General features: G+C 47.5%; 2 protein-coding genes across 4 annotated transcripts in view; one reads left to right on the top strand and one right to left on the bottom strand.

Annotated features, from left to right (window-relative positions):
- Positions 1–2,896, top strand: part of CBY2 (chibby family member 2) — a 10,168-nt gene extending 7,272 nt beyond the window's left edge. For all 3 annotated transcript variants that reach the window (XM_084982438.1, XM_084982439.1, XM_013980539.3), the window contains one exon: positions 1,509–2,896. In XM_084982438.1, coding sequence (XP_084838564.1) covers positions 1,509–2,726 — 1,218 coding nt within the window. In that variant the 3' untranslated portion in view covers positions 2,727–2,896. The remainder of the gene's footprint in view (positions 1–1,508) is intronic.
- Positions 2,897–50,190: 47,294 nt separating this feature from the next.
- SIAH3 (siah E3 ubiquitin protein ligase family member 3) lies at positions 50,191–114,217 on the bottom strand. Its single transcript, XM_021065603.2, has 2 exons — positions 113,957–114,217; positions 50,191–53,741 (listed from the first exon to the last, which is right to left on the bottom strand). Exons 1-2 carry the CDS (start codon positions 114,089–114,091, stop codon positions 53,070–53,072), a joined length of 807 nt encoding a protein of 268 aa, XP_020921262.2. The 5' UTR covers positions 114,092–114,217; the 3' UTR covers positions 50,191–53,069.
- Positions 114,218–143,712: the final 29,495 nt, after the last annotated feature.

The raw sequence follows: 143,712 nt of genomic DNA, 5'->3' as shown, positions 1-143,712 counted from the left end.
AGTGGACATTGAAGGAACGTTGTAAATCAATTCTACTTTGATACAAAATTTTAAAAGTAATTAAAAAAACTCACTCAGATGGTTCTTCTGTACTGAGAAGTGTGAGAGCTCCTGGCTTGTTGGATCTAAGTTCTGTGGCTTGGATCCTCTTTTTTCGTGGTGGTCTTGAGGCGCATGGCTGCCGTCATGAAATCCTCTTTATGAATCCCTTGAAATCTTCATCACCACACGTGGAACTCTCATTGCTCAGTGATGGTGCCCTTTCTTTCCAAAATGATCAGCTGGACTCTGTTCTGAGCTAGCACCACATTGTTCTGGGCTAAAGGGGCTGCTATCAGGACAGACTCAGGGGTGGCTAAGAATGAAGGATGAGCCTGATGGGGGCCAGGGAGAAGATGCGACTTCCCCAAAGCACTGTCATTTTGGACAATACGATTGGCTCTTAGGTGATGCCAATTGTGCGTGCACATCTACAGCTGGGGTAGCTGATCAGTGTTTATTCTTCCTGTAGGGTAACAGAAGTGTGCCAGAGCCCACGCTTAGTGCTTTCATACAGGACCTCTTTGCATCCTAAAATATCACTATGAGGCAAAGCAGTAGGTGCAATTATCCCAAATGGAAGACAGTAGAAACTAAAGCTCACAGGAATTTGTCCCTGTTCTTGTAACTGATCAAAGAGTGGAGCCAGGACTCAGAGTAGTTGGTTGATGCCAACATCAACGCTTTTAACCTCCATGATACATTGTGGATTCTCATTATTTGTGGATTCCATGTGTGTGAATTTGCCCATTTTTTTCTCACTGAAATTAGTTTGCAACTCCAAAATCAATACACGTGGCATGTTTGTGGTGATTCGTGGACATGTAGAGAATAATGAACAATTTAAGTTCCCTGATGTACCTGTTTCCAGTTGAGGCGCCTTCTTGTTTCAGCTCTCAGAATGCAAAATAGTGCTCTTTTCACAGTTTATTTAATGTTGTTGTTTTCACACTTTTACGCTTTTTGTCAGTGACTTCATTGTCCACAGTGGCGCTCAAGCATAGCGCTGATGTGCTGTCTCGGGGTCCTAAGCTCCAGAAGATATTGATGTGCCTTACAGAGACAGGAATACGGTACAGTGCTATTGGCTGCAAGTTTGATGTTAATAAATAAAAAAATACATTTTCAGGAAGGTGTCTTTCAACAGAAAGCAAAGTTTTATATTGATTGGTTGAGGACAATGTGACCAGAGGCTGGCGGGAACCTGTGTTTCTTCTCCTGGCAATGGTTCAGTATGCGCGCATTCTATGAGTTCGTGGAACTGTATAGAACAGAACTGTCGCGACTAGTGAGGGTCGAAGTATTTCCTCAGGAGGAACCCCAGAGGCCAAGTGCAGAAGCACCCACTGCGCTAGTTGAGACTCCCGGATTGGGTTTCTTGCAGGGTCTCCCAGCCTCTTCCCTCGTCAGCCAGCCCCGGGTTCCCCCACGCCTTCTCTAACTCTGGGCTTCCCTGTTCTCTCCCGCAGAGGGGCACAGCCGAGCCCTTCTTGAGGCTCCACAATTTGTACCCGGCCCCGCGCTGTGCCAGGCAGGCCGCCCTGCCTAGACTGAGCCGCCGGGTGGTCAGCCAGCACTCCTACCCGCTGAACCGCTTCTCCTCCGTGCCCCTGGACCCCATGGAGCGCCCCACCTCCCAGGCGGACCTGGAGCTGGATTACAACCCTCCCCGGGTGCAGCTCAGCGACGAGATGTTCGTCTTCCAGGACGGGCGCTGGGTGAGCGAGAACTGCCGCCTGCAGTCCCCCTACTTCTCCCCGTCCTCGTCCTTCCACCACAAGCTGCATCACAAGAGGCTGGCCAAAGAGTGCCTGCTGCAGGAGGAAAACAAGTCGCTGCGGGAGGAGAACAAGGCGCTGCGCGAGGAGAACCGCACCCTCCGCAAGGAGAACAAGATCCTGCAGGTCTTCTGGGAGGAGCACCAGGCGGCGCTGGGCCGCGACGACAGCAGAGCATCCTCGCCGCTGCTGCACAAGGACACCGCCTCGGCCATGGATGCGGTGAAGAAGGACCCGGCCCTGCAGGTGCACCGCGGCCGGGAGAACAGCACCCTGCAGCTCCTCCGGGAGGAGAACCGGGCCCTGCAGCAGCTGCTGGAGCAGAGAAAGGCCTACTGGGTCCAGCCGGACGAGAAGGCGGCCTCGGCCGAGGAGATCAAGCCGGTGTCCTCATCCCACGAGGAGCCCCACGGGCTGCTGCCGGACCAGGGTGCCGGCCTCTCCTCCCCCTTCGAGGAGCCCAAGGGCCCCCCGGGGCCGCAGGAGGACGCCAAGACCTACCGTGCCCTGCGCGAGATGGTCAGCAACCTGTCCGGGGCGCCTGGGGTGGAGGAGGCGGGCAAGGCGGGCCCGAGCCTGCCCGACGGCAGCCAGTCGCTGGAGCTGCTGCGGGAGATGAACCAGGCCCTGCAGGCCCTGCGGGAGGAGAACCAGAGCCTGCAGGTCCTCCGCGAGGAGAACCGGCTCCTGCAGGAGGAGAACCGAGCCCTGCACGCGCTGCGCGAGGAGCACCGGATCTTCCAGGAGGAGAACAAGGCGCTGTGGGAGAACAACAAGCTGAAGCTGCAGCAGAAGCTCGTCATTGACACGGTGACGGAGGTCACGGCCCGGATGGAGATGCTCATTGAGGAGCTGTACGCCTTCATGCCGGCCAAGAACAAGGACCCCAAGAAGCCCAGCAGGGTCTGAGCCCCCCCGCCCCCCACCGCCCCCCAGGAGCACAGAGGCACCCAGCTGGGGGGGCAAACGACATCGCCTGCCTTCCTGTCATCGCCCGCCGGCTCCCACCCGCTGGTCCCTGTGCCAGGGCGACCTGCTCAACTCAGAGAATAAAGGCGTGAGGAGGCTGGGGCCGCTAACTCCTGCGTGCTGCTCTGCCTTCTCTCTCTCTCTCTCTCTCTCTCTCTCTCTCTCTCTCTCTCTCTCTCTCTCTCTCTCTCTCTCTCTCTCTCTCGCCGGCTCTCTCTCTTTAGCATCTGTAGGCTCACAGAAAACTGGAGCAGAAGGTACAGAGGAGTTCCAGATGTGTCACAGTGGGTTAGGCATTTGCTGGGGCGGCTACTGCCAAGGCCAGGTTGGATCCCCTGCTTCGGTAGTGGGTTAAAGGACCCAGTGTAGGTCACAGCTGCCACTGGGGACTCAGTCCCTGGCTGGGGAACTTCCAGAGGCCCAGAGTGTGGCCCTAAAAAAATAAAGTATGGAGATTTCCCATCCCCCGCCCTCCCACCCACTCACGACCTCCCCCACTGCCTATCATCCGCCCCCCCCCCCCAGAGTACATTTGTTACAATGGATGAACCAAAGGCCATGGTTCACCTTAGGGGTCACTCTGGGCGGCGTCCTTTCTGTAGGTGTGGACACATGTATAATGACATGTATCCATCACAGTGGTGTCATACAGAGAGGATTCACTGCTCTAAAACCCCTCTGTGCTCTGCCTGTTCCTCCTGTCCTACCTCCCCCCCTCCTCCCCGCCCCCGGCAACTACTGATGTTTTTACTGTGGCCATAGTTTGCCTTTTTTGGACTGTCATATAGAGGGACTCACACAATAATCAGGCTTTTCAGATGGGCTTTTTTCACTGAGCAACGTGCATTTAAGATGCCGCCATGCCCTTCCATGGCTTGATAGCTCACTTCTTTTTAGTGCTGAGTGCCACTCCGGTGTCTGGATGGTCCCCAGTGTGTTCCTCCAGTCACCTTCTGAGGGACATCTTGGCCGCTTCCAGGTTTTGGTAATTATGAATCTGGCTTCTTTATCTTCTCTCCTGCCCTCCCCCGCCTCCCCCCATCTCGTCTTTACCTCAACCTTAAATATTGTCTGTTTTTCTCTTTCATTCCCCCTTCCCCCCCTCTTTCTCTTGTCTTTCGTGCTCTCTCATCATCTTCAATTTCTTGTTCTTTTTTTGTCTTTTGTCTTTTTAGGGCCACACCCGCAGCATATGGAGGTTTCCAGGCTACGGGTCTAATCAGAGCTGTAACCACCAGCCTACACCACAGCCACTGCAACACAGGATCCCAGCCGAGTCTGCGACCTACACCCCAGCTCATGGCAACCCCAGATCCCTAACCCACTGAGCGAGGCCAGGGATCGAACCTGCAACCTCATGGTTCCTAATCGGATTCGTTTCTGCTGCGCCATCATGGGAACTCCTTCATCTTCAATTTCTGAGGCCGTAGCGTTGAGGGGTGGCCTATGGAAGAAAGCTCACTCAAGGCCAGGACTTTTCAGCTGTGCTGCCAGCGACATTGGGCTGGATAACTCTGGGGCTGTCCTGTTGTTAGACCGATGTTTAGCAGTGACCTTGGCCTTTGCCCACTAGGTAGCAATTAACAGCCACCTGACCCCCAGCTGTGACAATCGAGTTTCTCTAGACATTGTCAAATGTTCCCCAGGGGACAAAACAGCTGCCCTACCCCCCCAGCATTGGTCTAGGTTCCTCGGGGTTTATTCCTTGAAACACTAGTCTTGAAATGCTCTGAGGAAACGAAGGTTGCCATGGGGTGGCGGGGGGATGTGTGTGTGGGAAATGCTGCTACAGGCAGGTTTTTTTTTTTAATTGATGTGTCGTTCATTTACAATGTGTTAATTTCTGCTATACAGCAAAGTGGTGCAGTTATAGTCTTTTCCCTTACAGTTTATCATGGGATTAGGAAGACTTTTTTTCTTTTCTTTTCACAGCTGCTTCTGCGGCATATGGAAGTTCCCAGGCTAGGGGTTAAATTGAAGCTGCAACTGAGTCCTACACCACAGCCACAGCAACACTGAATCTGAGCTGCATCTGTGACTTACGCTGCCAATTGCGGCAGCGCTAGATCCTCAACCACTATAACCCACTCAGCGAGACCAGGGATCAAACCCACATCGTCATGGACACAGTGTCAGGTTCTTAACCCAAAAAACCTCACTGAACCCCAGCGGGAACTCTAGGATTAGGAAGATTCTTTTTTTTTTTTTTGGTCTTTTAGGGCCATTCCTGCAGTATATGGAGGTTCCCAGGCCAGGGGTCTAATTGGAGCTGCAGCTGCCGGCCTACACCACAGCCACAGCACCACAGGATCCAAGCTGCGTCTGTGACCTACACACAGCTCGTGGCAATTCTGGATCCTTAACTCACTGAGCAAAGTCAGGGGTTGAACCCATGTCCTCATGGATCGTAGTCGGGTTCGTTAACCACGGAGCCACGATGGGAACTCCAGGATTGGGAAGATTCTTAATCACACTCCAGTTTAAAGTGTCCGAGAGGTCCTGCAGTGAAGAAACCTGTTTATCTTTGGTGAACCCAGAATTACCCAATACTGTCCGATCTTGAAATCTCTTTTTCTGTGGCCCTGCTGAGCACCCAGTCTGGGGAGAGGGGCTCTGTACTCTCCCGACCCTAGGCTCAGCTCCCTGCCCCCAGGCGCCCTCTGCTTATGGTCCATACTTCCCAGCTGGACGTGAGAGCTGGGGTAGACACGCTCTCTGGAGGGAGGCATAGAGGCTCAAGATTTGGTGTCCGGGCTTCGAGTCCCAGTTCAGAGTCGGCATTCTTTAGGAGCAAGTGGTGGAAAGGTACCCAGAGCTTACGATTGGACCTTGGGGTCTTAGAAAAATGCTGATGTCTGGGCTCCATTCTCAGATGTTCTGGTTTAATTGATGTTGGGGACGACTAGACATTGGGAGGGTTAAAAGGCCTCAGGTGGTACCAATATGCAGCACAATTGAGGCATCACATGACACGGTGAGTTAAGCCAACTGATTCTCAATAATGCTCCCCCCACTAGCTGTGGGTATGAGCAAGTAGACACAGGTGAGGGGAACCAGCAGTGACAGACACGCGCTTGAGACGGGAATGGCTTCAGCCTCATCCATCGTTCACACTGGCTTGATTTCTGGGCTTTGAGCAAATTCCAGAAGGTGAGCCACAGGCAGCAGCCCACGCTTGCAGAGCTCTTTGCTCATCACTTTGCACTTGATGTGACTTCCGCCTCGACACCTGTAAGGTAGGCGTTATCCTTCCTTCTACAGCTCTGGAAACAAACGTATTCAGTGATTTGCCTTTAAATTAGCCAGTGAGGAAGAGCCAAACTGGACGTCAACACAGACCTAATGATGCTGGATCTGAAACTGCTATTTGAGCACATTGCCAAGTACACCTGGTCTTCAAAAGTGAAGTTTAAAAACGGTGTTGGTGCCTGTTTTCCAGATTTAGGAACTTGAGCCTTATCCAAAATAGCATCAGAAATTCCAAATGTGGGAGAACAATTGAAAGTATTTTCTCTCTTTGGGGGTGACAGCACATCTAATCTGTACATAAGAGCGGGAGGTGACTGATGGGCACTGGGAGGCTGAGTAATTCTCCTACTGCCACCAAACTCTGATAAATAGGAAGTTGTTGCTAATGGGTCTCGGGCTCTTTGCATTTTTTTCCTCCTGAATTTGGTAAATGCGTCATGCCGAGCATCATGAAGTACCTTAAGTCAATGTACTAACCCCAGGGAGGGAAGATTTTTCATGTGTTTTTTTGTTTGTTTTCATTTTATGACTGCACCATCGACATATGGAAGTTCCCAGGCTAGGGGTCGAATCGGAGCTACAGTTGCTGGGCTATGCCACAGCCACAGCAATGCCAGATCCAGGCTGCATCTGCGACCTATACCACAACTCAGGGCAATGCCTCATCTTTAAGCCACTGAGAGAGGCCAGGGGTCAAACCTGCCTCCTCATGGACACTGTTCGGTTCTTAGCATGCTAAGCCACCACGGGAACTCCTCATTTTTGGTTTTTGACGAAACCAAATTGATTTCTGCGATTCTAGACAACTGGAAGACAAAAGGCACTCTCTTGCCAGGTTTGGGTTACAAATATTTAACTTGGATTCAGCTACCTAACAACAGTCAGATGCTTTCTTGCAAGCTGAGGGAGCTCAGAGGACTTAATACTATTTAACACTGTCAACTTTCTCTGTCATGCAGAATCTAAATGGGTGAAAAATTAGCAAGACGAACCATAAAATGTCATTTTTATGGAGTAGGGGAGATTTACTGAAAAACAGTATTTCATTGTGTAATGCAGTCTGTCAAAGATTAGCAAACAGTGGCAGTCAGCCTCTTGGAGAATAGAATGAAATTTCATTCTTTGCGGAGGGCTTCCTTTAAGCATCTCTGCTCCTTTTTTCAGCTCTTTCTGTGTCTGCCCCCTGGTCCAAGCTAAAGCTCTTCTCTAAGGGCCAAGGCTGTTTTCTCTTTGCAGGTCAGCTCTTGGCTTGCCTTTAGAGAGCTAAATATTTTATCCTGTCCTAGCCTCTCCCACGTGGCCCTTGGCTTGGCTGGCTGGCAGGCACTCTTGGTTGCTGGAGTCAACTGTAATCTTTCACTAAACGGCTGGGATCTTGGCCATAGGCCTCTCAGTGCCCGTAAATTGAGGGTCAGGTCAAAGAGTAAAGTAGAACGTTCCTGTTGTGGCTCAGCGGTAACGAACCTAACTAGTAGCCATGAGGATGCGGTTGCAACCACTGGCCTCACGCAGTGTGGGTTAAGGATCCGGCCTTGCCGTGAGCTGTGGTGTAGGTCACAGACATGGCTCGGAGTTGGCATTGCTGTGGCTGTGGTGCAGGCCGGCAGCTGTAGCTCCAATGCGACCCCTTGCTTGGGAACCTCCATATGTCGCAGGTATGGCCCTAAATAGAAGAAAAAAATACAACTAATTTTTCCAAGAGGAAAATCATCTAAAAGACAGTCATCCTGAGTTTAGCAGAGTGTCAACAATAGGAACCAGAATCAAAACAATTCTGGAGAAAATCCGGTAGGCTTTTGTAGGCTCAGATTCTATTCTTGAACGCTTCCCTTTTCGAAGGACTTTTCATAAAATGGAATGGCCTGCACCTGTCTGTCAGGAACGCTTGCGGGAGGCCAGGGTCAGGCTGAGCTGCATGAGAAGCAGCTGGGAGGTGGGTGCGTTGGGTCCGAGTGTCTGATGGAGGGAGATGGAGGTCCTTATCAATAACCATCATTATATTGGCCTCGGAGCTGACTTTCTTGAGAGCTCGTCTGGAGGTTCTAGCAGGGGAGCACAGCTATTCCTATACCCTTGACCGAAGAACGGTCCTCCTCTAGCGGGGATGGTTGTTCTCTTCAAAGGAGCATGCAGCTTTGGGACGGTCACACATGGAGCATTGAGGGAGGGAGAATGTGGAACCTGCCTAGCCGGCAGATCAGCTGAATCAACCCTGGAGATTGAGGGGGGGACAGATGTCGCAGCCAGGTCACCCTCACATCCATGAGTTACATTTCTGATTCATCAGAAGTTCCCATTGTGGCACAGCGGAAACAAATCTGACTAGGAACCATGAGGTTGTGGGTTTGATCCCTGGCCTTGCTCAGTGGGTAAGGATCTGGCGTTGCTGTGGCTGTGGTGTAGGCCGGTGGCAACAGCTCCAATTCGACCCCTAGCCTGGGAATCCATATGCCACAGGTGCAGCCCTAAAAAGACAAAAAAAAAAAAAAAAATTCTGATTCATCAGATGAGAAATAGCTTCTCACAGGAGAAACCAGGTCAATTTTAGAATATTCTGGATGTACCAAGAGCAGCTGCTGGAAACTGACTTCTTTCCACTCATAATTTTGAGCCCCTGGGGTATTTGCTGCAGACAGAATATGTGTGCGTGGAGCTGCCCACTGCCCTTCTCATTTGCATGCAAGTCTTCTCCAGCTTGAGCTCTTATCGGTTTCTCTGGGTAAGCAGTTCTTTCCAGATTCCTTACCCCCTTTGTTCACTCAAACAATGGCCTTTGTCACCAAGAATGAAGTTAGGAGCAGGTGACAGATTATTTTTAATGCTGTCAAGACAAGCAGCTGTTTCATTTATGACATTTTCTCTCTCTAAGCCTGCCTTTATTCTTTGTAGCTGGAATGATTCAGAGCCTGCATCAGAAATCCTTGCACCACAGGAACACTGAGTCCTAAACCCTTTTCAGAAATTGGTCAGTTGTCACTCAGGAACACTGCGAGGGATGGAATGGTACTTCCTGGTTGTTGGTTACTTTTCATGGACCTGTGGTTGCTTTCGTGGACCTGTGGTTGGGTTGTCCTTGAATTTTCTCTTTCCATCATTCATTCAGCCAATCACCAGGTCCCGTTGGTGTTATCTCCTAAATAGCCCCCACACCCTACTTCTCTCTGTTCCCATGGCTGTATCCCCAGCCCTGGCTGCCATGATGATTGCTCCAACTCCAAGTTTATCTTCCTATCTCCAGGTTCCTTTCAGCCCATTCTCCATGTGGCAACCAGACTGATTTTTTCTTAGAGATGTGAATGTTACATTATATCCTATTCAGAACTCATTGCGAGCTTTCCATGGCCTTTAGGGGACCATACAACTTTACTCTGGGTCTCTGGCTTAAGTGCGGATGCTACTTTAGATTCTTCTGAATGTTCTGAATTCAGTTAACACATCACTGTTTCTCAGGGTCCCCGCTGGCCTCCTTCAGAATTCAACATAACTGCACCAAGGGTCCGCCTCGTCTCTTGAAGGTTATATCCAGAGAAAGAGGTTCCTTCTTCTGGGAAGAGCAGGCAGAGCTCCAGGGAAGATGACCTGGGAGTAGTGAGGGGGAGTGGAGGGCCCTGTGTTGCCAGGTGCTTGGAATGAATCTTCCTCGGTCATCACTGGACCACTGGGTGGCAAAGCCCAATAACCTCTCACCTTGCTCCTTGTCTTTAGGGAAGATTATCTGCTCTAAAGAGCAATCCACCGACAGCAGGGACTTCAGAGTATGGATATCTGTTTGTATCTGTTTCAGCTCCCTCATTTACTGTGTGACTTTGGGCAAGCCACTTAATCTTTCTGTGCCATGGTTTCTTCTTCTAGAGAAAACAACAGCACCTACTATGTCAGTTAACTCTTGTTGCCCCATAAACCTATTCCAAACATAGCAGCTTTATTTTGTTAGGCTGGCATCAGCTGGTGTGGTTCTGGTTGCAGCTGGACCCACTCCTGCATCTGTGGTTGGCTGGCAGGTTGCTAGGTGGCTCTGCTTCCACTGGTTGGCTGACTGTCAGTTAAGGCTCTTTGGCTCTCCTCCATGTAGTCTCTCATCCTCCAGCAAGTTTATTCCAAGCATCGTCTCACAGCAGAGGCCCGAGAGACAAAGCAGGAGTGTGCATGACCTCTTGAAATCTAGGCTTGGAACTGGTTCATCCTTATTTCTACTGACAATATTCTATAGGAGAAAGCAAGTCATTAGGCCAGCCCAGATTCAAAGCCTGGAAAATGCCTTTCATTGCCTAATGGGAGGACGTATTGCCGACATGGATACAGGGAAGTATTCGATTGGGACCACCAGGGCCCTTCATCCACCATACTGCCTTAGAGGTTGTTGTGCAAATCAGGTAAGATAATACATGGAAAGTACTTAGAACAGAGACTAGTGCATTGTAAGTACCCGATACATTTTACCCATTATTATCAGAATAATCATTTTTTGGTGTATCTTTAAAAATATATATGGAAATTAGGAGTTCCCATCTTGGCGCAGTGGAAATGAATCTGACTAGGAACCATGAGGTTGCGGGTTCAATCCCTGGCCTTGCTCAGTGGGTTAAGGATCTGGCATTGCCATGAGCTGTGGTGTAGGTTGCAGACGTGGCTCGGATCTGACGTTGCTGTGGCTCTGGTGTAGGCTTGCAGCAACAGCTCTGATTAGGCCCCTAGCCTGGGAACTTCCATATGCCACAGGAGCAGCCCTAAAAAGACAAAAAAAGACAAAAAAGAAAAAAAAAAAAAGGAAAGAAAGAAATTAGTGCAATTCATAGAAAACCACGTCAAAAATTTTTGAGGATTTTCCAATTTATATAGCTGAAATAACTTTTTTGTGGTCCTGGAAGTGCTCTCTAAAGTCAGCAGCTGACAAACTATTGCCTTTGGAATGGATAAGCAATAGATCCTGCTGCATAGCACTGGGGACTATGTCTGGTCACTTGTGATGGAGCCTGAGAATGTGAGAAAAAAGAATGTGTACATGTATGTGTGATTGGGTCACCTCGCTGTGCAGCAGAAAATTGGCAGAACACAGTAAACCAGCTATCATGGACAAAATAAAAATCATTATAAAAAAATAAAAAAGTCAGCATCTGAGCTCCTCTTTATGTTCTTAAACACACATTTATTGTGATGACTGAATTAATGTACTCGAAAATGATAAATTCAAAATACAACAAACTAGTGAATATAATAAAGAAGCAGGCTCACGGATATAGAGAACAAACTAGGGGTTACCAGTGGTGGGGGGGCAATACAGAGTAGGGGGGTTAGAGGTACAAACTATTGGGGGTGAGATAGGCTACAAGGACGTATTATTGTGCAACATGTGAATATCGCCAACATTTTGTAATAATTGTAAATGGAGAGTCACCTTTAACAATTGTATAAAAACTTTGAAAATTTACTGCAAAAGTAACTCAGTATCTGGAATGTAATAAACAGTAGATAATGGTATCTATGATTATTATATTATGGCAACAGGGTCAATGATTTGGAAAAGAATCTGCCTTTTATATGTCCCACTCCATCACTAAAACAAATGCAGACTGGCTTAGCCATGATGCTAAGAAATATCATAGGTGGTCCGTGCCTGAAGCAGAAGCAGAACAAAGTGAAAATTTCCCCACATACACATAGGGAGAGAGAAAATTTAATAATCGCCCACATCTCCAATATATGGCTTCCATAGATCTATGGACCTGTCTTCATTTATTCATTGTTTGGGTAGAATTTTCAAAAGCACATCCCAGATGTCACATAAATGTTTTAGAATGTATCCCTGATAGACCTTTTATTGTGTAACCACCATACTATTATTACACTTTTCCAAATTAACCATAATTCATGAGTACCATCTAATCCCCAGTCCATAATAAAAATTTCTCCCATTGTCCAATCCAAACCATATCCATACATTGTGTTTGTTTTGTAAGAAACATGTTTGTTTTATAGCAGAAGAATTTTGTGCAGTTCTTGGAGCATGCAGAACTGGCTAGTGTTATTTGGGGTCCAGCCTGCCAGGGACATGGAGCAGGCCTGAGGGACCCCGGGTAGATGTACTGAGGTGGTTTTCTAAAGTTTTTTGTGCATCTCCCAGCAAACGTCAACATTGCCGTTTGGTGTGTTTAAAGCCACCTTGATTTAGAACCACTCAGAAATGTGCTCTCTAAAGCTACGATGCAGTGAGCCCATAATTCCCCGTGGCTGGCTTTCTTAATCTCACGGTCATCTGAAAGATTTGAGACCCACGCTATCATCTTGAGACCCGAGGTTTGGGGAAGAATGGAAGCAAAGAAGCTGTTTATGCTGAGGAAAGTAGCCCCAAGTTAAAGACAATTTAATATCAGATTGTCACACAGGAAACCGTATTTCTTTAAAACAATTTTTTTCTTTTCAATGGTATCATTTTGAGAGCATTGGCTCAGGTCGACAGGACTTGGGGAAAGAAGAGAGCGTGTCAAAAGCCCTGTGTTTTCTTTGCTTGTCTGAAGTAGGAAGTCTTAAAAAAACAAACAAGCCAACCCTCTAGTTTTCTCTGTGTGGTGTGATTAATGGGGAAAGATCTTAATCTTTTGGACAAAGTAGATTTATGTATTTACACATTCATTCAATAAACAGGCTAGAAACTAGAAAGCTGGGCTAGACTAGGCTTTCTCCCTTATTTCTTCCATGTAATAAATCACTAAAAAGGCCATTTTTTTCTTCCTTCATATTTCTTGAACTTGTCCCCTTCTTTCTTTTTCTTTCTTTTTTTTTTTAGGGCCACACCTGAGCCATAGGAAAGTTCCCAGGCTAGGGGGTGAATCAGAGCTCCAGCTTCCAGTCTACACCACAGCCACAGCAATGTCAGATCCGAGCTGCATCTTTGACCTACACCACAGCTCACAGCAACGTCAGATCCTTAACCCACTGAGCAGAGCCGGGGACCAAACCCAAGTCCTCACGGATACTAGTCAGATTCGTTACTGCCAAGCCACAGTGGGAACTCCTTGTCCCCTTCTCTTTATCCGTGTGACCACTGACCCAATTCTGGTCCTCACCATCCTTTGTCTAATCTGTTGTGGTCAGATCCTAAGTAAACCCAATTTCTGCACTGCAGCTGGAGTGAGCTGTTTAAACTACAATTCCGACTATGTTATAACCCTCCTTCAAAGCTTTGTAACCTTATTTCTTTTAGTGGGCCTTTCCCACTGGTATGCCGGGTGGGATTACAGGTGTGCAGAAATGTTGGCTGCAAGGGTGGAAAATCGTCTGTTTTAGGAAGCCTTCCTGGAAATTCAAGATTAGACCAATGGGCCCTTTTTGTGTCTCCCCTCAGAGGCCTGGCCAGGAGTATTCTTTTACCAGATTCCTTATCATACTACCAAGAAGTCGTTTGGTTTTGTATCTGCCCCTCCTTGCAGCCTGAGATTTCTTTCAATTCAAAGTTAATCATCTAGAAGGGTTCCCGTCGTGGTACAGCGGAAACAAATCCGACTAGGAACCATGAGGTTGTGGGTTCGATCCATGGCCTCAGTTAGTAGGTTAAGGACCTGATGTTGCTGTGAGCTGTGGTGTAGGTCGCAGATGTGGCTTGGATCTGGCATGGCTGTGGTTGCGGCTGTGGCCGGTGGCAACAGCTCCGATTAGACCCCTAGCCTGGGAACCTCCATGTACCTCAGGTTTGGCCCTAAAAAGACAAAAAAAAAAAGTTAATTGTCTAGAAATCCTTACTGCCTGATACAGTGCCTGGCCCACAGCAGGTGTACACATAAAATATACACATATATATACACACATATTTATTGACATGTATAAGTGTGTATATGCATATTTTCAAGAAAAATGAAAAGCACCTTGAGAATATCCAAAACAAAGAGGAGGAACTGATCAAAATCCACGTTGTGAATGAGAAAGGCATGCCGTGGCCGTTCTACTAATGCCTTTATGCCAACGGACTTGCGTTTATTCAGTTACTCAATAATTTATCAAGTATTTTCTAAACGCCTAACTCTGGTACAGCTTAGTTATGGGTACCGGAGTTTCACTGAGGAACAGGGCAGACGTGGAGTTTATAGTCCAGCAGGAGAAACAAACAAAAAATAGGTCGGAGTTCCCGTTGTGGCGCAGTGGTTAAGGAATCCGACTAGGAGCCATGAGGTTGCAGGTTCGATCCCTGGCCTTGCTCAGTGGGTTAAGGATCCGGCGTTGCTGTGAGCTGTGGTGTGGGTCACAGATGCGGCTCGGATCCCAAGTTGCTGTGGCTCTGGCGTAGGCTGGCAGCTACAGCTCCAATTAGACCCCTAGCCTGGGAACCTTCCATATGCCGCGGGAGCGGCCCAAGAAATGGCAAAAAGACAAAAAAAAAAAAAAAAAATAGGTCATTATGTAAACGAGATGATCTTAGGTAATGCTGAATGCTATGAAGATAGGAACACGACATGAGCTGCTGGCCTGGAAGGTGTGTGTGGTCTGACTCAGCATTGCCAGGAAAGGCCTCTCCGCTGAGACTTCTTAAATAAGACCTGCGATCTGAGGCTCTTTGTTCTATTCCCCTGTAATTAGGCAGGATGTGCGCTGATGTGTTAAGAAGGTGTGGGGGAGGGGAAGCCTTCTATTGTCCTGTAGTGTCAGCCTTTGGGGCCGTGACCTTCCCAAGTGCCTCTCAGTTTCCACCTCTTTAGGTGGACACGATGGCTAGAGGGTGAGGGACTTGGGTATTTCTTTTCCCCAAGGTGGGCTGGGCTCTGATTCTGAAGCCTCATTAAGAGCAAAGCAGAGGTCCTGTCGTGGCTCAGCGGTAACGAACCCACCTAGTATCCATGAGGACGCAGGTTCCATACCTGGCCTCGCTCAGTGGGTTAAGGATCCAGCATTGCCACGAGCTTCTGCATAGGTTGCTGATGTGGCACGGATCTGGTATTGCTGTGCCTGTGGCTGTGGTGTACGCCAGCAGCTGCTGTTCTGATCAGCCCCTAGCCTGGGAACTTCTAGCCTGCTAACTTCTGTATGCAGAGGGTTCAACCCTTTAAAAAAAAAAAAAGAAAAAAAGAGCATGGGAGTTCCCATTGTGGCTCACCATAATGAACCCAACTAGTATCCATGAGAATATGGGTTCCATCCCTGGCTCCCCTGAATGGGTTAAGGATTCAGCGTTGCCATGAACTATGGTGTAGGTCACAGATGCGGCTCAGATCTGGCGTTGCTGTGGCTGTGGTGTAGGCCAGCAGCTTCAGCTCTGATTAGACCCCTAGCCTGGCAACCTCCATATGCCGCACATGTAAGCCCTAAAAAGCAAAAAATAAAATAAAAAAGCGAAGAGCTCCGGCATATTTCAAGACAGCGATCTTTCCCCTCCCCCTTGCTGGAAGCAGGAGGGGCGTTTTCTCTGATCCTCATGAGAATCTGCTGGAACTCCTGAAACTCACAAGAGTGTGAGGGGGTCCCCCAGGGCCGAGTCCCTCTCAGGGGTGTCCACGTGGAACTTCCAGCCGTTCATCAATCACAGGTCAGGTTTTCCTACCTCAGCACTCGTTCTCATGGAAGTTTCTGCTCCAGTAAGTTGTGATTCTCTGTTACCCTCTTTCTGTCTCTCCAATTCTGGGGGCAGTGTTCACCCTGTAACTTCAATTCTCTGACAGATCCAAGAAGCGCTGTTGATTTTCAGGCTGTAGAGAGTTTTTCTCGTGAGGGCGGATGGGAATGGCAGCTTTCAAGGTCCTCACGTGCAGACTGGAAACTGGAAGCGAATGGCCCCTTTGAGATGTCTGAGCTGAGATCCAAATGAAGAGGGGTGAGGAATGGGTGGGGGGCAGGGGGGAGCCAGTTCCAGGCAGGGGAATGGCACATGCAAAGGTCCTGAGGTAGGTCCAGCCTGGTGTGGAGGCCAGTGTGGCTGAGCAGAGCATCACGGCAGAAGGTGGCAGGGGCTAGATCATGGGATCTGCAAGGTCGTGTGGGAAGACCGGAAGGTCTTCTCCTTTATTTTATTTTTCTTTCCTTTTTTTTTTTTTTTTTCTTCGTCTCTTTAGGGCCGCACCTGAGGCATATGGAAGTTCCCAGGCTAGGGATCTATTCAGAGCTGCAGCTGCCAGCCTACACTACAGCCACAGCAATGCCAGATCTGAGCCATGTCTGTGACCTACACCACAGCTCATGGCAATGCCAGATCTATTGAGCAAGGCCAGGGATTGAACCCGCATCCTCATGGATACTAGTCGGGTTGGTTACCCCTGAGCCACGACGGGAGCTCCTAGGTCTTACATCTTAAATGGAAGCTTATTTATCTTGGAGATAGGAGCAAAAAAAGATGAAATGGCACACTCCTGATTACTTCTACACATTACACACACTCCAGACAAAGAACATTTAGAGTAGAAATTGCCCACCTCATTTGCTTTTTGCGGGTGTCTCCTCACACCAGCACGTGGCCCAAAGAAACAGAACGCAAGAGGACACGCGGCTGATGGGAATCACTCATCCCAGGAAAGGAGCTCACACAAAGCTTGAGTCAAACCTGATTTTGGAGGAAAGCAGAGTGCATTCATTCCCAGGCTGTGCCTTTTCAGGAAGGGTGACTGGGACTGAGTTCTGGGAGGAGGAGCGCGCCCCCTCCTGCCTCCTCCAGGAAGTTGGTGAGGCGACTCCACCCAGATGGGATTCTTTAAGCAATGACATCATGGCCTCAGAATAATCTCCTCTGTGGTGTGGACCAGGGGAATGGAGGGAGATGAAGGGGCCGCACAGGAGCCACAGGGCCTGCCCCTCCCCCTTCTCCCTGCCTTTCACCGCTCAGCCGCCTAGACAGAGACCTTTGGTCTCAGAAGTCACATCATGGAATCTGTTGAAATTGTCTTTGTGATAATTTGATTGTCTTGCTGGCAGAGGATGTTTTCCTAGCCTGGACTAGATACTCGTAAGAAAGTTAAGTGCATTTTAAAATCTGGGTTTAGACAAAGAAATAGACCAGCAATTGCCAGGAAAATTCGATCCTCGTGAAGGCGAAATGCAGATCTTTCAGATGAGAGGACAGTTTCACGCCCGAAGAGCAGTTTTCTGTTTCTTTCGGAATCATTTGAATACTGGCCTGGTTGATGCATCTCGCTTCTCTGTTGTTGATATCCTGCAGACTGATTGAGCTTTAAATGTTCTGAGTGACAAGTCTTGTATCACCTGCCTATAGAAATCATTTTGCAGTCTAATTTTAGTTCTTGTGCTCCTGAACTTGTCCAAGGGTTTCTATTCTCATGTGAATTCCATTTTTCTTTGGTCTTTTGTTGTCTTTTTAGGGCCGCACCCTTGGCATGTGGAGAGGTTCCCAGGCTAGGGGTAGAATCAGAGCTGGAGCTGCCAGCCTATGCCACAGCCATAGCCGGGATCCGAGCCTCATCTGAGACCTACACCACAGCCCACGGCAACGCCAGATCCCCCAACCCACTGAGCAAGGCCAGGGTTCAAACCCGCATCCCCATGTATCCTAGTCAGGTTCTTAACCACTGAGCCATGATGGGAACTCCCCTTCATTTCTTTATCCCATCAGTCCCCTTTGTTAAACCTTTCTTGGATATTTGAGGAAATGGAGACTTTCTCTCTTAAGCACACCCTGGTGCCAGAGATTTTACTCCTTATGATCCACACTCCCGATCTGGGCGGGGGGTTGTGGTCTCAAGAACGTTGGCATAAGATTTCCCATCATGGCTCAGCAGTTAGTGAACCCGACAAGAATCCATGAGGATGCGGGTTCGATCCCTGGCTTCGATCAGTGGGTTAAGGATCCAGCGTGGTCGTGAGCTGTGTGTAGGTCACGGATGTGGCTTGGATCTCATGTGGCTGTGGCTGGTGGCTTGAAGCTCCAATTGGACCCCCCTAGCCCGGGAACCTCCATGTGCCGCAAGTACGGCCCTAAAAAGACAAAAATACCAAAAAGAAAAAAAAAGAATGTTGGCATATTTACTCCTCATCTTCCTGGCATAGGCACGTGGGGTTGGTGGGAAAACATGCCGTGTGGATACCTGGGACACAGCTCTCCAAGAGCGTGTCTGCTATCTGAAGCCTCGGGGGAGCATCCTTCCTGCCCTCTTCCTGCTTCTGGTGGCTCCAGGTGCCTCTCGGCTTGTGGCTGCCTCACTCCTCCACCTCTATCTTTACCTGCTGTTCTCCTCTGTGTCTGTCTCCTCTCTAATTCTTGTAAGGACTTATTGGATGGAGGGCCATCTGGGTAGTCCAGGATGCTCTCATCCTAAGATCCTAGCTTAATTATCTATGTATACATATTTACACATATGCATAAATATGTATATATGTGTGTATGCACATATGCACACACGTAAATACATATACATATATGTGTGTGTGTCTGTGCTTTTGCCTGCACCCACAGCTTATGGCAGTTCCTGAACCAGGGATTCACCACAGCTGTAGCAATGCAAGATCCTTAACCCACTGTGCTGGGCCAGGGATCGAACACATGCCTTGGCAGCGACCTGAGCCACTGTACACACAATGCCAGATCCTTAACCCACTGCACTACAGCAGAAACTCCCTAGCTTAATTATACTTACAAAGGCTCCTTTTCCAAATGAGGGCAGTGTCCCAGTTTCTAGGAGTCAGAACATGGATAGACATTTTGGGAGCTACCATTCCACCCCCTACAGTGGTCCTCTCTCTCTCTCTCTCTCTCTGTCTCTCTCTCTCTCTCCACTTGCTACCTTGGCCTGAAATCACCACCATTTAGAAATAGAACTGAAATTTAAGCTCTATATCTCTAGGGGGCTCCTATCTAAAATATCTCTGAGAAAGGCCACCTGAACTTTTAGTGCCCATGGGCACAGGATAGAGAGCAGCATCCTGGGGGAAGGGGACAATTTTAGTAAAGCAATAAAAGGCAGGAATGGTTTGTCTTGGGCTCCCAGCAGACCAAAACCATGAAAGGGCCCCCAGAGGGAAAAGTCAAAATTTGGTCATTCCTAATTTGGCATCTTATGTTGGGCTCACCTCCCAGGACACCTTAGGGAAACTGACCGCCTTCCTGTTCTCATCTCTTTGGTCCTGGATCATCATCCCAGAGTAAGGATAGCGCCTCCAGTGGAACTGAGTTAGGCTTTTGAGCATGAACAGGAGTCGATAGCCATTTGTCCCAGCCTGAAACAAAGATCCACGAGCCGAGGGTCACGTGCCTAACCAGTGGAGAAATGCACCTAACCAGTGGAGAAATGCACCCAAGGTGAGTCTTTCCCTTACCATCTTTGTTTGTTCTAATGAACTCAATGGACTTTAGGAATATATTTCACATATAGAAACCTTTCTGTTAGAATTGAAGTTGATTTCGACAACCAGTTGACATCACAAAATCCCAAAGTTGTGGAGCTCCCAGTGGTGCACTATGTTTGCTTCCCAGGAGGGACGACTTTGACCTATTTTAACTTACTGATGGCTTACATGCTCTATCGTAATGAATACATGAATGAACAGGTGAATAAATCATTTACATCAACCTTCCCTATAAGGAGTTCCTGTCTGCCCAGTGTAAGAATCAAGGCTAGCAAATAGAGCCCTGGGTAATGGAAGTCTCCTTTTAAGTCTCTTCTCATTTCTATTACTATATGGGAACCTCAGGTCTACTAATAGAACCCTCTGTGCCATTTGCTCCAAGAGACTGCGTGAAGCAGCGTGGGTTGGCACTTTGTGTTCTGGAGCCAGACTGGGTTTAAATTGTGGTTACTCCATTCGATATGCTACGGGATTTGGGGCTAATTGCTTGACTTCTCTAAGACTCATTTTTCTCATCTGCAAAGGCTGGGGGGCCTGTAAATAGTTGTTCTCTTAAAAGGCTATTGGGAAGATGAAACAAAGCAAACTTAAAGAGCTTGAGTATTTTTTTTTTATTTAAGTACAGTTGATTTACAATGTTGGGCCAATTGCTGCTGTACAGCCGAGTGACCCAGTCATATATCTATATATACATTCTTTTCCTTGTATTGTCTTCCATCATGTTCTATCCCAAGAGATTGGACATAGTTCTCCATGCTATACAGCAGGACCTCATTGCTTATCCATTCTAAATGGAATAGTTTGCATCTGCTCACCCTGAACTCCCCATCCATCCCCTGCCCTCCCCTCTCCCCTTTGGCAACCACAAGAGAGAGCTTGAGTCTTTAGGAAATGTTCATTGCTGTGACTGCTCTCAAGAGCAACGCTATTGGAGTTCCCGTTGTGGCTCGGTGGTTAACAAATCCGACTAGGAACCATGAGGTTGTGGGTTCGATCCCTGGCCTTGCTCAGTGGGTTAAGGATCTAGTGTTGCCATGAGCTGTGGTGTGGGTCGCAGATGCGGCTCGGATCCCGTGTTGCTGTGGCTATGGTGTAGGCCAGTGGCTACAGCTCCGATTAGACCCCTAGCCAGGGAACCTCCATATGCCGTGGGAGCAGCTCAAGAAAAGGCAAAAAGAAAAAAAAAAAAAAAAAGAGCAACACTATTCACCCGGGAGCTGGTCAAAAATGGATAGGATGGAAGGACTGGAGGTATGGAGTCAATGCCCTGCCCTCTGGGCTGGGATCAAGAGAAGGAGATAATAGGTCTTTATTAAGGATCCAGTTCTGCCAACCTGGCTTCTCCCTCGAGCCTTTACTCCGTACCCCTCCAGGCTCTGACCCTGTCTTGCCTGTGATCAGCGCTCCTAGGAAACCAGCTTGACGTGAGCAGGTATTACAATGAAATTTGTCATTAGAAAGACTCCTGCCAGGCTCCCCAAGCACATGGCGTGATCCGTTGGTAATTATGTGTGTTGTTTGGAGGGTGAGGCATTAAGAAATTGAAACTTTAGAGAAGTGAGGGTGAGCGAGGAGATAAACCATGACTGTAATGATTTCCAAATGCAAATGGAACGACTTTCTCTTGATCCCCAACGTTGGCAAGTAGGGAACGTGGATCTTTGATCCTTTGCCAGTGTCTAGAGAAATTATGAGGTCTCCAGGATGGGATAATAGATCCTCCTCAAGACTTCTGGCTTCAGGAAATCGTTTCATCTCCATTCTCAGTGGCTTTGAGGCAGCTGTGACTAAAAGGTCCCAAGTGCTATTGAAAACAGCTCATCAGTTCAGAACAAAGCCGATTATGTAAATTGTGCATTAAGATGCAGCTCCAATTTAATTTTACTCTGTAAATAAATATCCCATTAACATCCATCTGTTGAAAGTCAGGTAAGACATTCTCCAAGACTACATGGCTAGGACCTCAGCGAATGCTCCATAAATACTGACAGGGAAGGGATTACGACATCCAGATTCACTATGTAGGATTTTATTATTATCTTTTTCTTTAAATGGCAAATCAGCTATAAAATCAATTCAAAGCAAGAAGAAGCTCTGATTGGCCAAGAGAGACACTGCATCTATTTCTGATCCTACTCTTTTGAGGGTACACGAAAGCTTTCTCTGATTGCTGTGACAGAGATCAATAATAATTACGGCTCACCAATTCTCTCCAAAAATAAAAACATTTCAGCTGATGGAGAAGTGAGCACTAAATTAGCACCAGCTCTTTCTGCTGCAGGGCACTTTTCCCAGCCAGAAACGCCCGATGTGAGCATTGTCTTTGCAGAATAGGCGCAGCTTCCTCCCAGAGTCAGGGTGGAGGAAAATCCCATCTGGACTCTGGAACCGGAACCGGAACCAGCAGTGGGATTGCGGGGAGTGAGAGAGCCTGCCTCTGGAAAGCTGCCCCATAAGTATTCTTGGCCCTCGGGCTCCAGGAAAAGCTTTGTTACATTCATGGTTGCCTATTAGCATCAGGGGCTCCCGGGGGCATAATGCTTGGTTATTACCTGCCAAGATTTTGGTGGGAATGAACTGCCAATCGGCTGCCGCAAGGACAGGTAAGAACCTGTTGTGTTTCTGGCTGTGCTGCTGCTCGTGGTGATGGTGTGTGAAAGAGGTGGGGCTTGGGATTAGCCCGGGGCCAGAGAGACTGCGTAGATGACCTGCTGTGGGCTACACATTCTAACCCACAGGCACTGTTTGCCAAACTGTTGGTCACTTTTATAGGAAAAGTGATATTACAGCTGCCTAGGACCATCCTTGAAGGGTGTAAATCAGTGGCCCTTCAACCAAGACTGCTAGGTCCAAGTCCACCAGCATAAGTAGTGCTTTTGTGTATATTGCAAAAAAAAAAAAAAAAAAAAAAAAAAAGAGAGAGAGAGAGAGACCCCTCTGAGCAGAAAAATTTCAAAAATTACAAAAAGGTTCCCAGCTGAAGAAGCCCTGAGTTAAGGCCCATGGATTTGGAATGTCCGTCTTCCCCATACTCACCTCTCTAAACTATGCCCCTTCCCCGAATATGAGGCTTGAGCATCTGCCCCATTTTTGTACTACAGGGATGGAACTGAAGCTGGTTTCTCCCCTTTTCTTCTTCCCATCTTGAAAGTAGACGTGATGCTGGAGCTAAAGCAACCATCTTACAATCATGAGGCAATGTGCTAACCTGTTTAGGAAGGTGAAAGGAAAGATGGCTGGAGCCTGGGTCCTTAATGCCATTATTGAATTGTTACACTTGTCCTAGACTGGCTATCCCTGAACTTCTTAATATGTGAAAAAGAAATTTACTATTTTGAACCACTGTTAATTAAATATTCTGTTATAGCCAAAGCACCTGTAATGGAAGCAGAGAATGGGGGAGATGGCAGATAAGTGAATGGTAGAGAAATCTGGATTTCTGATTAGCAAACTCATCTTTGGAAATACCACCCATGCCTCCTTTATAACAGGACTTCATTATCCCCCTTTCTTAGTGTTCACTGAAGACCGGATGTCTAAGCCCTTGGTATAGAGCCCTTTTCAGAACTTCCTTCACTTTTTCCCGGGATTATTTTTCCTTGCACTATCACCATGGTCCTGATTGAATCAAGGATGCAGGTTGATTGAGGCATTATGGCAATTGCCAGCCCTAGAAGTAAAATATCAGGGAGTTCCCATTGTGGCTCAGCGAAAACAAATCTGACTAGCATCCATGAGGATGCTGATTCCACCCTTGGCCTCACTCAGTGGGTTAAGGGATCTGGTGTTGCCAAGAGCTGTGGTGTAGGTCACAGCTCAGATCTGGCATTGCTGTGGCTGTGGTGTAGACTGGCGGCTATAGCTCCTGATTTGACCCCTATCCTGGGAACCTCCATAGGCTGTGGACATGGCCCTAAAGAGAGAGGAAAAAAAAGGTAAAATATCATAACTGGTCCCATGGGCAGGAATGAAATAAAAACATGTCAGCATGCACGGATGCTGCATGGCCAGGCTAAAAACCCCAGGGTCAGTGATCCCTAAAAGCCAAGTTCTTTATAAGACCCATATAGCCTCGTCTGGCACTGGTGGGTCTAAAATGTCACTGGACAGAAAAAACATTTCATGTCAAGGCTCCCCTTCAAAAAGAAATAAACAGGTGTGTGTGTGGTGGAGGAGGGGGAGGGTCATTCCTGCATGTCCAGGGGTGAGTATAGGCAAGATCATGACATAGGAAACATCTGTGTCCTTTTCCTGCTGTATGTCCTGCCCCACCTCCCCCCAGACTGGCTCCTTGAGTCTTCATCCTTCTTGTATCAGTTAGAATAGACTGGGTCATGCTGTGGTAAGGAACAAACCCAATTCAAGTGGCTTAGACTGATAAGAGATTTCTTTCTTGCTTATGTTGCCCGTCCTTTGGGGGTAGCTGGAGGGCTCTCTCCATATCATTGTCATTCCCACTCCAGGACCCTGGTCATCAGGAGTAACCTTACCTGGCACATTCCCAGTCACTGTAGAAGAGGAGAGAAAAGCTCTAAGGCAGTACTCTCCAATAGAACTCTAATGTGAGTGAGTACATATGCAAGTTTAAACTTTTTAGTAGCTGTATTAAAAAGGCAAAATGAGGGCAATTAAGATGAAGTTAGTTTTATGAGTTTAAATGAATTTTATTTAGCCTGATGTTGTAATTCCCACATGCGTATTTTATGCTGATAGCATATCTCAGTTTGGACCAGTCGCATTTCAAGTGCTCAGTCATTACACATGGCTGGTGGCTACCATATTGGGCAGCACAGCTCCAGGGTCTCCCTTCAACAATTACACCCTTGGTCTAGAAGTTACTAAAACATACCTTTTCTGCTTACAACTCCTTGGGTAAAACTTGTCACATGGCTCCATCAAACCACAAGGAGCCAGCTAGGGCAAGCCTTCCCTACACCTTAACACAGAGAAGTGGGAATATAGGACATAAGCAGCTATGACCGGAAAGCCCTCCTCAACCACCACTGCCCTTTGCTGGGACATCCCACTGGATGATGCCTTCTCTGGTATGAAAGTCTTCCAGGCCAGCAGTCTGTTTTGGCTGGACTTCACTTCTTGCTTAGCAAAGGATTGAAGGCAGATATGCCAAATCTTGTAGCCAAAGGCTAGAGTTTCAGGAAGCAAGAGAAGGTACTCATGGAGCAGAAGCATCTTATTCATGCTTTACATTTGCCAATGCCTTCAGCTTTTTTTCTGGGTGCTTTGCTGCTGGGACCCTGGAGCTCCCCTCCCAAACATGTATGATACCACAGCTAGGAGACCAGGAGCAAGTTGATAGTTTTCTATACTCTGTAGAATATAAGGTGATATATGGATACCATTTTTTTTTAAATACTAGAACCTCTTAGAGATCTGGACCACAACTTATTATTGAATCTCTGGTACTCCCTGGTTTATTATGGATGCTCAGTACATGTCTGAATGAATGAATTTTACGTTAGCTTTCACAAAACCATTTCCTGAGCTGTTTGTATTTTTAATGGCACTATAACTGAGAGTCAGAATTGGCCCATGTGTCAGCTGTGCAGGAGTTACTGAAGAGCATTCAGGTAGTCCCTGACATGCCTCTTGGTGAGAGCCTTAAGTAGTCAGTTGGACCAAGTAGTAAGACATGTACTTTGAAAAATGTCCATAATATGTAGAAGTATATTGTTTTAAATGTAGATTTTATTGTTATTCAGGTATGGTGAGGCCAGCAGGTCAGACACAATTGCCATTGAGAAGATAGCTTGTTACTCACAGATCCCGAGAGGAGGGGGCATGCTGTGCCATGCAGGGCCACATGGGAAAGCACCAGAGCAGGTCAGGAGCAGAAGGAGTGAGGGGGCCACGAGGGCAAGAGACTTAATTAGGATCTTTACATGAAATGCAAGGCAAGGTGAGCAGTTTAGGGTTGGCTAGTTGGGATTATTTCTTTGGATTCTGGGGTGTCTGGTACCTAATTGGTCCTGAGGGATTAGGTTCACTGTGTGGGGGCCCAACAGTGGAGATGATTGGAGTGTAGACTCTGGATTGCTTTGTTTGCATTTACAAGGCACACTTGCAGGCAAGTCCTTTACTGTCTCTAGGAACGGGCTAGCCCTGGGAAGGGCAGTTTCTCTAGAGTCATCAGGATCCCATGTGTCAGAGCATCAGAAATACAGAAAATAAAAAGGCATGATTAATACCTAGATAAATGACTCTGCAGAGTTGAAAGGTGCCATTTCAGTCTCTCAGGGCCTGATAGAAAACTGGAGCTTCAATGCCCTTTACTTGTAAGTGTTCAAAAGTGGTTTTTATCCCTTGTCTGGGGATTGAAGGGTGAGAATGCAAGTCCAGAAGCAAGAGACCTGAGTTGTATTTTTACATCTGAGCTACTGAAGCAGATTCCCTGGCATACCCAAGAGGACCCTGGAGAAGAAGTGTCTGAATCTTTGGATTAAAAGCAACAGAACTGTGTACCTCTGAGAAGGGTAAATTTACTGGATATAAATCTTAGCTCAAAAAAAAAAATCTCAGCTCAATCTATCTGACTTAAAAAAAAAAAAAAAGTAAAGAGTTTGCCCCACTCTCCAGGGATAAAATAAGGGTTAACTAATTTTCTTCCTTCTTCTCTGTAACCCATAGAGAAGACTCACTTTTAAGTGAGAGACCAAAACTGGAGGAGTTGAGTGGGACTGAGGGTGAAGGCATGATTATCTGCCTAAACTTCCCTGCACAGGTCCAGTTGCCAGGGCTCCACATTCTGATGCTGTGTGATGGGTCCCTAGCACCTTGGACAGCAGCTGGAAAGCCCGCAAGGGATGCTTGACCTTCTCTAGGAACTTGTGTTTCTGAGCACACTGAGCTCTGGGAGTTCCTTCAAGTGTCTTAGATGCTTTGGTGACTCAGACAGTCAGACTGAACACTACCTGAAAAATGTTGATGCACCATTTGGCTGTCCCTTAAACTTCCTTCCCTACAACTCTTAAGCCCACAGTCCTTTAACAAAATGGAGCATCGAGTCCAATCTGAAGTTAAAAATTAAGCCTCCATATCAAAAGATTTGGATGTTTCAGTGTGTCCTAATATCCATGGGGACCCATGCACACTAACAGCCAGGAGAACTTTAATATGATGGTGTCCGGAGCCAAGAATAGTAGCTCCTTATGGCCAATAGCCTACAGAGAACACTGGCATTATGAATCGTAGAACCCCCCTGGCCTGATGCACGTGGACTCTTGATGGCCACACAGTGCTTACAGCGAAGCCTGATGAGGCATTGCCATCTGAATGACTGTAGCAGAATACTAGAAAATTCTTTGGGACTGAAAAAATGTTAAAGTTGTGTTTAAAAATCTGTATTTTCACTTAAAAATAATTTAATGGTCTTTTATATGCTTCCTCAGATTTACTTGTCTCAGGAAAAAAAAATCTTCACTGATGACTGGGAAATATTTTTAAGCGAAAATACAGATTTTAAACATATTTTTTTCAGTCCCTAAGAATTTGCTAGTTAAAGAGTCTACCTGGAAGAAACACAATTCATGGGGCAAAACTGGCTTCACGGCCCGCCCCTCCCCAACCAACCACAGGAGACCAGCAAGTGCAGTTGCTATATGTGCTGAAAGGTGGGAGAAAAAGCAGCAGTTGGCAAACAGCATTAATGCCCTCCACCTGGCTCAGTCTGAACTAACATGATGACTTCAGAAAGCCCCTAGTACACTCAACAGAATCTGCTGAGATCTTGATAGCGCAGTGAACAGGGATCGGTGCCAAGCTTTACTGAGTCTGACTTAAATGCATTAGATTAGAAAGCAGTCAATGTAGCTGCTTTGTAGTTGTTTTCTTGACTTCAGTGACGGCTCCATCCATTTTTCTCTGCTTCCCTGCATCCCTCCTCCCCCTTCTACCTGTCAGGTTCCAAAATTGTACCAGGAATGCTGTTCAGTCAGCCCGAGGCAAGGTTCCAGGGCGGATTTCATTCACAGTGATTTAAAGGGTTGAGCAAAACCAGGATTACAAAGAGTGAGGAACAGGGTGTATTTGTAAACATCTTGTGCATCATCCACTGATTAAGTGCTCACCAGAGGGAGCTCTGTGGGACTCCTTCCCTACCCCTTGTGCGATAGGGGTAGACTTAATTTCATCTACACTATTTTTGGTGTGTGTAAGATAAGAGCTCTTCAGCACATAGAAACTTGCCATCAAGTTTGATTCTGGGTTGACCTAGAGCAGAGGAGTGAGACCTGTCACTACTTCTCACTTTGACTGATGGTGGGGAAAGGCAGGTTGCAAACCTGGTTGACTGGGGTGTCTCCACAAGGAAAAAGAGGAAAGGGAGTTGATTTTGGAGTCATTCAGACCTGGGTTCAAATTTTAGGGGGGCCACTTATTAGTCTGTGATCTTGGGCAGATCTGTTTCTTCATCTGTTGTAAAATAAAAAACCCTCAGTGTCAATTGATCTCTTTAACAGACATAAGATAAGGAAAGTACTAGGCTGCCATGACCTTGTCTTTGATTCTGACATGTTAGGAACTGTGGGGTTATTACAGCAACATACCCTTAGGGTTCTGCTTAGGTCCAATCCTGGAGCCCAGGAGGCATAGGTTTACATGAACTTGTCACCCCACCCCTTCAAGAACCATAATTTAAATATTTCAACCCGTGGTTCGTATTTAGGGGGCCAAGAAATAGAACTCACTAGTAAAAAGACCTTTCAAGGAAAGATATGTGAAAATAGTCTGGGGTAGGGTGGGGTGGGGGCTGATATTGTCAGGTTATTGAGTGTAAGCCGCCTGATTTTTGAAATTATAACACCCAAATGCATCAAATGTAGGAAAAGTCCAACCAAAGTGGTTGCTTTCATTCCTTCATTATTGATGCAGTGCTGGGTAAATATACTCCATTGCATTTTTTCAGAAAATGGATTGAAACCGTATTTCTTGTTTTCTGTTTCATTAGAGTAAAACGTATAAAAATATGGGGTTGAAATAGAACTCATGAGTTCTGAGGAAATGAGTAAATCACTAGAAGCACAGACTAATATCAAAGCAGAGGTCCTGTTGACTGCCCCCTCCCCAAATCTAATCGTGGGGAACCTGGTGGCTTTCCTGCTCCTTCTGATCTGTGGCAGTGATGACTAGGCAGGGTTATTAGAACCTGTGACCACCTGACTAAAGATAACTCGGTGAATCAAACTCCCTGGAGATATGGTCCAGGACTCTAAGCTTTTATAAGTTCCCCAAACACTGATGTTTTATGAAATCATTCCTCAACTTCTTCGTCAGCAAAGAGAAGCATCTCACCTTTGAAAGCCAGAGGTGGAGTGTTCTAGAGCTTGTCCAGAGGCAGAAATCTTCCTGAAATTCAAGCAGGTGTCTACTTCTCCCAATTTTATACTCAGACCTCCAAAAAGCATCCAGACTAAGAGGTCATTTGCCAGGGATTTTCTGCCATTATTTTACATTAGTTCATTGACTTTTTGGGTGACTTTTCATAGACTTCTCCTTAAATTTTCATAGGCTTAAATGTAGATGACTCTCTCAACTATAGATGACCCTCTAATTATAGATAACTCCCTTGGCTGTGTCTTGGCACTTCTTTGTGTTTCCTCTAATGCCCAACACATAATCTGTGACCTATGGAGCCCTGAGAATTCATTGATTTGGGTGCAACTCAAGTGTCAGTTCAGCTGAGGTTAAAGCTGCCTTGAAGGAAATATCCATGTCTGATTCTTCCTGCCCCATCCCTCATGTGTCTGGAGTGGGTGCCAGGAAAATACGTGCTAACTGATGGATTGATCTTAGACTTACTATCTTATTTTGACCAACATCTTCATATCTTTAGGAAAAGCTGCTCCCAATGGCAGTCACCTGTGAACATTCAGCCATTACTTTAGAGATGGCTGCCTCCTAGGTGGTTCCTCTGAGTTAATGCTACCACCTCGTGACTGCCTATTGGGCATCTCTTGGATGTCCAGTGGACAGTAAACTCAATTCATCCCAAACAGAGCTCCTCATCTTCTCTCCATTCTGCTCCATTCCCATTCTTCCCATCATGAGTAACGAAAACCCCATGCTTCCAGATGCTCAGGTCCAAAACTTTGGAGTCCTCTTTTATGCCACTCTTCTTCTTGTATCCCATCTCCCTTTGCAGTAAATTCTGTTCACTCAGCAAAGCACATCCAGCATCTGACTATATCTCGGCACCTCCACGGATACCGCCCTGGTCCTGGCCACCATCATCTCTCTCCTGCATTTCTGTAGTGGCCTCATAAGTGGTCTCCTTAGTTCTACCCTCATCCCCCTCCAGTCCCTTCTCAATACAGCAGCCAGGGTAATCCTCTGAAAACTTAATTTAGATTATGTGACTCTGATGCTAAAAGCCTACAAATCCTTCTTTTCCCGCTCCTCCTAGAATAAAAGCCAAAACCCATAATGGGGCTCTTCTCTGCCTCTGTGACCTCATTTTCAACTACTTCTGGCTCAGTCAGCCTACTTGCTGTTGGACAGACATGCCAGGCACCGCTGCCCACCCTCACCCCCCACCCCAGGAGATGGTATGTTTTTTTCTTAATATGCTCATGAATAACCCCCCTGCTTCCTTCACCTTCTTGCTCAGATACCATTTTCCCAGTGATGCCCCAACACTCAATTTAACACTTGACCATCCCATCAGCACTGGTGTGTAATCTTAATTTTCCCATTGCATCTACTGCATTTTAGCTTAATGTACACATTGTTTAGTGCGCTTGTGGGTCTTATCTTTTCCCAGCCAGAATGAAAGCTGGGCAGAGGTTTTTGTTCATTTTGGTCACTGAAGTTTTCCTAGTGCATAGATTATCTAATAAATTGGGAAGGCGGGAAGGAAGGAAGAAGGGTGGGAGGAAGGGATAGAGGGAAGGAAGGAAGAAAAGAAAGGATGAAAGAAAGAAGGATTAGGAAGGAAGGCAAGAAGGAAGGAGGGAGGGAGGGAAGGAAGGAAAGAAGAAGGGAAGGAAGGAAGGAGGGGCGGAAGGAAGGAAGGCAAGAAAGAAGGATTAGGAAGGAAGAAAGGGAGGGAGGCTTCCGTTTTGTTAGAAGCTCTAAATATTAGATGGAGGTTGTTAAGCCGAAATCAATATAAGTCCACGTTGCATGGGGAAAGAGCACCAAATTACTTGTTGAGGAGGTATTTCTCACATGCCGATTGTTTCTGCTTGAGTTCTGCATGCGTGGTCTGCAGCGCCTGCTCAGATCGATTAAATGGCTTCCTGCCTAATCAACTCCCCATCAGTTACATGCCCCCTTCTCACCTGCCTGCCATATTGAACGGGGAATGGCTCCCTCTGGCTCCTTGTCAGGCTTTCAGGGCCATGGGTTTTGTGATATGAAATTCCAAGGGGGGGCGGAAGGTGACCGTACGCTCTAGAGGTTGAGAGGATCTCCTTCTTGGTGATCAAATGTCCCCACTGAGTGTCCCCTGGAAGCCAAGGCCTGTCTGGGGTATTGGATTATGTGAACCCGATGTGGATGCTTTTATCCCATCCCACCTGATCTAGGAGCCTCTGCCTGCGGTGAGGAGGTGGATCCAAGAAAGACGTGGATGGGTGGGAAGCTGTTACTGCGCATTGGCAATATCCTCAGTGTTAAGATCCAACAGCAGCACTGAGTGTTAGTGGGGGAAAGTCTGTGGCCATTGCCAGGCCCGTGATTTCCTGTGAATACGGTCCTTATAGCTCTCCCACAGGTGGCATTAAAGGTGAGCTCATGCCATGGATACCTTCCATCCATCAGTGACTCACTCTTTCAAGTGGGCTCCAAGTAGATCCATGTTGTCTTGGTTGATATCCTCATGGATTGAGTTCTCGAGTCTTCTGTGTGGTTCCAGAAGGCAGGGGCCACATGTGAGGGTGGTTCCTCTGGGTGAAAGTGATCCTGATGGTTTTACCACATGGTCACAAGTCCTTGGACACATCCCCCCATTGAGAGGTGGGGGTCTATGTCCCTTCCCTTGAATCTGGGCAGGCTCTGTGACTATAGTGTGAAGTGATGCCATGTGACTTCCAGGCTTAAGTCATTAAACGTGGAAACAGTCTGCAGCCCTGAGCCGCTGTGTAGTCTGGCTATCCTGAGACTGCCATGCTGGAGAGGCCACATGGAGATGCCCCAAAGGACGGTCCCAGCTGAACATCCTTAAGCCTTCCTGACCCAGGCACCAGAGGTGAAGCCGAGATCCCCTCTTGGCGGTGGGTCCTCCAGACATCAGGGTGCCGAGAACCTTCTCCATTGTGCCCTTTCTGAATCCTGTTCTACAGAATCCTTGGGTGTAATCACATGGATGTTTTATGCCACTAAGTTTCGGGGGAGTTTCACAGCAATACCTGCATAACAGAAACAACAGTATATGGGGAAAACAGTAGCTTTGGAGTCAGGAATAGTTAAGTTCAAATGCCAACTCCACGAGCTCTGTGACCTTGGACAGGGTCTAATGTAGCTTTAAAACGGGGAAACTATCACCTGTATTTCAGGTGGTTGTGAGGGTTAAATGAGGTAACATGTGTACGAGGCCAATCGTGTATTAGCTTAAAAAAACTGAGTTTCCCTTTTCTTCCCTTCCCTTCCCCTGGGGGAGTTGGAAATGCAAGTTTATCCAATGCATATTGTGGTCCCAGGTGGGTCATAATAAATGTGTTGAAGAAATGTCTACAGGCAGAAAGCAGAACCTGTACATGGCTTTATTGTGGGATAGGGGTATAATGAGGAGTTCTAGCTCTAAGAATTAAAACTGATTTTTCAAAGTCAGATTCTGGCACTTGACTGCTGGGGATCCAATCCTGGTTCTGTTCCCTATTGGCTGTGTGACCTTAGCCAAGTTACTTAACCTCTCTGTGCCTGCATGTCTTACAAAAGGGGAGAAAAACAATCGCACCTACTTAAGAGGTTTGCTGTGACGCATACATACTATGCAAAAAGCACCCGTAACAGTGCCTGACTCATGGTAACACTGAAATGCTGCTCCTCAAAGTGTGGTCTGTGGACCAGGCACATCCGTGACAGCCATGAACTTATTAGAAATGCAGGAACCTCGAGCCCCAACCCAAACTGATCAGATCGGAGTCTGCTTTTTAACAAGGACCCGAGCTGATTCACATGCCTATTAAAACTCGAGAAGGGCGGCTTTGGTAAGCTTTAGCTCTTATGATGGTATGGAGGAGAGTGGTCGTGCGTAGGGGAAACGTCTTCCTAAAAGTTGTGGACAGTGCCAGCTTGCAGGTTTCACTGGAATAAGACGACCTTGGGGATTAGGCCAAATGAAGGACGATGCCCAGGGCCTCCACACACCTGTCCAGCAGCATCTTCTCCCCTGCCCCACCCCCCGCTATATGCCATCCTTCAGCCTGTCCTCTTGTCTTGCTTTCAGGCTAATGCACGCCTGCTGGGGGGGCTCCTGGCTTATTCCTGAGCCTGCTCCCTCTCTTCAGTTCAAGTGTGGCTCGTTGTCTAGTGCTCGTTCCAGGTAAAGGGAAATGGTGTCATCTGCTATATCCTCTGCCGTGGAAATTTACTTTGCATTTGTCAGAGGAACCCTCTGTCACACTGTAAGTGCACCTGTAATTTTATCTCCAATCGACAACCCATGAAAATGTATTCTTTTGTGTAAAGCCTTAGACAGCTTCACAGTTAACACCCCTGCCACCCTTAGAAAAATAATGATCGTGGCCTAATTGTGGACTGGGTTTTTTAGTAACACACACCTCCCTAACTACCTTGCATCGCTGTGGAGACAATTATTCGCACGGTTTTTTGGAATGAAGATAATCAGTCCCTGTAAAATTACCGCAAGCGGACATGTCATTAAAACATCATTAATGCTTTTTCTGAGTGTGTTGAATTGGATGCTTTTGAAAGCATATCATTCCATTATATTTCCATTAATATCGTCCACTATTTTAATAGCCCTGGAATGTTTTAATACCTTTGTGTAGTGAATGTGAGAAGCAGCAATGTCGAGTGATTGAATGAGAGTAAATATCCTCTTTTGGGGCGCAGTGTTTTGCACGGCTCTCGCTCACTCCTACGCTTCACTAACTCTACAGAACTCAGTGATTAAAGCAGCCCTACAGACAATGCTGGGAAAATAGGAAATCAGTGGATTTTGCATAGGGGTCCTTGGGCCCCTGTCTCATTTGACGGATAACGGTCCCCCAGGGCTGGGAATGTAGTTTCTTCAATGGCGTGGTGGTGGTTGGGGTCTTTCCCAGGAAGAGCAGGGGGGCTCCAGCCATCGACCAGCTCTCTGGACCTCGTGACCAAGTTCAGAACAGGGTGGGGACAGGGGCACCATCCACTCCAACCCCTTCCTGCCCCATGGACTTCCCCTGCCCTCTTGCGCTCATAGCCATAGCCTCTCAAGACACTGCAGACTCCAGACCTGAAGGACATGAAGTGGGTTGGAACAAAAAGGGGAGAAAAAAGCAACAGCCTCCCAGAGGCACCTGTGCGCATGCTGCCTCCTCCTCCCGCTGTGGTTTAACGCTTCAGTTGGGGGCAAAGAAAGCTACATGTCTTTATGTCCCCAAAAGGAGTCATTCAAATTTGCAAAGCCTCCAGCCCAGCCTGCAAGCGTCAGAAGGTTTTCTGGACCAAACGATCACCCCCAGCACCAATGTTATTGTTTTAATATAATGAAAAATGCAGTGACATCAGGGGCTTACAATAGCCTCCATCACTCATCCTTTCAAACCCTGCAAGTGTATTTAGTAAAAGAATAGAGTAATCAGGGAGCACAAGGCAGGCTGCTCTTTTATTCAGGTTATTATGGAATCAGCAATGTTTACTTTCTTATTATAGTTTTCCAATTAGCGGGAAAGCAACGGCAATAGCCCGGCTCGGGGTCTCCTGGGAGATGCCTGAAATTTTACCATGCAACTTAAAGGCATAGAAGGAGTTATCAGGGCTGCGGACTGGTGCTAATCTTCCCTTTTCACCGAGGGATTAGGTGGAGGGTTGTGGATTTGCGGTTTTAATCAGAGAAGCTGCTGGAACTTTCATCATAGCCTCTGAATTATGCCCGTGGCTCCTTCCCCGTCTGATGGAACAGGTCTCTGGCTCCTTTTGTGCGCAGATCTAGGATTATAAGGGCTTTCTGGAATTGGCAGCCGTGTGGTCAGCTGTTCCCCCGCTCTGAGTCCCATGAACCTTTCTTCCATGCCAGGCTCTGGACCCCTGGTCCCTTCATGAGTGTGGCTGAGGGTGAGGTACTTAGCCAGGCCCCTCCCCTGCTCCGGCAGCCCTGGCGACGCCCACTGCCTGTGCCCAGCGCCTTCCCTGGAAGGATGTGTCTACTCATCTGTAAATAGACCCTTGCCTCTTTAGAAACAAACAAACGAAAACAGTATGTGAGATACCTGGTAATAAGAATATTTTCATTTTAGAAAATGGTGACAGGGAGTTCCCATTGTGGCTCAGCAGTAACCCGACTAAGTATCCACGAGGATGTGTGTTGGATTCCTGGCCTCTCTCGGTCCTTGCCTTGAGCTATGGTGTAGGTGGCAGATGTGCCTTGGCACTGGCCTGGCTGTGGCTGTGGCTGTGGCAGCAGCTACAGCTTCAATTATACCCCTAGCCTGAGAAGACCCTTATGCTGCAGGTGTGTCCCTAAAAAGACAAAAAAAAAAAAAAAAAAAAAAAAGAAAAAGAAAAAGAAAAAGAAAAAATGTTGACAATACAGAATATAACATAAACCACCATATAGCCCACTCCCCCCGCAAGGCACTCATTTTTAGCTCTTTAGTGATGGTTTTCATATACACGTATTCAGTTACTTTCCTCACTGGAGATGGGGCCATGAGCTTTTGCTCATGCCATTGACAATTTTTCTACAGGGTTGTTTTACAGGCAGCTGTCCAATTTTCCCCACACCACTTGCAAAAGAGACTCTTCTCCATTGCATGTTCTTGCCTCCTTTGTCAGAGTTTAGTTGACGGTAGGTGTGTGGTTTTATTTCTGGGCTCCAAGAGCGTCTGTCTTTGAGGTCATGCTTTGCCAATAAAGTACCAAGCCTTATGCTCAGCACATAGTAAATAGTGAGTCAATGCCTGTGTGGCAGAGGCAGTAATGACCCTCCAAAATCTGTTCTCTCCTTTTTTGTTTTTGTCTTTTTAGGGCCGCACCCGTGGCACATGGCAGTTCCCGGGCTAGGGGCTGAATGGGAGCTGGAGCTGCCAGCCTACACCACAGCCATAGCAACCCCAGATCTGAGCCACGTCTGTAACCTAAACCACAGCTCACAGGCAATGTTGGATCCTTAACCCACTGAGCGAGGTCAGGGATGGAACCCGAGTCCTCATGGATGCAAGTCAGATTCATTTCCTCTGAGCTACATCGGGAGCTCCCTGTCTCTCCCTCTCGCATGCACCATGGCTGCCATCTCCCCTGCGCCCCACCCGCTTTGAGTGTTAACAGTGGGTGCTCCTTCTCCCTCTCCTTTCCCTCTGGTGCCCTCCTCCCACACGGGGCAGAGAAGTAGGACAACTTGATGCCACATTCTTGCTTTCCCTCTAATCTAGGCTCTCAAGATGTTCCTGCCTTGCCATATATTCTGGTCCACCCGTCTTGGCTCTGACTTATACAAGAAGGATGAGGGCTTGTGTGCAAGCAGAGTCAACATTGACTTTGGATCAAAGCTGGGCTGGAGGTGCAGAGCACACACCATGTCCACGTGCTCTGTGCAGAGGAGGATACAGAGGAAAAGGAGGCAGTCCTGGCTCAGGGACACCCATTAGGGGAGCGGCATGTAATCAATGGAACCGTGGTTGGAGGAAGGATGAATCAGGTCCTTGAATGGGTCTAAGTAAAGTGCTCAGGGGAGTGAGGGACCTGGGGGCTGGCAGGTTTCACTGAGGGGTCACTCTTGCACGGATGCTTGCAGGAGGGATAGGCAGTTCAGACCGAGGGAACAGAATAAGCCAAGGACCAGAGGACTAAACACACCCCAGTGTCTGAAGCATAGACTGAGTAGAGGGACACAGCCTGAAAAGTGGTAGCGACCCCCGGGCGAGAGCTTTGCACGCCATGCTCAAGAGTTAGACTTGCCTCTTAAGACAGTGGGGAGGGTTTTTTTTTGTCTTTTTTTTTTTTTTTTTGTCTTTTGTTGTTGTTGTTGTTGCTATTTCTTGGGCCGCTCCCGCGGCATATGGAGGTTCCCAGGCTAGGGGTTGAATCGGAGCTGTAGCCACCGGCCTACGCCAGAGCCACAGCAACGCTGGATCTGAGCCGCGTCTGCAGCCTACACCACAGCTCACGGCAACGCCGGATCGTTAACCCACTGAGCAAGGGCAGGGACCGAACCCGCAACCTCATGGTTCCTAGTCGGATTCATTAACCACTGCACCATGACGGGAACTCCCAGTGGGGAGGTTTTGAAGGAAGACAGTGACACAGTCTGACGTGCTACGTAAGGGTCACCTTTCTTTTCTCCATTCTTTTCCTTCTTCCTTCCCCGGCCACAGGTGTGGCATGTGGAGGTTCGAATCATAGCTACAGCTGCTGGCCTACACCATAGTCATGGCAATGCAGGATCCAAGCCACATCTGTAACCTACACCACAGCTCATGGCAACACTGGATCCTTAACCCACTGAGCAAGGCCAGGGATCAAACCTGCATCCTCATGGATATTAGTCAGATTTGTTTCCAATAAGCCACAATGGGAACTCCAGGTTCACCTTTCTGATCAAAGGAGGACTGGAGAGGCAAGAAGTTGGCATGCAGTGGGGTAGGGGATGGATGCAAATTTTAGTAGCTAAGTAAGCAATTGCAACAGAGCAGTGGGCCTGGAAAGGAAAGATTAGATACGTGTTTATCAATCCTGCCTGAAATGAAGCCTGTGAGTAATCTAACCTACTCCCATAATTACAGAAATTATACCACACTAAGTGTAGCATAAAGCAGAAACACCGGGAAGACATTTATACTCAAATAACATGCATCTCAATATGAAGTAGTCAGATATTTTCATCCGTACTAAAATCACTGTGAAGTGCCAACGGCAAATACAGCATCCTGTAAAGGGGAGCTCTTTCCGTGGCGATTTGCACACCTTGAGTGCTAGTGCCCTTCGTGATATGATTTTCTGAGATGCAGGACAGTTCTTGGAGGGAACCAATGTAAGGAAGAACCGAGGGGATACCGAGGGGGACCGAAAAAGCCAGAGGAGAATAAGGAAGGTGTTAAGATGCTTCTGGGTTTCTAGTCTAGGAAACCGAGAAGAGAGCGCTGCCTTGCCAGAGGTGGGGGAACCCAAGGATGGAAGGTTCCATGGGGATGTGCCTGTAGGTAGAGGAAGCCCATCTGCCTTGACTTTGGGTAAAGCTGAGTTTGAGACGCAGAGTGGCCCTCTCTGTGCGGGGCTCGGAAATTGCCCGGAAATTCATGAGCGCCCACGACACCAGTTATGGCAGAGAGTTTGAGTAAAAGAAGAGGCCCCTGAATGTGGCAAGAAAGTGGTCATTTGTGATGTGAGGGATGAAGCTAGAACACAGGTAAAGGAAGGCATTCGAGGTTAAGGGAGTCAAAGCAGCAGGTTTTAAGGGTCCACCTAAGCAAGGAGTGGGAAACTCAGATACCGTGTGTGTGTGTGTGTGTGTGTGTGTGTGTGTGTGTTATGGGGTGGATGGGGACATGGAGGTAGGGATAGAGAAGGTAAATTACAATTCATACAATGTGAGTTTATTAAGAACTTGGAGGAGTTCCCGTCGTGGTGCAGCGGTTAACTAATCTGACTAGGAACCATGAGGTTGCGGGTTCGGTCCCTGCCCTTGCTCAGTGGGTTAAGGATCTGGCATTGCCGTGAGCTGTGGTGTAGGTTGCAGACGCGGCTCAGATCCAGCGTTGCTGTGGCTCTGGCGTAGGCCGGTGGCTACAGCTCCGATTCAACCCCTAGCCTGGGAACCTCCATATGCTGTGGGAGCGGCCCAAGAAATAGCAACAACAACAACAACAACAAAAAGACAAAAAAAGACAAAAAACAAACAAACAAACAAAAAAAACACTTGGAGAATTATACCCAAGACATTTTATAGAATTTGTTGAACTAATATCAATGTCAAGGGTTTTTGTTTGTTAGTTTGTTTTTTCCTTAAGAGATTTAAAACACCTGTGGAGTTCCCGTCGTGGCGCAGTGGTTAACGAATGCGACTAGGAACCATGAGGTTGTGGGTTCGATCCCTGGCCTTGCTCAGTGGGTTAAGGATCCAGCATTACTGTGAGCTATGGTGTAGGTTGCATACACGGCTCGGATCCCACGTTGCTGTGACTCTGGCTTAGGCCGGTGGCTACAGCTCCTATTCAACCCCTAGCCTGGGAATCTCCATATGCCAGGGTAGCAGCCCTAGAAAAGGCAAAAAGACGAAAAAAATTAAAAAAAAAAAGATTTAAAAGATGTCTGCTCCAGTGTTCCTGGTACACAATATTACTGCTTTATTACTGTCAGTTGAATCTAGGTGACCAGTCTTCTAGTAAAACAGAGGTAACCCAATTAAAGCACACGTTGGCAATTTAATTATTGCTTTCTAATGACCAGGCCGAAGGATCTCCTGGAATTGGTGGAAGATTCTATTGGGCTAAGTCTCCTTGAGGAGGCAGTGAGCAGATCAGAGAGGTTTTTCCTTGTGGATAAGGACAAAGAAAAATGTGATATATATATATTTTTAAAAAGGCCACCTGCCTGGTCCCAGGACAGAAACCCATGTAGGTTTTCCTCATGAGATGAGAATACATAGAGGCTGATCAGTGAGTTGATTTGAAGGCAGCACAGCCCCTCAGTCCCTCCCAGAAATTTTCATCTAATTCCATTTTACACCTGCTGGGCTTCTCACCTGGCTTTTATCCTATTCACCCAATTGTTTACTACAACTGAATCAAGCTGACGGTTTGATGATAAACTCCAGGGCGAGGCGAGTTTGCAAATCTGGTGTCTTTTCCCCCTAAAACGGTTTTCATTGATTCCGAGAGTTGTTGAAACAGCAATGGGTTTACAATCCCCAGCCGGGGACCAAGAGGCTCATTGGAGCAGGTGGGTGAGAACTCGCTCTCTCTTTGTACAGAGATGGCCTAGACGTCTTCACAGCCTCCTCTCCGGCCCCAGCTCAGGAAGCATAAATGGGTTGGGGGATGGGGCGTGGATCGAAAGGAAGTATTTTGTGCATTTCAAAGCTACCGAACAAAATAGATCCTTCAGAGTGGTTTTTGCTTTGCTGCGGCCACCTCGTCCTGGGCACAGAAGCTCCTCCTCTTCCTTAACCTGTGTCTGGAGCCTTTTTGCGTTTCCCCGTCACTAGCAGAAAATAGGATTTCTCACCTACAGATGGGGAAGAGAGAGGAGGCTAGCCAGAACATTAGGTAGAAATTACTTGTCAAGTTTGATCAATTCCGAGGAAATCCAAATCCCCTTTGAAAAGGCACAGTTGCCATTTCAAAGATCAGCAGGGGTGTCCTTATAGAGCCATTGTTTGGCTAAATTGTCTGCATATGCCACGTGTTTGCTAAATGAATGATACATTTGCATCTAAATGGTGCATAAATAATTTGATTCTGCTCCAGACAGGGTCATAAACAAGCCCCCTCCCCACCGTTGGACGTGTGAGGGAGGGGGGCATGCGTGGACGCCTCCCTTATGGCTTGGAACGTGCTGTTATTCGACAAGGCACAGGGGAAGGAGGACACGAATCTATTAAGGAGAAACCAGTCTCCGTTATGCGCTGAGATTGGAGTGAACTGGCAGAGAAATCGCTCACAATGTTTGGCCTCCGGCTCTCTGGGCAAAAATTTAAAAAAAAAGAAAAGAAAAGAAATCAGGAATCAGCATTGCTGCCACTGTAGCAAATCTGCTTTGTGTGTTGGGGGACAGTGTGAGGCGTTAATTACCATCTGCGAGCTGCTTCTGGTGAGAGCGTTAAGTACCTGTGCCTCCCATTCAGCCCCTGAGTGAGTGTTTATAGCGCACAGGGGAATGCGGGTCCCTGATCTCTGCTCCAGTCGATGCTCTGAGGTCTTTAGCTACCAGGTGGACACAGCCAGGTATTCAGATCACACAGATCTGTCCCGCCACGTCCAAGCTGATGAGTTCCAGTTTTTCATTTGGAAGGCAAGGAACTTAACGATGGCATTGCCAGTTGCCAGTTTCCATTCTGCCGTTATGTCGTGCCTGTTATGTCAAAACTGTGTCTTTTTATGGCCTGCTTTCGGGAGATTTGTGACGTTCCATTCTTTTAAAGGTTCCAAAGGGATCGTATACCTTGATTTAAGAAAGCTCAATATATTAAACCCAGCTGCACATGAAAAAAATATAGGAGGATGGTTATTCACTTTGCAAAAGGATTCGCAATGGGATTCTTTAAGTTGTAAATATTATATGTGGCACTTAGCTTGTGATTTAGGTCATTGTTTCCGGAGTAGGTCTATTGGCAACATGCAGTCTATTTAAAAGATTTTGGTGCTTCTAACTTCAGGTTATTCACCCCTTGCTTCCCAGCCTGCACCAGCCTAGGGACAATCCAGACCTCAGGGGATAATCTCAGTGGCAGCTGCTTCTAATCCCTGGTTTTGTTCCTTGAGCCCTAAGCCTCATTCTTTACTATGACAGGTAGTGCAAGCTGGCTTGTGTAGTGCAGATTTCAATCCCTTTTAGTCTGCTTTCCGGAGCTAGAGAGCCTGAAATTTAAGACCTATTCTGCCCAGTTTCCCTGGCATTTAAGACTCATATGATTTAGGGATTTGATCTTCTGGCAAGCACAGTGGCAGAGATATTTGGCTCTTGTAAGGGAGGAAAAATACTTTCGCTCTAGCCTTCTGAGTTCTTGGCTGAGATCCCTGTGATAAAACACAGATTGACGAGAGAAAAACAAACCGGTAATTAACATGTACATCTCATGTATACAAGGGAGACACCCAGGAAAAACAAGTAACTCAAAGAGGTGGCTTAGAATTCAGGCTTAAATACCATCTTAATAAGGACGGGGGAGGGGGATGTAGGCCTCTTGGGAGGGGGATGTAGGCCTCTTATCAGGGGGAGGGGGAATGTTGATTTTTAGGAAAGATGAATGAGCCCTTAGAAGAAAACATGGGAGGGATGATAATTTGTGGTGAAGTCTCTTTGAATGGGTGCCGACTTCTGGTCTCCTCTTTCTGTGATGGGTCCATCTTCCCTAGTTGATGAATCTCCCAGGGAGGGGATTTATGACAACCAAGCTCCTTTCGGAGGAGCTGTCTCTGGGCAGGTAAGGGGAGTTCAGAGAAAGACTTTCCTTGTATTTGGTGTTTTCCGAGGGCCTAGGGCTCAAAATATTCAGTGCACCAACTCGGCCTATTTGGGGGTGGCAGGTCCTGAACTCCTTCAGTCCCATTGTGGGGGGGCCTTTGCTCCTCTGAGGCAGATGTGCAGAGTTTCTGATGCTAGTATCTGGTCCCCTAGCATGAAGGTGTTGAGAAGTGGAAGTCAACAGAGCAGTATTTCTGCTGGAAGAATTCTGTGTTGTAGATGGGTATCTTCTCTGGCTGTACGACTGTACGGCTCTCTGACCAACCTGTGAACTGCCGCATATATTTTCTGCTTAAATGAGCCACAGTTGATTTGTCGTCCATAACTAAAAATCTTGACTGATACACTCTGCCTTTCCCATGTGTCCTGGGTCATTTATGCTCAGGGCTGGGGTGTACAGCTGTGCAGGTAGTGCACTGCACAACTCCCAAGGGCATGGTTCATGTTGACTGAACACCTTTTCCTTATGAACTGTTATGGTTCTTGTCAGTATCTAAGCTCTGCTGCTCCCACTGCTTTAGTGTGGGCCTCGCTCTGCAGGTTGGACTATAGCCACCCAAGTGTGAAGGGGGAATTTTCTAAAGAGATGACAACTCTTTCAGCACACACGACCTTCTTCAAAGGATTAAAACTCTTTCAGGCTATCGGTTCTTCTGTCCAGACATTTAGAACAAAAATTTCCAGGGGCTGGGTGTATTAATCATGTGTTATATTTCTCTATTTTATGATGTTTTGACTTCTTGGGGCCTTGAAGACCTGGGAGAGGGACAGCCCTTTCTACGTTTAGAGAGATAATTTCTTGAGAGAGCAAACAACTTGCCTGAGAGTGTGCCTTTGACATGCCCACTAAGCAATTCTGCCTCCACACCCCTACCCTCTGCTTTCGCCACTTGTCCTAAATCACCGGAGGACCAAATAAGAGGCCACTGAGATGATTTAGGTACCCAACCCTAAACCTGCTCAGTGCCTCACCCCTTCCCTCTCAGATAAAACACATTAAGTGCTTTTGCTCAGGGTGACTTCCCCTCACTCCTGCCTCCTGATCAACCCTGGGCTTCCTTGTGTGGTTGTGTGTGGCATGGTGGACCCCCTCCCATTGGGAATGATAAGTAATAAACTTCTCTTTCAAAGGCAGTTGTACCTGTGTCCATCACTTTATCATAGCTGATTAAAATAAATCCTGGGCATCTTAAAACACTGGGAAAGAAGCATTTGAGCAGCACTGCATCGTAGCATATTCTAAAGTCATTACTGCTTATGACAACCAGGATTTCCCAAGATGCAGCCCTTGTATTTTGACTGTCTTCTGTCTCAGGGAAGAATTATTTGAAGACTTGCCCATCAGTGCACGCCCCCTCATTGTGATAAGCCTGGTGTTATGGACAGGTCACTGACCATCAGACTTAAAGTCCCCTTCATTGGTTATTTCAGAGAACCTAGGAGCTATCACAGGTAAGGCCTCTCTGTGGCCTACTAGAATTTGTAGCTCTTCTAGAATTTTGGCAGTGAATACATAGATGAAAATTCTAACGGGACTCTAATTTCATTCTTATATCTGGAAGAAAACTCAAAACACCTGTATGGTTTATAGTTACTCGACCAAACCCTTTGGAATTTCAGAGTGATAGGGAGCCATAGGAATTGCCTAGTCTAGATAATTCCTCTGTTGCTCTCCTTATTATTCAGTGCTTCTTCATCCAACCCTCTTCCCATTGAATGAAGCCCTTCTGCCATTTCCAACATCTGATCAGCCCTCTGCATCCGTGTGAAAGTTCATTGCTGTGTGTTTGAGCGCAGGCGTGACAAACTATAGCCCGTTGGACACATCCAGTCTGTTGCCTGCTTTTGTCAATAAAGTTTTATTGGGACACAGTCACATTTATTCATGCGGTGTCTAAGGCTGCTTTCACACCACAGCACAATTAAGTAGAGGGCATATGGGCTGTAAAGACGAATTTATTATCTGGCCCTTTACGGAAAGAGTGGGCCAACCTTTGTCCGAGCAGCTAGAATAGGCTGGGGTCTTGGACGTTATTTACAAGTTCCTCGGGAACAACCTCAAGTTCTTCCTCTATGAAGCTTTTATTTTATTTTGTTTTGCTGTTTAGGGCCATACCTGTGGCTTGTAGAAGTTCCCAGATTAGGGGTTGAAACATTGGAGCTGCAGCTGCTGGCCTACACTGCAGCCACAGCCATGCCGCCAGATCAAAGCCACATCTGTGACCTACACTATAGCTCAAGCAATGCTGGATCCTTAACCCCCTGAGCGAGGCGGGGCTCAAACCCGAATCCTCCTGGATACTAGTCGGGTTCCTAACCCGCTAAGCCACAATGGGCACTCCCTGAAGCACTCTTTTTAATAGCACATGAAGACCTGGGACTCTTTCAACATTGCCATGGCTTCGCTCTGCCAAGTGCCCCTGAGACTCTGAGATCTAAAGCCATCCTGGCCTGGTTAGAAGTGGAAGCTAGCTCCAGCCTGCTGGTGCCACTCCGAGAACAGCCCATCACGGATGTGGCAGTGGGGCCGAGGGAAACAACCTCATCAGCCCTGTGGCCAGAAGGAAGTGGCCCCACACTTGGGCCCCCAGATTAGGGGCAGAATTAGCAAGGGGGGCTTGCTGCATAGAGTAACTTGCACCCCCAATAACTCAAATGGCCTCTTTCCTCCTAGGTTGCCAGATTTAGCAAATAAAAAATGTTCATTCTGCTAAACAGGCCTGTTTTCTGCCGTCTCCCCTTTAGAGCCCATTTCCCAACTAAGCTTCGACCTCAGGGTCTGGGTGCCTCACTAGACCGGTCCCGTGATGATGGTTTTCCTGATTCTCCTTTTTTATAGAACACCTTTCCTGGGTTGGTGAAGGAGCAGATCTGAATGTTGAGAGGATGGACCCAGACTTTCAGGAGACCTGCCTCGAGTTTTGCCAGCTGGCCTCAAAGTCATTGTCTGCAGGGAGCAAGACCCTAAGGTAGGTGGTAGGCTTGCCCTTTGAATGATCTGGAAGCATTTTGATGTACTGGGGGGCTTGATTTCCCGTTTGGTTGTGCTTTGTTTTTTAAATCTGTGATTGCCAGAATTATGTGTCAAGTCGGATAGAAAGATCAAGAAGTGTGTGTCTCGGTGTATTAACCAAAATTGATTTGGAACCTAGGAAGAGGCAGAGAAAAGGCAAGATTCATTTACTCCCTGGATGGGTGGTAATCCATGCCCCCAACTTGGATCCTTAATAGATGCTTTTCCCATCGGCCCCCTCAGAGAGGAGGGGCGGGCGTGTACAGAGTGTATCTATCTCTAGGCTAACAAGAAACTAGTTCAGTGATTTCCTTCTCTCGCCCCATAGGCAGGGCTTACATGAGGCTTAGCTCTGAGCCGCAGCTGAAAGTGGCCTGATAATTCACATCCCCCATGGAGGGCCCTGAAATGCTGACCCCTGTTCAGGCATCCTGGGGAGATTTGCAGGATAAATAAATGCCTTCCTGGGGATTTGCGAGGTAACTCCCCACCAGGGCTGGGGACAGAGATTTCAATATGAATTATCATCCCAGCCTGGGGGGATTTATAAGATGAGCCCCTCCTGTGCTCATGGGGAAGATTAATACAGTCTGCGCCAGGCTGCCTGGATGGTCACTGTGTGACACTCGGCACTGGGGACCCTCCCATGCTGGCTTCCGTTGGGGGCCAGCCCTGGTCATGACTCCAGCATCCTGCCTGCCCAGCCTTCACTCGGGTCTCTGTCCCGGCCACTGCCGCCCTCCACCTCCGCCCCCAGATGACAGGAGACTAGAGTTCCCTCTACAGCTTGGTTGCTGGAAGCCCTACCTAGTTCCCCCCGGGCTCCTTCTTGGAATCCACGTACCCCTTTCCTGCTTCTCCATTGGAAGATAACTGCGGTCACTTCCGGTCACTCCCTTTCCCGCCTTCCTCCTCTGGCAGAAGGACCAGCTCACTTCTTCAGGTGACTTTATCTGCCCCTCTGTTTTCTGTGGCCCCTGTTACCACCAGTGTGCTCAGCTCTGGGTTTGAGAAGCTAATCATCAGCCCCATCCTGCCAGCAGACTCCTTGGCGGGAGAATGTGAAAAATCTGAATCCTAAGAGTTCCCCTTGTGACTCAGCTGGTTAAAAACCAGACATTGTGTGTCCGTGAGGATGCAGGTTTGATCCCTGGCCTCACTCAGTGGGTTAAGGATCCAGCATTGCTGCCTGCTGTGGCATAGGTCACAGAGGCAGCTCAGATCCCACCGGGCTGTGGCTGTGGCATAGCCAGCAGCTGCAGCTCTGATTTAACCCCTAGCCTGGGAACCTCCATGTGCCGAATTTCAGGTGGGTAAGTTTCCCCTTTCTTTCAGTGCCGTCTCTCTCTAGCACTCAGTGACCTTACCGTGTATCTTTGGGGGTATTTTGAGGGCAAGGGCAAATATCTGGGATACCAGGAGGTACAGAACTGTCCCAAGAGAGGCCTGAAGAGTAACCTGGCTCATGAATATTCATGCAGGTCCCATGGTCAGTTTTGATCACTCAGATCAATTCAAGGCGCTCTCTATAAGCCTTTGTGAGAGCAGGAAACAGGTTCTGGGAATAAGGACACAAGGAAGAAGATAGAGGTTAAGATGAATTGACAGGCAATAGGATTAAAATTCTTGCTCAATCCTGATCTTGCGAGTAACTAACCGTGGCCTGAAATTAAAGAATTAAACCATGAAGGCTCTCTTGACAAGTGATCTGATAGGCCCAGAAGTAAATTTCAGGGGCACTGTTGTCAGGCAGAGGGAGGGGAGAGCTGAGATAAGGGGCGCTGGGAAGAAGGGGTGGGCAGTGGAGGCCTGGATCTTTGCAACCCACCAAGGGAGGCTTTGGTTCCTCTTTTCCGAGTAGTATCTGATACTGGAATAACACTGGGGGCGAATAAGCCGGCAGGGCTTTTATTCACCTGCAGTAGTACCTTCTTCCTTATGTCCAATTATGACTTTAAATATGGAGGCAAAAATGAAAAGGGGCGGAAGATAATGAAACAGAAGTCAAATGTGGCAGCAGGTGAATTTCTGATAGATGGCACTTTCCCGTATAGCATTTCATTCCTATTCCCCTGTGTTGCACAGCGACCTGTGAAGAAGAAAAAAACCACCACCACCATCAAAAAACAACTCCAGTGGGTTCAAGGAAACAATATCAAATGCAGTTTAATGACATTTTTCATGGGAGACAGGGTAGAGAAAAAGTAGCATTCTAAGTCAGCATCTGCTTGTCTTTAACATCATAAGAAAGCCTAGAAAATTATATATACATCCATTCAGGTCAAACAAAATGATTCTCGATTTCCTTTCTCCTTCTCTCATCTCAACACCCTAAACAAAGGTTAACAGGGGGAGGGAGGTGTTTATAGTCTAGTACTCAAGGTCAACTCGTTCCATACAATATTGGGAAAGACAAACTCTAACCCATGTAGGTCACCCACATGTCATGTGATTGGGGGAAAAATAAATGCTTATGTACAATAGATTTCTTGGATCTCTTTTCAGTGAAGTTTTTCTTGGCTGGCCATTTTCCAAGTTAACCCAGTGGCGAGCTTGCCAATTCTTAAAGGAGATGCTCAGAACAAAGAATCGGAAGGTTTAACCATCTATGAGCAGACCCTACTCTTGATACTGTTTGTAGCCGAACTGGACTCTAAGAACAATTCTTTGATGTCTGGGCCACAGTCCTTTCCCTTTCCACCAGAAAAGGCATCCAAGTGGAAGCTCCAACAAGCCTCATGTCTTTCCCTTGCATGGAAGCCACTGGGATCAGAATAACTGATTCACTATTGACCTTGGAGTTTCCACCTGCCTCAAGGCACTCAGCCTGGAGTTTCCCATGACTTCTATCCTAGTGCGAACCACACCCTTAGTTGGGGAAAAGGATTGGTCTGGGTAGGCTAAGGATTGTGAGCTGAGTCCTTGTTGGTTTGCAGTGAAGTAGCCAGATTAGTGCTGGGCTCTGCTCTTCCTGTGACATCCCCTGACCCCTTTTGTTTTCTGTCCCTCAGCTTTGCGCTATGTGAGGGTCCAGTTCTTGTGGCCATACATCATATGCAACGTTTGTAACCACTGCCCACTTTGTCCTTCTCCGATGCTTGGATATTCCAATCTCTAATTTCAAAGTAAATCCAGCCTCTAATTTCAATCTCTCATCCAATCCAATCTCTAATTTCAAAGTAAAAAAATTTCTTTTTAGGTTCAGCTTAGGTCTCTATGTAGAGGGAAGAAAGATGACCTATAAGAACAAGCCATGGGAGATGATGATTTTGTAGCTTTTGGTCTTTGGGGATTGGGATTGCCAGTAGGCTGGTTTTGTGGAGCTATAATTTTTCCGTGAAATTCATAAGATAGAACTTCCCACACTAACAGTAACAGGGAAGGGTCTGGAATAGGGCAGGGAATGCCCTCGAAGCTGCTTAGAAGCCCCAGACTTGCTTCTCTAAAACAGTTTGCATTTTCCCAATATTTTACTGTTTCTCTGGCTTGGCTATCACCTCTGTCCCTGTCACTGTGGCCACCAGGATCCTATTTCTTCTTCCAAAGTTCCCTCTCCCCTATGCTGTGCGAATTAGAATTTTCCAGGCAATGGTGTGCTGGTAAATGTTTAACAACTAGTTCTCGAAGTGGGAAGAACTTTCTTATAGCATTGCCAATTCCTGTGGTGTAAACACTGCCACCACGGCCCACTTCAAGCTTAACAGTCTCAAGCTTTGATGTCGCCAAACATGGTGTTGGTAGCACATCATTATATGGTATTTTCGCCACACACATATGACAGAGGTAAATAAACCCAAGAGCATAGAAAATAAGTGGAGTGAAATAATTAGGAAGTGATGAATTTTGAGTATTTATCACCTTGCTTTTAATATAACTTATTTAAGTGTAAATTTGTATAATTTAATTTTTAATAGTGACTGTGCTTAACAGTCAGTTTGTAAAATGCCTAAAACATTTAACAACCATCATACAAACCAGTTCTAGCATACTACCCAGTCTTGGGAAAAGAGGAAGCAGAGGGAGAATTGAAAGGGTACCTTTACTACTAAATTTAGTACTAAAAGGCTATGCCGTTCAGACTTTATGGCTGGTCCTTCTGAGCCCTGAGTCCATAAATTCCTAGAAATAACATAGGTGGTGTTTCTCTGAAGTCTGGACTTTGGAGCAGGGCATGCTGAATTCCAGACACAACTTTACCATTTGCTCGCTATGCAACCTTAAATAGTGTCTAACCCCTCTTAGCTTAAGTTCTCATGGGTGAAATAATAGTACCTGTTCATAAAATTGTTATGGGGATTAAATGACCTAATATGCTCAAAGTCCTTACCCTTCCCCCCCACCAGGTCAGATAGTAAACTCTCAATAAGTGGTGGCTGTGATTAGTATTATTGTTATTAACCTGGTCCATTTCTAAAATGTCCACAGTAGCCACCAGTAGTTGTGAGATCTATCCCAAGTGCAAGTTCATTCAGAGAAGGAGAACTGAAGGCAGCCTTTCTTTGCATGGCCTCACCTCCATTTCTGCCCAGACCATTCCTGCAGGCTTAGCCTTAAAGGCAGGAATGTCCTCCCCCCACCCCCCCCAACCCCTGCCACACACACACTTCCTGCCTGAAGTTCAAATGTTAGTAACTCACTTGCTGCTGTTAAGGGCTGCTCTCTCTTTAGGTCTACTTTTTTTTTTTTTTTTTTTGGTCTTTTTGGGGCCACACCCGCAGCATATGGAGGTTCCCAGGCTAAGGGGCTAATCGGAGCTGTAGCCTCCAACCTACACCACAGCCACAGCAACGCAGGATCCGAGCCACGCCTGCAACCTACACCACAGCTCATGGCAGTGCCAGATCCTTAACCCATTGAATGAAGCCAGGGATCGAACCCAAAACTCCATGGTTCCTAGTCAGATTTGTTTCTGCTGCGCCAAAACAGGAACTTCTACTTTTTAAATGCAACTGTAATTGGCTGTCCGAACCCATGGGTTCCAACTGCACTACGCTACCTTACGTAAGGGAATTGAGCATCTGTGGATTTGGGTATCTGCTGTCGGAGGTGGAGGTGGGGCGGGGATAACTCTGACCCAGTCTCCTGCAGATACTGAGGCTGACTGTGCTCCTTAGAGAGTGAGCATGAAATCAGCATCCGGGTGTGCAAGAGGCAGTCAGATCCCTGGATTCCGCACTGAGCAGATCCTGGGAATCTAAAAACAAGGACCCCGCAGTGAGTGACAGGGTACAGAAAGGGGCCTGAGGCCACTGAAGGCCCCACTGCTTGGTTTCCCCTCCATCCCACACCCTGCCTCCAGGTTGACCAGTTCTTCAAGCTGAGATGCCTCTAAAGGCAAAGCCACTTCAGACCCTCTCTTCCTAAGGCTCCCCCAGGTGCCCCGAACCAAGTTCCAGTGGGTCCTCAGGCCACGGTCTGTTGATAAGGCAGGAATACGCTGACTCCTTTGGGTCTGCCTTCCTATGACAGGAACATTTGCAGGCGGTGGGCCAGGCTCAAGTCGTGGTCCCAGCCACTTGGTGTATGACCTTGGGAAGGTCATTTCACATCTCCGAATTTCTATTTTTTCCATATATTAAGGACAACGATAAGGATTCACCCAAGACTCAAATGGGGGAGCCCTTTGTGGCTCTAAAGGTCAACACAGCACTTTATGGGTACCACATTCTAATCCCTATTCATGTAGTTTGCTCCTTTTGCTTCAATTCTTGCCACGTGGCTATAGAGAGGAGAGCCTTCCGGGGAGCACCCTGGATGGATGGAAATAACACATTTGTGCTCTTTATTCTAAACATTTTGAGACTACCAGTCCCCAGTTGAGATCACTTATTCAAAATACAGTCTTGTGTGCACTAATAATAACCTGAAGTCCTTCTCCGTTTGGCTCACGAAAGTTGGCACAACAAGAAGGCCAAGGTGGTGATACTGGAAGGAGCCCTAAGGTCCTATGGGCAGTAATTATGTTCTTTTCTTTTTTTTTTTTTTTTTGTCTTTTGTCTTTTTTTTAGGACTTCACCAATGGCATATGGAGGTTCCCAGGCTAGGGGTCAAATCGGAGCTGTAGCTTGCCAGCCTATACCACAGCCATAGCAACTCAGAATCCGAGCCATGTCTGCGACCTACACCACAGCTCATGGCAATGCCAGCTCCTTTACCCACTGAGTGAGGCCAGGGATCAGAACTGCATCCTCATGGATGCTAGTCAGATTTGTTTCCACTGAGCCACGATGGGAACTCCAATTATGTTCTTATTGTGGTTTTGTTTGGTTGTTTATCTGGGGGACCTGTCAGGCCACATAGATGTTTTCGAGGCGCTTGAGTATCGGGAACCAGGGACTGAATTTGGCTTCTGGAGGTATCAGACTTAGAGCCAAGGTCTTAGGTCCTGGGAAAGGGTCTGGGGATAAAGGAGCCAGTGAGCCAGTTTCTCCCTATACGGGCCAACCAACCTCGGTCAGTTCCTGGGCTGTCAGTTTGGTTCTGGGAGGGGCTGGGGGGAGCTTGTCCCTGTCGGATGTTTTGACAGTGCAAAGAGAGGTAAAATGTTACCATTCTCTCCTTGGGACCTTGAACCTGGCATTTGCTTCAATTGATGACAAGATGTTTATTGGCCCCCTGAGGGCTCTCACAGAACAAAACCTTGGCTCCAGGGTTTCAGCCATCACCGTGTAACCAGAGGGGGCATTTCAGCCATCACCGTGTAACCGGAGGGGGCTGTAATGAAATCTTTCATCATCCGGGACTGCCCTACTGGAGCTGGAGCTGGGGACCAGGGGCGGGCAGCGCAGGTGGCAGCAGGATTACCCAGTTGTTGGGGGAAGGGCGTTGCGTTTCAGGATCAATGATTTTTGGCAGAGGAAAGATCGCTGATGGCCAGCGAGGGTAAGCTGCCTGAAACTATTCACTGGGAGGCCTGCCAGGATCCAGCCGAGATGGCCGAGGTGAGGGAACAAGGCTGAGAGCAACGAGGGTTGGCGAAAGGCCCACTAGTGAGTGTTGTGTGGGGCTGGGGGGGCCGTGCTTGTGCTGCGACTGGGGAGTGGCCAAGGGCAAAAGGAAAAGGATGAAAAAGGAGGGGGAAGAGAGCCTACTGGGAGGGCTCACAGGTGTAGCGCTTCCATCAGAAGAGCCAGTGTGACTGAACATGCTTACTTTCTTCCAAAAGACGAGACTTCCACGAGGAGAGGCTGGCACGTTGTTGTGACAGGCGAGGGAGAGAAGGCCGTCTGCGTGTCGGCCATGTGGAGTTTCATGGCCTTTGGTGTCGTTCTGCAACAGCGTGCAGAATGCATGCCTGATGTGCTGGCATCTGCGCTGAAGACGGCCTCAGAGCCTTTTAGAAGGAAAAGAGACAGGACCCTCCCAGGTGTGTGAGAGACGGGGCCAGCCCTCCAGGTCAGAGAACCTGGGTGCACCCTCCGCGATCTTGTATCTGATGCTGCATCATGGTTCTAGTTTATCACCTGTCAAAGCACAGAGGGCTCTTTGCCTGACCCACAAGTGCTCCACCCTAGGGAGAGGCTTGATGGACTTTATAACTTGCTAATGAAACTCTCTCAGGAGAGAATTCCCTCCCAGAGGTGGGAAATGGAGGTATCCTTTGCTTTGGGCGCTGCTTCTCATCCCCTGCATCCTGCCCGTCCTTTTCCGGGACTTGCTTGATGAAAGGCAAAGAAGTTTTCAAGAAAGCACCAAACCCTAGAGGACTTTGATTTCAGAGGCAGGAAAAGATGGCCCAGCCTGAGAGCAAGTGCATGGCAGCCACCTGAAAGAGGGTTCAACTTCTGCCCAGTCCCTGGGCCCTAGGATCAACCCAGGGCATCAACCCAGGGATCAACCCAGGATCAGCCCAGGAACATCAAGTGATGGCTTCTCCAGCCCGGTGCCCTGGCTTTCAGAGGAGACACCATCTCCTTGTTTCCAGGCAGCGAGGCCCCAGAGGTTCCTGGGAAGGTGGCCCAGTCGTGTCTGAAATACATCTCTTTGAGTTGGCCAGGTCCCCTTCTCTAATCTGCTGTCTGCACACATTTCCAAGTTAGCTGACTCTGAAATAGATTAAAGAGAGAAGGAAGAAATGACTGGATCCTAAGCCGGGTGACTTTTGCTCATTTTAGAAGCAGAGCAGAAGGGCACTGGGGATGGCAAGAAATCACCATTCTGATTAAATCTGGTTAAAAACATCCTATAAAACTAAACCAACAAATCAGGACAAACATCACACCAGGATCTTGAATCACAGGATGTTTACATAATATAATGCCCATGGCAGACAAATACCTAATACCAGAAAGTACCTGAGACCAAAAAAAAAAAAAAAAAAAAAAGGAAGGAAGGAAGGAGGGAGAAGAATAGAGAGGAGGAGCCTGGAGTCCTCTGTTTGGAGACCCGAGGGCGTAGGCGGCTGTCCCCGATCTCCCGTGGCTGCGCACAAGCGTCCGGCAGCCTCTGCTTCATGTCTCAGCTTCCGAGGAGCAGACATCCGTCGCCGCCGTGATGGCAATTCCGATGGCAAGGCTGCCGTTGTCGGAGAAGAGCTGGGCCAGCGAGGTGTTGAGGACCAGGCAGTCCCCGTCGGTGATCACTGAGTCCACACACTCCAGGACAGACCGCGGGGTGGCCTCCCATTTGAGACGCCGATGGTTTCTGTTGAGTTCCAGGCGATAGGTGAAGCAGTCGGCCTGGGTGGGAGTCCCGATCAGCATCATGGTGGCAAAGAACTGGGGGTGCCCTGCGTGCCTCTCCTGTTTCCGAAGCACCAGCAGAAAGTGATGGCCGAGGCAGGAGTGCATGATGATCCAGTCGGCGGGCGCCGGCAGGTGCATGTCCGTGGCCAGAAAGACGATCTCGGCTCCCTGAAGGATGTCCACCCTGTGTATCTGCCGCAGGTGGGGCACCACCACCTCCAGGTGGCCTTCCCACTGGCAGGAGAACAAGGGGCACATGCAGGGCGTCACCTGGGCGCCGTGCAGCCCTGCCTCCTGGTGGTGGAGGTGGTGGGGATGGGCGTGGTGGCGGACGTGATGGTGGGGGCGGTGGTGGCGGTGGTGGGGGGGGAGGTGGTGAGGGGGGAAGCTGCCTGGCTCTGGGGCGCTCTGAGTGACGGCCCGGCGGCTGGACACATACTGTAGGAGACAGAGAAGGATGTTAGTGGCCTGGAGATCAGTCTCTCAGCCTGGCTGAAGCTCCCCTTGCTATCAGAGTATGGAAAGCAGGCTCCCCAAGACAGGCACAGAAAGCTTTATTTGTCAAAAAATGAGACCTGCCAGATGGTTTTCCAAAATGGCAGCACCGTTTACCATTCCCATCAGCCAGATAAGAGGGTTCTGATTTCTCCACGTCCTTGCCAACACTTGCTATTATCAGTTTTGACAAATATTTGTATGAGACAGAATTCATTGTTTTGAATGTTTTGCTAAACCTAGATGCTGAAACATTGGAAGTCGTCTCCATGTCGTTTCATTTCAGGACAATCTAAATTTATTCAATTGAAAATAGAAGCTTGGGGGAGTTCCCGTGTTGGCGCAGTGGTTAACGAATCCGACTAGGAACCATGAGGTTGCGGGTTCGGTCCCTGCCCTTGCTCAGTGGGTTAACGATCCGGCGTTGCCGTGAGCTGTGGTGTAGGTTGCAGACGCGGCTCGGATCCCGCGTTGCTGTGGCTCTGGCGTAGGCCGGTGGCTACAGCTCACATTCAACCCCTAGCCTGGGAACCTCCATATGCCGCGGGAGCGGCCCAAGAAATAGCAACAACATCAACAACAACAACAGACAAAAAAAAAGACAAAAAAAAAAAAAAAAAAAAAGTTTAAAAAAAAAAAAAAAAAAAAAAAGAAAATAGAAGCTTGGGAGTTCCTGCTGTGGCTCAGTGGGTTAAGAACCTGGCTGCACTGGCTTAGGTTGCAGCTGCTGTTCGGATTCAATCCCTGGCCTCGGAACGTCTATCTACCATGGAAGTTAAAAATTTATGCCGCCATAAAATTCAAAAAAGGGCAGCTCTTCAAAAGATTTCTCCCGTAGGAAGAGATTATCCAAACATACGAGTATATTAAAAACAAACAAACAAACAAACAAAAACCTTAAAAAGAATAAGGGATATGGTGAATGCCTTGGGTGGTTGAGATTTTGAAAACTCAGTCTAAGAAAACTCAATATTTACACCTTTCTGATTCTTTAATAGGATACTCAAACAAATAGGCATTTTTCATCTTTGAATAACTCCTCTTTCTGATGGTCATTAGTCATAAAGAACAAAAAATCAATTTATTTGTTTTTTGCTTTAATGATGCTGTTGATATTTTTGTGCAGGTACTGGAGGTCAATGGATTTTCCCTCTATTTTAGCATTACTATTGCATTTAGAACAAAGTTTTGATAGATACCCATTTGTCCTTCCTGTGCTGTCAGGGGTTGAAGGATCTGGGGTGCCCTTTTCCTGGCTCCTAAGACAACTATGGGACACAGAGCTGATTGTGTGCAGCTGGATCACAGTCCCCAGGGAGGGAGCCTCACCTGTGACTCATGGGACTTTGCCCCATCAGACACACTCCTTCCTGCTGGCTGCTCCCTGTTCCAGAATAACCTGCCAGGGGCTCAGCCCAGGCAGCTTCCAACCTGGACACCCTTGACCTTTTGGTCCTCATGATAACATGCCCACAAATGCCCTCAAGGCTCTAGGAGCTGTGGCGACACCTTCCGATCAAGTATCAATAAACGTTTATTGCGCACTGCCATGACCCGAACCCGGTGGGGGCTAGAGGTCAGGCTCTGAGCAACCTAAACACAGCATTTCTCAGTGTAGTTGGTATAGACATTAGCACGAGTCTAATTACTTATGATTTATGGCAAGATCCTCCCTGTGGCACGAGGACTATGATTCCTATTTTTCGATTGAAGAAACAGGCTTCAGGAGTAATATGCTCAAGGCTACAAAGAGAGGGAGTGAAAGGCTGGGATTCATCTTCACACCTCCCGACTCTGAACCCAGCAGCCCCCGGCCCCTAACCATCCCAGCTCCCTCTTCCGTCCCTGAGTTCTCTTTTTCTTTATTTAGCCTGTAGGATCTTCACTTAGGATTCAGGCTGTGCAGGGGAGGTGGCCGCTTTGCAGGGTGCTCCAGGAGTGAGGCACTCACATGCCCGCTCTTCTGGGCTGCCCTCAGGCAGAGAGTGTGCCTTCTCCCCTCGCTCTCGGAGCCCCCTCTGGACCGTGGTGCCTCTGGGCACTTGCCTTCCTGGCTTGGTTCCTTCCCAGTGTCTAGAGGATCAGGGTGATGGGTGGTGGTCTGTCTTTCACTGACCATTGTTGTGGCCAGAGTCTGCATCTCCTGGGGCCCCTCCTGGCTGAGCGGAGGCCTGGTCAGCTTCCCTTTCTTCAGGGTGCTCAGGGACATCCCCCACACCAGAGGCAAGTGGGGGCCCCGCTAGCTCGGCTCTGCAGTTGTTGGCTTCCACTCTCCCCGACGCTGGGGAACCAGCCGACCTGGAGGGGGAGCTACTCCCTCCCCATAGCTCCTACATGGCGGCTACTGGCTGGTCACCCATCCTGCACACCCACTGAGCTCACCTGTCCCCAGGAACGGGCTGTGTTCCCGAATCCTGCTAGTGATGAGTCAGACTCAACCACAAACACGGGGAAGGGAATTAATCAGTATGTGTTAGGCACTGTGGAAAATAGGTATTTTGGGTGTTATTATTTCATTTAATTTTTCACCAAAAAGATCAATTTTCTTATTTAAAGAAGAGCTAAATCTGGCTTCGTTCCTACCTGCTTGCTGGTGGCTGAAACCATTTAATCAGTGGGTGAAGGAGGGGGCAGGTTCCTCCCATCCCTTGGGATTGTAGGAGAAGCCCAGGCTCACACACTCCATCAGCCAGGTATGAGGGCCTCTCCCAGGTCCTTTCAACAGTCTTAGGCCCGGCAGAAGCTCAGCATCTGTTTCGATCAAGAGGACTTGGTGTAGGCTTCTCATGGAAAGCCCCAAACGCCGTCCCCTCTCCCAGTCTCTGAGAAGCCCCTTCTCTTTCTTAGCTCATAACAGTCATGAGAGGAACATGTTTTGTGTGTCTTATAGATGAAGAAACCGACACAGAGAGGTTGAGTCACTTGCCCCGGGTCACACAGCATTAAAAGGGTACAACTGGGAGTGAAGCCCAGATCAGTTAAACGTGATACAGATCATAGCCTGGGAAGATCACAGACTAAATGTCAGCCGGCTTCGGTCTGTTCCGTTGTTCACTTGTCTTGCAGCCTTGATTAAGCAGTTTCTCCATTAGCAAAATATTTATCTCGAAGGGTTATGAGGAGATCAAATGAAACAATGCCTGTCAAAGAGCTTTAATAACCACATCAAGTGTTCCATCAATATGGCATGTCCATTTAGACATGGTTTGGGACAAAGCGTGGTGGTGGCCTTTCTCTTCACTCCATGGCTGTCTGTCTCTGTCCTGGTCAGCTGACCCTCACACCTGGGTGGCACCCTGGGCTGAGCCCAGGCCCCCATAAGGCCTTGGAGACCTGAATCAAGCACTTGGCCTGGGGCTGCTTCACCAACATGGATACATGAGGACCGAACGTCCTGAAATTCCTATCTCAGAAATGGTCCCGAGGCTAGTTATTCTCTGCACGCCCTTCTCCAGATCCACTGTCCATACTCTCCGTCCTGTTCTGTGCAGCTAGTGTCAGAGATGGGAAATGAAAGGAGGGAGGGGCGGGCAAGAAACACCTTGACCCTCCTCTTTCTTCCCGCCCTCCAATCACCTGCCAGGGCCTCCCATTGGCCAAACCCAATCAGAGATGCACCAGAAGGAAGCCCAGAAGGAGCATTCAAAAGGGTTGGCTCCCCTTGGAGATGGTGCTTCTCCAGTGAGGCTCACGCGTGCAGAAGAGAATGTCTACCTGTGTACAAACATCTCAGTTCCCTCCTTGCTGTTGTTCGCTGATCCTACTAGGTTGGGCTTCTGGGCTGAGTTTTGATGAGGCTGATGGGCGGAGGCCAAGAGGGTTAATATATGTCTGCGATCATTCAGCCATTGGACAAAAATATACACACCCCCTGACATGTGCACTGCCTCGGCCCGGGCTGAGAATACTTCTCATCTCCATAGCTCATTGTGAATACGTGTAACACAGCACAATGCAGAAATGTGGGCTGCAGTAGGGGCTCTGAGCACACAAAGTGGGGGGCCATAGGTACCTATTGTCAGTGCGAAGTGACATCTACCCTGGGTGAAGCAGGAAGGGCGAATGCCTTAGCAAAATAGGCAAAAGGTGTGCCACGGGAGTGGACAACAAGAGCTGGATCCAAAAGAACGTGAGATGTTTAAGAAATGAGAAGTTCCATGGGAATTCCCACTGTGGCTCAGCGGCAATGCACCCCTACTAGTATCTATGAAGACTCAGGTTCAGTCTCTGGGTCTCGCTCAGTGGGTTAAGGATCTGGTGTTGCTGTGAGCTGTTGTGTAGGTTGCAGATGCAGCTCAGATCTGGCTTTGCTCTGGCTGTGGTGTAGGCTGGCAGGTGCGGCTCCCATTGGACCCCTAGCCTGGGAAACTCCATATGCTGAGGGTGTAGCCCTAAAAAGACAGACAGGAAGGAAAGAAGCAAGGAAGGAAGGAAGGAAGATTGTTCCCAGTGGCTGTGGCTAGAGGATCTGGCAGAGATGGCGAGGAGCTGGGCTGGAGAGCAGTCAGACTATATTGCCAAAGTCTTGGCGTGGAGATGACCCCTGGCACTCGGGAGCAATCGGTTGGAGGACCCAAGAGACACAGCTTCATGCTTCAGGGTGTTCCCAGGGGCAGTGCAGTGCCCCAAAGCCCACCAGCCAAGCCGCTTCCCGCTGGCTCTCAGGATGGGTCTTGGCCCTTGTCCAACCACTGGCCCCCAGCCACAATCATTCCACCCACACTGTCCCCTTGCTTTCTGTTGGCCTTGTCTTTCACTGCCCTGTCCGTTTTTTAATTGCTGCGGGCTAACAAAGCAGCCGGCAGTGTAATCTAAAATGACTGAAGTGAATGACTATGCAAATAAAGCGAGACATTATACACTCAGGAGACCCCTGCGCTAGCTGTGCCCCCAAGAAGGCACTAAGAATAAACGCAGCCTTAATTCCTCCTTTCTTCCTGCTCCATCTTCTGCTGCAAAATATGTTTCATTTAAACAATCTTGGAGTGAGAGAGGTCACAGGGGCTGCTGGCAGGGAGAAGGGATTCTTTAAATTGGCAAAATGCTAATCGTTTTGGAAAATGAATTCTGATCTTCCCATCTGATACAGTGGATGTGTGAGTAATTACTTTCCTTCACTAAACTGTTAATGCAACATTAGTGATTACACTAATTAAAACTAATGAACTCTTGCAGACTGATAAACCCCTCCGTCAGTCAGTGGCTGCCTTTCCTTTGGCTGTATTTAACTTCCCATTTGGAAGAGAGATCTTGAATTAACCTTTCGAATAATTCGCAAAATTGGGTTTAGAAATGTTAGGCTTTATGGACTGGGTATAATTCTCTCCCCAAGCACTAGTGAGACCATTTCCACTGAGGGGGTAATTGAATTTAAAAACCCGTCTTCCTTAATTTCATCCACCACACTCCCGTGGTTAATAATGGTGAACCCTCCAAATCCTGGCATCTAAAGAGAAAACCAGCCCCTGGCAAGTCACGTGACCCTCTCTCCATCATTTGCGCCCTCTGGTCCCCGGCGCTCTTGGAGGACCGCTCTGTCCTTCCGCTCAATCCCAGCAATGGCGCCATGCTAGTGTATGCATTTCAGCTGAAAGTGGGTTTTGCACCCAATTTGAGATGACAGGTTTGTGCTTTGCGTTTGCTTATGCCCTTATTTGTGAGAGTTCATGAAGTGTTCTTGGTGTTTGGTTTTTGGTTTTGGTTTTGCCACACATGGAAGTTCCCAGGCTAGGGTCCAATGGGAGCTGCACCTGCCAGCCACAGCTGCAGCCACAGCAATGCCAGATCCGAGTCGCATCTGTGACAGCTCACAGCAACGCTGGGTCCTTAGCCCACTGAGCAAGGCCAGGGATCATATCTGCGTCCTCATGGATACTTGCCGGGTTCGTTACTACTGAGCCATAACGGGAACTCCATTTCATGAAGTTTTCAGTACTGTTTCAGAGCAGGTATCAGCATATTGGGATAAAGTCAAGGCTGGAAGCTAGTTGGGAAGCAGGTGCTCAAAGAAGGGAGAGTAACTGAACCTGCTCCCAGGTCCCACCCTGAAGCGCTTAAAAATCCCTTCTGTTTCTGGGGAGGACAGTCAAGGCTGAAGGTTTAGGGCTGTCTATTCTGTTTTCCTGGGACACCCTGGCTCTCCACCCCATTCCTCAAAACCTAGCCTGACTGCTCATGTGCACACAAAGCCCACGAGGACTCTGGAAAGCGTCCACACAACAGTTAAGAAATAAGTGAACAGAGATAGAAAACAGGGCTTTTGTTGCCTGGGTTAGTGCATCTTCTTCAGAAAGTGTCATCTGCTCCTTTTCCCCCAGACTTAAATTTACTTAGCCCCTAGATAAATAAGATCTTCATGTGGGCAGCATGATAATGTCTGTACTTTTCTCAAAAACGCTTTAGTAGCGAGAATGAGACAGAAGTGCGCGCATTTTTAACCTGTGCTGTAGGGGCTGTCGAGTCCCTAATCAGGAATTCACACTTGGAAGCGATCACTCACCATTTTATCCGAAAGGCCAGCAGAGCTGACAACTACAATTGCCTCCATTCGTATCCATAGTTCTGATCCACACCAGATGCTGCTAATTAACGTTTGCACAGAGGTCTTCGTTGGCAAAATTAGCGGTTTGTTAATCGGCAGGATAGATGCTGGAAATGGACCCTCCTTGATGAAATTCGTGGTTCTCAAGCTATTTATTGTGATGGTTTAAACATTTTCAGAGATACTCTCCACGTTAGGGATGAGCCTGGGAGCCTGTTCCCTAACTCTTCCTGAGTCTGGCCACTGAGTCCAGGACTTAACTGTGGTCCGATGCCGTCTCTGGGAATGTCAGTATCTTGCTCTTGATAGGTCACTGCAAACACACTTTCTTTGCTGGTGATCAAGGTTATGGACCCTGAGCCCTCTAGGTTAGTAAACATAGAGGAACCTCGAGTCCTGAGCTACCTATGCCGTTAACTAATTAGGTCACAGGGCAGTGAGTTTGGACAGTGGAAAGAAGAAAAGAAAAATTGGAGTGGACCAAATTTAAGAAAAAAAAAAAAAGCCTTTGGGTAAAAAACAAGGAAAGGGGTCCATACAGATGTTTACACAGGCACTGGTTCTGTGAACGCAAGTCTCCTGACTGAGCTGGTCATCTTAAAAAATTCTGACTCTGGCTGTGTGTGAGGCTGAAAGAAATAGGTAGGCGACATTGCAAAACAAAAACCATGACTGTTCCCAAGCATGTGGGGCCTTTCTTTCCTAGATCCTGACCTATGGGGGCCCAGCATGGGTCAGTCACTGTCCCAACTGATGTCATCTCTTTGAGACCATCAGCCTCTGTAAGACGAGGCTGCTTGCCTCCCTCCCTGACATGCAAAGCCCAGCAGTGGTTAAGATCTGGCCATGCAAGTCACTACTTATTTCGACTCATTTTGCAACTCACTAGCGCGTGGCTTTCTCTCCTCAGCTAGGTTGGACGTCCAGAGGGCAGGGACTGTGTTTAGTTTGTCCGGTGCCTAGTCCTGTGATGGGCAAAACCAGCACTTGGCAGTGTCTGCCATCATTCATTGAAGGAATGAAGGAATGAATGATTTGTAAATGGAATCCTGCTCTGGATCACATCCACAGAAAGGCAGTTTGTTTTCAGAGGCTCTGTCCTCTGCCTTTCCTTCATGCAGAAATATGTGTGTGTGGGGGTGTGTGTGAGAGTGAGTGTGAGTGTGTGCTCTCACACACCCACGAGTCCACAGCTGTGGGCTCATCAAGTAGGTTTGGTGGCTCCTTACCCAGAACTCGACAGTGATGGGACCCTGGGATCCAACCAGGAGCAGGGCCCTGATACCTGCCCCGCTGCCCTTATGGGAAGTGAAAGAGCAGCTTTGAAGAAGAAACCTACGCCAGTGAGATGCTTCTCTTGCCTTTCCTTTGTACAGAGATTGCGTGAAGCCTCAGCCATTCCCTTTATCAACAGCAGGTTGTTTCTTACTCTTTGTTTGAGAAGGACAGTCTGCTGGATCAACCCAGGAAAGTGATCCACCTCCTGGATTGATCTGGATCCACTTTCCCCTCCGGCACTTCAGCAGGACCAGTTTCCTAAGCAAAGCCTGGCTACCCCCGAACTTGCAACTCCTGTTAACAACCACCAGGAAGGAACTTCAACACAACCAGGGATTCCTGTTCCCCTCCCTCCTCGCCCTGCTTTATGCTTCCCCTAGGATGACTTGCTAATGGGTTGTGTCCATCCAGAGCCCTGAGATGGCCTTTCTAGACCCCACTCCAGATAACTAGGATCCTGGAATTCCCTACCCAATGGCTCTGAGTCAGCTTCCAGGAGGTTGTGCTATCTGTGCTATTTCTGGGATCCATTATCCAGAAGGTGGCCCCTTAGATGTGAGGTGAGGCCCACAGTGAGTCTTTGGAGTGCCGGTGTGGGGCTGTGGTGTCCCCTTGCCTTTGCCTGAGACTCAGTGCTGTTCAGGATTAAGCATCATTTGGAAGAAAGTGAGGCAGGTTGCTGACTGGGAGCCATGGCCATCCTGATCATTACGAAGGAATAATTATTAAAGTAGGAGGGTAGGACATATTTTAAGAGTCTTCCCTTGATCTTTACTTTTAAGTGTTTATTTATTTATTTTTGTCTTTTTTTTTTTTTTTTTTTTTTTTTTTTTAGGGTTGCTCCTGCAACATATGGAGGTTCCTAGGCTAGGGCTCCAATCAGGAGCTGTAGCCACCAGCCTGGGTCACAGCCACAGCAACACCAGATCTGAGCTGTGTCTTCGACCTATACCTCAGCTCATGGCAACATCAGATCCTTAACCCACTGAGCGAGGCCAGGGATCGAACCTGCGTCCTCATGGATCCTAGTCAGATTCGTTTCTGCTGAGCCACAACGGGAACTCCACTTTTACGTGGTTAGACATACAGCGTGTGGGCCTCCATCCGACTTCCGCCTCAAGCCCCTCAAAGGGTCAGGGTGGGTCTGCAGTCAAACCATCAGTCAGAGGGATCCTGCCCCATCTCCACTTTCTCTTTGACTTGGCCTTTCATCTGCGAGGTTTTGAGCATGCTGATGAGTCTTATGAATCCGGTAGATGAAAAACCTTTTCTTAAATGCAAGCTTTTGAGTAGTCAGAATTTTATATCTGCAATTGGCAAGTGAAACCTAGGACCTGTGTGAGCAGTTTAAAGGTTAAAATTTAATTACAAGCATCTCCTCAGGATGACTTCAGGACCATGGCGTGTGACTGGAGGGCTGTGTGCCTAGCAGGCTGGGAGCACAGTCTCAGCCACTCTGGACAATCTCGGATTGCGGATGACAGCTTTGCTCATGCGCCCGGTGTTGCTCTGCTAGGATCTGGGCCGGTAACCTTGGGGAGGGGGTGGGTTGCTTAAAATAGTCACACATGTAAATGCTCACTTCACAAGCACGTGTGTTGGAAGACTACGAGTGTGTGTCCTAGGTGATCTGAGGCATTCTGAGGGCCAGGCAGGCTGCCCCAAGGCCATGTGGCATCCTTGTTCATCTGATTCTTTAAAGACATGCCCAGGAACCCCACAAATTCAGCTGTCTGCAGCTGGACCCTCCGCTCTCCCCATCCCCCACCCCAGGGCACCCTTTGGCCTGGGTAAGTTGTATTCCTCCTCCTGGTGCCCTGTACTGGGCAGCTCTGTCTGTCCCATGTTCCTTTATGTCCCACGACATGCTTACTCAATGTCCCATCTTGCGGCTGGACTGTGATGTGAGCCCAGGTGGGTGAGTATTGCACCTGTTTCTCCCCTGCTGTGTCCCTGGCCCTGGCAGTGTTTAGAACGCGGTAGGTGCCCAAGACGTATTTGTGGAGATGATGAATGAGAGACCCCCCCCCCCGCCCCGAGCTGTCCCCCCTAATACAATGCAACTACTTCTTGCCCTCTGGCTGCCACCTCTCCAGGGCAAGTCACCCTTACTGCCTTGCTGGGCTGCTGTGCCAGCCTTCTAAGTAGGTATAGTGGGTTGAAAGATGGTCCCCAAAAGAGACGTCTACATCCAAACCCACAGAACTGTGAATGTGACTTTGAGAAAAGGATCTTTGCAGATCTAAGTATATTAAGGATTTCAAGGTGAGATCCCCCTGGATTATCCGCATGGGTCTTCATTAGGAGCGTGTCCACCCCACCCCTGCAACTTGATTTTCGCCTTCAGGCCTCCAGAAAATTTGGTTATTTTGAGCTGCCAAGGATTTGGTCATTTGTAAGGCAGCCCTAAGTAATGAATATACAACTTTTCCTGTACCTATTCTTGGCCTCACACAGACCGTGACTTCTCTCATGAACTTTTTTTTTTTTTTTTTTGTCTTTATAGGGCCACTCCTGTGGCATATGGAGGTTCCCAGGCTAGGGGTCGAATCAGAGCTGTAGCTGCTGGCCTACGCCAGAGTCACAGCAACGCAGGATCTGAGCCGCATCTGCAACCTACACCACAGCTCATGGCAACACCAGATCCTTAACCCACAACCTCATGGTTCCTAATCAAATTCATTAACCACTGAGCCCTGACAGAGCTGCTCTCATGAACTTTTTTAATGGTTTTCCATCAATACCAGAATGAAGCACAAACTATCAAAGCTATCAAGAACCACCGTACTCTGGCCCTCTGGCTAAGCTCCCTGCCCCTTCTTTTCACCCCTGCATCCCCATTGTTGCCTTGCTCTAAGCACATCGCATCTTGCTCTCCTTTGAACCTGCTGGCTACATACCTGCCACAGGGCCTTTGCACGGTCTATGCCCTTTACTTCGAACAATACCAGATACCCATGTGCCTCACTCTCACACTTCCTTCACATCTCAGCACCACAACTACCTCCACTCTGAGGCTTTCCTCACTCATCTATTACAAAACCCTCTCAGTCCCCAGACTCTGCTTTATTTCACTTCCCGGTATTTATCAGTACTATGCAATTTATAACATGCAGTATATATAGTGTAGGTCATGTATTTATCTGTGTACGGTCTGCCCTCCCTACTGCAATGTAAGTTTCTTGGGACGAGGAATTTGCTTGTGTTCACCTTTGTATCTCTAGAACATCGTCTGGGACCTAAGAGAGCTCAATAGTTTTGTTTTTTGAGTGAACGGATAAATTACCTGGGGTCTTAAACTTTCCCATCTTAGAGGACCTGGGTGAAGTCCACTTGCCACTGGTATGTTGATGTGACTGGGACTCTCCCCATCCCCGCTCCCTCCACCCCCTGCCCCCAGGTCCCCCCCTCAGAGGTTTGTCCAACTCTGACCTGGCGGGTTTCTCAAGGCTTGTGGCTGCTGAGACCAAGAACTTCCGGTGTCCTTGGGAACCAGAGCCGGACTGGGGAGCAGTGTACACCCATGTGTGTCCATGACCCTGGGTGTATCTTTGACCCACTTATTTGCAGATGCAGAGTAAAATGCAGCTGAAGTAAGCCTGGGCTCCCTCTGACCAGCCTTTGACCCTGGACCAGTGCTTGGGGTCCAGCCCAGCTGACTGTGTAAATTTTAGACCTGGCCTCTAGGACTTTTAAGCCTGTTGCATCCTGGCTCCCAGTCTGTCTCCAGCTCTCTCAGAGCTGGTGAATGCATGCTCTTCCAGCTCTCCACGTCTGTGCTCCTCTAAACCTTCCAGGCCCAAGGTGGCAAGGCTGTAAAAGCAGCAGGTGGTCCCTCTCTGCCTGCCCAGGACCTCTGCTCAGAATCCTGGCTTCCTCCCTGAGGCCGGGCCTCCTTCTGGATGACTGGGATGGGGTCAGGCCTCAAGGTCAGGATACGCCGCGTCTACACCCAGGCGTGGAGGTGGCCTGGAGTTCCTGCTAATGTGATTGTCCATATGCCCTTGCTAATACCAGAGCCGCACAGATCCAGGGCAGAGAACCAGGTCATTTCACACACAGACCCATCTTGCAACAGCAGGCTTAATTCCCAGTGATCGTCGTTAGCACATTCGGCCTTCCTGGATGCCTGTCCCTAAAATAGGAAGTGTGTCATTTGACCAAGGGTGGATGGAAAGACAGTTGCTGCGAAGGAGAAAGAAAACATTTCTGAAGTCAGACCCACTGGGGTATGAATCCTGGCTTTGCTCTGAAACGCTGTGAGACTGTGGGCTCATTCTTCAATGACCTCCTCTATGAAATGGGAATTGTAATATCCCGTAGGGGTGAGTGGAGTTCCCGCTGCGGTGCAACAGGATGGGCAGCATCCTGGGCGTGCTGGACACAGGTTCGATCCCCAGCCCGGCACAGTGGCTTAAGGATGCCGCATTGCTGTAGCTGTGGCTTGGGTCCCAACTGCGGCTTGGATCTGATCCCTGGCCTGGGAACTCCATATGCCACGGGGTGGCCGAAAAAGAAAAGACAAAAAAAGGATCGAATGAAATACAAAGTACGTTGTATATGCCCAGCCCAGAGTCAGAAGGTATTATTATTATTGTCATTATCACCGTCATCACTGTTATTGTTGTTATTGAATAGCCAGCTGATCGAGATGTAGGCTAAGGAAATCCACCCTCCATCATTTCTAGACTCAGAACTGAATTGGAATCAGAAAAACACCAAAGCCCCTCCAAATGTCCCTTAAACTCTCATGATAGCTCTCATCCAAGACCAGTGTTTGTTTCCTAGCAAAAGGCCTTTTACGAAATACTTTTGTCTCCTCATTGGCAATAAATGCTAGCAGTGTACAGTGTATTTTGATACATGCAAAGCACCCAGCCGAGTGCTTGGGAAGTAGAGGTGCTTAATAACTGATCACCATCAAGTGCATTATCAGCATTGTCATGATCACCATCCACAAGTATTTGGTCAGCACGAACTTGCAGGAAAGTTCAGGCCATAGCGTGAGCAGGGCTGTCATTGGCCCTCCCACCTCCCTCAGGCCTCTCAGCCACAGTGGCCCGTCCTGAACAGCATTGCAGAGGCCGTGCTTTCTCTTATGACTGGCTCGCCCTGCTTGGAACCCACATCCTACCTTCTACATCTTTAAAATGCATTTCCTGAGAAGAGTTTGCCCTGTCTTTTTTTTTTTTTTTTTTTTGCTTTTTAGGGCTGCACCTGCAGCACGTGGAAGTTCCCAGGCTAAGCGTCTGGTCAGAGCTGCAGCTACTGCCCTACACCACAGCCACGGCAATGCCAGATCCAAGCCACATCTGTGACCTATACTACAGCTCACAGCAACGCCGGATCCTTAACCCACAGAGCAAGGCCAGGGATTGAACCTGCCTCCTCATGGATGCTAGTTGGATTCATTTCTGCTGTGCTACAACAGGAACTCCAGCCCTGTCTGTCTTTCTGCTTCCCCAGAGCCTCATATCTACACTGCCCACCACTGACTTGGCAAATGGCTATTAATATATGGTTGACAGATGAAAATTTGGGAAAGGCAATAATATTCATGTTGCTCTGACCCATCATGATAAATAACATCTAAACATCTGTCAGGTAGAAGAGTTTCTGAAAAACCAAAGGCATGGCCACACTGGAATGGCTTAAATGAGTCAGATCAAGAATACCAAGTGTTGGTCTCCTGGGCATCTATCCAGAGAAAATCTAATTTGAAAAGACACACGCACTCTAGTGTTCATAGTAGCACTATTTACAATAGCCAAGACATGGAAGCAACCTAAATGTCCATCGACAGATGAATGGATAAAGAAGATGTGATACATACATACACAATGGGATATGAGCCATAAAAAGAAAGAAATAATGCCATTTGCAGCAACATGAATGGATCTAGAATTTATCATACCAACTGAAGTAAGCCAGACAAAGATAATTACCATATGATATCGCTTATATTTGGGATCTAAAATATGATACAAATGACATTATTTACAAAACAGAAATGGACTCACAGATACAGAAAACAAACTTATGGTTGCCAAAGGGAAAGTGGAGGGAGGAATAAATTAGGCATGTGAGATTAGCAGAAAAAAATTTTTTAAGGTTTTGTATGGTTCCAAATATACTACCTTCTGGAAAAGGAAAAATAGCTGGGGTTTGGGGGATCTTCTAATAAATTCCTTTTTTTTTTTTTGATTAAGCAAAAAAATGACCAAATACATTTGGCATATGAATAAATAAATAAAAGAATACTGAGTGTTGGCAGGAATGTGGAGCAGTTGAAACCTCAGATGCTGCTAATGGGAGTATAAATTGGTGCAGTCACTTGGGGACATGTTTTTGGCAGTATCTGCTAAAGCTAAATATAGGCCAGCCCCTTTGACTCAGCGGTTCCACTCCTGGGCCTTCTCCTGTTGGGAAGCACTTCTCCGTTGGGCTCTTGCATTTCTGTACACTTTGCAAGCCAGGCACTCAATGTCCTTTGTTGCCGGCTATATTTTCTTCTCTTTTTTTCTTTTTAGGGCCGAACCTGCAGCATATGGAAGTTCCCGGGCTAGGGTTCCAATTGGAGCTGCATCTGTGACCCATGCCGCAGCTTGCCTCAGCTCCAGATCCTTAACCCACTGAGCGAGGCCAAGGACTGAACCTGCATCCTCATGATACCAGTCAGGTACTTCCAACTATGTTTTCAAGGATACTTGTATACTGAACAGCCTTGAGATATAGATAGTATCTCCCTCTGGAGCAAAAGGTAGATTTGCTTACAGCCTTGGGACATAGGGATTGTATCTCCCTCCAGGGCTAAGGGCAGGCATGCTTACTGTCCGTTATAAAAAATGTGGGTTCCCCAAGCATCTATAAAACACCCTACTGTGTGTGCACCCTACTGTGTGTGCAGGTATCATTTGGCCTTTTCTGCGTTAATTACCTCGTAGAGAGTGGGTCTCAAGGAACTGGTGCAAAAATGCAAATACTCTGGCTGCTGCTATTGCTGTGAGTGAGAAACTGCCCTTATCTCTGATCCAGGATTGTCCTGTCTTTTGCCAGCATCCGTGAAATGGGCAGGCTACTCTGTGAGCCTACAAGTTGAGGAAAATCTCAGACCCTTTATAGTGACATTCAACACCTTATAGAAGGGATCATTATATGATCAAAGAACATTGACATGGATATTTATAGAAGGATTAATTCATCATAGTCAGAAATCTAAAACCTGCCTAAATGTCCTTTCGGTGGATGCACTGTGTTATGGTCCCCTAAGAATGCTACCCAGCTATCACAAGTCAGTGAAAGACCACTACAGTATGGATGCATTTCAAAAACAGGTTGACTAAAGAGAAGCCAGACATAGAAGAGGACATACATAATGATTCTGTGTGAAGTTCAAAACCAGGCAAAACTGACCTATGGTGACAGAAGCATGAACACTAGTTACCTTTGTGTGGGGGACATTGGGAAGGGACATGAGGGGGCCTCTGGGGAGGGGGCTGGAAATATTTTCACTCTTAATCTAGGTGGTGGTTAGATGGATGCGTGTATATGAAAAAAATCCATCGAAAGATATACTAAAGATTTGTGTATCTCACTGCATGCTCTGCATGAAAAAACAACAAAGAAGAAAGAGAGCACAGAAATGGGTCAGAAATGGGTCTGGATGGTTGTTATGTCCAGGTCACGTTAAAGGGCCTGTTGTGCGGAATTTAAGGCCGAATCCGGAAAACGTTTTCTTCCATGTTCTCCTGTGTTCATCTGACCCGCTGTTGATCTGGTTGCCTGTGATGCTAATGACCAGGGGGGTGGAGGGTGGGGATGGGAGTCACGGCAGGGACAGGCCCCGGGGATCCAGGGAGTCTGAGTCCCTTGGGCTTTGACGGTGGGGTCATGGCTGACCTTTCCCCACCCCGGAACCGGAAACGGAAGTAAAGACCCGAAGGTCGGCACAGCAGGACCCATTGGTCCTCGGAGCAGAGGGCTCCTCCCATAGGCTGGGTTAGAGGCCGGAACTAGTACCGCAGCCTGAGCAAGGATTAGAGGAGACTAACCCCTGGCTGTGGGCCAAGGCCTGGCTGAGTAACTGTCGTCTCCTCTCTCTTGCACGAAGGCGCTCCTCCCCACCGCCAGGGAAAGCTCTGCCGGCTCCAAGTAAATCCCCCTAAGCGAGGTGGGCAGGTGTGTTATTGACTCTAAAGCTCTCCCGATAGCTGGGTACATATTTAATAAAAATCTTAGGCTTAAGGGGGAAAACCTGGGAAGGCAGAGAAGAGAATCGCTGCCCCCTGGGCGTGGGGGGCTAGCAGTCGGGCCTGTCCCCTAATAACGCGTTCATCCAGCGTTCATCTTTGAGTTATTACGGTCGCTCCGCGTCTCTCAGGAACACGTTTATTAGTGTCTGCTAAGATAATTAGTCCCACGCACTTCAAGGCAGTTGAGATTGTCCCCGTAAGTGTGTCTCTTTGCAGAATTCACCATGGCCACGTTTCAACATTGGTCCTGGTTTGTTCCCATTTCTCCCATTGGAGCAGGCTCACTTTCCACAAGGGTCCTGAATTCTCCAACCAGCCCGAGGGGGAGGAGGCTCAGTTCTGAGGTCCGCAGTCTCTGGCTCAGCCCTCTGCAGGCCAGGATTGCTGCAGCCTGCCAGCACTGCAGCTGGGTCCCCTCTGAGGTCAGCTCCCCTCGCCCCCACCCCCGGGAGGGGGATGGATGGGCTGGCTTCCCAGCTCTCCACTGGTCCCTGTGCTCTCCGGGGATGTTGTGAAGCGAAGGCGTGGCCCCGCACGTGTAGGAATCTCCCAGAGCATCTCTTGCAGTTTCATAAGCAGCAAAACTCCCCTTTCACGACTGCTCTGAGTGGGCTGGACCTGTCATCTGCAAACACGGCGGTGTGCACCGCAGCTCACCTGGGCGTCTGGTGAACACTCAGACTCTGATTCAGCAGGTGTGCCCCGGGGCTGGGATCCTGCGTTCCTAACCAACTCCCGGATGCCAATGCTGCCGCATCACCGACCACACTTGGAGGAGTGAGGGGTGTGACCCCATCTTCCCTCCTGCGCGTCCCTTTCGGAATCCAATAGACAGGTTCTCAGTAATCTCAGACATTCCTCTTCACCCTGTGATCCGTTAACAAACTGGGAGGGTACCTTCATAACAGCGGTAATTGGACTGTCTTATTCTACTTGGTTTGACAGTCATACTGGGTCCCCAGTGCCCAGGCAGAGCCTGGCAACACAGATTCACTTCACGGGAGGGGCGGGGAGGCACGGGAGAGCATAGCTCTGAGGGAATTTTTAAGCACAGAGTGGGAAGTTGGTTTATCTTCTTTCTTTTCACAGTATTTAAATTCATTTTTTAGGAGTGAGCTTAGCTTTAATTAATAAATTCTTCATTTTTTATGGCTGCCTGTAATTTTCTACTATTTAGTTTAATTGGGTTTTCATGTTCAGAATTTAGAAGTAGCTCTCTCCTCTGAAATTTTTTTTTCCCTTATGGCCACATATGGAAGTTCCTTGGAGCCAGGGACTGAATCCAAGCCGTAGCTGTGACCTACACCGCAGCTGAGGCAATGTCGGGGCCTTTAAACCACTGCATGGGGATTGAACCTGAGACTCCACAGTGACCCGAGACACTGCAATTGGATTCTTTTTTTTTTTTTTTTTTTTTTTGTCTTTTGTTTTTTTCGGGCTGCACCCTCGGCATATGGAGGTTCCCAGGCTAGGCGTCTAATTGGAGCTACAGCTGCCAGCCTACACCACAGCCACAGCAACGTGGGATCCCGAGCTGCGTCTGCGACCTACACCACAGCTCATGGCAACGCCGGATCCTTAACCCACTGAGCAAGGCCAGGGATTGAACCTGCAACCTCATGGTTTCTAGTTGGATTTGTTTCTGTTGCACCACGACAGCATCTCCTGCAGTTGGATTCTTAATCCACTTTGACACAGTGGGAATGCCCCCCCTCTGAGTTTCAAGTAGTAATACAAAAACAAACATCACCCTTTTCAGCAGCATCCATCAATTTCTTTGCCATTCTGCTGTCACATAGTGAATTCATTCATTCATTCGCTCACTCGTTCATTCAACTAAACTACATTGAGCAATTACTATGTTCTGTGGGGGGTACGTGATGTGGTTCCTGGCCTTCTGGAGCCAACTTGCCTCGCAGGCAAAGCACAGGCTCGCAGGGATCAGGCAGGGCTTTGCAGGAGAATGAGCAGGGCGGTACCCTGTGCAGGATCCTGCGGAGAGAAGCTGAGGGCAACTGCCTTGTCCTTTCTGCTTTCTCCTTGCTTACTGTCAAGCCCAAGGAGTGGAGGGAAGGTGAGAGAGAAAAGAAGGTGTCTTGGGTGGGAGATGAGAAAGGAGCTAGAGTCCACTCTGCAATCTAAGGATCTGATCTGGATAGAAATTACTTGCAAAGGAAGGCGGATTTGGAAGGAATTTATCCTCCTCCCCATCGCGTCTCTCATTCCACTGCTGCCCTGCAAGTCTTCAACGCGTCTAATATTGGAGAATATTTCAGAAGGGAGAGAAGTTGATAATGGCACGGAGGACTTCCTCCATAAGATACAGAAATGACCTTAATTCTAGCCCTGCTTATGTGCCAGCCTCATGACAAGTGAACGGAAGTCTTTTCAGTTTCTCCCCATTACTGGAACTCGCCATGTCTGCAGCATTTGATCTTGGCTGAGCATTTATTTAACTGTCATTTCTTGGCTAATCATCACACGTCTTTTTGGACAGGCCTGGGGGTGAAACTCAAATGTTTTTGTCTTGGCTAAGAAAGTGAGCTGTAGGGTGGAACAGCCCCTCCGCCACCTCCAGGGTGTGTGATGAGGAGGGGGCCGGGGCACCTGGCAGTGAAGGTCCCTGAAGAAATGAGACGTGCTCCCACTTCTTCCACTCCTTACCAAACCCAAAACCGTTCTTTTCCCATTTCCAGGTCTTCATTCATTTCCGTGATTATAAAATGAGAATGATGGTGCCGCCCCCCCCCCCCCCCCACTGGAGGATATGAAGGAGGTGTTAGAATGTGTTTTAAATGGTGAAATCCATTTGGAAGAAAGTATTGTATGGATGCAGATCCTGGGAGGGTGTGCCCCCAACAGAATTGTCCTGGCCTGACACCTGCTGAGGGGCCTCTGCTAAGCACATTACACGCATCATCTCCCTTAATCCTCCTCTGGGCTTCAGGAGGTGAGGACCGGTTATCACTAGCAATTTGCATCCAGGGAAACTAGAGCACAGAAAGGAGAAAGGTCTTTCCCAAGACCTGGGGGTTGGGTCGGGGTGGTGTTGGCGGGAGACTGGCTTCCTGAGCCCCTCAGGACTTCCTGCCGCCTCTCAAAGCTCAATCGTCCACCTGTGGATTATCTGCAGCTCATATTTCATTTCATCCCAAGCTGACTTTTTCTTGCCATCCACTTGAGCTCATTAGTTGGCAAGGGAGCTCAGGGACTTAGAACTAATCCTAATATTAAGTAAAGAGCAAAGCATAATTAGGAAGATAAATCTGCTGGGGAAAAAATGTATGTAGCATATTCCAAAGTCAAGCATGGGTGCTTTTTCCCATCTTCTAGATGATCTACGCCTCTGCTCTCTTTTTCTAGCCCAGATAATGATAGGGTGATGGTGGTTTTTTAAAAAAAACTTTTTTTTTTTTTTTCTGATTACAAGGGAATGTGTTCTGGTCAGAGAAATTTCAGAAAATTCTGCATAATATAAAGAAGAAAATCAAAAACTCCGGAGGTCACTCTCCTGTCAGTACCACTATTAATGTTTCGGTGGGTACTTTTTTCAGTGCTTTTGACTCATAAATACCTAAATATAATGTATTGTCTTGAAGCTCTTTTTGTTTTTGTTTTTTTTTTTCCCATTTAATAGCTTATGGAACAATACATGTCAAAAAATGTTGGTTAACACCATTATTATTATTTTTTTTTTGGCTCCACTGACCTCAGAGAATTCACGGAGAACTCATATAGAGGTGGCATAGTTTCATTCAGATTTGGCTAAGAGAGACCCCAGGGCTGCGTGCATCCACTCATTTATTAGTTCATTTGTTCAGCAGACTTGCTAGTTATTGGGCATAAAAAGAAAATTAAAAGTGAGTTCAGATCATCAAAGAGTTCACTGTCTTGTCTCAGAGTCTCTGCATCAATTTCTTTTGTGACCTAATCTCACTGCCCTCCGTTGCCCCCTCCTCCCTGGTCCACAGGGTCCAAGATGTAGCTCTGTCACTGGAAGCAGCCAAGCCTTGTTCACTGACCCCCCCCCCCACCTCTTGCAATCCCTTCATTTTTTTGCCTCTGGGTTTAACAGTAGCATAAAATTAATTTATAGCTCTTGCCAGGAAGAGGACAAATTTTCATCTCAGCCCATCATGCGAAAAGCTCTAGTACAAATGAATAATTGTTGACCCGTGCTACCTATTAGCGATCCTGGTGGGGTCACCTCGTTTGTTGTTTTAACACAAGGAATTAAGGGCTCTGGCAAGGGTTTCCACGGGGACTGAATTGGTAATGAGGTAGAACCTTGTCTTTGTGGGTGACCTCTCCCGGTGCCATGTTCACGGGCGGAGGGAGGGGACCTGGCTTCCACAACTATCCCAGCAGAAGGGCCAGCTCTGCCTGTGTCCACTTTTGATTATAGGCTAATGTCCATTCCCCCCTCCCCCCAGGGTACTTGTCAACCAGCATGTGCCTGTGGAGCAACTAGAATACCGTGTGATGTGTTGAAGGGGACACGGGCATCGATGTTGCGATTTGCGGCAGTGGGGGTGCCCCTGCACGGGCCGTATGTGAAGCCATATGTTTCCATGACATGAGAGTGCGTGGCTGATGCAGGCTTTGCTCCCTTGAGCATAAAACAGCTTGAGTTGGAGGAAAAGGCTTGTGCAGGGAGTGACCCTTGAAATGGGCCAGAAATAGTGGCTGAAAGCTGGGTGGTGAAGGGATGGGAGGAGAGCATTCCCGGAGGCCAGGAACAGCCTGAGTGTGGCTCTGGGTTGGAAAGGTGCAACTGCATTACCAAGAGCTTTGAAAGCAAGATGTGGTTGGGGGGGGGTGGAATTCAAGGGGTGGCACGGGGATTCACTTTGGATTGGTTCCCGATCCTGGAACTATGACCTTGATACATAGGTTGTAGTGAATATGCCATGCCTTTAATAGTAATGTCTAAAAAGTAGAGTGGAAATAAACCTGTGCGTAAAGCTTTTCAGGCAGCAGGAGATCAACAGAGCTTTAATAACATGTTCATTACATTATTTATCATTTGCCATCTTTTCAGTCAAGAACGATTGCCTTGAGACATCACTTTAGCATCTTCAGAAGTGTTTTGATTCCCAGTGTCTCATGTAATCCTGAATTTTGGGACGGGTGAGCGCGCTTGTCACCAAGTTGATGGCCTTTGCTGATACCCACTACATTCCAGGCATTGGTCTAGGTCAGCACAAAAATACTCAGTGGCAGAGAGGCTGAGTTGGATGGAGAGCTTCCCTTCCACGGGGAAGATGCAGCCAGCACGTAGCAGAAGGGGAGAGTGTCCTTCATGGAGGTTGGGACATGATGTCAAGGAATCAACCAGAAAATTGCTGACAAAGAGTTAGGCATTTCCATTGTGGCAAGAACCCAATAGGATCCATGAAGATGAGGGTTCGTTCCCTGGCCTCGCTCAGTGGGTTGAGGATCTGGCGTTGCCGAGAGCTGTGGTGTAGGTCACAGACGTGGCTTGGATCTGGCGTTGCTGTGGCTGTGGCGAAGGCTGGCAGCTGCAGCTTCCTTTCAACCCCTAGCCCAGGAACTTCCCTACGCCGCAGTGGGGTGTGGCCTTGGGGAAAAAAAAGGAGAAAGCTGTGGTTCCCGTCTTACACCCTCCCAAGATGCAACACCAGGCTCAGGTGTCTCCACAGAGGAATTCCACCAAATCTTTCTCAAATAGATAATCCTTATCTGATTTAAATTGTTAAGCAGACCAAAAGGAAATTGATTTTTAGCAAACCATCAAAATACTAATAATGAAATCTCATGATGATAACCCCCAAAACAAGCTTAGACTAATCACACTTATGAGTATTGAAGCACGATTCGAAATAAAATGGTACAAATAGAACATGGCAGTGGCATGGGGGAAGAATAACACCCCTTGGCTAAGAAGGATTCATATCAGGAATGCAAGGAGGATTCAGTATTTACAAAGCTATTAATATGATTTCCTCCATAAATAGATAAAAAGAATTACATAATTATCTTCCTTGATGTTGAGAAGATAGGTGATAAAGCGGAAAAGCGAGGGAAACGATTTGTAAATATGTATCCGATAAGGGGTTTGTACCCAGAATATATAAAGACCTCGTACAACTCAATCACAGAAAGACAGATAACCCGCATAAGGAATGGGTTAAGGATGTGAATAGGCATTTCTCCAAAGAAGAGGTATAGATGCTAAGTACATGCGAGGATGTTTGATGGCATCAGATTTTAGGGTGTTTGATTCAAAGCCATGGGGAGGTACCCCTTTGCACCCACCAGGACGGCTGAAATCAAAAAGGTAGATAACAAGTGTTGGTGAGGAGATGGAGAGGTTGGCGCCCTCATACACTGTGGATGGAAGTGTAAGGTGGTGCATTTGCTTTTGGGAGATACTCCGGCAGTTCCGCAGAATGTTAAACATAGAATTACCACATGACCTAAGGTACATACCTAAGAGAAATGAAAACATTTTTTTGTTTTGTTTTGTTTTTGTCTTTTTAAGGCCACATGTACAGCATATGGAAGTTCCCAGGCTAGGGGTCCAATTGGTGCTGCAGTTACCGGCCTACCCCACCGTCACAGCAACGCCAGATCCAAGCCAAGCCATGTCTGCGACCTACACCACAGCTCATGGCAACACTGGATCCTTAACCCATTGAGTGATGCCAGGGATCGAAGCCACATCCTCATGGATGCTAGTCAGATTCGCTTCCGCTGAGCCACGACCGGAGCTCCTGAGAGCTGATGTCAAGCATCGCCCAGAACATCACGTCACAGCCCCTTCAAAACTGGGACATGACTCTGGGCAAAAGTGGGCAGTCTTCAACGTGGCTAAGATTTTTTCCATGCTTGATGGGATGGGTACCCCAAATATAGATTAACTTTGGTTATAGAGAAAAGAATGTTGCATGTATCGCCTGATGAAACAGAACGATGACTGTAAGATCTGTACCTGCTTCTCATCTGAAACAGCTTCATTGAGGAAGAAGCTGCTGAAAGCAGAATGCCCTCCACTTACACCTTCAGTGGCTCCTTCCACACGGTGAATACGTGGGCTTCCAACCCTGTTGCAACAATATTGATGGTCCCTTCTGGGTCCAGACACATAAAAGGAGTCGATGAGGGTCAGTGAGTCCAGCAGTGGACGTAAATCCTGCGGCTGCCCTGCAGAACCTTCGACCCGCCACTGGCTCCTGCCTTAAAATAACTGGCTGAGCTGTTGGGAATCAGGGTGGAGGGAACTGAGGATGTTGGGGCCTCTGTAGACTGGAGACCTTTACGTGGACTCTACAATTTCTGTTCCATATTTAAGACTACTCTGGAAATTTAGAGACCGTGGTTTGGAAATCATTGCGAGACCTAGACCTGTTTTTGTGCGCCTGCAGATCTGTGACATGAGAATTGCTGGATGTTGTAACAAATACCCCGGATAAATCATATGTGCCCCCTGGAGACGGAGAGCTGTGTCGCGTGGGGAAATTGCCAGGCATGACTCCTGAGCAGGCAGATGAGCTGCTTTATGACTGCAAGGGAAGTTTCAGCCAACAGCATGAGTAATGTAGACCATTTTCCTCTAGCCTGGCTGAGACTTAAAGTCAGGGAACCAGTGGCTGAAAAGCTCCCAAAGTGCTTACCCAAGAGGGTCCCACCTTCATACCAACCTTGTAAAATGTCTAAAATATATTATTTTTTTAAATGGCAAGAGAAGACTGTATATACATAATGCTATTTAATGCTCTCCCTATAAAAATACAATCAACATATTGCTTTAAAAATTTACTGGAAGCACACGGCTGGAATAGTAATTGGGGTTATCTCTGGGTGGGATTGATAATAGGTACTTTTTTTCTTAGTGGTTTTCTATCGTTTATAAGCATCCTTACAGAGCATGTGCTGGTTTGGTCATTCGAAAAATACATGTGATGTTTAAAATAATGTGGGGGATCAGGGAGAAAGAGAGAAAGGGAGAGAGAAAGGATGAAACAAAGCAAAAGAAGAGGAGGAAAACATTTCCACTTGGAACTCCTTGAGCGGAGTAGGGATAGAATGCGCATCTTCATGGATACTAGTCAGATTTATTATCGCTTAGCCACAATGGGAACTCCTTGGGCTAGTTCTGACCCACAGCATCCAAAGTTCCTAAACCAGTGAAAAGTCCTGGGCCAACAAGTTGAATGCACAATTCAGCAAAGGTAGCTGAGAAATCATCAGCTTAGATCACAATGGCCCACAGTCAAGTTCTGGACCCTCCCAGGAAACTGAGCTCTGCATCCACTCCCAGGAGATGCCAGGGTCCTCCAATTACTCAACCCAGTGTCCACCTTCCAGTGAAGGTGAGAGACAGGCAGGTCCAGCCCTATCCCGTGTGCATCAGGGATGCTCTGCAGTGGCCAGGTGGCTGAATGGATGGAAGCACTTCTGCTTTGCACCAGAGTCAACTCCCACACCGGACCCGGGTGAGGAATGGTTTGCACCAGGAGCTCACATATATCTTGGCTCTTGCGTGTGTTGTCAGGCTGATCTAGTGCCGCCGCAAACCACTCTTGATACTTAAAATCCAGGAGGCATTTTTCAAACTCTGCAACCAGTGGCTGGTGTTTGGTGGCTTAGACACAGGGTACTGATGTGCCCTGGAATCGGAGCAAATCACCCTCAGGAAATAGAATAATGCTGCAGCAGGGACCAATGTAGGGCTGGAATTTTAGCCCAGCGTTTGCCTGGAGCTAGTCAATTTCTCCCGTTTGGACTTGGAGTCAGAGGCACCTCGTTAAAGAAACAATATGCTGCTCTGCTCGTGTGACTGGTGGGAGTCTAGAATTGATACCCTACCAAAATGATTACTTTAGAACCGACTCTGCTGCTAAAATTTGCCTGTGCGTTCTCACTACTGATTCAGTTACAGGCAGCTCTGGAGCTATGAAGCGAACGTGGGCCCTCTGCTTCATTGTCTTTCATTAGAATGAGGGTCTACATGCATAGCATGTGAAAGGGCCTGCGCCAGACTTTCCAGGATTCAGGTACAGAGTCACAAAGAAAGAAAAGGCACAGCTCGCATGCCCATGTCTTTCTGGTTGGCGTTCATGGGAATATGGTTGAGAAACTCCTCTGTTATGCCCCAGAACAGTAAACTAGGGAAGTTAAGAGCATGAGTTTTGGAGAACTGGGTTTGAGTCCTGCGTCAGCAGTTCATTTACTGTGCAACCTGGGGAAAGCTCATCAACATCTCTGAGCTTCCTATGTAAAATGAGGACAATAAGAGATGTTCTGTCATAGAGTGATTTTAAGAATTAAGTGATGGGAGTTCCCGTTGTGGCACAGTGGTTAATGAATCCGACTAGAAACCATGAGGTTGCGGGTTCCATCCGTGGCCTCGCTCAGTGGGTTAAGGATCTGGGGTTGCCGTGACCTGTGGTGTAGGTTGCAGACGCGGCTCAGATCCTGAGTTGCTGTGGCTCTGGTGTAGGCTGGTGGCTATAGCTCTGATTAGACCCCTAGCCTGGGAATCTCCATATGCTGCAGAAGTGGCCTTAGAGAAGGCAAAAAGGAAAAAAAAAAAAAAAAAAGAATTAAAAGAGACAGAATTCCAAGATGGTCTAGTGCTAGTGGTTAAGACTCGTCGTTTTCACCACTGTTGCTTGGGTTCGATCCCTGTTCTGGAAACTGAGATCCCATATCAAGCATGCCACAGTCGAATTTTTTTAAGAAGAATTAAAAGAGAGATTCGGGTACCTTAGCACATTGTCTGGGACAGAGGAGCGGCTAATCAGTGTTGGTGGTGGTGAGGAGGAGGAGGAGGAGGAGGAGGGTGGTGGTTGTCAGAACTCACTGATGCAGCACCAGTTGGAGGGGTGAAGGGGGACAGTGGTTAGTGCTTTGGCCATGAGGGAGGCAATGGACATTTCCAGAGAGGAATGAGTATTTTCAGCCTAACTAGAACGTGAAAACTCTTCACTTAGGCTTTGTTAATAAGACAAATAGATGTTCTAGAAAAGCACTTTTAATGCCCTCTAAATGACACCTCTTATGGGTAACTCTTTTTCTTTTACAGCCACAGCACCTGTGGCATGTGGAAGTTTCCAGGCTAGGGGTCAAATCAAAGCTGCAGCTGTGGCCTGTGCCACAGCCACAGTAACACTGGATCTGAGGCAATGCTTATGGCAACGCCAGAATCTTAACCCACTGAGCAAAGCCAGGGATAGAACCTGCATCCTCATGGAGAGTATGTCAGGTTCTTAACCCACTAGGCCACAATGGGAATGTTCATTTTAATTTCAGGAAACCACAAAGGGGTCCTGGCACACTTCCAATCTTGAAGTGCAGACAGCAGAGAAGCACTTTTGTTGTCACCTGCTCTAGTGTCTCCTTCCAAGGGTTCCCAGGGTCATCCTGTCTTGGCGTTCACTGCTCTCAGTTGAACTTCTGCTGCTCATGTCCATCACCCCCTACGGACCTGGGGCTTAGAGGTCATTTTGGGGAATGAGTCTTCCCAAAGGAAGATGATTTGGTCTCTGGAATTTTTAACCTGGTCCTGTTGTGAGGAGGACTCTGCACTGGAATCCTGTGGGAACCTCCATCTGAATTTTCAGATCCCTCAGCTGTTGACTAGGGAGAGCTAGACCACCTGGGGAGGGAAGACTACCTGGGGGGGGGTTAATCACCTGGGGGGGCTAGATCACCTGGGGGGGGTAGATCACCTGGATGGGGCTAGATCAACCGGGGGGGGGGCCTAGGTCCCCTGGGGGGGGCTAGAGCACCTGGGGAGGGCTAGGTCACCTGTATATAGGTGGCAAGGGCATGCCCAGAGAACAGGGGCCAGGCTCTCCCTGAGCACTCATTTTAGCCCAAAGCCACTCATCCAATAGGAAAAACAAGTTGAGTCACCTTCAAGCAGACCAGGGACTTCCGACAAGAAGCTGCCAGTGGACCCGCAAGCTGTTTGGTGCAGAAATGTAGCCCGACGATTACCAGTATGGAGCCAGGCTTGGGAAGGTGTCCCAAGCTTGCCAGTTTTCACAGGGCGTTCCCTTATGCGATCTCCTTTTGTCCTCACCCAAACCCCAGGAGAGAGGAGGGATGGGCCCTGTGAGCCCACTTTACGGACTGGGAGACAGAGTCAGAGAGGTGACACAGATGGCCGAAGGCCTCACAGCTAGGACATGGCGGGTTGATGGCCAGGATGTGGTCCTAATCCGAGTTTATCCCCCTTTTTTTTTTGGTTCCCACCTAAAAGAGGTGAAAAACAGTGCCTGCTAAAGAGTTTCCCCCAAGGATTGTGTTAACAGCATCCCATCAATCCTCGCAGTCATTCTGGAGCAGCAAGTGGCTACTATTATAATGATTGTAATGATCATTATCATGACATAGAAGCCCTGGGCGCAGCTTCCTTAATGCCAGGCTTTTCTGTGACACATATGGGCGCGCATGCATATACATAGACCTCCCCACACCCTGGAGCGGCCTGGCAACGCAGCTTGCTCTGGGTGCTGAGAGCAAGGCCTGAGTTTCCAGTGCTAGGAAGCAGGAATTCCCTACATTTTTCTGATGATCTAGGGGCATGAAAGCCTTTGCAGATGACAAGCCCAGGGAGTCTATAATTTAGAGGAAGCTTTGGGCATCTTCACGGGATCAAGTGCAGGGAGCAAATACAGGTGCTGAGTCCCTGGCTGGAAACATGAGGCCCCTGACTAGTCTCGGGAACAGAAGACAGCCTGCGTACCAAGGCCCATCCAAGGCTTCTGGGCTCCTGGGGGGCCTGCTGGGACGTGAGAGGGTGTCCAGCCCTTGCTGTTGGCACCATCCACACTCAGAAGCAGTTTGGTCAGACCCAGCAGGAGGGTAGTGAGTTGGCCCCAGGATCAACTCCTAGTGCTGGCCTCAGCTTGCGTGCTCTCTCTCTCTCTCACTCTCTTTTTTTTTTTTTTTTTTTTTTTTTTTTTTTGGCTACACCCAGGGCTGGTGGAAGTTCTGCGGCCAGGGATTGAACCCACGCCGCAGCAGCAACCTGAGCCGCTCCACGGCCTCAGCTCTTTACTCCGTGATTGTCTCATGCAGCTGAGAAGCGGGGAGGGTGAGGCAGGAAGGAGGCAGTTTTGGCTTCCACGACATAAGGAACACGAGGAAAATCCTCGCATTTGGTGCTGGGGAACCCAGATGCTATGGTCTGGATGTGTGTGTCCCCCTCGAATTCACTGAAGCCCAAAGTGATGGTGTTAGGGGGCCTTTGGGAGGCACTTAAGTCCTAAGGATAGAACCCGCAGGAAGGGGAGTAGTGCTTTTACAAAAGGGGCTCCAGAGACCCCCTCGTTGCCCCTTTCTGTCACATGAGGACCCGTGACCCAGAGCACCTGATCTCAGGCATCCAGCCTCCAGGACAGTGAGCAAGACAGTCCTGTTGTTTAGCTGATGCCGGGTCTGTGGTTCTTTGTTTTAACAGCCTGGATGGACTCAGATACCAGAGATGGTTGTTCCTGGAGTCCTGCGTCAGAGGCCCTTTTGGCCGGCTTTGGGCTGATCAGCCTTTCTGGCTAGGCTTACAGAGCCATTCATTCTCCTCTCCACTGTCGTAGTTCAGGCGGTTGTAGCAGAGTATTACAGACTGCAGAGCTTTGGCAGCCATTTATTTCTCACACTTCTAGAGGCTGGAAAGTCCAAGATCCAGCTGTCGGCAGCTCCAATGTCTGGGGAGGGCCCCCTTCCTGGTTTTGCAGACGGCCGTCTTCTTGTGGTGCCCTTGCATGGCTGGGGGAGCTCTGGGGTCTTCCTCTTCTTAGAAGGACACTAATCCCATCACGTGAGCTCCACCCTCATACCCTCATCCAAACCTAATCACCCCCAAAGGCTCTACCTTCTGATAGCATCCCATTGGAGGCCAAGGCTTCAATATCTGATTTCTGGGGGGACACAAACCCGAAGTCCATAACACTCATCCATTCATTCAAGAAGTTTCTGGAGCATAATCCCCAAGGTGCTAACAGTTCAGTGGGAGAAACTGACAAGGAACCAGCAATGACATCACATGGAAAAAGGTTGTGGCTCAGGGGTAATGAACCCGACTAGCATCCATGAGGATGTGGGTTCGATCCCTGGCCTCACTCAGTGGGTTAAAGGAGCCGGTGTTGCCATGCTGTGGTGTTGGTTGCAGATGAAGCTTGGATCTCATGTTGCTGTGGCTGTGGTGTAGGCCAGCAGCTGCAGCTCCCCTAGCCTGGGAACTTCCATATACCATGGGTGTGGCCCTAAAAGGAAAAAAAAAAAAAAAAAGAAAGAAAGAAAGAGAAAGAAAGAAAAGGAGGAAAGAAAAAGGTGTGGTCGCTGGGGGACAGGGGATATTTAAGAGGAAAACCAGTGCCATCTGAGGATCTCTGTTTTCTGGGAGGCTCGTCCCTGCCTCCTGCCCCCTGTTATGTTTGCACAGAACATTCTGTCTTCCTGGGAAGTCCTCTCCTCCTCAAACTCTCCCTCCAGGCTCTGCTGCTCCTTCTCTGAGTTCTGCTCTGTACTTTGTACATAGATGCAGATATCATTGTGGGTTGAATTATGTTCCCCCAAAATATGTTGACGTCCTCACCCCTAGGACCTGTGAACGTGACCTTGTTTGGAAATAGGGTCTTTGCCAATGAACAGGTTAAAATGTGGTTGCTTGGAGGGGTTCTGATCCAATATTATCAGTGTCTTTTTCAAAAGGGAATTTTGGACCCAGAGACAGTCATATACAGAGGAAAGAGGAAGTGGAGACACAGGGAGAGTGCCTTCTACAAGCCAAGGAACTCCTGAGGCTGCCAGAATGAAGTGTGGATTTTGGGTTTCCAGCTTCCAGATCTGTGAGCCAATCAGTATCTTAGGTTTTGGTCCCCTAAGTTGTGGTTCTTTGTTATAGCAGCTGTAGGAAACTAAGACAGACACTAAGAGCCCAGTCACAGCCTGTTCCATTGATGTGGTCTCTTGTCTCCCTGAGGACCCTATCAGCTCTATGAGGACCCGGACCACATTGCCAGGACCTAGTATGGGGCCTGACACATAGTAGGCAGTCAAAAAATGTCGGTGCCATAAGAATAATCAGACTTCAAAGTGGAAAACTGCTAGATAGAATTTTAACAGTTGTCCTCATTAACCATACAAAGATGCAAATTACAAGCAAGTGTTATATACATGGATCTTAATTACTTCATCACCTAGATAGGCCCCCACAGGACATACCTTTTCTTGATTATTGGGTTGATCATCAATGAAATAGGGCAGAAAGGCGGTGAAGAGGGTATCTGCAGCTCAGTGAGCTGAGTAGGAAGGGAGAACAGGTACCTGGAGGTGGTTGTTCACGAGCCAAATTGATTTCTGGGTCTTATCTTTCAGCACCACCCTCCAGGAAGCAGGGCTGAGGGGCTGGGGAAGAGCCAGGAGTGATTTATGAGGCCATCAGCAGCGGTCACAGGGAATGCATCATATTCCTGTGTTCCCAGCTCAGACTACATGCTTTTGCCCTTGGGGTGTGTGTCCCCTGAGGTAAGGGACATGGGGGTGGGGGGGGACCCAGGGATCTCAGAGGATTCTGGCTCCTGGAGCTCCAGCCCACACTCCTCAGAGGTATCCCTGAGACATGCTCAGCCAGTCCCAGTGCACTTTCTAAAGATACTGGGGTCTCAGCTCAGACCTGTCTAATAGGCTGCTCCCATAATTTGGGAACAATGAGCAGAAAAACTGCAGTCTTTCTTGAAGGCAATTTGGGGACCTGATCTTCAACTCTAATGTGAATTTCTTAGAGGTGTCTATATTTCCCCGATAATCACGCATGATTTTTTTCAAAGTATTGGCAGGCCTCAGAGATGTTGCAGGTTCAGTTCCAGACCCTGCAATAAGGCAAGTCACATGAATTTTTTTGTCTCCCAGTGCCTATAAAAGTTATGTTTACACCATGCTGTAGTCTATTAAGTGTGAAATAGCATTGCATCTAAAAAAAGAAAAGTATATACCTTAATTAAAAAAATAATTTATTGCTAAAAAAAATGCTAACCATCATCTGACAACACAGGGTGGCCACAAAACCTTCAAATCTTCCATTTGTAAACAATGTGATATCCATGAAGCACAATAAAATGCCTCTACAGTAGGCAGCATATTGGATCATGTGAAAACACTCTGAGCTAAAAGGATTTATCTTGTAACTACATAAACTACACTTCAATTTCAATCTTTTCTGATCTAAGCTTCAACTCTGGGAGTTCCCTGGTGGTTCAGTGGGTTAAGGTCCAACACTGTCACTGCTGTGGCTCAGGTCGCTGCTGTGGTGTGGGTTTGATCCCTGGCCTGTGAACTTCTGCATGCCATGGGCAAAGCCAATTTTTTTTTTTTTAAATAAGCTTCAGCTCTTACTTATTACTCAAGAGTGATCGATGCCCTGAAAATGTTTTCATTACCAAGTGTGTGTGTGTATATATATACATAGATTGGGGGGAAGGCAAAAATAATTTTGATCAACATTAATAAGGATTGCCTCTGGGCTATGAGATTATGGGTGATTTAACTTTTTCATATTTTGTTATTTCCAAGTTTTGAAAACGAACGTGTACTTTTTTTATACCATCAGAAAACTGTTCTTTTTAAGTCAATATTCTCAGTACAGATGAGACACCCAGTACAGATGACAGCTCTCTTGTGTGAGAGCTGGGTGTGCCTAGGCCTGAGAGCTGGAAACTCCTCCTCATTCTGGTTTGAAAGCTGCCATGTGCTCCAACACCACCGCCTGCCCTAGGACCTCCAGCCCAGCCTTAAATATTACCTCCCCGAGCTTCTATTCGTTTCCTTTATAAAAGAGGAAAGGCGGGCCGGAAGTCACGTGATCCTCGAGGACATCCACACCGGGCCGGAAGTCACGTGATCCTCGAAGACTTCCACACCGGGCCGGAAGTCACGTGATCCTCGAGGACTTCCACACTGGGATTACCCTAGAGAGAGGCCAGCCCAGGGGACTCTTTAATCCTCCCCTCAGGACCAACAGCTCCTCCTAGGGTTTAACTGGTCCCTTTTGTAAAGATTCAAGCTGTCAGGTCTTATTTGAATCTCAGTAGAAGGCGGGCACCGCATTCTGTAATAGTCTTGGGTTACTTGCATCGTAACAGAATTACAGCTCCTATTTGCATGCTGCTTCTGCTCAGTTGATTTGCCTGGGGAGCTTTCACTGCCCAGCCCACCCCCGGCTTCCTGACTTAATCATTCTGGGGTAGGGCCCGTTTCTAGAGTCCCGTGAAAGCTCCCCAGGCGATTCTGATATGCAGCCTGTGCTGAGAGCTGCTGCTTCGAAGAAGAGTTTCGAAAGCACTTGTCTGCTCTTCCAGCTGATCCTCGGGACCACAACAGGCAAGGCGAGTCTGCCCCAGTTTCCGAGGCGGGTCTTTTTATAGCCACTGCTTTAGAAACCTCAAATCTCACTCTACCTCTGGAGTTTTTCCAATTTTCTTTTCTTTCGTGAAACCTATGGTGGATGTGCCTTGCAGCTTTAACGTTCTCCAATTATCTGAACATAAACTCCCAGCCCCAAGAGCTTGGTCTAATCGCTGGTTCTCCCAAGCACTGAAAACGTTTTGGCTTCAGCCTTTCACTCTCCAAAGACACTAGGAAGCTGCTTCTTCTCTCCACCCACATTATCCGACCCTCCCTTTAAGACAGGGGTCCGAAGATGCAAACGCCTTCAGGGCAAGTAGGACCCCTGGAAAGAGGGTTTAACCCAATAGGCGCACAGCAGAGGGGGTGATGCGAGTTTGTACCAGGAGTGTGTCCATCCCACCCGTGACCTTGGGCTTGCTGCTCTGAGCCTCATTTTTTTCCCTCCATAGTATCATCAGGATGTCGTTTTGATGGCCTGCAGAGTAGACCCTACAGAGTTCAAAGCCACGCTTTCTTCCGTTTGATCTCCACACTAACTTAAGGCAATTTTTACAGACCAGTTTTACAAACCAGGCAAATTTGACTTAAAGAGGTTTAAGTGATTTGTTCAAAATCACACAAATAGAAGCCGGCAGAACTTGGTTTTGAAGTCAATTCCTATTAGTTCCAAGCCCTTGATTCGTCTCACGGTGCCGTATTCAGTTCCCTAAGAGTGTCAATAATGTTCTCCGCCTTGTAGGTTCAGTAGCAGGATCGAGTGGGACAAGTACCTGCTTGTTATTGTTGTCACTAAAGCGCTGCTATTAACAAAATAGTATCAGTAACCGAGCCCCCCCCCACCACCACCGCTCATTGTCTTTCCCAGATTCTTCCTTCTCTCCAATCTCTGTAAACTCAAAGGGCCTGGGACCTGACCTCATCTAATTAAAGCAGAATCTCTGGGGGTGAGACCCAGGTTTCAGCACTGTTTCTTCTTTTAAATTTTCCTAGCTGAGTCTAGCCCGCAGGTTGGGTTGGGAGCCAGTGTGAGAAAAGAGACCACTCGGAGTTCCCGTCGTGGCGCAGTGGTTGACAAATCCGACTAGGAACCATGAGGTTGTGGGTTCGATCCCTGGTCTCGCTCAGTGGGTTAAGGATCCAGTATTGCCATGAGCTGTGGTGTAGGTCGCAGACATGGCTCGGATCCCGCGTTGCTGTGGCTCTGGTGTAGGCGGGTGGCTACAGCTCCGATTGGACCCCTAGCCTGGGAACCTCCATGTGCCGCGGGAGCGGCTCAAGAAAAGGCAAAAAGACAAAGAAAAGAAAAGAGACCACTTGCTAACATCTCACCGGAACCCTGGACCACATCACAAAGAGCCTGGCACATAAGGCAAGTGGCGTGATGCATTTATGAATACAGTGCCCCTGGATTGGAAAACCCAGCTTTACCTCCTGCCCTACCAGTTTATTAGAGAAAGGGACTTCTTCCCTCTGAGCCTCAGATTCCTCTTAAAAAAAAAAAAAAAAAAAAAAAAAGAAAAAAGAAATGGAAAACAGGCTGTTCTCTTCTGTCTGCCGGGCTGGGCTGAGAAGCAGATGCGAGAGCCAGGTGTGCTGACGTGCTCACACCTGTGAGTCCCGGCACGTGGTACACGGACACAGCTCTGGCACAGCATCATGGGAGCTTACGAAATATTTAGTGATTTTTCACCAGATCTTACCTACCCATCTTTTCTTCCCTCTTAAATACGAAGCCGGGGGAAATAAATAAGAAATATAATTGCACCTCACACTTCACGACTCCCCAGGCATCTCGCGTTAATAGGTCTCTTCAGCTGTCCTCTAAGTGCTAATAATTCCTGGGCGTTTTGACGGTAGCACTTTCTCCCAGAGATGAATTGACCCCAGCTAAGAGCTCAGCTCCTTCCCAAATCTCATTACAATCAGGCTTGATGGCAGACAGGCTTCAGAATGGAACAAAATTAGAGCTTTTAAATCATTATCCCGACTCTGGGAGCATCACGTTCATACATGGGGAGGAAGAAGATGGAGAAAAGGCAGGGAAGGGATGGCAGCCTCCACGCCAGAGCTTCCCACCCTGCTGCTCATCATGAAACCCAGGAAGGGCAACCCACTTCACCTAAGCCAGGAGCCCGCCCCCAGCCAGGTCAGGGATGTGCCCAGTGTAGTGTCAGGGCGGAGGGTGGGGCATTACGTCTGAAGTGACCTTTTCACATCATTGAAAATTAGTGCAGTTCTCCCAGCTCACTGTCCTGCCAAAGGTCAGGGTAGGAGAAAAGAAAAAAGTCAGTGACTTTGACGAATCATCTCAGTGAACAAAAGTGACTTAGGAGTCAACCCTTTCTGTTGCTGTGACAAACCTCTCTTTCCTGAGCTTCTGAGCCATCTCATCACCTGTTCATTCATTCCACAAATGCCAGTGCACACCTGTCCTAGGTAAAGTACCAGGTAGGCCCTGCAGGGCATTCAGAGATGAAAGCCTGGTCACGTTTCTGCTTCCTCCTCATCTCCCAGAAAGACTCTGTTTCCTACCACCCAGCCCCCTTGCAGGTATGTGTCCTCCTCATTTATATTCTGGATTTTTTTTTTTGGTCAGGGGGGTCTTTTTAGGGCCACACCCGAGGCATATAGAAGTTCCCAGACTAGAGGTGGAATCGGAGCTGCAGCTGCCAGCCTACACCACAGCCACAGCAATGCAGGATCCTTAACCCACTGAGAAGGGCCAAGGATCAAACCCAAGTCCTCAGGGATACCAGCTGGGTTCGTTTCTCCTGAGCCACCACAGGAACTCCTATTTGGATATTTTGACATCCCTTGAGGGTCTCCCACCAGCACTCTCTTCCCTGAGTTTAAGATACCTCTTCCCCGTCACTTTGTCATCATTATCCTGCTTTTTCCATCAGATGGTCCTTCCCGCTCCCACTCCTTGCTAAGTAGACTCATCCTCTCTAAGACCCAGCTTTCCTCCAGGGGCTCCCCCACCACACACGCAGACAAAGTCCAGGACTCTCAGCACTCAGAGGTCCCTGCCTTCCTCCCTCTGGCCCCCAACACCCCAGCCCTAAAGCTTTGTTTCTCTGTTTCTCCATCACCTCTGCCCAGCAGATGTTCTCCCCTGAGCCTTGCAGGGCTGTTCCTTGAAACATTCATTCACTTTATGCAGATTGGAGCTCTTGTGCCTCTTGTTTAGAGAAGGCTTTCCTGGATGACCCAGTCCACAGAAGCTTGTCATTCGCTGTAAAGCATTTAACATTGCCTTATATATCTGTTTATTTACTTGAGGCTTTTTGTTGTTGTTGTTTTGTTTTTTGCTTCTTTTTAGGGACGTACCCATGGCATAGGGAAGTTTCCAGGCTAGGGGTCAAATTGGAACTGCACCAGCCTATGCCACAGCCACAGCAATGCGGGATCCCAGCCTTGTCTGCGACCTACACAGCAGCTCACGGCAATGCTGGATCCTTAACTCACTGAGAAAGTCAAGGATTGAACCTGCATCCTCTTGGAAACTAGTTGGGTTCATTACTGCTGAGCCACAATTGGAACTCCTATTTGCTTGAGTTTTATTTTTCTTCCTCCCTGGACTTGATTGAGATTAACCCCGTGAGATCAGGGACCTAAACAGGTCTTATGATTATATGAATGAATGTCTTATTCATTCATATAATCCCCAGTGCCTGGGACAGTGCTTTGGCACATAATACATGTTAAATAAATATTTAAGTGATGGACAGATGAATCAGTGGCCTTCTCCGCAGGCTCTCCTCTCCAAGCTAGGTTACCACAGGAACTCTGTGCTTTTTCTTATCACTCTCTTCATAGCTGTGTGGGAGTCTTTATTATGCATTAATGGATTGTAGCAAAATCACAGCTCCTAATGGTTGACATCCTTAAATACATTTCTTCAAATCGAGTGTGGATTTGTCCACTAGAAGGTTGTAATCCCACAGGAGAGGAAGGGCATGCTCAGAAAGACCTAAACTGGGAGTTGGAAGTGCCATAAAGGGAAGAGGTGAGGTGACATGGGGCTGCAGGCCATGGGCTGTGAAGGCTGCCTAGCTCCTACAGTCCTGGGGCACCAGGCACCCCCAGATTGATACCCAGGCCAACCATGACTTCAGGATCCCTGTAGGACACCCTGTTTCTGGGAGACCTATGTATAGACCGGATGAACTCAGGGCACTAGATTAGTCCATAGAGTAACCAAGAGTCTTAAGTCCTACTCATTACTAGGCTCTCTCTTTTTCATGGCTAATGGTACTTTGTGGCAGCTTAGTGACCATTTCCAGCTCTGAGCCAATCATGGATCTCTGTTTTCCTGCTCTTCTTGGCAGTTCTGGGTGGCTGTGTGACCCAGCTCTGGTCAATGAAACTGAAGGACCACTCTGGAGTTGGGGATTCTGAGAAAGCTTTGGCCTTCCCTTTGGGGCATAGTGTCACCCTTTGTCCTTCTGTTTATTTTGAATGCTGTCAAGATGGCTGGCGCCACAGCAAGCATGTTGCAACTGTGAGATGAAACCATGGCAAAAAGGGCAAGAAGATCACAGAGAGGCCAATACTGACACCTTGAGAACCTGAACTAATGCTAGAAATGATCTACCCTTCGACTTTGTTTTGTGAGAAAAATGGACCTATATTTGTTCAAGCTACTGATGCTAAATACTGTTATTTGCAATTTATTCTCCACGGATAGGGAATTATGCAGGCATGTCCAGTCCAGGCCTGGAACTGGTTCAGAAGGCCACAGAGTTCTCAGAGAGACTGGGAAAATCCTAGACAGCAAAGAATGAAACCAAGCCCTGGCAGACTCAGAAGTCCCATAGGCTTTAGGAGATACGTAAGCTCCTGGCTACATCTTGCTCTGGTTCAGAAGCATCGCCAGGGTAGTCTTATGGTCTGACTATATGAAACCAAAGTGACAGTCCTCTTCCAGTTCATTGCCACCTCTATCAATAAACCTTCTCATTTGATCAATCTTTCCAACCAAGATTAGTCCCCCCTTCCTTCCACAATCCTTAGTAGCTCCTCTGCTCAAGGCTGGCTTCACGGGCATCAAAACTGCACATACACAGGGCCTCACACTAGAATGGTCCAGTGCTTGATGTAATGCACTATTCTCACTACCACGAAATTGTTCATTTTTAAATCCAGGGCCCTAGGTTTTCACTTCACACCATGCCTCCCACATGATGTGATCAGTCCTGCCTCTCCGTGCAGATTTGACTTTGGGTCATGTCTTGGCTTCTCTGAACCACAGTTTCCTCATCTGGAAAATGACAATAATCTTAACAGCTTTGCCTTGTTGTTGGGGGGCAGTAAATGAGGCATAAACACAGCAGCCCCATCTCGCCTGGCCTGCAGGGGGCACCCCATTCAGGTTCCTTCTCCCACCCTTCTCTTGAGTATTTGCCCCCCCCCCCCGAGATGCACTGCGGGTAATTACACCCACATCCATCTGCATGGCTGCAGTTCACACTCCTGATACTGTTTGGTGGGTTGACTGCCGGTTAAGCTCTTTGAAGGCTGAGATCCTCTTTATTGCCTCCCATGGTACCTGGGGTGGTCCCTTGTCTTTGGCGGCACCAGGTAAAGGTTTGATGACGCATGGATGCTGCTCTTGAAACTTCTAGAACTCTAGGAGACGCCCACTTTCCTTCTGAAGTTGAATTTAGAGGCCAGCATAAGTTAGCAGTATAACAAAGATGCGTAGTCGATAGTCTGTGAGGCTCAAAAACCGCTATCCCGGTTCACCTAATATAAGACAGAATCTCCTCTCTCCTTCCTCTGAGCCTCCAGGTGGAATTAGCTTAGAGCTGAGACATTACCTTAAGGAATCAAAGGCAGTCAGGACCAGGCCTCTTTGGGCGGCCCAAGTTGAAGTCCATTGAGGGAGCTCTAAAGATCTTTTTCAATAAGCCAGTTTCCACAGCAGGCTCCGGTTTCCCTTAGGATGGAATTCCGGTCACACTGCAAGGCCTGATGGCCAAGGGGAAGTCTGCTTGCTGTGCAGAAAAGTCACCACCTAGACCCAGGTGTGGTGTCAGAGAAATCAGTGAAAACCAGTTGATGGACTAGGTGGAGGAAAGTTTTGGACAGAACAAATTCCTTTTGTTGCATTTAGAAAAACTGTAGCTTAAATAAATCCATACCTTTCAAAGTTTCAAGTATTTATGCACCAGCTTACATAGCTAATGCGCTGGCAGTTAACGTAGCTGTCATGATCTATTACAGAACCACCAGTGGTGAAGCACTCGCTCCTTCCACCTCTCCCGTGCTGTCGTGAAGTAGGGAGTTGATCTTACCCACTGTGGTTACCCGCTGTGAGTAAACTGAGGTTTCAGAGGATAAGTAGCTTGCTGGAGGGCATGGAGCTGGCCAGCCCCGGCCGACTGACTCCCAGAACCACTTGGGTGCAAAGCCCATTAATTTCAAGTGTGCAGTTTGGTGCATTTTAACCGGCATGTGACCCAGTTACAGACCCTCAGATCAAGATGTGGAGCACTTTCAGCATTCTGGAAACTTCTCTCAGCACCTCCCCCCCGCCCCCGTAATTCCTCTTCTGACATAAATCAATTTGAGGCAAAACAATCTTGCCTGTTTCCTTTCCTGCATTTTTGCCTCTAAAAAGACGAAGAGGGTTTCAAAATCTGAGTCTGTTTCTGTTTTCTAAGTTCTTTTGTGTCATTTTTGTTAGATTCCACATGTTAGTGATCTCATATGATATTTGTCTTTCTCTGACGTCACTTGGGATGATAATTACAAGGTCGAGGTTACCAAAGAAGAAATATGGGGCAGGAGGGATACATTAGAGGGATACATTGACACACACACACGACTATATATGACATAGATAAGTAATAAGATCCTACTGCATAGCACAGGGAAATCTACTCAAAACTCTGTAATAACCTATATGGGGAAAAAAAATCTGAAGAGGAGCAGATAGATAAGATAGGTAGCTGATTTACCTTACTGTACACCTGAAACCAACACAACATTTTTTTTTTTAAGGGCCACACCTGCGGCATATGGAAGATCCCAGGCTAGGGGTCAAATTGGAGCTACAGCCTCCGGCCTACACCACAGCCACAGCAATGCGGGATCTGAGCCACATCTGCAATCTATACCACAGCTCACGGCAATGCCGATCCTTAACCCACTAAACGAGGCCAGGGAGCGAACCCACATCCTGATGGATACTAGTCAGTCTCCTTACCACTGAGCCACCACGGGAACTTCCCCAACACACCATTCTAAGTCAACTATACGCCAATAAAATTTATTAAAAAAAAAAAAGACTAAGAGGCGCTTCTCTGTTTCAGCCTCACTAATAATCCCTGTATGTATCCCATGTGTTCAATGAGATATAAAATCTCTATCTAGAGTAAAATGTACCTTGTATTTCCAGAGGCTTCTGTGTCCGAGTCTTGAGACCCACACCCCACGGTGCTCCCCTCTTGGTGGTGAGCACCCCCCTCCAGTCTGGCTGAGGTGCAGGCTGCCCTTAATATTAGGGAGACCCCAGGCAAGGGTCAAATAGGGGCCCACAGACCATTTGTCTAGATGTTAGAGTTACAACCGAGATTGTAAGATAAAGTACATTTTTCCCCATCTTGAGTAAACATCTTCCTAACACATGAGAAGACCGGACTTGAATTTAGGGTGCTCCCTGGGATTCTAGAACCTGGTGGTAGGGAGTTGGCTATGGCTCTAGGCTGGGCCGCGGCCTGCTTACCGTCCCATTTCTGGTCCCCCCCACCCCGTGCTCCCCCCCAGGTATCCCTGATGCCTGATGCCTGTGTCCACCGTCTCCACACAGAGGAAGCCTCGACCAGCCACCTGTCCTAGGGCCATGCAGGCTGGTGGCGTGGGGCACCCTCAGAGGGACAGATCTGCCAAAGACAAGAGTCCTCACCCCACTGCTTGGGGCCCAGTCTGAGGAAGGGCAGGTGGGGCCCGCAGGACTCTCGGCTTAAGATGCCCTTTTGTGTTTGTTTGTTTGTTTGTTTGTTTTGGTCTTTTTAAGGCCACGGCACATAGAAGTTCCCAGGCTCTGTGGCACACGAAGGTTCCCAGGGTAGAGGTGGAATCAGAGCTGTAGCTGCCGGCCTATGCCATAGCCACAGCAACACCAGATCTGAGCCACATGTGTGACCTACACCAGAGCTCACGGCAACACCAGATCCTTAACCCACTGAGCAAGGCCAGGAATCGAACCTGCATCCTCATGGATGCTAGTCAGATTCGTTTCTGCTGAGCCATGACAGGAACTCCTTAAAATGCCCTTTTGTCTGGTCCATGGGTGGTGATTGAGATCATTTGTCTCAATCAGGAGACAATTCCTGTCATTGTCAAAGTCACTGTGAAGGGCTGGGTTTGTAGCTGCCAGCCTACACCACAGCTCACAGCAACGCCAGATCCAACCTGCATCTGTGACCTACACCATAGCTCACAGCAATGCCAGATCCTTAACCCACTGAGCAAGGCCAGGGATCGAACCTGCAACCTCATGCTTCCTAGTCGGATTCGTTAACCACTGAACCACTATGGGAACCCCATCTGAGCAGTCTGGATGGGTGAGAAAGTACCAACCAAAGAAGCTGGCAAGGCTGTTCTGGGGAGAGAGGCTGGTGTGGAGCCTGTTTTAGCTAGAGAGGCTAAGAACAGTCAATGCAGTGAGTTTAGGGCCCTCCAGCATGGGAGCCTTGAGCGGTGACACGGAAGGGGTGGTGTGTGTGTCAGGAGCAGCCACCGTATGCTCTAGCAGGCACAGGGACCTTACCTCCAGGCCCTGGGGGAGCATGGAAGGCTTAAAGCAGAAGCGAGCCATGGATGAATCAACATTCGTAGCCCTGATACAGAGGTAAAGACATCGCGTAGAAGATAATCCAGGCAGGTGCTAATGAAAGTCTGCTTATTTATCGATCGAATCAATATCTATTGAGCCCTATGACATGGCAGGCACTGTTCTGGGGGGGCGGGTACTGGAGTGGAAAAGGCAGAAAAAGGGTTTACATTCTAATGAGAAGACAAGGATACCATAGATACAGAAATAAAATACGTTGGGAGTTCCCTGGTGGCCTCGTGGTTAAGGATGAACTGTGGTCACTGCTATGGCGCAGGTTCGATCCCTGGCCCAGGAACTTCCGCATGCTGTGGACAGAGCCAAAAGAAAAGAAAGAAATGCTTCAAATTATTTCAGACAGAAGTGCCTGCTATGGAGAGTGAATCGTGGGCTAGAGATGTTGGGAGGGGGTGGGGAATGCATTCAGGGCTCTGAAGCCTTGGCAAGGGTTCCACCCTCACCGGGGCTCTCAGGCTCCCGTCCAGGGGACACAGAAAACCACCCTGGGTCTTTTCTGGTACTGAACACTGCTCTCTGTGACTCACTACCCTGCAGGGTGTTTATAGCTCAGCAAGAAATTAGAAAACCTTAGGCAGGTTGCCTCGAGTCCTTTGTCGAACGAACAATGAGGGCTAAGCATGCAAATGAAAGGATGACAAAGGCAGTCATTCATCCAAATGACACTCTCCCCTCACAGGGGATCTAGAGAGAGCCAAGCACTTTGCCAGATAGTTTCTTATTTGATCCCATCATAAGCCACTGAGGTTGGCAGGATAAATTGTGCAATCCATCCTCGGTTTGCAGGAAGGGGCAGATTGAGGAAGGAGAGGTGACCTGCTGAAGGTCAAGGTGAAGTGTCAGGGGCGGGTCTGACTCCAAGTCTGGCGCATTGGCTTCCCCCTCTTCTCCGGGTCTCCCCCCCCCCACCCCACCCCCTGCCGCCTGGCATCGTGATGACTCCCCTCCTCCCTTTCTGCCCCCAAGACCTGCTCAGGGCTTCTAGAAAGAGCTCAGCCAGCCTTTTAATAATCAATCAAGAGTTTTCCTGAGGCGTCTGCAGACTTTTGGCTTTGTCTCCTCAGAAGCTGTTCTCACAAAATGCTTTCTGATTTTTCGCCCAATCAGTGGTGATGTTAAAAAAAAAAAAAAAGAAACAACAACAATAAAGTCCTTCCATTCCCCTTTTCTGTACCGTTCCCTTGTTCTGAAATAGGCAAAGCCTATTTCATTCCTGAGATTCAAATCGGAAACCGCCTTCTGTTCTCATCACTTTGGGTTGTAACGGTCAATACATTCTAAACAATTAATCCCCGAATGCCAATTTCTTCCCAGAATTATCCCAGACTCAAACAACTGGTTTCCTTCGCAGCAAGGCTGAGGCAATTATGCCTGGCTTTTGTAGCTAAACATGCTGTGCCTGGCACTTTGCAATGTTTTCATCGTCATTGAGTCAGCCGCGTTTATTTCCTTCAGGGGAAAGGAAAGGCGGTCCATTGTGAAGGCCTGGCGATCAGAGACCTGTTCACCAACCTCCGTGGGGCCCCCTGGGGGCTCCCTCTGCTTGCTGAGAAGAGGGACCAGGGCCCCCAGGCCCCAAGCCCTGTGTTTGCATCTGGGACCCTCTGAGAGGTAGTTAGAAAACCCAGGGGTTGGAGTTCCCATCGTGACTCAGTGGTAACAAACCCGACTAGGATCCATGAGGACGTGGTTCGATCCCTGGCCTTGCTCACGGGGTTCAGGGTCCTGCATTGCTATGAGCTGTGGTGTAGGTCACAGACACGGCTCGGATCCCTAGTTGCGGTGTAGACTGGCAGCTGCAGCTCCAATTTGACCCCTAACTTGGGAACTCCCATATGCTGTCGGTGAGGCCCTAAAAAGCAAAAAAAGAAAGAAAAGAAAACTGGTCTACCTCAAAGGGTCTCAGGTTCCAGGATTCTGCCCCTTGGAGGCTCAGGACCCGTGGCTGGTAGACAGTGTCCTCGACCTTGTGGGGGCCGTTCCCTCGGGTTCTCCGCTCCTTTTCCAGGAGACACAACACCTCCCTTCCAAAGCTGGGCCACCTGGAATCAGCCTGGGGAGTCAGCCTCCTAGGGCCTGTGGGATGCCCCTTTCTCCTGTCCAGCAGGGAAGTCAGAGCTCTCTGGGTGGCAGACCCTAGGACCAGTAGGCATCTCAACCCACCCAGGGCTGGAAAAGGCCCTCCCACCTTCTTGTACATTTCCTCAAACTTAGGTCTTGGGGAGAATGGCCTAAGAGGAGACACTGGATCCGATCTGGGGCCAGGCTCCCGAGTTCATGATCCTGGCTCCCCTGCTCACTGCTGTGTGGCTGTGGGCACATTGCTTACCCTCTCTGTGCCTCATTCCTCATCTGTAAAGTAGTAATAATTATTGCCCTACTTCACAGAGTTATTCTGAGGACTGAGTTAATATTAGCAATTGGGACTGTGTGCCGAGCTCACAGTAAATGGTTTAAGTGTACATTTAAAAACAGAAAGGAACTTTCCTTTAACATCTTAAGGAGCTTTTAAATGTTCTTTTGTCCCCGTAGAGAGAATAAAAAGACAGTCTAAACGACAAAGCCCTCTGGTTCATTTGAATATACCAGCAAACCAACTCCAAACCCACGTGTTTTTTAGTTTTGTTTTGTTTTCTTCTTTTTTGGCCACCCTGTGGTATGTGGAGTTCTCCAGCCAGGGATCGAGTCCGAGCCACAGCTGTGACTCAGCTGAGGCAACACCAGATCCTTAACCCACTGTGCTGGGCCAGGAATCGAACTGCTGCAGAGACACCGTCGATCCCACTGTGCCACCACAGGAACTCCCAAGCCCGTGTTTTTTCAAAAGCACCTGTGACACCATCCTGGGAGTGATTCCTAGGCTCTCCAAAAGCGGAACTTAAAACATTTCTCAACAGCCTGTATGTAAACAGCTGACCTTCAGGTGATCAGCTACCCAGTTTAAGTTAGAGCAGCTGTAACAGAATGGATGGAAGCCAGAACCCACCAGATCCCTCTTTCGCCTGGCTCTGCACCACCGTTAGGACCTATGCATTACGGGCACCCTCCTTGCATCCATAATGACAACAACAACAGTGACAGTAATAATAGCCAGCACCTGAGGAGCGTTTACTCAGTGACAAGCACTTTGCTGTATTAACTCATTTAACCTTTATCACAACCCTAGAGTGCAAGGGCTATGGTTATTACTCCCATTTTACAGATGGGGAAAACTGAGGCATAAAAAAGCTAAGTTTTGGAGTTCCCGTTGTGGCGCAGTGGATAATGAATCCTGAGGTTGCAGGTTTGATCCCTGGCCTTGCTCAGTGGGTTAAGGATCTGGTGTTGCCGTGAGCTGTGGTGTAGGTCGCAGACGCAGCTTGCATCCTGCGTTGCTGTGGCTCTGGAGTAGGCTGGTGGCTACAGCTCCGATTCAACCCCTAGCCTGGGAACCTCCATATGCAGCAGGAGCAGGCCTGGAAAAGGCAAAAAAAAAAAAAAAAAGCTAAGTTTTGGGAGTTCCTTTTGTGGCTCAACGGAAATGAATCTGACGGGTCTCCATGAGGATGCAGTTTGATCCCTGGCCTCGAGCACGAGGTCATGAACCCGGCGTTGCCATGAGTTGTGGTGTCGGTTGCAGACATGGCTCGGATCCCGAATTGTTGCAGACATGGCTCAGATCCTGAATTGCTGTGGCTGTGGGTAGACCGGCAGCTACAGCTCCAATGTGTCCCCTAGCCTGGGAACATCCATATGCTGTGGGTGCGTCCTTAAAAAGCAAAAAAAAAAAAAAAAAAGCAAAGTTGAAAGTCCAAGGTCACATGGCTTATAGCGGTAGAGGCAGTAAAGCTTGAGCCCAGGCAGTGTGCAAGACGCCAGCATCACACTACGCTTGCTTGTATCATTGACCCCAACTGTGAGCTCAGACCCCGTCCAGGCTCAGAAACCCAACACCATCCTCAGGCAGGAGGGACCTGTGGGGGTCAAGTCTCACTACTCGGTCTCACTCTGACTCTGTAACCCAACTGTCTTCATCATACCGAGTTTCCAGTATAGCGCAGGCTCTGGGACACAGACTCTCACTCTTTCCCTGCATTCGAGCCTCTGTCTTGCTCACTCACTCAGTTCTCCCGCCTTCCTGCCCTTCAGGCTGCCTTACAGCCCTGTGCCTTTTGTTTAGTGTTTAGACCCACAGTCACTAAGCACCTACTATGAGCTGGTCATTTATACTAAGCCTGGGAAAACTGAGCCCTTGGGGGCTCACAGTGTGACAGGGACACAGGTGTGCAAATGGTTGGGCAGTAAGGGCTGTGAGGAATATCAATTCAGGGATCAGTGAGGCGCACGAGGTGGGATTGATTCTCCCAGGGGAGAGGGGTGATCAGGAAAGGCTTCACGGAGGAGGCGGCACAGGCTGCTTCCAGCTGCTGCATGTTCCTGATGCCAACCAGCTGCCTGGTATTTTGCTCGTTGTCTCTTTGCCTGTTGGACACACCCACAAGACCTCAGAGAGCAAAAATTGCATTTGTGGAGTTCCTTTCATGACTCAGCGGTTGACAAACCCAACTAGTATCCATGAGGACGTGGGTTCAATACCTGGCCTCGCTCAGTGGGTTAAGGATCCAGCATTGCCATGAGCTGTGGTGTAGGTCGCAGACGTGGCTTGGATCTGGCGTTGCTGTGGCTGTGACGTAGGCCAGCAGCCGTAGCTCCAATTAGACCCCTAGCCTGGGATCCTCCATATGCTGCGGGTGCAGCCCTAAAAAGACAAAAAAAAAAAAAAAAGTTGCATTTGTCATCTTTATTTTTTTAATTGGTTAGTAGGAAATATGCAGACATCTGCTGTCCCAGCTCTGGCTCCAGGAAAAAGGGAAAGGCAGGTTCCGGCGCCCCCTGGACCACCCAGGCGTCCTGATGCTGCAGAGCTTCCCCTATGTCTGGAGCTGCACCCCTGGTCTTCCCAACTTCACATGGACAAAGCATCCTCCCAGCGTTCCCCATTCTATTCCCAGATACCTTTGGGAGAGCTGAGGTATAGAGAGAACCCATCTTATTAATTCCACACCCAGATAACAAAAACAAGACTCAGAGAATGTAAAAGACACATCCGGTGACGGAATAAGCATCATTCACCATCTTGGAAATGTCTCCCTTTCCTACACGACAAGGCTTTCTTCCTCGTCTTCTCTTTGTAATTTCAAACTCTTTCTCATTCCCAAAGAGTCCCCTCTTACCCACTAATCAAATAACACCAGAAGGGTTTCCTAGAGACTTTCTTATTTCACATGGGAAAAACAGAAAAGCGGAAGGAAGGAAAGACAGGAAGGCACAAAGCAATCACCGTGCAGGAGGCCCCTGCCATGTGCTGGGTGCTCATCGAGGTGCTTTGGCGTGTACTTGTCACATTAACCCTCCACCAGCTTCGCACTGTTTGTCTTATTATAGACAAGGAGAATGAAGCTCAGAGGGGTTGAGTCACTTGCCAAAGGTCACACAGCCATGAATATTGGAACTAAATTTGAAGCCGCATCTGAGTCCAAAGGCCATGATCCCTCCAGGACATGGAGAGATGTCTAAAGATACATCTGTAGAATTTTCACCTTTCTACTAAAGTTCTGCCCCTGTGGCAAGTGCGTTAATCTTGTACCATTAACTACTTGCATCCTCCATTTTTACCTCCATTTTATTCACCTGCTCACACCACCATTTGGCGTAAATTATCTCAAATCCCTTTGAGAAGAGGCTGCGTGCGGAGGAGGTCGGTGGTCCAGAGCCGTCTCAGCCCACCACGGTCACCTTGGAGGAAGGCACAAAGCAAGTGTCACCCCCCCTCCTGACAGATGGAGGGGCCAAGGTGAAGTGACTTGCTCAAGACCCCACAGGAAAGGGGCCAGACAGTAGATACAAAGCTCAGCCTCCGGGGTCTGAGGAAACCACGGTGGAGCGTTTGCACGGAGCAGGGGTAAGTGCCTGGAGCCCGCCTTTCCATTCTCTTTCTCCTGGGTTCCTGGAGAGCTTGTACGCCTGGCACTGGCTTCCACTGAGAAGCTGAGAAGGGTCCAACTGGCATTTATTTAATTATCATAAACAGATGTATCACTTCAGCTTCTGTGAGGCAGCTCCTTTTTTCCCCTCATATTTTTTATTTATTTTGATTCAACTGTAGTTGATTTACAATATCGTGTTAGTTTCAGGTATACAACAAAGGGATTCAGATATACACACACACACACACACACACACACACATTCTTTTCAGATTCTTGTACATTACAGGTTATCATAAGACAGTGACTATAGTTCCCCGTGCTCTACAGTGAATTCTTGTTTATCTATTTGACAGATAGTGGTATGTATCTCTTAATGGCCATACCTCTAGTTCACCCCCCCCTCGCCCCTGCCTTTGGTAACCATAATTTGTTTTCCAGGTCTGTGAGTCTGTTTCTATTTTGTAAATAAGTTCATCTGTATTTTTTTTTTTTAGATTCCACATGTAAGGCATATGATAATACTTGTCCTCTGACTTCATTCAGTGTGTTAATCTCTATGTTGCTGCCAATGTCATTATTTTTCTTTTTTATGGCTGAGTATTATTCCATTGTGTATATATAACACATCTTCTTAATCCGTGTGTCTGTGGATGGACACTTAGGTTGCTTCCATGTCTTGGCTATTGTAAGAAGTGCTGCTATGAGGGTGCGGGTGCATGTAGCTTCACAAATGAGAGGTTTTGCCTTTTCCAGATGTATGCCCAGGAGTAGGATTGCTGTATCATGTGATAGTTCTATGTTTAGGTTTTTAAAGAACCTCCATTCAGTTCTCCTTAGTGGCTGTACCAATTTGCATTCCCCCCAACAGTGGAGAAGGGTTCTCTTTTCTCCACACCCGCTCCAGCATTTATTGTTTGTAGATTTTTTTGGTGATGGCCATTCTGACTGGTGTTGAGGTGTTATCTCATTGTAGTTTTGATTTGCGTTTCTGTCATAATCAGCGATGTGGACCATACTTTCATGTGCCTATTGGCCGTCTGTATGTCTTCTTTGGAGAAATGTCTCCTCAGGTCTTGTGCCTATTTTCGGATTGGGTTGTGTGTTTTTTTTGTATTGATCTGTATGAGCTGTTGGCATAGTTTGGAAATTAACCCCTTGTTGGTTGCAATGTTTCCAAATATTTTCTCCTATTCTGTAGATTGTCTTTTCGCTGTGTTTATGATTTCCTTTGTTGTGCAAAAGCTTGTAAGTCTGATTCATCCCTTTAGTTCGTTCTTGCTGTTATTTCTTTTGCCTTGGAGACTGACCTAAGAAAATATGGCTACAGTTTACTGCAGAGAAAATTGTGCAGGAGTTCCTTCTGTGGCACAGTGGGTTAAGAATCTGACTGCAGTGGCTAGGCTCCCTGTGCAAGTGGGTTCTAAAGTCAGTATCGACTCTGCCCATGTGGCTCCAGGTTGTACACGGGGAGCAAAGTTCACAAACATCATCCAACTTCCCTCCCAGAAGCTCCCCGCTCACCCTGATGCCTTTCTCAGTCAGTTCTTCCCATGGCAGTTTTGGAAAGGGGAAATATTTGAAGAGCTTTAGAGAAAAGGTTGACCAAAAATCAAGGTAGATGCTGAGTTAAAGTAGGCAGAAAGTGGTCATTAAAATGTCACTCCTCTTTGATTTTGGTGTTTTAAAAATTCCATAGTAAAATGTGGCTGCTAATGGGAAAGGAAATTTCAAAGGCCTGTGGAGCGCTAGCTCTCAGAGAACAGGTGTGACAGGGTAAGCGCCACATTCTCCTGAAGGACAGTTCTGCTTTTATATAAACAGATTTCTGTCTTCTTCTGCTTTTTGGGGGGGAGGGGGCAGGGGAGGGCCGCACTGGTGGCATATAGAAGTTCCCAGGCTAGGGCTCAAACTAGAGCTATAGCTGCCAGTCTACACCACAGCTCACAGCAACACTGGATCCTTAATCCACTGAGCAAGGCCAGGGATAGAACCCTCATCCTTATGGATACTAGTCGGGTTCGTTACCACTGAGCCACGACAGGAACTCCTCTCTTTTCTTCTTTTCTCAGAGAAAGAAAAAGCAGCCTGTTTAATGTTCTCCCAATGCCCAGAGAGTATTTGCATCTCAGAAGCAAGTGAGGTATTGATGAGTCCATCACAGGTCCCAGATTTGGGGGTTAGTGCTCCTTACAGATGCTCCATCTTCCTGTCAAACCATGGAACCCATTTCAAAAAGATGGTCAAGAAGCACAACCGTCCTTCTCTGCAGGATACTTTTGGGCATTTAGGTAACATTGCTGCCAAGATGTCCCTCAAGTATTTTATGCAAATCATCATTTTTTTGTCGCACCTGACCTGGAAGACTAAATTCTTTGTAGAAGCTTCCAGATTAGCAATTCTGTGGCCAAAAGGGAGAGTCAGATTAGCATAGAGGTTAAAAGCACCAGCTAACCTCTGCCACTCATTGAATGAGTCATTGTACAAGTTACTGAATTGCTCTGAGCCTCAGCTTCCTCCTGTGTAATTCGGGGATAGGCTGAAGGCATTGTTCTGAAAATTTTTGAAAAAGGCTATTCAGGTCACTTAGTATAGCACTTGGCACTTAGTAAGTACTCAATAAACCTTGAGTACTCACTAAGGTTTATTGAGTACTTACTAAGTGTGCTAATTCAAAAACATATACACATATACAGTTTTACCTTGGGGTCCCCCAAAGTAGAGCCTAAGACAGGACTTGAATGCAGTGGTTTCTTTGGGAATGACTCCAGGAAGCAGGAGGAAGGGACAAAATCACTGTCATTGGCCACTGGGCTCCATCCCTCTGGGCAGCCTAAAGCACATCTTCTGGGATGGTCCACCAAGAGCTGGGGCATGTGTGTGTGTTTGATGTATGTACACACAGGGTGAATGAGACAGGATCCCAGCTCAATATTCTTCATGACGTATACTCAATATTAGTCCTATGGCCAGTTGTTTGTTGTGAAAAGAGAACACTTGAGGGATGACAAGCCAAGAAGTACTTAAAATTTAAGCACAAGATTTTAATTTTAAGAAGCTCTGCCACAAAGAGTTGTGTACCATTGAGCAAGCTCTTTCACTTTCCTCTGTTTTGATAGAATGATAATAATATGCCACTTCCTAGGGAGAATTAAATGCACAGCATTTAACACAGTTCCTGAACATAGCATGCGTCCAATAAATGGTAGCTATTCTGTGATTGTTCTTATTATTGTTATTGTTGTGTGCATAACTGAGACAGTAGGAAACTACTGTCGGTGAGTTCCAGGCTATGTAGTCGGCTTAGGCTAAGTCACAACATAGCCCTAATTTATGGAAAGGGGACCTGAGGTTCTAAGTAGCAACTTGCCTGGGACGTCCCAGGACACCCATCCTTGGCAACGTTGTCAGCATTAGATCTGAGGGACCTTGGCGCCTGGCTACAAAGCTGGGCAGATGGCTAGACTTCCTGGCCCGTCTTTCATGAAATCTGGTATTGATTTGGCTTTGGTTCCATCTCTGTGGAGCCTTCTAATGCCAAGCTACCCCGTCTTCCCCTCCCAACGTGGTCTGCAATGGCCTTTCCCCTCCACAGAGGACCCTCTGTAGTTTCATCCTGGGGTGGCAGGGATGGAGGGCGAGGCTCTGCCCCTTCATAGGCCACTCTTTCTTGGTGGGAGTTCCCGGTGCCACCTAGAGACAGTCCTACAGCACACAGCTTCCTCCTAATCACTGCTTTCTGATTAAAAATACATTAAAGGATCGAGAAATTATTAAGAGATACGGCATCTTGCAAGTAAAACTGACATTTCCAGTTAAACTATTATTCTAAATTATCCACAAGGACCCTCTTCTTCTGCTAAAAACAGGCTGGTTTCAGATCTGTTCTCTGACGGTGCTTTCATCCTGGGCCCTCAAGGTCAAGAGGAAAATGTAGCCTTTTGTCGCAGAACTTATCCACCCTGCTCTTTGAAAGTCTAGGGTTATGGCTTCATGACTTGGGTGATTTCACGCAGAGCCTCATCCTGGTGCCTTGCTACGTACTTGTGCCAGCACTAGAGATGTGAAGAACATTGTCTTTTTAAGGCTCCACTCTTGCCTGGATGCGTGATACCCTGGCAAGGTCCTCCAGGTCTTGAAGCCCTTGATAGATGTACACACAGGGTCCCGGCTCACTGTTTTTCATGAAGTATACTCAATACTAGCCCTATGGCCAGTTGTTTTGTTGGGATGCCCAGCATGTGTGGGTCATATTAGAGAGGCAGTGTCCTTGTCCAACATCCCAGCCCCCAGCTGTGCCACCAACAGAGCAGTGGACCCTGTCCCTCATCAGCTGTGACCTTGGGCATCGTCCCTTGGTGCCTCATCTGTCAGACCAGGACCCGGAACTGGAGCATAGCTCTGGTGCTCTTAGCCTGAGTCTCCCATGCTTCAAAATCTCCATCAGAGAAGTTTAATTACCCATGCAAGTTGGGTAAAAAAAAAAAATCTTGGTCACATCTTGTGCATCAGATAACATCTCTAAGGGACTCCACTTACTAGCAACAGTAGCTGCCATTTATGGAGTATGTATTAGGTGCTGGGTGCTGTGCTAAGGACTTTATTTGATATGAAGTATGATATTTCACCTTCACAACAATCATTTCATAGTTGAGGAAAGTCAGGCTCAGGGAGGTCAAAGAGACTACATGAGGAAAGTGGCAGCATTGGAGTCAAACCCAGATCAGTCTGACCCCAAAGGCACAGGTTGGGTGCAGGAGGTTGTTTTTTTTTTTTTTGCTTTTTTGGGCCATTCTGGTAGTATTTGGAGGTTCCCAGTCTAGGGGTTGAATTGGAGCTGTAGCTGCTGGCCACAGCAATACAGGATCTGAGCCGCACCTGCGACCTACACCACAGCTCACAGCAATGCTGGATCCTTAACCCACTGAACAAGGCCAGGGATCAACCTGCATCCTCATGGATGCTAGTCAGATTTGTTAACTGCTGAGCCACAATGGGAACTCCAGGAGGGGGTCTTGTTCATCTCCATCTTTCCCCCACAATGCTGGGGACCAGGCTTGCCCATCCCCTGGGCTTTGCATCCTGTGATCTTGTTCCGCTCGTCAGAGACCACGTGGGGTCCAAACAGGTTAGCATCCCAGAATTGCCACTGATTGTGTGTGTGTGTGTGTGTGTGTGTGTGTAGAAACCCAGGGTGGTAAAAAGAGAACTCAGCCAATGGCCTAGCTTGGTGCTTTTAAAAATTGTCTGATGACAGGCATTCCCACTATGGCATATTGGGATGTGTGGTGTCTCTGCAGCGCCAGGATGCAGGTTCAGTCTCTTGCCCAGCACAGTGGTTTAAAGGATCCAGAGTTGCCACAGCTGGGCATAGATCCCAACTGCAGCTCAGATCTGATATCTGGCTGGGGAACTCCATATGCCGTGGAGAGGCCAAAAAAAAATAAAATAAAATTGTCTGATGACAGTGGGATCCAGGGATTCTTTCTTGGCTAAGAAAGGTCAGAGGGTTTCTCGCGCCGCCCCACTCCAATTCCAGGGGCTGCAGCCCCCACTAAGCCTCAACCCCCTTCATCCCTGCCCTGCTCAGAAGGAAGCTACTTCCTCCTCCAGGCAGAATGAACCCAAGGGCAGAGAGAACATGTCCAGGCTCCTGGGGAACATACAGCTTTGCCCACCTACCTCTGCCCAGCCCATGGCATCTCTCCGTGGTGTCCCCCAGCCTAAGACCCACAATCCCCAAGTCAGGTGCCTCTCACAGAGCCACTTAGCCCGCGTGCTACCTCCACTGCTAATAAAAAGAAGGCATGCATAAGTCATGAGGGGGCCATTTCGGTGGGAAGAGATGGTTCCTGGCTCTGCGCTGGGCACCAGCCCCTGTTCCAATGTGGGCATGCCTGCCCCCCGACCACCCATCCTCTCTCCCACTGGACTCATGGACTCAACCCAGGCTGGGCTCAGAACCCACGCCAGGTTCAGGTCTTTCTTTGAAGCTCCACATTCAGGACAAATCTGACTCTTCCATAAGACAAGACATTGTTCTGTTCAAGATGCTCTTCAAGGCCAAGGGCTATGCACGAATACCGAGGAACAGCAAGCACTGGGGCTTGCAGGGAGGGAGGGAAGGCAGAGGAGGACAGGACGTGGGGTTGTGGGGAGCAGACTCCAGCTTGGAGGAGCCGCTTTTAGCTTGGATCGTAATAACCTGTGTTGACAATAACTGCTGCTATTTACCTACGCTCTCCGGCTCGGCAGACAGTTTCCTTCCTGAGCTCATTTACTCCTCGCCGCTGCGTGGAAGGTGGGTCTTCATTTCTCCTTTTTATAGGTGAGCGAATGGAGCCTCTGAGAGGCTCAGTCATTTGTCCAAAGTCACACTTCCGCCAATGACACAGCCTGGATTTGAGTTCAGCCTTGTTTTTCCCCAAAGCCCGTGTTTTTTTTTTTTTTTTCCCCCTGCACCCACTGCTTCCCCCTGTTTTGGTCTGATGGATTTATAAAATACATATACCAAGGGCAAACTATAATGTGTTGGGCTTTTTGACCATGTAGCTATCATTTGCTTTTTAAAATAGGATGTGCATGTATCCCTGTTAATTATATTAGTTTTAAATGAATTTGAAAAAGAAAAGGAAAGGAGATTTATGGAGGGGGGAGGGGAGGAGGAGAGAGGCTCCGTTGGCTAAGGCAATGGGGGTCTGGCAGAGGGGGATGGTAGGGTGTGTGGTGCAGGGGGTCACACGGCTGGCCCAGGGCTGACGGGAGGCAGGAGGGGGATCCCTGCAAGTGTCTGCTCCCACAGCATGCAGCCAGCAAGGGCTCTTTAGTTGGGGCTAATTGGAAGGCAGCCTAGGACAGGGCAGGGGTTATAAGTCTCCTTAGCGAGCCTAACTTCTGGTTCCAATTCTGACGCTAAATCAGTTGACACGGCAAAAATCACGCAGTGGATTGAAAAGATCTAGTCCCATTCTAACACCTGGAACCAGTGAATATTACCTTAAATGGCAAAAGAGTGACTGGTCTGTGGCCACAGGTGAATGATATCAAGGAACTTGCGATGAGATGCTTCTCTTGGTTTAGCCAGGTAGGCCTGAAATGCAATCACCTGTATCCTTTTAAGACATGCACGCAGAGGTGAGAAGGAGGTCATGTGACCACAGAGGCAGCGATTGGAGGGATGTGGCCACAAGCCCAGGAAATCAGGGACTCCTCAGAAGCCAGATGGGATGAGGACCAGGCTTCCCTGGAGCCTTGGAGGGAGCCCGGCCCCACCGACACCTTGGACTTCCAGCTTTCTGATTTCTCTGGGAAATAGTTTCTCTGTGGTTAAGCTGTCCTGTTTGCAGTAATTTGTTACAGCAGCCATAGGAAACCAATACAAGTCACTCCCCTCTCCAGCCTCAGTTTCCTCAGCCATAAATTAAGAAGGTTCAGCCTCTCTGATGTTCTCTGCAGCATTCTCTGAGCCACGGACCCCACAGGAGAATGTGGCTCCATTCTCCAGGTTGACCCCTCCCATGTGACACTTAGTGTCTACACAAGCCAACTCTCCTCTCTGCGGAACAGAGCTGATTGAGTTTTTGCTAAGCGTAAAATACTATCCCAGACAGCTTTTTTTTTTTTCTTCCTGTTAATTGCTAGAAAAATATTCTGCCTTACTCCAGGGAAGCCATCCAAATAACTCTGACCTCTCTGCGGATTTCAAAGAAAGCTCGCGGTCCCCGTTTTCTCATTTCTTCCAAACAGTCCCTGAAGCTTGAGGGACCGTGGTGAAGGGAGTTCCGCAAAATTTGCTCTGGAGCTGTCGGATGAATGCAGAGGTGATGGGCTCACCTCATCTTCACGCCAGCCACGGCCCTCTCTGTGTCTCCATCACCAGCCCTCCGCTATCCAAACGACTGCTCAGAGCTCCGGCCTCCAGTTATGTGACTCGGGAGCCTCATTTGCAATCACCATTAACCAGAAAAGCCGCATGACTGCTCTGTGCCCGCAGAGCCGAGGTCATACAATATTCACTGGAACCAAAGGGCTGGAGAAGGTGGCAAGGGAAAGCCTTTAGACTAAAGCTGGCAGGGGCAGGAGCACCAGCTTCCGCCCCTCCCTTCGCCTTTCCCTGGCCCTGTCCAAGGTGCTGATTGAGCTGTGCAGAGGCTCCAGCCTGAGCAGCAAAGGGAGCTGGTGAAATGTCCAGAGAACCAGGGACGGGATCCTCAGAGGTGGCTGTGTCAGGGAGAGCTGGGTGACCACACCTGCGCTATTCAACAGTCTTGTTGGAAGCCTTTAACTGCCTTAAGGTAGGTATGCAGGCTGAGCACTCCAAGGCCGGCTCTAAATCTCTAGAAACGATGCTCAGGTCTTAAGCCTTCCTTCAGCTGCCTGCCTCGCTGTGTCAGGCAGAGATGGTGAAAGCCCTGTGGTGGGTACGGGAGTTCCCAAAACTAGCCCATGACCTGTAGAGGTGATGCTTGCCTTTGCCACCCGGCTCTCCGCAGTTCCCTCCTTTGATGATTCCCGCCCCCCTCCAGGAAGCCCATCCCCCACCCCCACCATCACTCAACACACATTCATCCTCTCAAGTTGGTCTTAGAATGAAAGGCATATGGGATGGGCTGCGAGTTTGGGGTTAGTAGATGCAAACGATTACGTTTAGAATGAATAAGCAATGAGGCCCTACTGTATCGTGCAGGGAACTATATCCAATCCCTTATGACTGAGCATGATGGAAGATAATATAAGAAAATGATATATATGTCTGATCACTTTGCTGTACACCCTAAATTGACAGAACATGGTAAAACAACTATAATAAAAAAAGAAAGAAAGGCATATGCATGTTTCAAGTAATGGTACTAAAATGCCCCAGTTTTAGATTTGGTATCTGTCAGGCACTTAAATTAAAGCCATCTTTGTCCTATATGCTCCTCCCACTGTGTGTGTGTGAGTGGCTGGCCGTGTCTGTGTCTGTCTGTAAACTCAAGGTTAAGGGCTTACAGCAGAGAAGAGCTAGGTCTAGACCAGCTGCATAGAGGCATGAACAGCCTCCCAGGGGAGGTGGGGAGGTTCTGCCCTTGGCTCTATATGCCAGGGAGCTGGGGAGGGCACTGGGGGTCCCAGCAATGATGTTGGACCTGGTCAGGCCCTTTCAGAGGTTTGCCAGAAAGCCCTTTGCTAGACTTCTTTTAGCAACTGGTTCTCTGGAGCTCAAGCCCCATGGTTAAGGGGAGGAGGTAGCCCAGCCAGCTTCTGCTCAGTGCCTGTCTGCTTGGGAAGCTCCGGGCATTGAACCCAGAGGGGCCCCGGCTGCCACTACAGACCCTTCCTTGGAGAAGGTGGGTTGCAGAGACTGGCCAGACACCTCTGGTGACAGGGCAGAGGAAGGGAGGGCTGCCCCAGGCAGGGCATTGTACAAGCCGCTAGTGTCACCGGGAGCGGAGCCAGGAGAGACAGGCTTTCTTGGTTTGGAAACAAGCAAAGGACACGAGGGAGAAAGCAGTGCTGAATCAGGGCCAGGAGCCCAAGCCCTCCCTGGTGCCAGCCTGAAGCCCGTGACCTTCATGAATGAGGAAGTAGAGGCAGACAGCCAAGTTACCAGCTCCTGGGTGGTCACTTTTCTTGGGGTGGGGAGGAGACGTGGGGAGGGAGAGGGGGCTAATCCCTCCAAGGAGCCATCCTTACAGGCAGAGACAGACGGACATGGGGCAACACAGAATGCCATTTGCACTCCCCAGAGAGGGCTCTGCTGCGGATTCTTCTTGAAGCAGAATGCTGTTCTGTTGGAGGCGAAGTGACTGAATATCCTTTTAATTAGGGTGGGCTCAAGGACTGTGACAGCTTTAACTGGGGTGTCTGCCTTCCCTTCCATTTGGAAGGACAGGCATCAGCTTGCTTGAAAGAATCCCACGTTATGGAGTAATCACCATAATAAGATTGAGAATGAAGGTGACCCATAGAAGCCCATGGTAGGTAGACAATTTCCTCTGCTCAGTAAGTGCATTTTGATGATAGCTCCGCCCTTGCCTCAGGTCCAAAGGCATGGCTAGCCGTCTCAGGAAAGCCCAGGACAGGACAGAGTGCAACAAATGCTTCCACAAAGAAAAACACAGGCTTCCCAGCCTTCTTTGTAGCTCCATGCAACCTAGACAATTGAAAGCAACGTTGCAGTCTCTCTGTCCTTGGTCACCATTTCATGTGCCAGGCCTGTCACACAAAGTGCAGGAAAGCACCGCAGATCAATAGCTCTTCTGGGTTAACGTTGCCACTGCTTTCTTTCTTTCTTTCTTTCTTTTCTTTAAAAAAAGAATTTTTCTCCCTGTGTGGATCACAGCTCATTACATCCAAGGCGTATTTTCGTGGTCTGTCTATGGAAAAGGGATGCTTAGAAGGAGCACTTTTCTTCGAGGTTTTCTCCACTTTTTTAATATAAGTGACAGGGAAGAAATTCTATAGAATTGTTTCTTTCAAAAAGCTCTGCAAAGGGCTGCCAGCCCTCAGGTTTGAGAGGCAGATAAAACTTAGCTGATGGGTCACCCTGGAGCCTGGATAAGCCCTCCGAAGAGGCAACCTGTGCTGCCAAGGTCTGTCTCTGCCTGGCAGAGCCTCTGTAAATCCTGTGTGTCCTGCTGTACCTCCGGTAACATTAGCAGCCCTGGATTTGATGTGGTTACCTGCGCTGACTCTCATCTGAGAAAATCTCTAAGTGGCTTTCTTTTATGGCAAAGGAAAAGCCAAATGAGAATGTACATGAAAAAGTGAGCTATGGGAAATAGCCTCTCCGAGTGTATGTCACCTATTTTCATATTATTGCTTATATGGCTTCTCAGTTGGCTGAAGGCTTTAAGTGATAACTTTTGCAGGTCCTAATGGAACCCTATGAATTATGTGCAATAACATCATATTTTTTGGAGGAGGGTGTTATAAAGCCCATCTACCTTGAGTGTCTCTTTTCAGTCTCACAGAGTCAGGGAGGAGGCAGGAGAGAGATTCATAGGTCCTTTTTGAAGGGGAGGAGCGGAAAGCTTGGAGAGGTTGAGTCATTCAAGGTCACAGCTGATCAGGGCTGACCCAAGGACTCCAACTTGACTCCTGGGTCCAGGCAGCAGGGCCACATGTCAGTATCTAGGCTGACATCACTGAAACATACACACCGATGCTCTTCCCTCCACCCCGCACCAAAATGTTAGCATCCATCTCCCTGTCATCAGCCGCAGCCAATGAACCATACAAATTCAAACTTTGGAAATGCAAAGTCTCATAAACAGTTTGTAAAGGTCTTAAAATGCAAAACAGGAGTAAACAAAATTTCTTGCCACAGGAAACTAACTAATGTAAAGTGACAGAATAATAGGAGTTTGAATGCAGTCTCAAAAGTGGCCATGAAATGGAATTCAGAATCATATTTTAATATGTACATCATACACTCGCTTTGCTAAGGATGACCGGGGTGAATTCGCATTTATGAAACTCAGCCATGAAGAGAAAAGGAAACAGGGGAATGAGGAGAAGCCGGGGTTGGGGGGGGGAGGAAGGGTGGTTGAGGGAGATGATGTCAGTCCCAGCTTGGGTACCACAGAAAACCAGTTCCTAGAGCACCACAGCAGTCCTAGGGTCATCCATCACCCCTCCACTCAGGACTGGCCTTGGCATATAGCCCCAGGGGCTCCGGACACCTGTCCCTCCTGGGGACTTCTAGAATTGGGGGTGGCTGGGAGGCATCCATCAGCACCAGCCTGCAGGGCTCCAGTGAAAGAGAGTTTAAGTAAAGTGATGAGCAACAAGCAACACTTCCTGCCAGCAGCAGTGGTCAGAAAGACACATCTATTCTTGCAGAGACTGTTCTGCTGCTCGGCTGCAGCGTGCCCTCCCCCCGTCACTCAGCCTTGGGTATAATGAGGACAGGAAAGCAACTCTCAAGGACTCCATCGTTTATTTTGGGACAGAGCCGTGTCGGCTCGGCTCAGACTTCGACGCTGGGGGAGTTCAGCCGCGTCCTCCCACTGCCCCCTCCCGCCCTGCCTCCCCCTTCTTCCCCGCCTCCCCTAGCCCGTGGCTCTTCATTCATCACCCCCCCCCCCGCCCCCAGTCTTGGCCGTGATGTCCCGCGATCCCATATTGTGGCTGTTCTCTTAAAGCGCATTGACCCGAAGGCACAAATGCCGGGCAGCGGCGCCAGAAGCGCAGCCCGGCGGCCACAGCAACCAGGCACCGCAGCGCCGGCGGTGAATCAGGCAGCGGCGGCTCCGAGCCGGTTTCATTATGCTGCTTTCCTGTCCTCAGTGCCCCCGGCGGCACATCCAGCTTCCAGCAAGAAAAGAAGACAAACTCTTCCTGACATCCCCGCCCGCCCCCATCACGCCGAGTCTGAGCACGAGGATAAACGCTTTGCCCAGGAGCCCGCTCCTGACCCCCAGACCCCAGGCTCCGGATTCCTGTGCCCCCCCACCCCCACCCCCACCCTAGCTACTTAATCCTGGTGTTTGCCTGCTTTTCCAACAGCTGGGACAGACTGCAATTTGGCGAACTTTTCAGATCCTGTCTCCTAAACACTCGCCCACAAATATTTGGGAGAGGGAAGGGGACGCCCCCTACTCCCTCCACCACCCTCACTCCTGACCCCCAACCCACTCCAAGGCTGCCGCCTTGGGGAAAAGACACAGACTCACTCCATTTGCTCTCGCCCGTCAGGGAGGCCACACACTGTCACCAAGAGCATCCAGCCACCAGGAGAGGGAGAACGAGCCGAGGCAGCGGCGCCCGGGACCCAGCCGACCAGCCTTTGCCCCGGAGCTCCACGCGCTCGCGGGAGGATGGCTCACTGACGAACCCAGAGGAAGGACTTGAACCCGAGCCGCGGGAACGTCAAAGGACGGATAGAGAGCAACTCACCTTTAGGTTGTGCGTGGGGTTTACGACGCAGACAAGTTGCCCGGCGGCGGCGAACACCCGCTTAGCCTTGTAATGCTGAAAGCGGAGGTGAATGAGATCTAACACAGCCCCAAAGCACTGGGTGAAGAAAAGCATCCCAACTTTTTGGGGGGTTGTTGGCACAGCAAGGCAGCGGAGGAAGCTGTTAAGTCCTTGGGCTCTGCAAGGAGCGCAGCCTCTGAGACACTACGCTCCAGCCCGGCTTAGCGTGCCTTCATATTCATCATCAAAATAAGACGGTTAGAATCTTGCAGCAGTGAGGCGGCCAATCAAAAGGACAGAAATGTTATCCTTGAGGTGCAGAGACAGCCAATAACAAATGCCTCCCCTACCGAAACTCCCTGATGAATTGAGCCTGGCGGAGAATGTATTATTGAACATTACCATAGATCAGCACATTGCATTTATCTTGTGATTACAGCCAACCATACATAATGCTGGGGAGATAGGCTGACAAAATTGATTGCTTAATGTGTCTCCATTTATTAATTGACTTAATTTAACATGAGAGCCTTTCTTAATGTGCTGGCAAAAACGTAAAGCATTTAAACCGCCAAATAGTAAAACACCCTGCTCCAAAGTAGGCAGATGGATAACGCAGATCGTGGCTCGATTCACCAGAGCTGCTTGGGAGAAAATCAAATATTACAAGACTCCTCCGATTCCAGATAAGGACTTGGCAGCGGGCGGAAACGTGCATCTTTCAATCTTGTGCTCTGGCTCTCTGTCTGCAGTTTGGATTTCAGCCCCTTGATAGATCTTACTCTTCACTCTTTATCAAAGAAAAAGAATTCCTGACAAATAAATGCATTTGGAGTTGGGGGGGGGGATATGTGTGTATATCCAAAAGACTGTAATTACTGAAGCCTGAAAATATTAAAGCATAAAAGTGTACAGAGTATGCTTCTAAAAATAATGAAATCCCTGATGCATGAATGCGCACACAGAAAAACCTACACGGAGAGGAGAGTGGCTTGAAAAATCGGTAAAATAATTACAGATGCGGAGGGCTTTTGCTTGTCATTCATTTGCATATTGGTGGGCAGCAAATTGCTAATTAACCACTAGATTGTTGGAGACATAAAAATAGAGATTAAGAGCACACCCACCACATCATTTGCTTGTCTCTGTGAATGCCAGCAGTACATTTCTGTGCTGGAGCAGGCAGAGGGCATTCTCGTTCTCAGACTGCGCTCCCTCTCTCTCTAGAACCAGGCTGGTGGGGGCGCTAAGCCTACCCACTTGTTCTGGAAGGAGGTCTCCTGTGCAGTGCATGAGGATTCAACTAGTATGGGGTGGGGGGATATGAGCTCTGATGGCTTTTTCTTTTTAAGTCCTTGGGACCAAAGCAGGGGAGTTGCCTATGTTGTGTTTTCCATTCTCTTCAGCTCTTTCTCTGTTGGGAAGTCAGCGCAGACCCTGCGAGCCTGGGTGAGCATCAGCCTTGGCTGTGAATCACACCCAGAGTGGGAGCCCATTGCTTTTTCCTGAATGGCTCTCGCCCTGCTCTGGCTGCAGTGTTTGGGTCGTAGTGTCAGCAAAAGCATCCACACGCCTGGGATACCTACATCTGTGACCCAGTCAGTCAACTAAACCAACTGCTGATTAAAATATAGGAGAGAGAAAAAGAAAGAAAAAGAAAAAAAAAAAAAAAGCCACATGTTTCCTGAAACCAGAGCAAAGCCCAGGTGTTAGTTTTTCACTCCAGTTTAAAACCAAACCAGGGTTTCAAGAAAGGAATAAACCAAGCACCAATAAAAATGGAAACTTTGTACTTTCTTAAATAATGGCACTGGCCCCAAATTAGAAGATGACAGAATCTGAGCTGATTAGAACTTCATCAGTGTGATACTTTTAGAGACTATGTGTCCCTGGACCCCTTCATTATATGTTCATAAATAAGAGTTGCTGGCCTACAGTATCAGAATTCTCTTTCTAAAATTTTCATTTTCCAGAACAAGCTTCCAGTTCAGCAGGAAAAGCTCCAGTGTTCTTTTATTGCTTTCCTTTAAGAAAAATTAAAAGTGAGCGTGTATTCCCATAGATTGATTCCTTAAAGACACAGCTCCTAATTCAGAAGGTCCAACCAAACTTCCTGTTTCTACCTCCTTTGTTAGTGTGGAACCCTTGTGTTCTCTGATTCTTGCTGCGGGTAACCTTAGACAGATTTCTTAAAAACCTCACTGAGCTCAATTTTCACACCTGTAACATGGGGACAGTAGAACTTTATTTCTCTCTCAAGGTCACTGTGAAGACTAAGATGATGCATCTGGAAGAACCCAGCCCAGTGCCTGATTCAAAGCAGGCTCACAGTGCTTGAGTCCACTGAATATTTTGGGTGGAAGAGTGATGACTTTCAGAATGCTTTTCCCTCCTGCTCCATGAAATGTTTTTTCCCCCATGGATGTTCACCCGACCATCTAGGGCCCCAAAAGCAGAGGGTATGATAAGAGAGGACTTGGTTCCTGCTATATCCTTAAAGGTAGGTGTTCCTGGCATCAGTCACCTGGACACCGGGCCCCGCAGTGAGCGCTGAAGGGCTGAGGAGTGCATATTGATTTTGATATCAGTGGTGAGAACAGTGCCACGGACCTGCTCTTGTGACTGCTTTCCCCTAATGCCAGCCTTGACCTCTTGTTCTAACTCTCTACCCCCAAACTGGTTTGCAGCACTTTCTTTTAGAATCCTGAGCTTACCCATTGTTTCTCAAAATCAGTCCTCAAAACAATCATCCATTGGGAAATGTCTGAAGCTAATGCAGATGCTCATGGCTGATGTCCCCAAAACAGGGTAGCACAAACGAGCCTTTGGGTAGAGATTTAGACCTGTGTTCACCTCTTGCCACTAACTTGGCCCCTCTGCATTAGTCACACCAGTCCCCTCATGCTGCACCATGATGCCCGAGGCCTCCCCTTTGTCACAACCAGATTTACATTTTTCTGGACTAGAAGGTCTCTGAGATTGGTAATTAGACGAATTTGGATTCAAAGCATACCTTGCTACTTACTGTTACGTGGGGCAGATTATGCAATCTCTCTGATGCTTAGTTTTGTTTGTCTGTCAAAATGAAGCTCAAACTCCCTTGAAAGACAGTTTAATGATGAAAGGAGATAGGTAAGGAACAACCAGCCCAATGTCTGGTTTTCACAGTAACTTTAATGAGAAGCTATCATCATCATCATAGTCTTCTCATCAAAACTATTATTATCTTCTCAACCCAAAGTGCAAGTGAGGACAGGGAACAACCAAAATTATGATATACTGTGGGAAGCCACTTTGGAAAACTGCTTGGAAGCATCTAGTAAAGCCAAACATACGGCTACTCTATAACCTGGAATGCCCACTCTGTATGCCCCACAGACATGTGAGCATACACGCATCAGAAAACTTGTACTAGGATTTTCATTACAACATATTCATGGTATAGTTGCACAGCAGCCATAGTCACAGTAGGTAAAAACTGAAAACAACATAAGTATCTATCAATAACAAAATGGATAAGTTGCCTTGTTCTTTCTTTCTTTTGTTAAATACTACAGAAAAGTGAAAAAGAATGAACCCTCAGATACAGTCTTTTGATTTTTTTTTTTTTTGGTCTTTTCTAGGGCCACACCCATGGCATATGGAGGTTCCAAGGCTAGGGGTCTAATCGGAGCTGTAGCCACCAGCCTACGCCAGAGCCACAGCAACTTGGGATCAGAGCCACGTCTGTGACCTACACCATAGCTCACAGCAATGCCAGATCCTTAACCCACTGAGCAAGCCCAGAGACCGAACCCAAAACCTCATGGTTCCTAGTTGGATTCGTTAACCACTGAGCCATGATGGGAACGCCCCCACAGATACAGTTTTGAGGTAGAGAAGTCAAACACAGAAGAATACATGTTGTGTGATTCCATTTATATGAAGTTCAAGAACATGGGCTAAGTTATCTAAGGTGTGGAAGATCGGGAGAATAGAAACCTTGGCAAGGGGTTATGGCTGAAAGAGTTGTGAGCTAGGTTTTAGGAGGCTTGAAGGATTATGTTTCTTGATCTGTGTTCTGGTTTCATGAGTGTCGTGGGTTGCATTGTTTCCCTAAAAACAGATCTGCTGAAGCCCTAACCCCTGGTGCCTCAGAATGTGATCTTATTTGGAAGTAGGCTCATACAGAGGTCATCAAGTTAGAATGAAGCCATTTACTGTGAGCTCTAATCCAATATGATGAGTGGAGAATTTTAACATAGAGATATAAACATGGGGAGAATGCCCCTTGAATGTGAAGGCAGAGATTGGGGCAATACATCTGCAGGTTCAGAAACACCAAAGATGACCAGCAAACCACGAGAAGCTAGGGAGACAGGTTCTCCCTCACAGCTTCCAGAAGGAACCAACCCTGCTGACCCTTTGATCTCAGATGCCTCCAGAACCCTCAGACAATAGATGTCTGCTCTTTAAGCCACCCAGTTTGTGGTACTTTGTTATGGCAGCCATAGAAAACAATACAGTGGATATATCCATGGAAATTCTCAAGGCTGTGAATTTCTGATCAGTGCACTTTTCTTTATGTAAGATATATGCCACAAACATACTAAAATAACATGTGGATGAGCTCATTATTGAATTTTGAAACCGTGAAGTATTCATAAAGATTTTAAAAGTCTACAGAAGCAATCACAAAGAAATTTGTATTCCTAATAAAGGAGTTTATATTCCTAATAAAGAACTCGTGTATATGCCTTTTAAAGAGCTAAAATCACATAGAACAAAATAGACAAAGGATATAAACAGAGTGCCCAGAAGAAATTTTAAAATGGATGATAATGCTCAATAGAACTAGTTATCAAAGTAACGCATTAAAACAAGATAGCATCTTTTACGTCAAATTGACACTTTATTTTTAAAGGGTACTATCCAGGGCTGATGAATCTTCATTGAGACTGACAATCTCCTCTGCTGATAATAAGACTAATAATAACAAACATTTAAGTGCTTGGTGGATGCAGTCAAGTACATACTTGTAGACTATGCTAAATACCTGGTCTATGTAGTCATGTACATCTACTGTCAAATATCTTATTTTCCTCTTCATAACAAGCCCGTCAGTTATTTTTTGTTTGTTTCCAGACAAGGAAGCAGTGGCTCAGGAAAATTAACTTGTTCAGAGTCACTCAGCTAGTAAACGGTAAAGGTAGGATTTGACCCCAGATTTCTCCAATGCCAGGTACTGAGATTTGGGCTGCCTCAGAGATTTACTGTATCCTTGTTAAACCCTTCTCTTGAAAACACTTTAACAACATGCATTCACTGTCTTAAAAGGTTCACAAATTTTGACCTACCAACTCAATATCTAGAAATTTGTTCTTAGGATATAAACAGAAATGTCAACAAAGATTTAAGTATGAGGATATTCATTGCTGTATCACTTATACTCCTGGAAAAAAATAGAACCCCATATTACCACATTAGAAGTAGATGTAAAAAATTTTAGGTACATCTATGCGCAATGTGGAAATAAATTATAGTTATAAAAATATGTTTCCAGAAAAAATATAGAAAGACACACACATAAAGCTATTCATTGTGGTGCTATATCTAACAGAAAAAGTTTAGAGACTTCCATATTATCCCTCCATAGGGGACTGGTTTAATAAACTATATACATTTATATGATGGCAAACATTAAGCATAAAAAGAAATGACAGTTATCTCCAAATATTGCTAAGCAGTGAATTCAGGTTATATTGATAGATTAAAAAAAAGGAAAAGAAATGTGAAGAATCAATGTGCATAACATGCAAATATTTATCTTAGAATGGGGGATATATATTTAGTTGTTATTTACATTTTAAAAATGGAAGAATAAATTAAAAACTAAAAACAAATTACAGGGGAAAGAGTGGAAGGGCAGAAATAAAGCTAGACTTCTCTGAATATAGTATCTTCTTCAACAGTTGGACTTCAAAATCTTGAAACTCTTTTATAGAATTATAAAAACAAAAATAAAAAAGGGAAATCCTCCAAAGGTCAAAAGCAAAATAAAACAAGTTGAGCAGTTTTCACATTGGTGGCATAAGTGCACAGAAAGGACAACTTTCAGTGACTTTGGAACCTAGTAAAATGACTATAGATCCTTAGGAAAATATTCTCAAAAGACAGAAGTTCAAAAAATTTAACTGCTTTCAGCAAATATGTTGCTGGTGGTAGTGTTTGTAGTTGTTTAAGAATGTATCACCACCCTTCAAAAAGTGGAGCCTAGTCTCTCTACCCTTGAACATGGGCCAGTTGTGCTGACTCGCTTCTGATGAAAAGCGTGGAAAAGATGATGTGTGATTTCTGAAGCTTGATTGTCATTGCCATTTCCCCATCATTCTCTTGGACCACTTACTCCGGGGCCAGACTTCATGCCGTGAGGACATTCTCCCAGCCCTCCGGAGAGGACCATGTAGGAAAGGAACTAGTGTCTCCTGCTGACAGCCAGCACCAAGTTGCCAACCATGCAGATGAGGCACCAGGGAAGCAGATCCCTCGGCCTCGGTTGAGCCTTCCGATAACTATAGCCCTGGCCAAAGGCTCTATGGCAACTTTATGAGAAACTCCCTACCAGGACTACTTAGCTGAGCTTTTCTCAAGTTCTGACCCACAGAAACTGGAACATAATTGATGTTTAGTGTTGCTTTAAATCACTACATTTTAGGATAATTTGTCATGCAGAAATAGATAACAAGTACAGAATTTATACCAGGACAAAGGTGCTGCCCAAAAATTTATGAGTGGTTTTGGAATTGGGCAGTAGACAGGAGCTGAGAGCATTCATGAAAGCCTAAAGCACCTTGAGAGGAGTATAAATAGAAGCTCAAAGTCAAGAAGAGATTATTGTGGAAGAGTTTGTGAATGTAGTTTTGTCTGAGTGGGCTCCAACAAGAATCATAGGAGATCCATAAAGTTTCGAAGAAAAATAACTTGGCAGAAGTACAGCATGCTTGGATTGAAATGGGCAGGATTCATGTAAAATGATAAGAGGCCTTTGGACCCTGAAACTTCTACTGGCAAGATACAAGCTGAGAAAACTCTTCAGCAGAAAACATGGGCTACCTTCATGCAAAAGAAAGGACGACCTAGGGGTGGAACCAAGAGCTGAGAGGCTGGAGTTGAGAGCTACAGAGACTCATCTTTCTTTTTCTTTTCTTTCTTTCTTTCTTTCTTTCTCTCTTTCTTTCTCTTTCTCTCTTTCTTTCTTTCTGGTTTTAGAAACATATCGCTTTTTTGTGATGGGGATTACCAGATATTACAACAGAATTTGGGTCTGTTACAACAGAAATTTGGGTCTGATACAACAGAATGTTCTGGGTCTGGATTATAGAGACTCATTTTCAAACCTGGAATCCTAGACAAGGAACTTTCAACATTTGCCCTGATGGATTTTACTGTCTTTTGCTTTTGTGTGTTTCCTATTTTCCTTTGTTTTGAATGATGGGGGGGGGTGTCCAGAGTAGTTACCCTATATTTATCCTACCATTGGATGCTGTGCGTGTGTATGTGTAAGTGGCAATTAACTTTTCTTTTTAGATCATAGGTCTTCAGATTATGAGGAACTGTACTCAGAAGCTGTACTACAGGACACCCAAGGCATCTCCTCCACACTTGTACCTGATTTAATAATAAGATACTGGACTCCAAGTTGATGCTATAAAAGAATAAGACTTTTGCGGAGTCTTCAGAAGGGGTGAGTGCATTTTACATTTATATTGTAAGTTTTGTAAGTTATATAAGTTATAAGTTGCAGCTAGACAGTGGAAAGAAATATGTCCACAAATTCTTTGATGTTCCACTTTCAGTAGGTAGAGACTAATTCTTCTCTTTTGGAATATGAGCCATACACGGTGATTAATGTGTGCATGGCTCACACAGCCATACACAGTGTGAGCCATACTGTGTATCACAGACACAGTAGAATGTGATAGACATGGCAATTTGTGTGTGATCTTTAAGGCTGGATTACCAAAGGCATTGCATTCTGAAACACCTTGCCTTCTGAAATAACTCACTTTGGGGAAAACTAGAAATCATGCTGTCAGGACCCTCCAGCAGCCCTCTGAGAACCTCTGAAGTCCTCTGTCAACATCCAGTGTCAACTCGGTAGCCATGTAAAGAGGCCCTCTTTGAATAAGATTCCCTCAGTCCCAGTCGTACCTTCAGATGAGTGTAACTCTGCCTAAATGTTTTGTCTGCAATCCCATGAGAGACTCAGATTCAGATCGTGCAACTAAGTTGCTTCTGATTGGCTGATCCATAGAAATTGTGGTATAATTAATGTTTGCTGTTGCTTTGAATTGTGAGTTTTGGGGCAGTTTGATGTGTGTGTATTGTTGATGAAGCAAATGTGTAATTATGTTGGTGTCATTGGTGTAAGAGAAAGGAGCCACAGGTATAAGATTGATGAGGTTTAAAAAAAACAGTGCCATCTTGAATTCAAATGGCAGCAATTGCCTTGGTGTATTTTATGTTAAGGAACCGGCAGAGGAGAAGGAGCAGAAAGCCAAAGCAAAGTTTCTTAATTCTGTCCACAGAAAAGACCTTGAAGAAGGAATACCTTAAATCTCAGATTCTGTATAAAATTTCCCTTAAGAGCAAGCAGACAAGATCGCTTGAGGAAATGGCTAGTTCTAGATCTCGAGCAGAAAATGTTTAAGATGAGCCTGGAACGTCTTATAACAACAGAAAGTAAGGATGCAATTTTTTAAAGTCCTAAGATAAAATGCTAGGATCTTCTTAAAGATTTATAAAGCAATGTGAAGAGGCTCCCACTGGCTAAAGATGGGCCAATAAAATTGCAATGGATTGAAACACATCAAATATGTTTAAATCCATGCGTTCATAATGATACTGGAAAAACTAATTAGTTCCCTTTGGATCTTGCTTGGCACATAATTCATTATTTTGGTAACTAGCACATAAAGGGAATAAATTAGGCATTTATCCTGCCTTTGTCCTATGAACTGTACCTCAGTATAATTAAATAGTCAATGAGGAGACGTTCCTCTTTAGAACTCCAGTTAACAAATGATGAAGAAATAATAGTCAAAAGAAATAATGGCAAAAAGAGAATGTCACCTTTATGAAATTCCTAATGAAATAATGGATCTGGGCCATGGTCACAATGGCTGTTGACATTCACAGAAAGACAGCCAGCTATCGGGTACCTCCTGGAAAGTCACAACAAAGCATCCTTACCAAAGTCACAACATGAATCTTGATCAAACTTTGCAAGGTAGCTACCAATTCTTAGAAAGTATAGGAGACAGAGGAGTGCGATAAATGAAAAAGGGGAGAACCAATTAGCAAAATCCAGGTTGTAGGAAACTCTGCAGGAAAAACGACCAGGTCCTTTAACAAATAAATAAAACAGTGCTCAGAGAGAGGGAGAGGAAAACAAGAAAGGGAGAGAGAGAGAAAGAGAGGTCGTGTTTCAAAAAGTTTTTATAACATGCAAAAATGCCCAATATATAATAAATTAGGAAAATCAGAATGGAAAATTGTATCTATAAAACAAATCCATCTTATTTTTATTTATTTATTTATTTATTTATTTATTTATTTTTCTTTTTATGGCCACACCCGCAGCATATGGAAGTTCCTATGCTGGGGGTTGAATCGGAGTTGCAGCTGCCAGCCTACACCACAGCCATAGCCATGTGGGATTCTTAACCCACTGAGTGAGGCCAGGGATCAAACCTGCATCCTCATGGATACTAGTTGGGTTCTTAATCCGCTGAACCACAATGGGAACTCCTATTTTAATTTTTTATTTGTATTTTTATTTTTTTGCTTTTCAGGACCACACCCGGGGCATATGGAGGTTCCCAGGCTAGGGGTCGCTGCCGGCCTACGCCAGAGCCACAGCAATGCCAGATACAGGCTGAATCTGCGACCTACACCACAGCTCACGGCAATGCTGGATCCTTAACCCACTGAGCGAGGCCAGGGATCAAACCTGCAACCTCATGGTTCCTAGTCGGATTTGTTTCTGCTGCCCCATGATGGGAACTCTCACCTTATTTTTAAACGCGCTCAAGAGAAAAAAATGTACAAAAATAGTAACAATGTGCGTGGGCAGCAGGATTATTGGTAATGTCTGAATAGTCTACATTTTCAAATCTGCTTTAAGATACAAATATAATTTTTATAATCCCTATATTCTATCCCTCTTGAAATAAGGACAAATAGGTAAATTAGTAAAAATACAGCGAAGCGGGGGAAAAGCGTATTACTTTAAAACATTTGTTTTTTCATGGGGGGGCCTGCGCTACCCATTGAGATTCCATTTTCTGTAAGAATTCTGATTAATCCCATTGGATTATAGTTATGTTGGTGGGTCCCATCTCCCTAGTAACAGGCATATATTTTATTAGGGGTCCTTTAAGAAAGACTCAAACTCAAAGGAATGAGCCAGCCCTTCTAACTTTGAAAAGGGTAGGAGAAGTTAGCCCTCATGTCACTATTCATGAAGGTGACATCTGATATAAAGTCTGGCTTTTGGTAGATGATGAACAGGAAAAGGAAACAAACAGCCACAACATAGCCCAGGTTGGGTACAGATGGTCCAAAAGCAACAAGTTTATGCTGTAATGTTGCCAAGGCAACAGCAGCTGCTTCTGGCATCCATCGCAGAGGGTGGGGGGAGGGGAAAAACAGAAATAAAGAGGCAGAACGATCCTGTACATCTTTCTTAGGAAAATAGGAAAGAATACTGTGAGATCTTGACTATTTTCTGGGTGAACACGCTTCCTTCCCAAACACTTCAAGTGTCCTCAGTGAAAGGCAAATGGTGTTTTTCATATTATAATCTGCTTCAAACCAAGGAGGACTCCTGTGCCTCTTGTCATATTGTCATTTTCCCTTCTGTGACTCCAAACAGTGGTGGACAGGGCTTTCTTACAGCTCTATCCCCTTGCGTATTGAAATGCATTGATGTTTTCTTGTGACAGTTACCGAGACATCTATTCACAGGGTTGAAAGATGCTTATTATGTTTTGACTGTGTCTGGATTTGCGGGAGAAGAAGGGAAGAAGGGAATGGCCGTGGTCTTTCCTCCTCCTCCTCCTCTGCTTCTTCCCCTGGTCCCTGCCTCCTGATCTTTTCACTGGCAAAGGAAGAGGATAGAGCAGAGGGGGTGCGACAGTGAGGACAGAAAGAGAGCGGCGGGTCTGGGGAGTATGCTGGAGATATTTTCAGCCAAGGGCGAACCAGACAGCGAGTTACCCGGCCACAAGGCAGCCTGCCTGGGGACACTGGGAGCCGAGTCAGGGGATAGAGAAGCAGGGCTGGAGCCTAGCTCTACATGGAGTGGCCTTAGCGAGGGATCGAAGCCGGAGAGGAAGACAGAGCTGCGGAGACACTCAGTGGGGGAGGTTGAGCATCAAAATCTTTCTGCAACAGGAGAAACTTTCCAGCTCTGACGCCCTGGCTCAGGGACAGATTCTCTCACCCGAACCTCATTCCATGTGTTCAGAACCTGAAATAGTCTCTGGGTGGCTTTCACCTGCTCAGAAGGAAAGAGAAGGCAGAGCCCTGCTCGTGCCTGCTTGGGACTGAATATTTTTGTAAATGCCAAACAGCTTTTTACAACAGAGCAGGTTGGCTTAGAGGGCAAAAACCTGAACTTGAGAGTCAGGTAAGTCAGGAGAAGGTGGCTCTGACCCCCGAGGTCTGCTGCTTAACTCCTTATTCATCACTCATTATAGATTATTAAACCAGAGTCACGTTTACAAGGTTGGAGGCAGGTGGCCCAGCCTCGCCAGGCCTTCACTTCCTCTCTGTCGAGGGGGGCGCCAAGGCCACCCTCCTAGGGTTGGTTGTGAATCTGGCCCAGCACCTGCTATGATTATTCTGATTTGTCTTTGAACATGTCTTTGAAAACTGGGAAGGAATGGAGTTCACCTGTGTTTGCTTCTTGGCTTTGAAAGTGACACTAGATCAGGTAGAAGCCCTGACCAGAAACCTCTGCCACGTGGCAATGGATCTGTATTTGGGTTCCCTAGAGAGACAGAACCAACAGATTTCACGTATGTAATAGTATATTGTATGTAATATATATTATCTATTATATATAGCTATAATTATATCTATAATCTCTGTGTATTATGGGGGGGGATTGGAATTTATTTGGAGAACTTGGCTCACATATCGTGGAAGCTGGCAAGTTTAAAATCCACAGGCTAGGCCAACATACTGGAGGCCCAGGGAAGAGCCGATGCTGTAGTTCAAGTCCACAGGCAGAGTCTGGGAGCAGAATTTCCTCTTCTTCAGAGGAGATCTGTGTTTTCTTATCTTTTCTTGTCTTTTGTCTTTTTAGCACCACATTCTCGGCATATGGAGGTTCCCAGGCTAGGGGTCGAATTGGAGCTGCAGCTGCCGGCCTCCACCACAGCCACAAAAACGTGAGATCTGAGCCACATCTGCCACCTACACCACAGCTCATGGCAACGCCAGATCCTCAACCCACGGAGCAGGTCAGGGATCACACCTGCGTCCTCATGGATGCTAGTCGGGTTTGCTAACCGCTGAGCCATGACAGGAACCCCCGAGATCAGTTTTTTCTATTAAGTCCCTTGAGTAACTGGATGCGGCCTGCCCACATTATAGAGGGTAATTTGCTTTCCTCCAAGTCTGCTGGTTTAAATGTTAAACACATCAAATAATTCATTCAGAGAAATACCTAGAATTAGGTTTGACCAAATCTCTGAGGACCGTGGCCTAGCCAAGTTGACAGATAAAATTGACCATGACAGGATCCCTTAGAGCACTGTCCAAACATTGGTACCTCCTCACCAGTAGGTAACCATGACCCAAACGAGCCACTCCCACAGTAAATAAGTTCCATTAATGCAGCTAATTTCATGGCCTCCGCAGATGAGCTGGGACCAGATTTCAGGGTTTCTTTATTTGTACTGCGCCCTTCTCTGAGAGCAAAGCCAGCAAAGCCACCAAAGCCCGTGGAAAGGAAAGCTTTGGAATTCTGTCCAAAAGGCACTTTCTACCACAGGTCCTCAGGCTGATAGGTATTTGTTCCCATCTCTTAAATATCAAGCAAAAGAAGGAAATATTGAAAGGGAGCTGGAGACTGGGAACCGGAGGCTGATGGCTCTACCCTGCCTTTTGGGGGCAAGTCTTCATCCGCAGTGAGGCGGCTCCTCACGCCTGCTGCAAAGCCGGAAGTGAGTGCTCCCTCAAAGCCGGAAGTAAGGGCTCCTGCAAAGCCGGAAGTGAGTGCTCCCATCGTCTGGGTCAAAGGGCAACAAGATCCATCATCCTCGCAACTGGCAAAGGGTTGAAAGCGGACTGCTTGCTGTCTCTGCGGAAAGAATTGCTGCGTTTCACGCAGAAAGAGAGGGAAGAGGAAACCGAAGCTCACGTCTCTGAGGCTGAGCCCTCATTCCTTGCTTTCGCCGGAGCAAAATTGCGCTGCGTCCTGAAAGCCCGTCTCGGGGGTGCCTCCAGCTCAGGGCCGCCTGCCCATCGGGCTCTGTGTGGTGCACGGAGTGAGACGGAGCTCTTTCTGCAAGCTGCTGTCAGGAAAGGGGCGTGTCCTGGTTGGGAGTTCAAGGGCAAAGATGTTACAGAGGATTTTAAAAGATGCCTCTCAGGCACCTAAGGGGAAGGAGTCTCTTCGACACTGTTGCTCAAGATGTAAATCAGTACACCTCCTGGAGTACAGTTTGGAAATAGCAAATGCCGCCAAAATGTGACTGTACCTAGTAATTCTGTTCTAGGGACTTTATCCTTAAGAAAGTGATAGGCAAGTATGCAAATATGTATCTGGGAATAGGCACTAGTGTCTTCTTTTAAGAGTGAAAAGCTGGGGGAGTTCCCGTAGTGGCACAGTGGTTAACGAATCTGACTAGGAACCACGAGGTTGCAGGTTCGATTCCTGGCCTTGCTCAGTGGGTTAAGGATCCAGCGTTGCTGTGATCTGTGGTGTAGGTTGCAGATGTGGCTCGGATCCCGAGTTGCCGTGGCTCTGGCGTAGGAACCTCCATATGCCGCGGGAGCGGCCCTAGAAAAGGCAAAAAGACAAAAAAAAAAAAAAAAAGAGTGAAAAGCTGCAAGCAACCTAAATGTCCAAAGATATCCAGCATGGAATAGATGAATTACAGTCCATCGTGAGAGTGGAAAGCTAGTTAACTCTTAATAATAATAAAAAGATGATGTATATATGTGTATATATAGGTAGATAATTCATGATCTATTAAGGGGAAAAGTAGGCAAAAAAAATGTTATGTAGAGACTTAATTCCATTAAAAATAAAGACGCACAGGAGTTCCTGTCCTGGCTTAGCAGTTAACAAACCCGACTAGCATCCATGAGGATGCTGGTTCAATCCCTGGCCTCACTCAGTGGGTTAAGGATCAGGCGTTGCCATGAGCTGTGGTGTAGGTCACAGGTGAGGCTCGGATCTGGTGTTGCTGTGGCTGTGGCATAGGCCAGCAGCTACAGCTCCAATTTGACCCCTAGCCTGGAAACCTTTTATATTTTTATAAAAATAAAAAAAATAAAGACACACAGGTATGTGAGAAGGTTTTGATGTGTCTGGACTACCATAATAAAACACCAAGACAAAGTGTCCTATAAACCACAGAAATTTTTTTTTTCTTCTCATAGCTCTGGAGGCTGGAAAGTCGAAGGTCAAGGCACAGGCACACTTGGTGTCTGCTGAGGCTCCCTGTGCCAATGCCAACGGCAGTCTTTTACACACTGTCTCCTTACATGGCTGAAGGGAGGAGAGAGCTCTCTGGGATCTCTCTTTTTTCTTTTTTTTTGTCTTTTTAGGGCAGCACCTGAGGCATGTGGGGGTGCCCAGGCCAGAGGTTCAATCGGAGCTGTAGCTGCCAGCCTACACCACAGCCATAGCAATGCCAGATCTGAGCCGCGTCTGCGACCTACACCACAGCTCACGGCAACACTGGATCCCTTAACCCACTGAGCGAGGCCAGGGATCGAACCTGTGTTCTTATGGATGCTAGTCAGATTCGTTTCCACTGAGCCACAATGGGAACTCCATCTCTGGGGTCTCTTTATAAGAGCCCTAAGCTCACTCACATGGGTTCTGGCCTCGTAACCTAATCACTTCCCAAAGTCCCCACCTCCTAATACCATCACATGGGAGGTTAGGACTTCAACCCATGAATTTGGAGGCAGGGGCATAAACATTCAATCTGTAGCAGTGGATATACACCAAAATATTTACAGAAGAATTTTGGTTGGTTGATTTTTTTAATATCTGTATTTTTTATTTCTCTGCCTTGAGTGTAAGATTACTTTAGAAAAAAATTTTTTTTTGTCTTTTTAGGTTTGCACCCATGGCATATGGAAGTTCCCAGGCTAAGGGTGGAATCAGAGCTGCAGCTGCCAGCCTACACCACAGCCACAGCAATGCAGGATCCAAGCCACGTTTGTGACCTATACCACAGTTCATGGCAACGCTGGATGCTTAGCCTAATGAGCGATGCCAGGGATCCAGCCCATACCCTCATGGATACTGGTTGGGTTCTTAACCCGCTGAGCCACAATGGGAACTCCCAAGTGTATGATTACTTATATAACCAAAGAAATAAAAGGGAAAATGCCTTTCCTAGATATTATTAACTGCCCTGCAATCTGCCCGTCCTTGACTAGAAGGGTGAGTGCTGTGCATTCTTGAAGCCCATCAGGACACCTGGGGAGAAAAATTGTTCTCGGCATCATTTCTTATTTTTCATCCTCCACTGGCATTTTAACATCAACGTTGATAGTAACCTCTCAGATTGATTTTCCCTCTCCTGGAAAAAGGAAAATCCTAGCTGACACCAATGCCAGATAGCTCTTTCTAACAAGTCTAGATCATGAACCATTGCACAGTAGAGCAGCCAATTCATTCCGTAAGAGGACCTGGCACCCATATTGTCATAAAGATTGCCATTCTTTGAGCTTTGTTAACAAAAATGCATCAAGAAGCTTCTGGAGGAGTTCCCATAGTGGTGCAGTGGTTAACGAATCCGACTAGGAACCATGAGGTTGAGGGTTTGATCCCTGCCCTTGCTCAGTGGGTTAATGATCCGGCATTGCCGTGAGCTGTGGTGTAGGTCATAGACGTGGCTCGGATCCTGCGTTGCTGTGGCTCTGGTGTAGGCTGGCAGCTACAGCTCTGATTAGACCCTTAGCCTGGAAACCTCCATATGCTGCAGGAGCAGCCCAAGAAATGGCAAAAAGACAAAAAAAAAAAAAAAAAAAAAAGAGAGAAGCTTCTGGAGTTAATGGCAAAAACCATGAGTCAGGAATATAAACAAAGATAAACCTTCAGAGGTGTGTGTGTGTGTTTCTGTAAGGAGTGTTGATATTTTTCTTCCTCTTGGCCAACCATGAGAGCTGCAATTTTTAGTGTAAGTAATGACAGGGCTTGAAATGATGCTATTGCTTGATAAGTGTGGGGCATTTCACCGAGTGCTCATCGTGTAGATAACCTAGAAAACAGCCAGCACTTTTCAGATTGGACCCTGCGGAAAGGCCAGCAGGTAATCACATCACCTCGTTCTCCATTTGCACCGTTGACCTGGTATCAGAGATTTAGTTTCCTGAGAGCACGTCTGTTAAAACCACTCGAAGTTGTTTCAGGTTTCTAGATCCAGGCACACCAAGCAGAAGGTCACTCTGTTTCTTTAAGAGACAGCGACTGGGGAGTTCCGGTCATGGCTCAGTGGTTAATGAATCCAACTAGGAACCATGAGGTTTCGGGTTTGATCCTTAGCCTCACTCAGTGGGTTAAGGATCCAGCGCTGCCTTGAGCTGTGGTGTAGGTCACAGAAGAAGCTCGGATCCCGCGTTGCTGTGCCTGTGGTGTAGGCCGGTAGCTACAGCTCCGATTAGACCCCTAGCCTGGGAATCTCCATATGCAGCGGGCGCAGCCCTAAAAGACCACAAAAAAAAAAAAAAAAAAAAAAAAAAAAGAGAGAGAGAGAGAGACAGCGAATGGTGAGCCAAGAGACAGCAGGCAGTTGAGGGTAGGAAGTCAACACAGGCCCTTGTATCTGCAGTGACACATGGGCTTCAGGAGGTTGGGAGTCTGTGTCATGATGGGCCTCTTGCGTCTCCCCATTCCCAAGCAACCATGGAGAGGGTACATGCTTTTCTTGCCACATCTCTACCACCTACTAGCCTACATTCACATTTCTCTCAGGCCATTTACCTCATCCTGCTTTACATCGTGGTAAAATCCAAAGAGTTCTTAGATGCTGACTAGATTGCAAGCCCCCCGAGGACACAGACAGTTTCTAAATTGGCTTGGTGTTGGCGATGTTCAGTACCTAGCAGATGTTCCATAAAAAAAGGGAATCATTGAATGAATGAATGAATGAATGAAGAGCAGCCCTCACACTGTACTCACTTTCATGGACAGAGAGAAGAAGAAGTCGAAGCTCTTTAGGAAAATCAGTCTCCTAACGCTTCAGGGGATTTGTCTGATTCTCCCTTCTTAAGAGAAACATTGCTCCAGCATCCCTGATGGTACTAAGTCCCAAGGTGATGCTTCCTCATGCTTCTCCCTCCCTGCAAAAGAGATGAATTTAGCAAGGCAATCCAAAAATAGCAAGGCAGTCCAAAGGTCTCACTCTTCAAGGGCCTGTTTTCCCTCCGGGACTTGGTCAATTTCACTAGTCAATTTCTCTTGGTTCTCCCCTGGTGACAAGCTGTCTGATGGTGGACAGGCTGAGTCTTTACATTTACAATCTATTACATGGATTCATGAAATCTACCTGTAGGTACTTATGATTCAACTATTATGGGCACAACCCTGAAAGGCACAATATTCGTATTTACGAATTTTTGGCCTGACTAGGAAAGTTATGGGTTTTTCATAGATTACAACCAATTTTGATCATTTAATCTGTCGCTTTGAGGGACAAGATGGCACCACACCATTGCACAAACCTCCCCCTCATCAACATCTCCCCCTCTTCCTCCTCCTCCTCCCGTCATCAGCCACAACCTTTACCAAAGGCTCTGTGTACAGAGCCATGATGTTAAATGCATAAAATGAGTACGGAGAACTGTTGGATCAATTTCTGTGTATTCCTAGAACTGATTTTCATGGTGTAGTCTTACAATGTGGGCTGAAACCAAAATGATAGCTGTCATTTCTAATGACATTCTAGCACTGTGTCACTTCTTTAAAGGACATGCTAATAACATGAATAGAATGTACAGTGAATTGCCAGCCCTGTGTCCCTCCCTCTCTGCCAGAATCCAAAGGAGCGTGGCAGGAGGGCGAACTCTGGGTGGCCCTGGCTGGGAGAGGGGGGCTGCCCCTGTAATTAAGTAGCCGCTCCCCCCAGCCCCTCCGCCACTCGAGCTCCCGTAAGAAGCACCAGCTCTTCCTTCCTTCCTTATCTGTTACCTGTAGGTCCTTCAGTGAAGCAGCCCCTCTCTCCCTCACCTCAGATTGAAATGGAGCCTCATAAGTGCCCCAAATCCTTGGGCCAAATCCACCAGGAATCATAAAGGGAAAAATAAAAATGTTTCCAGGAGTGAGTTCTATACAGCAATGAATTCATACACTTTCTGTAGCTCCTCATTTCCTTCCATTATGTTAATTCTTCCAACTCAATAACCTAATTCCCGACTCCCCACCGCACACATTCTTTTCCCCCTGGGGGAAGAAGCTGATTGATGCTGAAGTCAGAATCCATCCTAGTTTGTGATGGTCTAAGTACTCTAGGCAGTGGCTGCGCAGCCACCAGTGGCTCTCTTAAGCCCATGCTGAAACAACCAGGGCTTCAGCAGGCTCGTTTAGAGTTGCAAGGAGGTTGGAGGTGCATGCTAGGTGCGCACGGAGGAGTTTGTTTGTGCCACGTGTCTTGGACAAATGCCAAGGTCAGGAAATCTATGGGGGCTTGTCTGCATACTTCCTCTTTCATCTGTCTCAACCTGCCTTTGTACCACTTGGGGAGGGGCGGCTCCAGCCTGTTGGCATCGCTCCCTCACATGGTCCGTCTTGACTCGATGCTTATTTATTATTCAATTATTAGAGTTATTGGATGTGCTCCTGGCCTATTACCCTCTGGGTACATTTACAAGTAGGTTAAGAAAAACCCACAGCAGCTTAATTTCTGTTATTACTGAGACGTGTGTACTTCCTGTGAACCATCGTCTTGGTTTCATAAAGCTTTGATGGCATATTTATTTTCTCAAACCTTGGTTTTCCTTTTAGGGGCTACCTAAGATGTAGATATGCGTCCTCTATACAATGTAGGTTAGAAGTAGGCTTTACTGATCAACAGGCTGGGCTAAGAGCCACGAACCCCAGCTATTGGGGAGAGGACCCTCTGAGCTAAAACCTTCTCCTTGAAGGTAATACGTAGCTCCTGATCACCTGTATTTGCTTCACAGACTGTGTTTCCATGCAAGCTTATTCTCTCTCTTCAGTTTGTGCAAACCCTGTGCAATATTGCAGCCTCCTATCTTCAACACAAAGAAGCATTAGTAGTTTTCTGGGAATGAAGGGGACAGATTTCATGTCATCACAGCAGACCTCCCTTGTGGATTCTTTAGGAGGATGGAAAGTTCCTAATTTCCTGTCTTGCTGTTGACCCAGATGCAAAAGGAAGGGCCTGAGAACGTATGGACAGACTGCAACCGGGGCAGGTCTGCTCCTTGATGGTCAAGGATGCATGGAGTGCCAAGAATATAGAAGGTTTCTTCTTCCTGCTTTGGGAGAGAAATGCTAGAATGAAGGGATCCTAGGAACCCACGATTTATCATTCTGGCTGTACATCTTCAGCAAGTGTCAAGAACACAGGGGAACGTGGGAGTTCTGTCATCTCTTCTCCCTCATTTTCTCTCCCTCCTGCCACGTCTCCCTGTAGCACCCCCCCAGTGATGAGGTGGTTCACCCCTACGACTAGGTCCCCTGGCATCTCTGTAGGATGCTCTGGAGCCTGTGTGATGTCCTTGCCTCCTGGAAGCTCAGAGGCCCTGACCCTGTCTTCCAGTCAAGTGTTCATCAGAGTCTGTGCTCTGCCTTCTCAGGGTTCCGTGTGGGAACGGGGCAGCCGGTAGTTCTGACCTCTCCTGGCAGTAACACCTGCTGCTTTATCCGCTTATCTTTTCGAGGCTTGAAGGGCATGTGTCCCAAAGTCCTTACAAGCAGCCAGAGCCTACCGTCCTCCGGTCACTGTCTGGAGAAGACCTGGGACCAGCTGAGGCAGAGGCTGTGTGAGATAGTCTATGGGGGTGTTTGGTTTGGTTGGTGGATGGGCTAGCGTCCCTGGAGAGAGCATTGCATGGGCTGCCACTCTGGCCCATGAGGGAGTCACCATTTCTGAACTTGGGAGTCACAGGAAAGTCAGAGGGCGACAAGGCCTTTGCTCCAGGGATCCCAAAAGGCGTGAGACCACAGAGCGGTCTCCTTAGAGCAGATGCGCGATGCACGTGCCTCTGAGTTAAGGAATTTGCCTTGTTCTGCCCGGGGTCCCCCTCAACCACTAAAAGCAAGGCTAACTCCAAAGCACTGGAGAGGAACATTCGGAGTGATTTAGATACTAAAGGAGTGTTTGCCGGTTGTCCATTGATTTCCTGCTGCTGCTCTGTTATCCAATCCGGTGAGCCAGCCGCTCTTTCACCCCCAAGCCGCTCCCTCCACGTAACTTGCTGACCGCAACAGGACGGCAGCTGAACAGAACACTCTGTTCCAGCACCATTTTCATCTCAGCATCCCTGGTCCTTAAGAGATGCCGTTCTCACTCCCTGCTGCATCTGCAAATAGTTTCCGTTGCCGGTTTCCTGAGGATACGCTTTGGTTTTTCTCTCAGAAACATTGTTATTCCATCACAGAAATACAGCCCCCAAACTGGTGCATCCAGCCTTTTCCCCTCAGCTCTGAATGGGACAGTGCGGGTGCCTGATGCTGCAGTACAATAACCAGCAATCACTCACTGGACCCACTTCCCAGAGGAAAGGCTTTGCCCTTGAGAGGTGAATGGCTGATCCAAAGCAGTCAATCCCTTCCAAGAATAAGGTCTGGCTTTGCCACATTGGGCTTCACCAAATATTTCAAATTGCCTTTCTGACCTAAGCATGGTGAGATGTGGGTATTTGTCATTAGCCTAAGGCAGTGTTCTTAAACCACAGGTCATGATCCACCAGGGGGGTCTGAAATCAGTTGAGTAGTTGACAACTGACATTGAAAAATGGACAAGGGGTTTGAGACTGGCATATACATTGGAGTAAAGGGAATGACGGCCCAGGGGGGACCTGCTGTATAGTACAGAGAACTCGACCCAGTATTCTGTGATGGTCTATATGAGAAAAGAATCTGAAAAAGAATGGATGGATGTATAACTGAATCACTTTGTTGTACAGCAAAGTACAAACGCACAGTTTGTACACTGTAAATCAACTGTGCTTCAATAAAACTTTAACAAAGTGGAAAAAAAAAAAAAAGAATCTGAAAGTCTCTTTGTAGCCCAGCAGGTTAAAGATCCAGCATTGCCACAGCTGTGGCACAGGTCACAACTGCAATGCGGGTTCGATCCCTGCCCCAGGAATTTCCACATGCCATGGGTGTGGCCAAAAAATAGAATTGAACCAAATAGAACAAAAGAAGCATATGAATACACCTTATGTAATAAAGGTAGATTTCTTTGGGAAATTTTTGTTCTAGTGTATACACACACGCATGTCTATAAACGTATGCTCTGGGGTAGGGCCTAAAATGTATTTCTAATTTATATATTTTAAAGACTAATAGGAGTTCTTGTTGTGGCACAGCAGAAATGAATCTGACTAGTATCCACGAGGATGCAGGTTCAATCCCTGGCCTTTCTCAGTGGGTTGGGGATCTGGCATTGTCGTGAGCTGTGGTGTAGGTCACAGATGTGGCTCAGATCCCACGTTGCTGTGGCTGTGGTGTAGGCTAGCAGCTGCAGCTCTGATTTGAACGCTAGCCTGGGAATCTCCATATGCTGTGGGTGTAGCCCTAAAAAGCAAAGCAAAAAAAAAAAAAAGCAAAACCCTGAGTCTCCATCACTATGGTAAAGAACTGGGACAGAAGTGGTACCTTCTAGCTACCATCTAAATGACTCTCCTAACCTCAATTCCCCCCCAACCCCAAGAGGCAGCCACTCTGCTGACTTTGATGCTAATCTTTCCCTTTCTTTCTTTCTTTCTTTTTTTTTTTTTTTTTTTTTTTTTGCTTTTTGGGGCTGCACCCATGGCATATGGAAGTTCCCAGTCTAGGAGTCAAATCGGAGCTGTAGCTGCCAGCCTACACCACAGCTCACGGCAACACCGGATCCTTCACCCACTGAGTGAGGCCAGGGATCGAACCCGCATCCTCATCGTTCCTAGTCGGATTCGTTAACCACTGAGCCACGACAGGAACTCCCAATTCAAATGCATTTCTAACTGTGGGTTGTGATTTTTAAAAGTTGAAAAACACGAGTCCAAAGATGTCTAAGAATTATGCTTTTATAAAGCTCACAATTTTCTCATTGCCCTGTGGTGTAAATGGTAGTGTGTGTGTGTGGGGTGGGGGGGAAGGTCAGAGGAAATTGTGCTTATTCCCTGCCATACACGGAGCTTAATGCTTTTCTGCTGTCTGGTATCACCTCCCAAATCTTCACGTCTGCCTTTGGAGATAATGGTTAATCCCACTGGATAGAAGTGAAATTCAGAGGCAATAAACATCCAGGGTCCCGGGCAAGGGGCGTGCTGGGGCTGGAAGTTGAACCCAGCCAAGCCTGTCTGTCCCCAAAGCCCGAGCATCTTCCCCAGCTGAGGCCCTCTTCCCGGGGCCCCGGCACCTCCAGCCTGTGCTCCTCTGCTCACTGACCTGTGACCTTGACCCTCGGCTGCCCTGATGTCACGGTGAGGGACGCACAATTCATTCCAGCAAATTTCTCCCACTACAAGGACGACCCAGATCAGAGCCCCTGGGGATAAGTAGCAGGAAGAAGAGAGAAACTTAGGGTTTGAAGCTGCCGAGTTTGGGGAGCTCTTTGACTGCACTATGTAACCTAGCCAGTCCCCCCCAGATCCAAAGACGTGAGCCCATTTCCGCAGTCTCCGTGTCTGAGGGCGTATTTTGAGTGTTTATTTGAGTGTCTAACACAGACGGAGGCTTTCTTTTGGAATAAGACACTCTCCTGACCACAAAGAGGTGAATCACGGGGGAGATGTTTCATTATCAAGGTATTCTTAGAATGTTCTTAGGAGGTTCTCAAAGCTTGAGCAGTTCAGGCAGTAATTAATATATTCAGACAGATTAGTCACTTACCAGCAAAATCCTCGATTTCTATAGCACCGCTGGAGGCAGAAAACTCACAGTGTTTAACCGACTTAATTAGTAGCTCAGGGTCATAACGGAGATCATTTATAAAGAAAATGGACAAGATGAGGTGGCAGGAAGGACCGGTCCCTAAAGACTGAGAAAAACATGTGATCCAGGGAAAAGAAATGAAACGAGTTTCCACATCATCGAACGGGGCTCAAACTACTCTGGAGAATCTGCATTCTTCCCACTTTCTCTTCAGCCCTGCTCAGCTCCAGGAGTGTGTCCTGAGTCCTCAGGTCCTTGACCTTCAGCTGCTGAACAGCGAGGCCCAGAGAGCCCTGATGGAGAGGCTAGGAGTCAGGCAGGAGTGATGCAGATCTTTTATATACCATATATGATATATGCATCCGGTTATAGGTTATATTTTTATATCAGAGTAGAGTTGATTTACAACGTTGTGTCAGTTTGGGGTGTACAGCAAAGTGAGTCAGTTTTACATATGTCTTCTTTTTCATCATAGGTTATTGCAAGGTATGGAATGTAGCTCCCTGTGTTATATAGTAGGACCCTGCTGTTTATCTCTTTAATATATAGGTGTTATATCTGCTAATCCCTGAACTCCTAAGTCATCCCTCTCCCAGTTTCCCCTTTGGAAAAAAAAAAATTATTTCCTATGTCTGCGAGTCTCTTTCTATTCTCTAAACAGGAACATTTGTATCATATTTTAGATTCCACATATAATTGCCATCATGTATTTGTCTTTCTTTGTCTGACTTCACTTAGAATACTAATCTCTAGGTCCATCCATGCTGCTGCAAATGGCATTGTTTCATTCTTTTTTATGGCTGAGTAGTATTCCATTGTGTGTATATGTACCACATCGTCTTTATCCATTCCGAATCATATATTATATACCACATATATATGCTATATATAAAGAGATTTGATTCAGAGAATTGGTTTGTGTGATTGTGGGAGCTGCCAAGTCCCAAACCTGTAGGGGAGGACAGAGACTGGGAACTCAGACCCCATGTTACAGTCTGGAGGTAAATATTTCTTCTTCTCAAGAAACCTCAGTTGTTTCTCATTGGGCCTTCCGCTCATTGGATGAGATTGTTATGGACTGAATTATGGACAGAATGCAAATATTAAAATCTTTTTTTTTTTTTTTTTTTTTTTTTGTCTTTTTGCTATTTCTTGGGCCGCTCCTGCGGCATATGGAGGTTCCCAGGCTAGGGGTCTAATCGGAGCTGTAGCCACTGACCTACGCCAGAGCCACAGCAACGCGGGATCCGAGCCGCGTCTGCAACCTACATCACAGCTCACGGCAACGCCGGATCGTTAACCCACTGAGCAAGGGCAGGGATCGAACCCGCAACCTCATGGTTCCTAGTCGGATTCGTTAACCACTGCGCCACCATGGGAACTCCCAAATATTAAAATCTTAACTTCCTGGGTCTCTAAAGAGGTCATGATAGCTCAATGGGGTCACAGAGTGGGGCCCTAATCCCACGTGACTGGACATGACACCAGGGAGGGACACACAAAGAAAAAGCCATGAGAGGACACAGAGAGGAGGTGTAAGCCAAGGAGAGAGGCCTCAGGAAAAACCAAACCTGATAGCACCTTGATCTTAGACTTCCAGCCTCCAGAACTGTGAAAAGTAGATATCTGGTGTTTAAGCACCTGCTTGCCCCCACCCCCAGTCTAGGGTATTTTATAACAAAATGCAATGGCAGCCTAAGCCAAATAATACAGAGGCCCTCCTACAACTGAGGGTAACCTTCTTTATTTAAAGTCAACTAATAGCAGGTGTCAGTTGCGTCTTCAAAGTACCTTCACAGCAACTGCTAGACTAGTGTTTGACCAAACAAGTGGACACCATAGCCCAGCTTCGCGTCATCAAACACATGCCCATCTGCAGCAAATTGTGTGCATCCCACACAAGTGAGATACTGTCTGTCGCCAGGCTCCCTTGACATCGGGGGCAAGTTTTGCCATCGGATGAGTTTTTGGAGCTTGGGAATGATGGGTCAAGCTGAAAGGAGACCAAAGGTTAATTTCCCTTTCTTTGCAGTTTTGGTTCTGCTGAGATCTGCTTGCCAATGTGCAGGGAAGATGCAGAAGGCTTGGATGCAGCCCTAATAGTGATGCTAATGGCTTGTCCTTGAGCGTGCTGCCAAGTGGTGAAGAGCCCCTTTCTCCTGCATCTTTCACAATCACACTCTGAGGTGCCTATTACTCCGCTCATTTTCTAGAGGAGGAATCTCAGCTCAGAGAGGGAAAGGAATTTGCCCCAAACACACAGCTACAGAGAGGCAGAGTTTGGCAGCGCTCCTGACTAGCGCGTTACAACACCGCCTCCTCCCACGAGGTGTGTGCTAAAAGGGAGACAGTGTAACTGCTCAGAAAACAGAGGAAGTCTAACCCTGAAGCCGACGTCACCACCAAGCCACCAGCAGTCCTTCCTTCTGGGTCTGTCCCCCAGATCGTGGCTGGAGGAACCTTCCCAAAGATCTGGCCTGTGTATTCGCTTCCTCCCAGTCCTCAGTGGCTCCCCAGTAATGACGCGGTGTGGGCAGTGAGCCTCCTCCTAGCACCCAAAGTCCCCCAGGACTTGACTGAGATGGGGGGTTGCTGCTATTTTTTGGTTTGAGGTTTTCAGTGGATTTCACTGCTTCTTTCCAGTCCCTCATTGCTCTCCCCGCCCCCCACTACAGACCTCTCTCCCGGGCTGCTATGGTCAGCCCTCCAAGATGCTGAAGGGAGCTTGTGATTTGTTATGTTTTGTTTTTGTTTTCACTTTTTTTTTTTGTCTTTTTTTGCCATTTCTTAGGCCACTCCCGCGGCATAAGGAGGTTCCCAGGCTAGGGGTCGAATTGGAGCTCTAGCCGCAGACCTACACCAGAGCCACAGCAATGCGGGATCCGAGCCGCGTCTGAAACTCACACCACAGCTCACAGCAACGCCAGATCCTTAACCCACTGAGCAAGGCCAGGGATCAAACCTGCAACCTCATGGTGCCTAGTCAGATTCGTTAACCACTGCGCCACAACGGGACTCCTTGTTTTCCTTTTTAAGACCACATCTGTGTCAGATGGAAGATGAACTGCAGCTGCCAGCTTATGCCACAGCAACATGGGATCCAAGCCACCGCCGCTTTTGGCAACACTGCAGGTCAAACCTGCATCCTCAGGGGCATTATGGTGGGTTCTTAACCCACTGAGGCACAGCGGGAACTCTTGGAGCTTGTGGTTTGATGGAAGCAAGGAAGGCCCTGGAGTCTTACTGGTCCCCATTTACCATATGGTTTCACCTTTACTCAATCTGAGCCACTTGTCTCTTGTATGAGATGGATACGGTTGCACCTACTTCGGAGGGTCGATGTGAAGATGCAGAAAGATGAGGCATATAAAGCATTTGTCGCATATAATGACTTTGAGAAATACTATTTCCTTCCGCCTTCAAGAGAGCCCATGAGCCAGAGGCCAGAGCAGGCTTGTCCTTGCTCTGCAAGGTCAGTGGCTGATGAACGGTCTCACATCTCTGGCCCCGTTCACTCCCAGAACAGCAGAAGCCCCTTTGTGACCATCAGCGCCTGTCCCAGCGCCTCTCCCCTGGAAAGCTCTTCCATGATTGACATGCTTTTTTTTTTTCCTGGGAGTAGGGCTGGAAATGAAACTCCACAGGCTTGAAAAACTGTCAAGTGGAGTCTCACTGAAATTGCTTTTTTTAACTTTTTAATTTGAAGAAAACAAAAGCCCAAAACCTGCAGTGGAAGGTTCATTAAATAATTGACTGCACTTGCCATTCTAAGTGGTAATTGAATACAGTGCTGCAAGCCACCTCTACAAGAGCTTAGCCCAGCCCCTCCCCAGGGCCCATCCCGGAGGTGAGAAGTCTCGGAGGAGGCTGTGCTCCCTGCACTGAGAGCCTGGACAGCCCAGCATCCTCCAAGAAGCCCGACACCCTCCAAGGTTTGCCAGCCCCAGTAAAAACCAATTACATCACAGATACAGTTGTTTAGCGACTTTGCAGCCCCACGCAGATCAATTTACCTTCAGGGGTAGAATCTGGAGATGTTTAGAGAGAAAACCAAATGCTTTTGAAGGCAGCCTAAGGACTTAGCGGTGTTGCATGTGCCTCGGATCTTAATTCACAGGGATCTGAAAGGTGGTTTCTGAGCTTTAGGATGAAATGACCCTTCCTTCCCTCTGTGGTTTTTCCAAATTTACGGTGGGTTTTCCCTTTGCGGAGTTCGCCCTGGTTAAGGATGTTGTTATTCACCCTGGTTAAGGATAAGGTTGTTATTCATGAAAAAACTAAATGGGTTTATTTCTTAGTTTAATACGTGAATTGCATTATTATTATTTTCCCATCTGGAATAAAATCCTCAGGAGATCACTAGTGACATGTTTGAATTTATTTATTTTTGGTAAACAATGATGCCATTTATTTCAAATGTTACTCCAAGAAATATATATATATAATTGTCATATATAATTGCATGTATAATGTCATATATATAATTGTGTATATAATTGTCATATACATTTGTCATGTATATAATTGTCACATATAGGTAATTGTCATCTATGTATGTGTGTATATATATAATTTGTCATATATATATGACCATTATCACACTAAACCACGCACCTTCTACCAAATCACAACCTCTTCTTGGATTCTCCCCTTCACTAGTGACACTTTTTTTTAAAATTGTGGTAAAATGCATATAACACGAAGTTTACCACCTTAACTCTTTTCTAAGTGTACAGTTTAGTGGCATTAAGTATATTGATATCGTGCTCTTGGGGACACTTTTGCACGTCCTCCTACCCCCACCGCCAGCAGTCTGGACTCACTGGAAGTGACAGAGCAAGGCTCTGTTGATGAACTGCTATTTCTGCTGGTCCCATTCCATGTCTCTTGGGAGAAGGTGCTTTCAGCTCGTGGGGATCTCTCTTCCATTTGAACAGTAACTACACCATCAAACGCTTTCCCTTGGACCCAACATCCTCAGGACGGAGGGGTGGCTTCGCTCTCTCTAAAGCATGGTTCTAAGAGGGGAAGGAAGCAGAGTTTGTTGGGAAGCTCTGTGCTCCTCTGGGGCCACCCCAGGTACAGATGTCATGCCATTCACTGTTTACACGTATCCTCCATTGCACAGTTTCCACCTAACAGACGAGGAAACTGGCCCAGAGAAGTTAAGGAACAAGCGCCCACGGTGGGGATCGAACTTCGGGTTTGAACGAATTCCGAATCCACCGTGGCACATGGCCTAAGAGAAATGGCATGCAGAAAGGCAGGAAGAGTCTAGGAGGGAGATGGGGAGGGGGAGGGAGTCAGAGGGCAAGAAAAAAGCTCTGCTCTCCGTTTCCAGGAGGAATCAACCATGGACCTCGGCTCTTAAGGGCACTCACAGGGTCTTTTTCTAACGGGGGTCTTTCTCTAACTGGGGGCCTTTCTTCCAGTGAGATCTCCCCAGGACTTCCGGGCCCCCAGTTGGGAAGTCTGATTATAGACCTTTCAGTTTACCTCGATCTCTTGCATTCTCCTGCTCAAAGGGGCCCTCGAAGCTGTAGGCAGAGTTGGTGACGCTGCCTCAAATTAAAACGGCAATTATTTATTTTTTTTTAGGGCCACAAGGCATATGGATGTTCCCTGGTCAGGGGGCAAATCAGAGCTACAGCTGCTGGCCTACACCACAGCTCACAGCAACACAGAATCCGAGCCTTGTCTGCGACCCACAGCTCATGGCAATGCCAGATCCGTAACCCACTGAGCAAGGCCAGGGATTGAACCTGAGTCCTCGCAGATACTGGTTGGGTTTATGACCACTGAGCCATGACGGGAACTCCCCAAACAGCACCTATTTGTCAAGATACACTTTCTTAACTGAGATACATTCATCTCCTCGTATTGGAATGTCTCTCTCTGGTTGAAAATGCCCCAGAGTGTTACCATGGCAACACCTGTCTGCTGAATGGTGAGAGGGGATCCTTAAAGGAAATTCTAAATTGCTGTGGCCACTTCCAGCCCCAGGACCACACTGGGACTTGCTTCAGGTGCCGACCTGAGGACTCTGGCCGAGGGGGTGAAAGGCCAGGAGGAAAACCCCAAGGTACCAGAGACGCAGAAAGTGTCTCTGCAGCCTCAGGACTGGGTTTGCAGCATCTTTATCAGCCGTGCTGATTTCCTCTGTCCTCCCTCTATCTTCAGGGCTCAAGGTCAAACGGTTAAGAGCAGATGTATTTCTTACAGAAAAGGACTGAAGGCCAAGTTAGGGAGGAGGCAGCTGGCTCAATAAAAGTGGATAAAAGAAGATAGAAACAGTGGAAGGTTTGAAAACTGGAATTGGGTTTTTATAAAGGATTAAGATAGTTTCCTAGAGAGCTCAATAGTATTTATTTTCTTTCTTTCTTTCTTTCTT

The sequence above is a fragment of the Sus scrofa genome, chromosome 11, assembly GCF_054392235.1.
Source record: "Sus scrofa isolate SSC_HxYL_T2T_F1_AM1 chromosome 11, Sscrofa_HxYL_maternal_Yorkshire_Landrace_v2.0, whole genome shotgun sequence".
NCBI lineage: Eukaryota > Metazoa > Chordata > Mammalia > Artiodactyla > Suidae > Sus > Sus scrofa.
This window is presented reverse-complemented; position numbering and strand designations above follow the sequence as displayed.

What these genes read in the sequence shown, in the direction of transcription:
- SIAH3 (XM_021065603.2), bottom strand. Translation starts at nt 114,091, where the DNA reads ATGCTTTTCTTCACCCAGTGCTTTGGGGCTGTGTTAGATCTCATTCAC. An exon ending in ACCCCACGCACAACCTAAAG is followed by an intron (nt 53,742 to 113,956) that starts GTGAGTTGCTCT and finishes TGTCTCCTACAG; the next exon opens with TATGTGTCCAGCCGCCGGGC.